This window comes from Ochotona curzoniae, unplaced genomic scaffold (assembly GCF_017591425.1).
Source record: "Ochotona curzoniae isolate NIBS_2020 unplaced genomic scaffold, NIBS_Ocur_1.0 contig_4792, whole genome shotgun sequence".
NCBI lineage: Eukaryota > Metazoa > Chordata > Mammalia > Lagomorpha > Ochotonidae > Ochotona > Ochotona curzoniae.
The window spans coordinates 10,011,133-10,152,164 of record NW_024466389.1 but is presented as its reverse complement, the minus strand read 5'-3'; the positions used below and the strand labels follow the sequence as shown (position 1 = coordinate 10,152,164).

Here is a 141,032-nt window from a genome sequence, read left to right as displayed (position 1 = left end):
CTGGGGCTCCCCCACTCTGGCCCCCAGTGCCCCTGGAAGGGGAGGGAGAGAAAGTGACAGCCTGGCCCCGGACTCCAGCCGCCGAGGCCCAGGCTCGCTTTGATCTGTGTGCTGTGCCCAGGTTCCATGCCCGACGGGATGCCAACAAAGGATTGAACACCTGGAAACGAGGAAGTCTGGATGAGTGGGCCACGGCAGCTCCCTGGGGAGCCTCGGGGGCGGAGGCTGAGGCAGGAGGGGTGCCGCACAGGGATGGGACATCAGGCGCAAGGGAGGCCCCGCCTGGCACACAGGATGGGGCTGAGGCAGGTAGGTGGGGTGGGACCCTGCACCCAGGGTCCCTTGCAGTCGGAGGAGTGAGCTGGATCCCCAGGATGAGGAAGTGCAGAATTCTGAGACACGCTGTTCCCAGAACCGCGGCCCCAGGCCAAGCCATGCGGCCATGGCCAGCTTCAGATGCCACTCAAGTGTCCACATCTCCCATCAGCTGAACGGGAATTCCTGGAAGGGAAATGGCGGCGAGTCAAAGGCTGAAGTGTTCAAGGCTCTTAATACAATCGCGGAGCACTTTCTTCCAGAAAGCTCCACCGTCAGCCAGGAATCGGCAACCTGCCTGCGCCACACTTCCCAGCAGCCAGGAGCGCAGTTCCCTGCACCTGTGTCCGCTGGATCAGAGCCTCAGGTAGTGATGGGCGTGAGGTGTGTGAGGAGCTGTGTGTCAGAAGGCCGGAGGCTGTGCCAGCCTTGTCGGGCCCAGGGGCTGGGGATGTAACAGACCCTGAGTGGGAAGCTGGGTCTCCTCTCCCGGGAGCACTCCCTCCCGCAGCAGACAGCCCTACCCCACTGCTTAGCCACTCTGATCCTCAGTTTATTCATCCATTAAATGGGTGAGTAATAACTGCCTCATAAGTGAAAAGTATTCATTTGCTGTCTGCCTGCTTGGCCCCTGTTTTCCCTCCCTTCTTCCCATTGCCCTAAACTTCCTGCCCATGTGGTTGGCCCTTGGGAGACCTCCACTGGCTTGGTGGCTTGGACCAGTCTGTCTGCCTTCCTCTTGCCCACAGGGCTTGACTCGGGAGAGAGCTGTGGTCCCTCACCTGACCAGACGCAAGGCCTGGAACTTTGAGCTATTGGGTGACATGGAGGCTGTAAGGGAGGAGGCTGACTCCCCGACACACACACACACACACACACACACACACACACACACACATCCTGGCAAGAGGGTGGGGCCTGCTGTGAATGATGTCACATCAGGAAACGAGACAAGAAATGCGAGGGGGAAACGTTTTTGTTGAGATTTGCATGGGCTGCAGCTCCTGAACCACTTAGATGTTCACTTCCCCAGTCAGGGTGCTAACAGGACGGAACCAGAATACTATTGTGGCAAGTGGGAGGTGGTGCCCTCGGAAAGGGGGAGCATCTTGAGAGGCCTAGATGCAAAAGCAGGTGTGCTGTCTGGCTCGCCGTGGGTTCCTTCCTCACCTCCGTGTTGTCCTCTCTCTTGCTCACTGTCACTTGTTTGCTCCATGCTGCCTCAGGACCCAGCCAACAGGGATGCCACCACTCAATGCCTAAGCAACTGGCCCATGGCACTCCTCAACCAGGAGCTGGAAGTAAATAGTTCCTCTCAGGTGCTTCATTGTAATAGGAGCTGACTCAGCACTGGCCCTGCTCATCCTAACCTGTGCCCAGAGGCAGGATCCGCCTCTACCTGAATCACACCCCACCTTTTTTTGGCCGTTTGAGCCGGGGAATTCCCTTTACTGCCTAAGCCCCTGGAATCGTGCTTTCTGCCATTCCCAATCCAAGTTGCAACACTGCAGAGCACTGCTACGGGACGGTTACCCTATCTGACACAGAAAGGGCCCTGGGAAGCCACGGAGGGAGGGAGAGAGCAGAGCCGTAAGGACCACAGGCCTCCCCACCTGACGGATCTGAGGACCACGTCTTAGCTCTGCTGTGTGACTCTGAGCAAGCGATGTAACCTCTCTGAGCTTTAGTCTGCCTATTAGTAACTTGAGGATGGCAAGATCTGTCTCAGACCTTACATGAAATTGGTGAGACTTAAAATCCAAGTCAGGCACCACATAAATCCAGCAGATTCTCAGCATCCAGTAGTGGCACCGTTACCACAGTCACTTTTTTACAAAGATTTATATATTTTCATTGGGAAGGCAGATTTGCAGGAAGAAGGAGAGACAGAAAGAAAGATCTTCCATCTGCTTTTGCGCATCCGTCCACAGCAGCTGGCACTGAGCCGACCCAAAGCCAAGAGCCAGGAGTTGCTTCTTCTGCAACTCCCACGTTTGTGCCATGTTCTAAAGCTTTGGGCCATCCTCCACGAGTCTCCCAGGTCACACGCAGGGAGTTGGATCTGAAGAGGAGCAGTCAGGACATGAACCAGTGCCCAGACGGGATGATGGTGCTGGCTGGCAGAATATTAACCAACTGAACCTTCACACCAGAGGTTTTCCATTCACTGACCAACTCCACAAATAGCAGCGACAGCCAAAGCTGAGCCAATGCAAAGCCAAGAACCAGGAGCTTCCTCAGGGTCTTCCACCATGGAGTTGGGGCCCAAGGATCTAAGCCAGCCTCCACTGCTTTTCCAGTCCACAGGCAGGGAGATGGATCAGAATTGGAGCAGCCAGGATAGAACCAGCACCATATTGGATGCTGACATCACAGGCAGATGACCAGCCCGCTGAGCCACTGAGCTGGCCCCACAGAGTCACTTTTTTCATCACTGACCTCCCACGCCACCAGTGGCCTCTGCAACTGTAACAGCCATTGTAGGTTTTCCCTCTCAGGGTTCCTGAGAGCAGATGCGGGGACCCATCTCTGAGCCCCCAACCTTTCTTGATGCAAAAGTGAATGCCAGAGGTGCTGTGCCTCCCTGGCCCGCTAGCTCACAGGTCGCTATCCCTCCTCCCCATCCCCAACTCTGTTCTCTTCTTGGAGAAGGAGGCCCAGTGTGGGGCAGGGAGGTGGAAGGCCTCCCTATTAGGGGAGAGAGCAAAGCAAACACCATCCAACCCCAGGTCCCTGCTCCCAGCTTCCCGGATCTCAGAGCTGGTGTCATAATGGAGCCTGTGACACCTGCCCCGAGGCAGACAGCTGTGTCATCAGTTTCCTGTGAGGTTGTAGGTCCTTCTGTATCTACAAGAGGTGGGCTTCAGGAGCCCTGCCCATGCCCAGATCCACGGATGCTCCGGTCCCCGACCTCACACGATGCAGGTTTTGTACACAACCTGCATACCTGCTCCCATCACCTTGCAGTCTCCTCCGAGGACGAGCACTGCCCCCCCACACACACACCATGCATGCTGCGATGCTCAGTGGAAGATGCTAGGAACACCTGTGCATGTTCAGAATGGGCCCCCTCACCTGTGACTGGCCGCCTCTTCAGTCCACAGCTGCTGCACCTGTGTCTAAGGAGCCTGCAGCCGCACGATAATTCTAGAGCTCAGGGTCGGTGGCTGCAGCCTGAGAGGAATAAGATGACAGATCAGGGGAAGGGCAGATGTCCATGAGGAACCACAGGAAGGGCCTTGGGCAGCGGATGGAGAGATTGGGAGCGTTGGTCTCAGGGTTGGAGGGTGGGCCTGGGTCTCAGGCCCCTGGGAAGCTGCATGGGACACTGCAGAGTGCAACCCTCAAGGAAGTCCATCCGTAACTCCCATGTAAGCTGTGAACACAGAGAAGGGGGCAGTGGCTTGGAGCCTGAGAAGGCCTACAAGGACCTAGAAGGCTCCAGAAAGGATCAGAAATGAGATGAGGGCCGGTGTTGTGGCACAGCAAGTTAAGCTGCAGCTTGCGGTGCCGGCATCTCATATCAGAGTACCTGTTAGCTCCCGCTGCTCTGCTTCCAATCCAGCTCCCTGCTAAAGCACCCGGAAAGGCAGCAGAAGATGGCCCAAGTGTTTGCCTCCCTGCCCCCATGTGGGAGACCCAGATGGAGTTCCAGGCCTGATCCAGCCCCAGCTATCGGAGTCATTTGGGAAGTGAATCCGCAGAGACTTGGCACCTTACCCGCAGGGCCCTGGGGCAGAGGCAGGAGCCCAGGCATCTGCTCCTCCCCTCTGCTTCCCGAGTCCCCTGTCTTGTGGTCCCCAAGTCAGGCAGCATTTGGCTCCTAGATCTGTCCCCACAGCCTGAGGTGGGAAATCCAACTCTTTTCCATCCTCTGCGAGACCTGGGCAGGCTCGAAAGGATTGGGCTACCCATGGAACACAGGGAAGAGCTGAGGCTCGGAGAGGTCCATGCCACGGCCCTGTCACCAGGCAGCAGGGTACAGCGTGCAGGTGGGACCCCAGGTGCCATGACCCTGCCCTCCCCCCACAAACCCACGGCGGGGAGGTGCTGAGTGGCAAGCAAGCAGCTGACTGACGCCCAAGGCTGCGCTCTCACACTTTTAGAGGTGACAATCTAAGAGCACCCAGGGACCAGTGTCTCTCTCATCCTCTTGGCTTTACTCCTCGGCCACCTCCATCTCCCCACACCATGACTGAATCCCCGGGGGCCCCTCCATGTGGCTCCCAGCAACCGCAAAGGCAGCTGGCTCTGTCCCCACCTGGCCAAGCTGTCCTCTGCCTCCTCCACTGTGGCTGCCAAGGCTTCCGGGGCCACCATGGCTGCAGCTCTCCCCACAGGGCAATTTCAAGGTGGCCCTGGTTCCTCACAGCCCAGCCCATGCACCCTCTCCTCCTGACACAGTGTGGAGAGACCCTCCCTGCGCCCCCACTGACGTCCACCCTCCCAGTCTTCCCAGACTCGGGATAGGACTGTCTCCCCAAGCCTTGGCCGCCACGACGTCCACCCAGGCCAGAAAGGGCACACTCCACTCTCAGATCATCTGAGACAATCGCTACCAGCAAGTCAATATCAGCAACCCCCTCCTCCAGGAAGACCTCCCTAACCCTCCACCCAGGTTGTGTGAGGGAATCCCCACGGACATACTCTGATGCCCAGAGCTGTTATACAGTCACCAAGTACAGTTTTGATATTTTTTAAAAATATATTTATTCATTTATTTGAAAAGGTAGAGCTAGAGAACAAGAGGGGGGAGGAGAGATACCATTCATCTGCTGGTTCACCACCCAGCTGGCCTCAATGTCCAGGACAGACCAGACCAAAACCAGGAGGCTGGGGCTTCATCTGATCTCTTACATTAGTGGCAGGTGTCCAAATATTTGAACCATCTTCTGCTGCTTTCCCCGGCACGTTAGCCAGGAACTGGATTGAAAGTGGGCCAACTAGCTGGGACTTGAACTGGCACTTGCTCATAGGGGATTCAGGTGTGGCAGGTAGCAATTTAACCCCCTGCGCCACAAAGCCAGCCCTACAAAGTAGAGTTGTCTGCACTGCTGGAACTGGGGAGCTGAGGTGTCTAGGAGCTGACACCCCGAGGGCAGGCCGTTGGCTAATGACTGACACGGCCCAACTCAGAGGTGGAACTTGATGCTCCAGACGTCCTGTGGGGCCAGGCTAAGGCCACTCTCCTTCCGAGCTTTGATTGAAATCACACCCTGGCTTGGGGTCCCCTTGCCACCTCTGCCTTGCTCCCACCCTCCCTGGAGCAGCATCTGCACCCATGTCCTCTTTCCTCCACCCACCATTTACTCCCACCTCAGCCCCAGGACAGCAGTTGTGTCTGTCCCATGGCCAGTAACGCCCAGACAGGGGGTGGTTCCATCAATGTGGATGAACTCTGATACTGATGAGGACAAAACTGCGGGGACTCAGCCCTGGGGAGTCCCACCCACTCCAGCCCCAGCTATGCACGCTGGCTGCTCAAGCCAAGCAGCCAGTTGTAACTGCAATACTCAGCGAACCCTGGGGGTTTTGAGCCACATAAACAAGGCTGTAAAATTTAAAGACAAACCTGGCAAGGATTCCCAAGAGTAACCTCACTGACATCACAGGGAGAGAGACAGGAGACAGCCACCTGACGGGGTCAAGCTTGGGACAGAGGGAAGGACCAGTACGGCTCAAGGGATGGCCGCTCAAATCAATTTGTGTGGTAGCCAGGTGGCAGAGATGATGGAACGGAAGCAGGTGTGGGTGTAGAGCATAGCACAGCAGGGGTTCTTTCCACAGAGAGGCCACCCACACTCCACCGATGGACCCAACAAGGGACAGTGCACCCTAAAGTCCCTGCCCTCCTGGGGTTTCCACTCTGGAAGGGAAGAAACAAGAATAGACAAATCACAATCATTGGGAAGCCGATCAGCATGACCAAGAGGCCAGCTCGCTTTCTGGCAGTATCACCATGGGCTGGCCGATGGAAACTCTTGGATGAGCCCTCAGAAGGGAGGTGCTGACCGCAGGCCAGGCACTGCACCCAGAGGTCATGCCATCTTGCTTGCTTCTCCTGCCCCCTTCCCTGCACACCAGGCAGCTGTCAGCAAACCAGAATGTGTTCCGTAGATTCACCCAGTGTTGCGTTCTTCCCGCACACCAGCAGCCTGCCCAGCCTTGCTGTTCTACAGAACTGGCTCTGGAGCCCTGGTCCTGGGTTCAAATCCCACCTCTGCCATTTAGCAGCTATGTGCCCTCTGAGCAAGGCACCGCAAGTGCCTGGACTTCATGCCCTGCCCTGTGAGAGTGAGACAACCACAGCATCTCCTGGTGGAAGTAACTGGGGCGGCCAAGGCCAGCATCGCATGGTGTGTGTTGCAGAGTGAAAGGCGGTGGGGTGATTCCAGGGGTGCCTCAAGTTGACACCTGCCTGGGGTTGGAGAGAAGCATCTGGCCTGCTGGAGTGCTAAGGCAAGGGCCTGGGCCGGGGCACTGAGGCCTTGGGGCTCCGGGCTCAGGGCTAGACACAACAGAATCACATAGAGCTACAGGCCAAATGAGAAAAATATTCCAGGGAGTGGGTGGTAGGTGCAAGGTCTAAGATGCCCCTGGGGCTGGGGACTTCCTGTCCCTGCTTCCTGCTGATAGGCACCCTGGAAGGCAATAATGATGGCTCCGGTATCCAAGCAATGACTAGGGTGGTCCCTGTCCCCCACACAGCAGCCCCAGATGGAGTTCATGGCTCCTGGCTTCAGCCTGGCTCAAGCCTTCTTGCTGCAGGCATTTGGGGAATGAACCAGCAGATGTGTCACCTCTCTCTCTCTCTCTCCCTCCCTCCCCCTTAAATAAAAAATCTTTTAAAAAAAGAAACAAAGACATACATGTCACGGAAAATGTGTCCCCCTTCTGACTCTGGAGTGCCCAAATGTGCCTGCTGGGAGTCATTCACGTAGTGAGCAAGGAGAGGTAGGGGGCCCCGGCCTGGATTCAGCCACACAGGATCTCCAGGAACTCAGCCGGAGTAACTCGCCATCTGTGAGCCTCAATGATGTCAGCTGTAAAATGGGGAAACCCTAAATGGCGGAGGATGAATGACGTGAGAGTCAGGTCAGCCCAGTTCTGGGGAGAGAGCCTGGTTTTGAGGTCGAGTGACACAGACCGAGGATTCTGAGACTAAACTTTTTTGAGGGGTCTTTTGAAACAAAAGGCCAATTGATCGGAAAGGCAACAGACACGTATGCACACAGAGAAAGGGACAGGGAGAATCTTCCATCTACCAGTTCACTTCCCAAACAGACACAGCAGCTGGGGCTGGACCAGCAACCTCCAACTCTGTCCTGGTCTCCCGTGTGGGTGCAGAGGTTCAAGCACTTGGGCCATCTTCTGCTGCTTTCCCAGGTGCGTTAGCAGGGAGCTGGATCAGAAACAGAGCAGCAGGAGCTTGAATCAGTGGTATGCCAGCTTTGCAGGCAGTGGCTTAAGTTACTGTGCCACAACACCTTCCCTTTTCCATGAAAATGAAATTCCAAGAAGAATCATGGCTTACACAAGATCAGATTTAGCTTGTTTGATGATCAACACCCTTGGAGGGTGAGTAACGTGTGTGTGTGTGTGTGTGTGTGTGTGTGTATGGCTGTGGTGGGCAGTGACTGAATGAATGGGCAGGGCTTCCTCTTCTATCCAGCTGGCCAGACCAGAAACACGGATGGCATTCCCAGCTTTCGCTCTCCCCACCACTCTCTCCTCCTCACTGGTACCCCCTCTCACCAGCCCTGGCCGTCCCCCTAGAACTGGTTATGTTGGTGGGCTCGGCAGTTCTGCCACAGCCTCCTGCGAAGCCTGCAGGTGCACCCTCTCATCTCAGCAATCTCATTTTCAGAAGGAAAGGAAGTTCACTAACTAAACTGGAGATCTCATGCTGGGGGCTGAGCAGCAGTCTTACCTGGGTCACTTGCAAAATGACCTTGCGTGAATCTGGAGCCCGGGATCTGCCTCTGCTGGTGGGAAGCACCACAAGCCTGCTCACAACACCTTGGCAAGTGCCCCTGCAATGAAGTGGCCATGGAGCCAGGGGATGCCAGAAGATGCCAGCAAACTGGCCATGCTGTCACTCATGGCCCAGGAACGGGAGCTCTGCAGAAACCCCCAGCAGCCCCAGGCGCACTCCCCTCGTCACCCAGGACTCCCAGCCCCTGACTCTCCACTGCTCTGGCCTCATTAAGCAGCCATCCCAGGGTCCTGGGAAGCATCTTAATTAGGCGACTACACTGGCTCCTTTCAATTAATTTGATAAAGATAAGTTCAGCAGAGTTCCTGAGGCCGAGCTCTGGGCATGGGGGCAAAGGGGGCTGGAGGAGGGGGCAGGGCCTGGGCACAGCCCTCCCAGTTCAGGTGCACTTTGCAGGCTGAGAGGGCAGGGGCCCGCCTTGTCCTGACAGTCTCTGAATACATGCTGAACTTCAGCCTTGGCTTAGCCATAGCAGAGTCCCCTGACATGCAAGCCTCAGTGGTCCCTGCTGTGCAATGGGTGTGACAACCCTACCTCCTGGTGCCAAGGCCGTGAGTCCACACAGTATCCCACACAGCATGGAGGCTGGGATGCGAAATGGGGGCAATGTGAGCAAACTCCCCAGAATTCATGGAAAGGGGGACAGAAAGACGGGCTTGTTCTGACCCAAACACTAATACTGCCAGCCCAGAAAGGGGTCTTCCCAAGTTCATGGCAGGAAACATTGAGGTGTGGGTTTCACAACTGGTGCATTCAAACACACTTCTATGTGTCTCATTTTTCATGGATTTTCAAAAAGTCTCCCACAGTTATATTTATGTGCATATGTATCTATGTTTCCATAGTTATAAGTGGATCTGTGTATTTCATCTCACAATGAAGGCAAGCGTCCTTTTTGGGTGAATCATGTCCGCCTGATGTTCACACGACCTCCTGAGAGAGGGTCCTCACCCCCTCCTGGGGGCTCAAGGGTTAAGGCCTTCGGACAGGTCACATACCCCGTAAGATGTGGGTATGGGGGTGGGGCTGTAGCACAGCCAGTTAAGCCGCCACTTGTGGCGCTGGCATCCTAAATTTAAGTACCCATTGGATTCTGACTGCTTCATTTCTGATCCAGCTCCCTGCAAACACACCTGAGAAAGCAGTGGCAGATGGCCCGAGGGCTTGTGCCCCTGCCACCCTCGACGAGTTCCTGCTGTCTAGCCTCTGCCTGAACCAGCTCCATCCACGTGGGGAATGAACCAGCAGATGGAAGATCTCTCTCTCTCTCTTTCCCTCCCTCCCTCTTCTTCTGTCACTGCCTTTCACCTAAATAAATATGTTGATGTAAGTATATTTTTAAAGATTTATTTGTTTATTTGGAACACAGAGTGACACAAATATAGACAGAACTTCCATCCACTGGTTCACCCCCCAGACAGCCACAGTGACAAGCTCTCCCATGTGGGTGGCTGGGAGCCAAACACCTGGCTCATCGGCGGCTGCTGCTTTTCCAAGGCTCTTAACAGGGAGCTGGATCAGCAATGGAGCAGCCGGGACACGAACCAGCGTCCTGTATGGGATGCCAACTCCCTAACATAAATCTTCAGATATAGGATTTACACCCAGACCTTCACATGGCAAAGAATCCCTTCTGGGTGCCAAGGAGGGCAACTGTGCAGATGTGTGAGGCTGCCATGCGGAGGCTGGCACTGCGCACCCCCAGTGACTTGTTTTCCTTCCAATCCAAGCTTTGTCACCAGTAAGGTAGTGGCTGTGGAGACCCAAGGATACTTGAGTTCACCCTGGCTGCCCAGAGGGCAGGGGGAAGGCTGGCAGATTGGGGCACTGTCTCCCCATCTGGAGAGGGACAAAGTTTCTGGCTCTGACCGTCCCTTCCACAGGCTCTCTCCTGAGCCATGTGGCCTTTGATTTGTGGTAGTTGCCGTGGTTATAGGAAGTTGGTGGACACCACAGTGACCTCAGCCAGAGATCTGGCATGCCCCAAAGGCAGCCAAGGCCATGTACGGGCCAATGATGGGCAAAGGACAACATTCCTTGTCCAGTCAGGACCCGCAGGGCTGATGCCAGCACCCATGTCAGACGGGGTAGAAAACCTTTGTCTCTGCTACCCAGCTTGTCTTTCCCACCTGCGGTCCTTTCCTCACCTGTTCATTCCTCCACCGCACGGGAAAGACCCAGGGGCAGACTTCTCTTGGCATAATAAAGGCCTGTTTGTGCATGGCTGGTATTTTCTTTCTCGGGGGCCGGCAGATCTAACAGTTTCTAGGGAGCTGAATTCTGGCCGCGCATCCTGCTGCCCAGTGAGGAGCTGAGCACACAGGAGGCCCTGCCTTCTATGTCCTTGGGAGAAGCAGGAAGAGCCAAGAGTAGACGCTGGGCAGCCCCTGAGTGTGCACCAGGTCGCAATCACCAAGCCCAGCGTTGATTTCTCCTGCTGCAAACGGAGAGGCGCATTGAGCATCTGATTAGCACAAATATTCACTAATTGATGTAATCTGGTACAATTCCCCATCTGACAGCATCTGCAGGGAGCCCCATGAGCAGCGTGAGCTGCAGTGACGACAGACCGGTAACTGACATCCCGAAAATAAATCAAATTGCAGACATCAGAGGTTCCCAGTCAATTCATTTAGGACTGAAACAATGAATGAGATTCCCTCACTTCCCTGCTCCCGCCTATCCAGGTTCTGCCTTGCTTCGTTCCGGAGCGAAACTCCAGAAGAGGGGGCGTGGCTTTCTGTCCCATGCCCAAGCCACCCTATAAAGCAGTTGTGCAAGGTCAACAGCGAAAGGTCAGTAAAGTCTGGCGCCCGAGTGTCGGGACCACGTTCACAGCGCAGCTCCACGGCTTGCCACTCTTATGGGAGCCCAGCCGCTGGGACAGAGAGAGAAGGGCATAACCCGTGCGGCTTCTGAGTTTGACAGGCAAAGGAAAGGGGCTGGCATGCAGTGATCGCATTAAGCCAAGTGAGAGACATAACTCCAACTGAATTCCGAGCTTGTGACGGGAAGTCCAGAGGGAGAGCTGGCCCGGGAATGCTAAGCATGTCATGGCTACCTCTCCCACTCTGTCCCTCCCTTGTGGCTCTCTGCTATGCTGAAGGATGGAGGCGGCAAACTTGACCATGCTGATAGATCACCCTGCTGAGTGACCCCAGAAGGAGCCTAAAGTCCAGGGAAGGGCTCTGATTGGTCCAGCTTGGGTCAATCCTATTCTCTGGACCAATCCTATTCCCCAAGGATGAATCATTTAACCTACACCTGTGACTAACAGGATGGGGTATCTTTTTCTCTTTTTGACTAGCAACCCCGCAGCAAGTAAGGGAGGAACCTTAAGAATGCCTTTACTGTCCAAAGAGAAGGCAGGTGTCATTCAAAATTGAGCTTCTGGAAACAGCATCATGGGCAAGCTGCCCTGACTGGGCTCAGCAAGGCACTTCCTCTGCTCAGTATGATGTCATCTTGGCACCTGACCAGGCAGCAGTGTCCGGGATGGCTCACCTTTGGGGTGGCACCTGGGCGGAGCCTGCTGGGATGACTGGCCCTCTGTCCCCATCCTCTCAGGGAACCTGGATACAGACAAGGTAACCAGAGCTCCCAAAAGGAGGAAAGCAGAAGCTGCCGGGCACAGAACTAGCACAGCATCGCTGCCTTCATCTGCCACAAAGCAACAGTCTCACATTCTAGAAGGAAGGAAATGGGCTCCACTTCTCAGGGTGTGTGTAGGAGGGCAAGGGGGTGGTGATAGAGTATCTGACCCTCCTTAACCCCCCATGACAGCAGGTGTGCCCTAGTGTCCACTAACCAGCTGGTGTCTGGTGGTCCTACCCAGAACTTGTGCCTGCCACTGTTTGAAACTCTTTCCTTCAGCTAAGCCACCACTCCTTGCTGGGGGCAGCTTGCTGGGGACCTGGGCTGGTGTTTGTTGCCATGGAAACTTGGAGGACAGGTGTTGCTACCGTCACACCTGCACCCGTGGGATGTGGGGGGAGAAGGCCTCTCCTTAGCAGAAGGACGGTCCAGCGGCTCCCAGGCGACATACAAGTCGAGTCTCCCATGGCTCTTGGGGTTGTGAAAGGTTGCAGTTCTTGCTCCCTCTCTTCTGGAACCGAACTGTCTTGTGTTGTGTGGCCTGGGATGGCTCACCCTAACTCCCTGCCCCTCAGTCTGCTCACCTCTAAGTTAGAGTTGATCACAGCACAGTGTTCTAAGGAGGCCAGCAGGAGGTCCCACGCCTGGAACACGATAGGTGCTGAATACCCAGGGCCTGTTGGGAGCAGTTGCCACCACTGCCTGCAGTCTATACCCGCTCTCCCGTCTGTGCTGGGCAGTCAAGGACATTCTGCCCTGTGGTCTGATCTCTGGCAAGGTGGCTGGCCCCACTGCTCTTACCTGCTCCAACCAAGCCCCACCTCTCTCGTGCCCGCCTCTGGGGTACAGGCTGCTCAGAAGACTCAACTCCACATTCTCATTCTCATTTTATAAACATCGTGTTTGGGCCTCTTGAACCTCACAGCCAAAGAAACATGCAAATGGATGCAAATTAGGCCTTGATTTATGCAAAACAGCCACAAACGCCCATCCCTGGATTTGCAGAACAAAAAGGCCTCACCATCTAATTCAGCAGAAATAACAGAGGGAGGAGCTTGTGAGTGTCCCTCAGGGGTAGGTGCAGACCACAAAGAACTCACAGAGCCTTCTGGAACAGAGCCCCATAGCCCTAGGCCTGTCTCATGGGGGAATGGGGGCGTAATCCCCAGCAGCTGAGTACCTGGGTCTCCTTGATGCCAGACAGGGTCCTGGGTGAGGATGGCTGTCCATGTGCCAGCTCAGACCACTGCGCTGAGCCCACCCAGACACAATCTCCCAGGTCAGGCAACATTGCGATCACCATGGTGAAAAATACAGTGTGGGCAGGGGGGAACAGTGGTGCCATCACTGGGGGTCAACATCGGGGCAAAGTGAATTAAACACCACCTGTAGTGTCAGCATCTCACATGGGTGCTGGTTTGAGTCCCAGCTGCTTGGCTTTCCAGCCAGCTCCAGGCTAGTGCTCCTGGAACAGCAGCAAAAAGAATTCAAGGAGTCCCTGTCACTCACGTGGGAGACCTGGGTGGAGTTTCTGCCATGTCTGGGCTGTCCTGCTCCTAATTCCCATTTCCCGCTAACGCACACCCTGGGAGGTAGCAGATCCAAGTTCCTACCACCCACATGGGAAACCCAAGTTGAGTTCCCGGCTCTCCTGGCTTCAACCCAGCCCAGCCCCGCCCCAGCTATTGTGGGCATTCAGGAAGTGAGGGAACAGATGGGATATCTCTCTCTGCCTTTCAACTGTCATTAATTAATTTAAAAATGTTTATTTATATGAAAGGCAGAATTACAGAGAGAAGGAGCCTAACTCTACGTTCACTCCCCAGATGGCTACAGTCACAAGGGCTGGGCCAGGTTGAAGCCAGGAGCTTCATCCAGATCTCCCCCGTGGATGCAACAGCCCAAGTACTTTGGGCCTTCTTCTACTTTTCCCAGACCATTAGTGGGGAGCTGGATCAGAAGTAGGGCAGCCGGGACACGAGTGGGTACCCAGGAGGCAGCTTCATCCTCTTCGACACCATGCAGTACCCCAGCACCACACACTTTGGAAACTGTGAACCCATCCCATCGAGCCCCTCCCTGCGCCAGGAGCTTTGCTAGCCACTGTAGATACATGTCTGCTCTGACCTGGGCAGCAGCCAGGGAGAAACTGAGGCAGAGACACAGAACAGGAGACCCCACAGCGGCGTGGCCCCAGGGCCACCTGCTTCCTGCCCTTGGCACCATCCACACCCTGGACCTGCTGAACATCCCACAAGGGGACAGGTGTCCCTGGGATGGCCTCCGCCACCCTTTGTCCTTATTTCCCACAATGCTTCTTGGATGGCCTGGATGTCTGTGTGTCCTGAGCAAGACAGAATGCATAGAAGGTTCTACCCAAGTCATCAGCCAGTTCAGGGGGAGCCCCGCATGCTGCCTAGGCATTTTGTAACAGGATGCCTGCTAGACACTCAGGGGAATGGCAGTGATAAGATCATGGTCAGGAGCCGCTCTGCATGTTCTCCATGCATCAGTCATTTGCTCTCTGCACAGCAGGCACAAAGGAAAGCCAGCATCCTGTGAACTGGCCCATGGATACCTGTTCTCAGACAGGATTGCCAGGCAGAGATGTGGAGGGGTGAGGTTGTGCAGGGGTGCAGGGGTACAGGTATGGGCATGAGCCCCAGTCCTGAGGTCTTCTGAGTTACCCAGCCCTGTGCTGGTCCTGTGGCTACCTCCTGCCACTTGGTCTCCTCTGTCAAGTGGGACCAGCAGCAGCACTTGCCCCTAGGGGCAAAAAGGGGCAAGTGTCAGTTGCCATGGATACAATGCACTTGCCTGCAGCTGCCTGGACCAGAACACAGCCCACCCCAATCCATGTTAGACAGGGGCTCAGGGAGGCACTAGGAACGGCGATCGCACAGCAAATGGTGACAGAACCAGGATGCAGGCCCGAGTCTCCCTACAGAAGGCCAGTGCCCTCCCCACCGGCCCCATGGCCCAGCTCATGCCATTAACCCTGGGAGAGATCCCCTAAGGATCCCACTGATCCCAGGAAAGTTTGCACAGTTCCTGCTGCCGGGAAAAGGAGGCAGACTCAGGTGAGTCTATGAATGTTCCAGAATTTACCCATGTGAGTGGCTGGCCATTCTCCCCAGGAGAGCATCCATGAGGGCTTAGAGGCATTTGGCAACACTGGCTCCGCTGAGGTTCCTGCTCTTGTGTCTTTTTATCCTTCACGATTGAGGGTCCTGCCTCTTCCACCTCAGACTGTGAGCCACCCACTGCAAGGGACTTAGCTCCCCCTTGAGTCCCTGAAGGCCCGCCACCATCAGACTGGAGAAGCCCTGAAGACAGCGCTCTATCGCCCCCTGCAGGCCACAGTCCCTGCCTGGGCAGAAATAGCAGAACTCCACGTACTAACAACTTCCGCCATCAAGCTAGCTGGCAGGACTGGGACAGGCTGCTTCCCAGGCCACCCACTGACACTGGGCCATGGAGCACATTCTGTGTAATTTGGGATTGGATGGGCTGTTTCATTGGAATGTCTGTGACTCTCCAAGTTTATCTGTTTAAGTCCTTCCCTGGCCAACCCCCTACCTGCCTCTGCCATGTGCATTCCAAGACGGGGCCTTGGGGAGGAGACCCCAGCTGTGGGTGCCACCTCCAGGATGGACTGTGATGCCCTAACTGGAAAAGGAAGCAAAGCCAGCGCTTGCCCCTCTCCATTACGTGGCACCAAGCAGCCACCTGCCCATCAGGAAGTGGCACTTCACCAGGCAGGGACTCTGCCAGCTCCTGGACCTTGGCTTTGCAGCCTGGCAAGAACTTGGAGACCTAAGGGAACCAGGACTGCCAGGCAGGCTGGTGCTAGGAGCTGCCAGGCAGGCTGGTGCTAGGAGCTGGGGCTGGGTGGGGGAATGCTGGAGCTCCCCTCCATGCACAGGCTGCCCCAGCCCCATCTCTGAGGCTATAGCCCCAGGTGCCTGCCCAGTGACCTATGTGATACAGGTCCCCTCCTGCCCTTCTTCAGGGTTCCTTGGTCTCATCTCCCCGGTAAAGGACTTGAGTCAAGATCCTGGTACGGGGGGGGGGGGGGGGGGGCTGCTTCAGGGGAGCCGCAACTGAGTCACTTCCATTTTCCAGGTGAGGGCAGAGCTGGGATGCCTGAGTGAGGAGATGCCCATGGTGCCCAGAGCTGCCCTCTCCAGGGAAATATCCATTTTAAATGGCAAGTCAGGAATGGGCGGCCTGAAGTCGCCACGCCGAAGTTCCTGGAGTCAGGGAACAGCACCCTCAGGCACGCCTGGGCCTCACAAGCCCAGGGTAGAGGCGAGGTGAAGGGGAGACTGAGATAGAATCCCCACAGAATCGTCTGGCTGAACTCCCGCCAGCCTCGTCCAAATGTCTGCCTGCTGACCTGGGTGGACCAGGGGCAGCTTCCCACTGGGGGCAGGGCAAGGGACAAGGCATGGGGCTAATAGGCTCTAGGCCCTCCGAGCTCTGGCCTCCACAGCTGTCCCAGTGACCACGGCCACTTGCTCTGTCCCCATCCCACTCTCATACACCAGCACCCCAGGAGCACTGCAGCCCCTGCTCCTTGGATGCTCGCAAACCATCCACCCCTTCTGCAGACTCGAACCCACCACACCAGAACATTGCTCACAAGATCACCAACAGCCTCCTCAGCCTCAGGCTGTGCCCTGCTCACCACAGGACCTGACCCTTGAGCTTCCCCCTGACCTCCCAGGAAGCCCTGCCCGCCCCGTTTCTCACCTCCATCCCAGGCCACACTTCCTCACTTCCCTGGCAATCCCTGTCAGCCAGCTCCCAGATCTAACCCTGGCCTCCCCCATCCTTGCCTCTCATATCTCCTCCATGGGCTCAGCCCCTGAGCGAGCTCTCTGGGTTCCTGGGCCGCAAACCCCAACCTTTCCAAGGAGCTGCACAGCCACAGGCTATTGGGGGTCCTCCAGCAACTTGAACAACATGAGACCCCCAAACCTGATTCCTGCTCCTGCCCCAGACAAGTACCCCTACCTCCACGGGCACCTCCTTCTGGAGCCATTCCACCCTTCCACTACCCAGATGACACACCTGGTGTGGGTGGGGAGGGGAGGCATCCAGTGCTCTCCCAGCCCAGCATCTGCCACCCAGACAAGGCTCAGGCCACCAGAATCCCTCAGGAATCAGCCACTCTGCCGCCTGCACCACCTCAGCCCTGGCCATGCCACCCTCATCCTGCACCTGCAGGAGTGGCAGCTTTTTTTATTTTTAAAGATTTATTTACTTTTATTGGAAAGGCAGATTTAAAGAAAGAAGAGACAGAGGGATCTTTTGTCCACTGGTTCACTCCCCAAATGGCTTCAAGGGCCATAGCTGAGCCGATCCAAAGTCAGGAGCCGGAAGCGTTCTCTGCAGGGTCCCAAGGCTTTGGGCCATCCTCTGCTGTTTTCCCAGGCCACAAGCAGGGAGCTAGGCAGGAAGTGGAGCAGCCAGGGCAGGAACTGGTGCCCGTATGGGATCCTGGTGCTTCAAGGGGGAGAATCAGCCATGGAGCCACTTCACTGGGCTCAGTGACAGCTCTTATGGGTCTCCAGGGTGCAGGCTTCCCCCACTTCCCACCCCACCTCTGTGGATTGGTCTCACCTGTGTGGCCCAAAGCACCTGTTTGCAAGCACTTGACAGTGGTGTCACTTACCTGCCACACTGCCAACAGCTGCCCACAACACCAGAGGAGGCCAAAGCCCCTACTCTGGCCACCTCCCTTCACTCCAGCCAAAGTCCTCCCCCCAACTTGGTATTCACTGCTTTCTTGGTCTAAAATGTTCTACCATCTGACATCTGCTCTTGCTTCAGAATTTTTGCCCAAATGCTGCATCCTCAGTTGAGGCCTCCGGACCGCCTTGACCAACATCCCTGTCCCTGGCACTATCTCAGACGCACAACGGAGTGCCCAGGTTCAATCCCCAGTCCCGGGTCTTGACTCCAGCCTCCTGCTACTGTGCTCAAGTGCTTTGGTCCCCTCCCCAGCCTGGACTAAATTCCGGTTCCTGCCTCTGGCCTGGCCACGCTCTGGCAGTTGCAGGAATTTGAGGCAGACAAAGCAAATGGAAGTGCTGTTTGTCTCTCTCAAGTAATGATTTTTTTTATGTGACCGGACTTGAAACCCTGAGTTTGTGGCACAGCTGTGACAACCAGCAACAACCACCACCCCCCACATACACACACACTTTTTTAAAAAACAATTTATTTTACTTATTTGAAAGAGTAACAGAGAGAGGGAGAGCCTTCCCTCTGCTGGTTCTCTCCCACTTGGCCACACTGGCCTGGTTTAGGCCAAAGCCAGGAGCTCCAGCTGAGACTCCCATGTGGGCGGCCAAGGCCCAAGGACTTGAGCCTCATCTGTTGTCTCCCAGGGGATATTAGCAGTAAATTGGACTGCAAACGGAACAGCCAGGACTCCAACTGGAGCTCCAATATGGGTTGCTGGCCTTGCAAGTGGCAGCTTAATGCACTGTACCACAGTCCTGGCTGCCACCCCAGAGATCAGGTCTCCCAATTGACCCTCCCCGGGATACAGGTGCCACGAGACGGGTCTGTTGGGTGCAGTGTCCTCCCCTCCTGCCCACCAGCACAGAATGACGGGTCAGGAGAGTGGGGCGTTACGCTGTTTGCCTTCATTGCGCTCTTTCTATGTCTATTTAGACCCAGGTCCTGGCCCACGAGAGGCGCTCGGCAAATACTAAACAAATGCTATAGTTCCCAAACCGAGGACTGTGTCACCCCTTCCCTGACACAGACACAGAGAGGTCACAGTGCCTGCCTGAGATCACACAGCTAGAAAGCAGAGGGAGTGGTGGGGAGATGCTGGAGGCAGAGGTGCCCACTGCTTGCTGGAGGGCAGCCCCAGGCTAACAGTCAAGCCGGCCAAGCTCTCACCTGCAAGAGGAAGTACACAGCCGCTCCTTGGAGCGCAGCCCTGATCTCCAGGTGGCCTCAGGCACCCAAAGCACCTTGGGGTGGGGGGACACCTCTGGAAGGCAAGGGAGGATTGGGTGTGGCCTGGCCCAGCTTCCGCACCCCCAAGCCTGCGCCTTGGGCTCCTTGTAGTCAGTTCTCATGGGCATGATTATTTCTCAGAGCAATGATCAGTCTCTTCTCGTTGACTCCATTGCTCAGCTCCATCACATGTCCCACTGATGGCCCGTGGTGGAGCTCTGATGCCAGCTCCTGATCCCAGGGGATGCTGGCCGACAAGAAGCACCTCCAGCAAGGTCAGGGGTGAGGTTCCAGAGCTGTGGGAAGGCAAGGGCTGGGTCTTCTGTGGATGTGGCACTTCGGGGCCTTGGCTCTTCCTCCCAAGGAGGGATGAGGAAACCTGGGGACATGCTGGGGCTACAGGGCGTTAGCAGCACTGGGTGGATGTGGACAGAAGCCCACGCACATCCTGGAATCCTACTCCTGGCCCAGGCGGAGTCTCAGCAGACATCTTAAGGGGCTCCCAGCACCCACTGTGAATCCCCTCAACTCAGGGCACCCAGCTGTCAGGGTGGTCAGTAAGCCGGAAATAGGCACTCCATCACACCTGTACTGGACCCTCCCAGCCCCCGAGGGGGTGGGCAGGGCAGCAACAAATGCTATTTCCTCTAGTATGTAATGGGGTCCTCAGGCCCACAGAAGCAGGGACACACCTGAGCCATGGTCAGTTTGGGTGCCAGCCCCTCCGCACACCTGTTCCTCTGGACACAGTTCCCTGCCCCCAGCCAGAGAACCCACACAGGACCACTTGTCCACTCACAGGTCTCTTTCTCCTTCCACCTCCCTCTGAGCTCCTTCCTTGTCTCTGCCTCCAATGGGTGCGTCAAGAAGCAGTGACTGAGGGCGGCAAGGTGGTGACTCAGTTAGTTAATCCTCTACTTGCAAGAACCAACATCCCAGCTGCCTGTTCGTGTCCTGGCTGCTCCACTTCCCATCCAGTTTCCTGCTTGTGGCCTGAGAAAGCTGTGAAGAACGGCCCAAAACCGTGGGATCCTGCACTTGCATGGGAGACCCAGAGGAAGTCTTCCTGGCTCCTGGCGGCAGGTGGTGGCTTGTGCTTTAGCTGTCTGTCCTGTGAGCAGCCCTGGAAATCTAGGGAGGGGCCGAGCCAGAAGAGGGACGACAGGGCTGCAGGCCACCCTGCCCATCAGCCCCACCCTGTGATGGAGGACTGTGTTACCGCCACTAAAGAACCCCATCTGGAATCTGCCCAACCCTCCCCCACCGCTGGCACTGCCACTGCAGACCCAGGCCCAGCCCCCACAGCCCAGTCCCCAGACCCAGGCCCTCTATACACCTTGCACTCCGTGAGGTGACAATAAACACAGCTCTGCTGCACAACCAGCTTCACTCATGCAGTGCAGTTCTTCCACCCACACCTTACATGACCATGGGCCTGCATTTTTTATCAAATGTAATTTCAGTCAATTTGAAAACCAACTAGTGGGCCCAGTGTGATGCCTTAGTACTAAATCCTCACCTTGCCTATGCCAAGATCTTATATAGGTACCAGTTCGTGTCCCGGGTACTTCACTTCTCATCCAACTCCCTGCTTGTGGCCTGGGAAAGCAAGATAGGATGGCCCAAAGCGGGACGTTGTACCACGTGAGAGACCCAGAAGCAGTCCTGGCTCCTGGTTTTGGATTGGCTCAGATCTGGTTATTACAGCCACTTGGGGAGTGAACCAGCAAATGGAAGATCTTCCTCCCTGTTTCTCCTCTCTGTAAATCTGCCTTTCCAGTACAAATAAATAAATCTTGAAAGAGAGAAAGGGAAAAAAAAGAGAGGGAGGGAGGAAAGGAGAGAGAGAAAGAAGAAAGAAGGGAGAGAGAGAAAGAAGAAGGAAGGAGGGAAGGAAAGAAGGAAGGAAGGAAGGAAGGAAGGAAGGAAGGAAGGAAGGAAAAGAAGGAAGGAAAGGAAGGAAGGAAAAGAAGGAAGGAAAGGAAGGAAGGAAAAAGAAAACCAACCAACCAGGGAGGCCCCAGGCCGCCATGGAGGGTACGGGGAGGAGATACCTTCCTCCATCTGGGTCTAGCAGCTGTTCTGGCAGCCCAGGTGCCAACGGCACTGGGTAAAACCCTCAGGCCAGGGTTGTGGATTTGCAGGGAGGGTGAGCAATGACTTGTGAGTTCATGCCTGCTGAGGGACATCCCTGGAGAGGACCACCTACATGTGAGTGGGGAATGACTCCAGAAGTACTCCCAAGACAAGGCCACTGTACTTGCTAGTAAACAAGAGGGCTGAGACCTGGTGGTTTGGAGGAGCAAAATCAGAAGAACTTTATGGGTCTAACTGATGCACAAACCCACATGGGAGTTCTGAGCTGGGCTTGTTAGCACAGAGCATCGCTGACCACCACACGCCAGCCCACATGAAAGCTAGGGGGCCCAACATGATGGCGCAGTGGTTAAGGTCCTCACCTTGCATGCCCGGGATCCCATATGGGCGCCGGTTCTAATCCCGGTGGCCCCGCTTCCCATCCAGCTCCTGTGGCCCGGGAAGGCAGTCGAGGACAGACCAAAGCTTTGGGGCCCTGTACCCACGTGGGAGACCCGGAAGAGGCTCCTGGCTTCGGACTGGCATAGCATCGGCCGATGCGCTCACTTGGGGAGTGAATCATCGGATGGATGATCTTCCTCTCTGTCTCTCCTCTCTGTATATCCGCCTTTCCAATAAAAATAAAATAAATCTTTAAAAAAAAAAATGAAAGCTAGGACTGGAGGCCTATCTGGCAGGGTTAGATCCTAGCACCTGATAGTGAGAGTCGGAACAGTGGATGGATGGGTCACACAAGGCTGGGCCATGACACTAACCAGCACTCAAGAGAACCAGGTCCAGGAATAGATTCTGTGGGGGATATATGGACTTAACCCTGTGGGAATACCAACCCTGCTGTTTAGCTTAAGAGTTGGGGTGGTGAGAAGTGTGACAATGGAATCTGCCAACACTCACGGGCACTGGGCTGGGGACAGGCTGGGCAGGTCCAGGCTGCAGCACCCGCATGTGCACCCTAAAACAGTGTGTGGGGCAGGCCAGGCTGCAACATCCACCAGCTCATACACAGACTGAGACAGAAGGGGCAGACTGTGCCAGGTGGGGACCTGGCACATGCTGGCATGTGTGAAATCTGGGTCTGGGAGTGGGCCAAGTGGGGAAATATGGGATACTCCCCCATTGGGTCATAGCTCCTGCTGGTGAGTACATGGTCCAGGTCTGGGTTATAGGCAGGCTGGGCAAGGTAGCTCTATCCATTGGCAAGTGTGTGGGTTGGTTTTGGAAGGGGGTAGACCAGGCAGGACCGAGCAGACCTTAGCCCATTGGCAAATGCAGAAACCACACTAGAGTGCAGGTCGTTCTGGGCTAGGCTATCACACCTGCCGGTTTGCATGAGCCAGGGATGGGAGCAGATTGAGCAGGGCCAGGTAGCAGAATCCGCCAGTGAGAGTTAGGACTAGGGGACAGCTGGGTCAGGTCGGGCTACAGCATCCAAAGGCAAAGGCCAAAACAGGTGAGGGGCTTTGCCAAGCTGGGTCAGAGCCACCACTGGAACATGTGAGATTTGTGGCTGGGAACAGGTCTGGTTGGAGAGCTAAGGGGCCACACTGGCTAGGTTGTAGTTCCCACTGGTGAGTGCAAGGGCCAGAGTGAAGACTGTGATCTGGTCTAGAAATGGCTGCAGTCTTCCTTGGCATGGATGTGGACTGGGTCTGGGGTGTGCCAGACTGGGCTAGACTCCAGCATCCATTGGAGCTCATGAGAACTAGGATGGGTGTAAAACAGGCTGGGCTAGGTCTCTGTCCCTGCGGAGCCACGTGTGAGCTGTGTCTGGATGTAGACCAGATTTGGCTGCTAATGCGCCTGGGAAAGCAGTGGAAGTGCCTTGCTGTACCCACACGGGAGACTGGACCATCCTGGCCACTGTGATAGAAGATGGACGTGTGTATGTGGGTATGGATGTGTCCCTCTCTGTTGCTCTTTCAAATAAATAGATTTTTTTTAAGATTTATTTATTTTTACTGCAAAGTCAGATATACAGAGAGGAGGAGAGACAGAGAGGAAGATCTTCCATCCGATGATTCACTCCCCTAGTGACCACAACGGCCGGTACTGTGCCAATCCAAAGCTGGGATTCAGGAACCTCCTCCAGGTCTCCCACGCGGGTGCAGGGTCCCAAAGCTTTGGGCCGTCCTCGACTGCTTTCCCAGGCCACAAGCAGGGAGCTGAATGGGAAGTGGAGCTACCGGGATTAGAACCGGCGCCCATATGGGATCCCGGTGTGTTCAAGGCGAGGACTTGGGGCCACCGGGCCCCAAATAAATAGATTTTTAAAGGAAAATAACCTTAATTGGGCACAAATGCATCTCTCACTTTTTATTCCAGAACCTCCCAGAGCTCCAATATGTACAGACAGTATTTACACACATAGAATATACACCGTATGTACGTATTTATAGGTATTCACACACCAGCCCATGCGCTCACGTGCTGACACACACATGTGCCCTTCCAGGACAGGCGCATGGCTGCCTCGGGACTTGCCCAGCAGTGTGAGGTTTTGTGTGTTTGGATTTTTTTTTTCCTTATTAAAAAGAAGGCCATTTTCTCCTGGTCTGTCTTCCCTCTCCCCAAGGCTAAAACCCCTCCCAGAAACATCTGGGAAATAATAATAATAACAATAATAATAATAATAATAATAAACAACTGTCTTTAAAAAGGAAGAGACTTTTCCTCCACTGGGCCAAAGTGGTCACTGGAGACTCCAGGTGTTCCCTGATGGTGACTCCACACCAGGCAGTCCCCGGGGACCGGGCATGGCTGTGGGCAGGCCTGCAGCTGGGCCCCCGGGGCACAGGGGCTATAGCGTCAAAGGCACCTGCCAGATAAGAAGGGTGCTGTCCGTCTCCCCACACGGTGCAGGCCGCCCGGCACCTGGCGCGTTGCCGAAGTTGCGGTAGCCCTGCCCGCCAGAGATGATGGCCACGGAGCAGATCTCCTTGCGGTGGGCGTCGCGGGCGCAGGGCCGGCTGCGCACCCAGACGTCGGGGTCATCGGCCATCTCGTAGATAGAGCCATCCTCCTCGCCGTGCTCTGGGGCCGAGCAGTCAGTGGGCGCCGGCTCCCGCATGGACAGCAGTGGACCGGGCAGGTGGGCCGTGGAGCGCAGGCGGTACTGTAGCAAGATGCCCTTCTTACGGGTCAGCTCGCGGCCCACGTGGCTGTCCGGCGCGGGCACGGGTTCCTGGGCCTGCCCATCCGCCTTGTCCTCCTCAGCCTCCTCCTGATCACTCCGCAGGATGTCAGGGGCCAAGATGCTGGTGGCCACCGCCAGGAAGGCCACGGGTCCGCAGTGACCATTGAGTGAGACCATGCCTTTTCCTGGAGAAATGGGTAAGGGGGGAGGGAACACGGAGGCCTTCAGGGATGCACACACATGGCTCCCCTGCAGAACTTGCTGGGTGGATTCTAGTGGGGCTGGGCCCTGACTGCCTCTGCAGGAGGCCCTGGCTGGCCACTCCCTCTCCAGGTTCCGTCCTTGGGGATGAGTGACCTCACATTCAAGGACCCTCCAAGGAACATCTGAGAATCTCCTCTTAGTGCCCAGCCTTTGCCCAAGCTGTGACCTCTGCCCCAGGAACTCCTTCCCTGATCCTCCGACACATCCTCCTGCTCCAGCTCCTGAGCCACGGAGCTGCTCGCTGTGGCACACCTGTGCTCGGGTGGCACCTGCCACGCCAGACCCCCAGCTCTGTCCCACCCATCCCTGTGGAAAAACAAAATGTCATCCCTGAAGTTGTGGAAACAGGACCCCTGAGACTTCAGAAGAGGGGCTCCTTGGACAGAGGGGCGCCCAGTCTGGTTGGGGCTGGTGCATCCCGGGGCTCCTGTCTGGCAGCAGCTGCACTGGTGTGGGGTGTGGGGAGAGGGGCTGTGAGGTCATCATCAGGTGGAGGTGGACAGGCCAGGGCTGCAGTCACCAGGGGCCCTCCTGGCCCCTCTGCTGCTTTCCTGGGTCCAGCCAGGCAGGTCAGCACAGACCTCCCAGGCACACAGAAAAGGCATGTACCCGGGGCCCCAGCCAGCTCTGTCCCCAGGAGTCCTCAAGGGGTTCTACCTCTGGCACCTGTTGGCCAGATGAGGGAAAGCAGGGACAATTTCACGCCACTGTGTGTGGGGCCGGGGCAGCCCTGAGATGGGAGGAAGATGGAGAGCTGTTCCTTCCACCCCAGCCCATCCTCCACAGCTGAGCCCGGGCCCTGCCAGGAGCAGCTCCGGGCACCTCACCTGTGATCTTGGGGATGCCTTCCAGCCGGGGCACGGGCAGCAAGACGAGCACGCCCTGGTCAGTGCCCACCCAGAGCAGACCCTGGCAGATCAGGAGGCTGGTGATGCATAGGTGCTTCTGGCCTGCAGAGAGAGAGGAGGGAGTGAGCAGTGTGGTCCTCGGGCGACCACCGTGTGTTCCAGGGAGGCGAGCAGCAGGGGCTGGGCACTGCCCTAAGACAAGCCAGGCGCCGTCTGCTGCTTCAGTTGGGAGCTGGGCCATGGGGCTGACCAGACTGGCTCTACTCATCTGAGTGCTCCCCTACTCAGCCTGTTTCCCCTGGTGCACACGGGTGAGGTGGTACTGTAGGGCACTACGCAGTGGCTGGGGTATCTGGACAAACAAGAGTGTAAAGCCGAGGCATGCTGTAGAGCAGGGACGGCCTCCAGTCAGCGAGGAGCAACAACCACTGTGCACCTCCAGGATGGACGTCCAGGGAGCAGCCAGGACAGCGGGGGATGCGAAGCGGCTGGAGCTGGTCCTCTGTGAAGCACATAGCCACTTTCTCTGCTGGGGCCACAGCACCCCCTGCAGGCCATGGTGGCGACGCCGGCCTGGGCTCTTCGCATGGAGGATGCAGGTGCAGGGAGGGCCCGTGAGCAGGTGCCAGTTCAGATCCTGGCCCTGCTGCTGCTTCCCAGCTGCACGACCTGGGGCTGGTTCTCTGCTTGTCTGGCTTGTAAAAGCAGAGGTGTGCGACACAACCTCAGAGAGCAGGAAGGGCAAGGAGCCCAATGCCTGGTACGTGGCCACACCAACAGATGCTATCTGATGACACTGCCTGGGCTGTTCACGGCTGCTGGGAACGGAGTGACCAGGAGTGAAGGGTAGAGGGAGGGAAGCTCACATACACCAGAGGGGCTGAGAGGTGCAGGGCACAGGCCATCGGCTCAGGGACAGAGCTGGGCCCCCTGCACGGCACAGGCAGAGTGGACAGCCCCTGCTGTGCTCCCATGGGCTCCCCTGGCTCCTACATTTTTTATACCCCCACCTCCTTGTCCAATCCTGCTGCACTTCCCAGAGGGGCAAATTCATGCCATGATACACATGACATGTGACAGAGGGCAGGGGTCCTCAATCCTGAACTTGCACCAGCATCACTGCAAGGGACTAGAAGATTCTACAAAGTTCCCAGGTCAAAACAGGGCCACCTGTCCAGGGACCGCACTTGGAGAAACAGGGCTTCTAGGTGCCTGCAGCCTGTGCACCTGCTCTGAGCCATAGCAGTGGGCATGGACCCAGGATGCAGGAGCCCTTTCCATTTAGCAGATGAGGAGACTGAGGCTGAAAAGGCAGCAGGGACAGTCACAGCTGCTTCTCTCCACTGAGTGCTTGCAATGTCCACGGCTCTCAGAGAAAGCACGTTAGCTCCACACGTGCAGGTGAGGCAGCCTCCATGTCAGCTCTGACATGGGCAGGAAGGACCCATACCCTGGGGTACACAGCACCACCTGGGCCAGCTGGCTGTCCCATCACTTATCCATGCCCCAGGCGCCTCCTGTGGACCAGTCTCTACTTAGTGCATAGCTGACTCCCTAGGTGCAAACACTTTAGAACTTTCTGTGGTGATGGCAATGTTTACTGCCATGCCGCCCAGTTCAGCAGCCACGACCTGTCTGCAGCTACCAAGCACCAAACTGTGGCTGGTGAGATGGAAGGTCTGAATCTCTCACTGCCTGGAGAAACCAAAACAGCAACAAGGAAAATGGATGCTAAGCGGGGAATTAAAGTGAAGCAAAGAGGAAGAGTGGGCATGATGCCCGGGGAGCTGTGTCTGATTTCTCACTGCTGCATCGAACACACAGCAACCCAAGGCCAGAGATGGGCTGTCCCAGCCCTCGTCCAACTGGCCAGTATGTGAACTGCCACTCCTTGCCACCTGCCCTCTCCTCTTGGTGCAGGCCAAGGCCTGTAATGACCTTAATCTGCTCTTTGTTTATTGTCTGTCCTTGCAAAGGGACAATTCATGAAGGTAATTGCTTATTGGGATTCATTCCCCAACTCCTGGCCAAGGAGATGCATGGACATACAGCTGGATGCAAAAGTGCATGATGGGTGGATGGATGAGAGGGTGGGTAGATGGGTGGATGGATGGGAGGGTGGGCGGGTGGACGGATGGAAGGGTGGGTAGATGGGTGGATGGATGGAAGGGTGGGTGGATGGATGGAAGGGTGGGTGAGTGGACGGATGGAAGGGTGGGTGGATGGATGGAAGGGTGGGTGAGTGGACGGATGGATGGGTGGGAGGGTGGGTGGATGGATGGATGGGTGGATGGATGGATGGGTGGGTGGATGGATGGATGGATGGAAGGGTAGGTGCATGGATGGAAGGGTGGGTGGATGGATGGAAGGGTGGGTGGATGGATGGAAGGGTGGGTGAGTGGGCGGATGGATGCATGGATGCATGGATGGATGGATGGGCGGATGGATGGATGGATGGGTGGATGGACGGGTGGGTGGATGGATGGTGGATGGATAGGCGGATGGATGGATGGGTGGGTGGATGGGTGGGTGGGTGGATGGGTGGGTGGGTGAATGGATGGATGGATGGATGGGTGGATGGATGATGTGTGGGTAAAGAGATCAGAGAGGTGAATAGGAACTTACTAGCTGTGTGCATTTGGACAGGTCACTTTCTTTCATTAGCCAATGAGTATTACCAATCTACCTTGTTCAGTTTTAGGCGTCATTAGAATTCTCTATAAGGGTACTTCCAGCAGTCAGTGGCAGATGGAAGGTGAAGACAAGCTGATGTAAAATGTTTCTGAAACCCACTAGCTTCACCGGGATATGTACAACAAAACATCCAGACACGGCTCAAAGCCGGCAGCATCCAGCCAACAACAGGCTGTGACAGTGAGAGGGTTCTAGAACACCTCCAGAAGGCCACCAGCCTGCATGAACTGACGCCGGGAGAAGGAGCAGGGCTGGACGACTCATCCTGCGGGGCGCCTGTCCTGCTCTGCGACCCCTGGGAGACCACTTCCTGAGCCCCCATTGTCGCCAGGTGACGGAAACCCGACAAACAGAAGGAAGGCAGACCAGAACTCTGAGAGAGCCGCCGGGACAGAGAAATGACTTCCTTGTGGGTTGTGGGTTGCTTTCCGGGGCCCTTCCTCCTACCGCCTCCTCCTCGAGGAAAAGAGCAAGACACTTCACAAACAGTCCGAAGGAAAAAAAAAAAAGTCTAATGGTGGATAAATATTTTATCACAGAGGCCTAACGCGGCAGCGCTCAGCTCGGCGCGGCCGTCTAGCGGGAGATATACAACTTTAAAAAGCTCCGGCTCCTGGAGAACATTTTATTAATGACCTGTCTAGTTAAGAGGAGGAGGGAGTTTAGGTTAAAAAATGCATTAATACCAGTCGAGGACTCAAGTGGAAGAGAAGGGCTGGGGGAAGGAAGCATGATCAATTTTTAACATGCTCTAAAAAAAAAAACCCACATTTTGTGGAGGAACAAATTTATTACTAATTAGACAATTATTTCATTTTGCAGCATGGATGGGGTGAGAAATTCTTAAAAGCCTTTTAAAAATATCTCTAATAAAGAATTTAAGAATCCTGTTTTGGTGTGTAACCTTGGAGGTATCAGGAGCTAAGGATCTGAAGATGCCCTCGGCTCCCGGGTCTGCTCTAAGCTTGAGGAGCCCCTGCCTCCCACAGCGGGGACCTGGCCTGGCCTGGCTCAGGACCACCCTCCACAGCCTGGGGAAACTGAGGCTCGGGAAGGGAAGTGACACAGTGAGTCCGTGCAAGAGCTCTGCTTAGCGCCCATGTCTGGCCTTTCCAGCCAGGTAGGCCACCGCCTCATCTCCTGGGCCTCTGTCCACCTACTCTAAGGCAATCGCAGTCAGAACTGGTTCATGTCCCAGCTGTTCTAACTTCCCATCCAGCTCTCCGCTAATGGCCTGGGAAAAGCCAAGTGTTTGGGCCCCTGCCACCTGTGTGGGAGACCCAAAAGAAGCTGCTGGCCCTACCATGCAAGTGGAACCAGCATGTGGAAGATCTTTCTCTGTCTTCTCCCTCTTTGCCTGTAACTCTTTCAAAATAAATCATAAAAAAAAGAGACCCCCCCCACAGTGAAGTCAGCAGGGCCCCTGTGGGGTGCTTGTTTTGCCCACAGCTGCTGAGGGTGGTCCACAGCTGTGGCCCCAATCCTTGCATAAGCTCAGCTCTTTCTTTGTCTCTTCTCTACCCGCACAGGATGAGACTCCACAGACTTCAAAAAGCCCACGAGATTATTATCCATTTTCCAGTTTTCTGCGATCTTGAAATAATTTAGCTGTCAGCATAAAGATGGAAATATTTTTTGTGAGACAGAGAAATTCTCATTGTCGTAGAAATGGATGGAACTTGTGAAATGACTAAAGATTGTGAAACACAATGAAACAAAAGGGGGAGTTTGAGAAGAGAAGAGATGAGACCCCCTAACTCAGGTTCCCCAGAGCACCTGTCACACCACAGGGAGGGTTGCCTGTCGTGCAGCACCTGGGCCAGCTGCCTTCCAGCCCTGCTGGGTAGCACTGACCATCTCACAGAGGGACGAGTGCTCCAGGATTACAGGGACTTGCCTGAGACTGCCCGATGACCCTGGCAGGACTCGGGCATACTCTGAGCAGCATGCCACACACAGGGCAACAGCAAGTGGGCCCCAGCTCCTGTGTCTCGGGGTCCTGCCTCTGGCCGCATGCATGACCCAGGGACAGACATGTCACCTGCCATACTCATCTATTTCAGCACCTGTGATGCAAGAACAGTCTCCTGCTCCTGGTGCTACGGTGTGAATGAGATCCTGTCCACCACGAACTTGGCCCCCTGCTACTGCCTGTGTCATTACTGGGGTGGATCTGATTATTAGGAACCACCGGCTGCAAAGACAAGGACAGCTGGGACTGGCCAGGAGGACTCGGGGGACCTGGGGAATCTCTGGGTACCCCAGGCAGGCCTCTGGCTTCCATGCCTGCCCCTGGCTCAGCTTCCCAATCAGGCCATGCACCCTCACAGGCTCCCTACAGCCCATCTGCCAGATGTCCGTGGTAAAAAGCTCCAGGCCCCCGCCTGCCACACAAGCTGCTTGTCTGGCCCCCATTGTGAATGCTGGACCAAGACAGGGCCTCTTCGTCCTCCATACCAGCCAGGGGCCAGTCTGCTGCAGGGCGCTGGGTGGAGGAAGGGGAAGCAAAATAAGCTGACTCCAGGGGTGAGGACTGGTCAGAGGCAGGTCCCCTCCTCACCCAGCCCTTGGGGCTTAAGCAGCAGATGTCCAAGGGGAGCTGGGGTCATTTTCTGGGGGTCCTCTAGCAGGGCCTCCCATCTGAGTCCACCATGACTGTAATCTCACAGATGGCCCTGCAGGAGCAAGCAGCAGCCTTAGAGAGCGCCACCAACCCCTCCACGTCCTAGCTGGACAGCAGAGCAGGTGGGCCAGAGTCTTGACTAGCAAGGCCTAAGGGTCCCTGCCTCCAGACCTTCCCTGCACCCCTCCACTGCTGAGTTTCGGTCAAGCCACAAGATAGAGGGTATAGACACATTTCAATTCCTACCTGGCTTGATTTTTTTTTTTTTTTAGCAGCTCCTGGCCCTGGTGAGTCCCCTGGGCTCACATCTCACTTCCTGACAGTCCTGATGTCCGGGTTGCAGGGCCAAGGAGTTCAGGGAGACAGGAAGAGAGGCCCTGGCAACAACCAGCACTTCCGGAGAGCCCCGGATTGAGGCGGGGCTGTCTCGACAGGTGCCCCCGGTAGCCCCCTCACCTGGCAGCAGGAAGGTGGTCCTGGTGGCGATGTTGATCTCCTGCAGGTGCTCCAGCGTCTCGGTGTGGAAGAGGCGGATGGAGGAGCCTGAGGAGAAGGCCATCCACACGCCGCTGCCCGCCTTCACCATGTGTGTCACGCTCACTGCCTCGTCCTGGTGTGCCTCGAAGCTTTGCTGTGGCAGAGAGAGAAAGCTGTTGGGGCTCGGCCGGCTGAGGAGGATCCCACGACATGCACTACCCCAGCCTCTGCCGCAAGAGGAGTCGGGATGGCAGGAGAAGCCTGGCTCACAGGGTCTGCCGATGCCCACAATGCTGGCCAAGGAGCAGGGAGGGGACCCCCTCGCTCCCCACGCTCACTCACTCCAGAACTCACACACCGTGTGTGGCACCCTCAGCTCACAGCAGAGTGTGGAAGGGGAGGAAGGAGCAGGTGTCGTCCGCCATGGTGGCAGAGCCAGCAGGAAGACCCCCAGGGGAGAGGAGGGGAAGCCAAGCACCCCTTTTCACAGCAGGGAGTCCACAGACCCCATCCCAGACAGGGCAGTGTCAGAGGCAGCAGGATCAACGACACAGAGGTAAAAGGAGCCACGCAAATGAGAGGCGGCACAGGGGAAGGGGTGCCCGTCCAGGTGGAGGGCAGGGAGGTCGGTAGGGAAGGCCTCCCGGGGCAAGACCACCCCTCACAGGTAGTTTCAGCCAAACAAAAACATTCAGGGAGATTTGCATGGCCCGCCTTCCTGAAAAGTCCAAGATCCCCAACTCCATGGGCTAGGCCCCAGCTGTGCCCCCACCCCATGTCCATACACCCCACCCTCCAGGTCAACCAACCAAAGCTTGGATCTGGCCATCACTCAGGATGCACCATGGGGCCGCGCCTCTGCCCCTGCGGTGACCTGTCCATGATGTGCACCACCTGCTGCTCCCCTCCACACACCCACAACACCTGAAGACTCCACTTGCAGGTGCCACCCGTGATCCAAACCCGAAGTCTCCCCAAGTACCCACAGCCCTGTCACGTCCTTCCACACAGCACCTGCTGCTGTCCGGGCCATGGACGGCCACTTGAGCCCGTGCCTCTGCTTCGCTGCCTACACTGGACTCAACTTCTAGTTACTGGATATCCTGCCACATAGCCAAAGGAGACATAGCGGGACCCGAGAATCCCACCTACGAGACTCAGCTGTCACTCAGAGACCAAGTCGTGCACCGTGAATTAGAGACAACCCTGGCGCCTGCCCGTGGGGACAGTCAGGGAACCCTTACACACTGCATTCAATCCAGACCAGGGCTGCAGACACTGTTTGAAATGTGACTGCTGGAGCAGCAAGCGTAAAACCCACCAACCAACCCCAAAACCCACGTGCGCGTCAGGGAGACGGCGGGCAGGAAGGCAAGCCCACCTCCTTCCCAGGGTTTTGGGTTTTCCACTTTTTTCTATAAACAACGTATCCTAATTGAAAGCCAAGAACTTCCAGGAAGACATGAAACAAGACCTGTTAGGAAATCTCCATTTGGCAGCTTCACAGGCTGGGGTCTCAGTTCCCCATCTGACCATGATGGTTAAAGGGACTTGTGCTACTGTGAGCTTTTGTAAGATGTACTGAACTGAAAGGCAAAGCATCCCACAAAGGAAAGAGAAGGAGAAAGAGATTATCTTCCGCCTGCTGGTTTACTCTCCAAATGGCTACAGCAGCCAGAGCTGGGCCAAGTCAGAGCCAGGAGCCAAGAACTTCATCCAGGTCTCCCACATGGATGCAAGGGGCTCAAGGGCTTGAAGCCTCATCTGTTGCTTTCCCAGGCAGATTAGCAGGGAGCTGGATCAGAAACAGAGCAGCCAGGACTCGAACTGGTGCTCGGATGTGGGATGGCGGCCCCCAGGTACTGTGTTCGTGATCTGCCTCCCTGAGCTCACCCAGGAGCTCGGTCTCTGAGGTCTTAGGCTAACGGTGCTAGGCGTGTGCAATATTCCTCCCTTGGCTGGTGCTCAGAGACGGAGCCACGAGATGAGATCATGGGGCAGAGCCCATCATGAGTGGACTTTGTTATCTTTACAGGGAAAGAAAGAAAGACCACACGACAGGTGCTCGTTGTCTCTCGCCACGTGATGCTCCACATTGCCTCGGGACTCTGCCTGCAAGATGGCCACAGCCACATGAGGCTCCTGGACCTCGCACCTCCGGAACCACGAGCCCAAATCAGTCTCCTGTTAGTCCCCCTGGCCTGCCTCCGTTGTCCCGTTAGAGTAACAGGAAGCTGACCGATGCAACCCAGGGCCGGGCAGGATCACGTTCATTCAACAGACGGCCTCGAATTCCTGCCCCGTGCCTGGCATGGGTCTGAGTGACATGGAAATCCAGTGGGAGACCAGAGGATCACAGGGTCCTTTCCTGTGCGGGGAATGCACCCAGTGCAGGAGACGGTGATGGCAAAAGATCTCTTCAATTGGCGGCCAGCACCATAGAGGAAACACTGGGAGCCCTTAAGGATGGGCCCTCGGGGACAGCATTCAGCTGAGAAGGACGTGCAGGCGACAGCCCCGGATGGTTGGGAGAGCAGAGTGCTCAACAAGTGCAAGGGATGAGAAATGGAGAGTGGACCATGTGGAGATGGCACAGCGGTGCCCGAGAGCTGGGAGAGGTGGGCAGAGGCCACCGACCCTGCAGTCCAGAGAGATGATGGGATTGCATCTTATTTACCTGAGTGGGGCTGAGCTGGTCCAGGATACAATCAGACATGCTTTGGCTGAAATTCCATCTGACTGCTCAGGAGGGCAGCAGGAGGAACCGGGCTCGGCTACAGGTCCGGAGAGCTGCTCGTGCCCTGGCCTCAGCTTCAGCCCCAACTCTGTGTGGCTCAGTCTACCCAGACACAGAAGCTTAGGGTCCTCACTGGGGCCAAGCCCTTGCACTTGGCCAGGAACTGGCAAGACTGTGGAAGGCCCAGTGGGCTGCTTCTCCACGCTGTGTCGTAGGAGGTGCTGTCTTCCTCTTCCGAACTGCCAGGCAGCCCTGGGGGCAGGGGGCCAGGTCGGCCATGCACCCTTGCTAAGAGACCCCAGTAGCAGAAGTGACAGCTCACCAAAGGCCGGACCCGCTCAGCAGGCAGGAACTGCCTCGTGCCTCATGCCTCAGCCTGGGGTCTCAGGCTAAGTAAGGCCATGGGGAGAGCGTGACCCTCTTTCCTCACCCCCTGTAAGCAGAAGCCTGGGTGCAGAAGGCTCACAGCCTAGGACATGCGGGAGGAAGAGAGGCATGCTTCATCTCTCCAGCCTCACCCCTACCCCAGATTTCATCCCTTTCATTTGGAGGGGTGGGGGAGGTCGAACCAGCCTGTAGGAGAGCCCTGCCCCTGCCCCAGTTCAAAGAAGAACCCCAGCGAGCCCCTCCTGAGCCACAGAGGATAACACCCAGAGGCCGGACGGGACTCCCTCAGATGCACCAGCTGGCAGCACAGCAAGCAAATGGACAGCATGGGGCTGCAGTGCGGTGGAGACTCCATGTGCTTGGTCCACAGACTCGTCCCAGACACAGAGCATGCACCCTTGGGTAAGAAGTTCCCTGAAGGCCGGCCAACAGGAAGCCAGGGCCAGGATGGGATGAGAAAAGGGGGGAGTTCTTTGAGGGTGTCCAACATGCTTCTCCCAGCACCAGTTGCCTCTGGGGTGTGAATGCCAACCTGCCTTCTCTGGCTTTCCTGGCTCCCCACAAGACTAGCCAGGAGGTGGTTACACCCTTTAAGGGCACACAGGGCTCACTCCTGAGCAGAGGTGCCCTGGCCAGATCCAAAACTCCAACACTCCTTCCTCCGGGTGTCCGGTCATATCGCAAGGACAGCAAGGAGGTAGTGTTCCCACCGTCGGAGCACACAGCTTCTCCAGAGGACAGGAAGATGCGACTGCTGCCTCCCTCTGATGGCTTTTTTGCCTTATCCTGGGCAGCCCAGTTGGGACGGCAATGCCTCCCTTTTGCTGGCTTTCATCCCTTCTGCTAATAGCTATTCTACTTTTTTTCTTTTCTTCCTCAAAGCTATGCTTACAAGGCTCTGCTTAGACCAGCGCTTCAGGGCGCCCTCTCCTGAAGACTCCCGCCTCCTGCTTGCTGTGGCAGGCGGTTTCTGACTTAGTAAATCTTGCTTCACTCACAGGGACTGTCTTCTTCGCACCATTTTCCTTTCACACTTGTACGCCAACACATATGCCTGCAGAGGCACCTGTGTGCCAGCAGCCAGCCTCCTGCCCGCCTCCTACAGGGCAGGTGGGAGAGGCAGGGCACAGTGCATCTGCCTTCTACAAAGCCACAGGCACTGACCAAGAAGGCCCCGGAGCTGGCAGCTGCGCCTGAGTCTGCAGCCCAGCAGTCCTGCGCACGCGCAGCCGTCAGAATCTAATTATCAGAGACGTCATTAGCAGCGGCAGTGGAAACACTGGCTCATTTCTTCAGGGGCGTAAGGAGTCTGTCTCGGGGCCCAAAGCGCCATGCGCAAGGCCCATGCAAACCCGCCAAGCATGCAGGGGTAAGGTGGGCAGGGGAGAAGGCGAGAATGCAAGGGGGACCCGGCGCTCAGCTTCCCCTGGGATCCCACCAGCTGGGAGGGCCGCCAGGACCCCTCCTCATGCCAGGACCCAGCCCCTGCGCCAGGGAGACCTGGCAGGCCACACCCCAACAAGGGAGCGACCCCCATGGCTCCACCTCCAGCTGCAGGTAGGCACAGAGTCCTAGCCTAGAAGCAGATGAAAGAGACACGGAACAAACACAGTGCATGGTCATGGTCCTCACTGGGTCTTGCACAGGGTCCAGGGTGGGGCCAGGGGTGACACTGAAGAGAGAGTCGGGAGAATGGACGTCTGGGCAGATGCACTGAGGGCCAGCTCCTGGGTGCAGCAGCCAAGGACAACGAGATCCGTGAGCACCTTTTTTTTTCTAAAGCGCGGTGCAGTATGTGTGGCTAACGGGATGGTGACAAGCAACATAATGTTAACAGTTGGCTACCTAGGCGAGGAACACGTGGGCTCACAGTATTTTCTTTCAACTTTCCTGCAGTTTGAAATCTTTCACAGTAAGTAGTGGAGCAAAGGGCAAAGTGAACTGCATTTTTAAACAGTTGATTGGGAGGGCGGGGGACTGTGAGCGCCAGTTCCTCTCCGCCAAGGGGACCCTGTCTCCTGCCTCACCGGTCCACAGAGATGGGAGAACCTGCTGAGCAGGGACTGAAGGCCTGAGCTCCCCAGGCATGCTGGCTGCGGCTGGGAGCTGGGTGTCTGGCCCCACTGACAGCACCCACCCGCACTGCCTCACGGCCACCCTGCTGTAGACACCCGCCTCCCAGGGCTGCCGGCTCCAGGTGGGTGATCCAGCACTGAGCGGTGCTGACGCAGCCCAGCCTCCACCTGTATGGCATTCGTGTGGCTTCAGGTGACACTACCATGCAGAGCTGCCATCAGTTCTCAGAACAAGCAGCTCAGCACTCGGTCATCAGAGCTGCGAGCAGGCCAAGGAGCCAGGCAGTGGGCCTAGGGCACGGGGCATGGCTGGCAGGGTACTGCCTGGGTGCCACCCTTTCCCAGGCTCCACTGGGCACTTCACCTCCACAGGGACTTTAAAAGGAGAGGGAATGGACCCAGGGGGCCCAGCTGGGCAAGGGCAGAGCAGGCATGAGCCTCACCCATGCGTGCCAGGCTTGTGGGCCCTCCTTCGAAGGAATCAGCACTCTAGCAGAATGAGAACGTGAAGGAGCTCTTGCCACTTGAACCTGGCCCCACCACCATCCACGAGCTACCCCTGGCAGCATGGCCACAGGCCCAGGGGTCACCCCTGAGCTCCAGTCGGTGCCCTACCAACTCTGCCCACCCACAGCAGCCAGGGAAATGGGCACCATACTCCGTCCTCATCCAAGGGGCAGGACACTGGAGCGTCAAGAACTGACCTGGGCAGGGCCGTGCCACCAGCAAGGGGTTGGGGAGGGGTAGTGAGCAGAGCAATCTCCCCCTGCTCCAGGCTGCTGCACGGGGCAGGGGTGGAGACGGGATAAAGGCCATTAGCACAAGCGCCCCTACCCTTTCTGTTTTACTCTTACCAACACCTCACAGGCAAGGAAGCTGATTGGTGGCTGAGCCACGTCTGAACCGCTCAGGAACTAGGACAGCGAGCAACGGGTCCCACTGCGCCCAGTTCTGCCTATAGCACCAAAGTCCTCGGTGAACACGGACAGTTGGTCACCCTGATCGGACACCAGCACACGCAGCCTGCCTCCAGCCACAGACACCTCTCCGTGGCTCTGGTGGATGCCCCGACACGCCTGCCTACAGGGCTTGGTCAGTCAAGGCCCAGGGATGGTGAGTGGGAGGCAGTACCACAGTGCCCTCTGGCCCATGGGCTGGTCCAGGACCCCACAGTCCAGCGTGCTCATTTGTGAGGTGGGAGTGAGGCCCCTCCTGTCCCATAGGAGACTTCCCGCTCCAGGTCTCCCACATGGGCGGCAGGGGCCACTCCCAGGGTGTGCATCACAGGAAGCCGGATGGGGGAGTGAGTGGCCAGGACTGGAAGCAGGCACTCCTATATGGGATGCGGCATCCTGAGGGATGACCCCATGACAGCACCGAACGCCCACCCCGGTGCCAGCGCTTTGCCCCGAGTGCCTGTTCCGGAGGAAGTGACACCAGAAGAGCATCTTAGAGCACGGGCTATTGATATTCTCCCCGTAGAGCTCCTTTGATTTCCTTTTGTTTTCCTCAATTAGCAGAGCCAGCCTAGCGTTTCCTCTCCAGCATCCACACCTGTGGAGGGAGGGCTGGGCCGCCTGGGGCTGCCAGACACCTTGACTGTGAGCCATGTGTGTGCTGTCTGAGAGCCAGGGTTGAGTGGGGTGAGGGAGCTGCCAGCTGCCCAACCTTGCCCCTACCTCCACGGAGGGCATCAGGGGACTCAACAGACAGGTTAAGGAGGGGGACACAGACAAGGGGTCCAGCAGGACGGCGACCTGTGCAGGAAGCATCGGGGATGAGCAGATCCGTGGGACTCCTCTGCCAAGCGGTGTCCACACGGCCCGATGTAATCTCATTCGTCAGAGAAGTGCTCCGACGCTGCTACTTCCTGCCTCAGCTTCCTCTCCTTTGAAATGGGGGTAATAATAAGGTTGCCGTGAAGATGGCAAGAGGCACTTCTGAGGCCGTTTCCCGCCCAGCCTGGGAAGGGGACGGGTCAACGAACGTGGAGCCCACTCCTGGGGCCCTGTCCCTGGGCCCGAGGGGCTTGGAAAGCCAGGAAGGCATAGAATGTGTATAGAATGGGCAACACCAAGGGAAATCAACTCAGAGACGGGAAGTAAGATCAACCGTAAGAGAACACCCAAGCCATCCATGACAAAGGCAAGAGATTCCCCTCACCCCCCAAAAAAAGCGAGAGAGATAGGCAGATGGACAGAGATCAAACAAGAGGAAAGGGGCCCGGCGCAAAAGCCTAGTGGCTAAAGTCCTCGCCTTGCATGTGCCAGGATTCCATATAGGTAGGCGCGGGTTCTAATCCCAGCAGCCCCATTTCCCATCTAGCTCCCTGCTTGTGGCCTGGGAGAGCAGTCGAGGACGGCCCAAAGCTTTGGGACCCTGTACCCACGTGGGAGACTTGGAAGAGGCTCTGGGCTCCTGACTTCAGATCAGCTCAGTTCCTGCCATTGCAGCCACTTGAGGAGTGAACCATTGGACAAAAGATCTTCCTTTCTGTCTCTCCTCTCTGTATATCTGACTTTGCAATAAAAATTAAACAAATCTTAAAAACAAAGAGAGGAAAGAATGCATGTGCCTGTGGGTCCGACAGAGCAAGCAGGAGCAGGTGGGGTTACCGCCGTGCACACAGCTAGCATCCGCAAAGAAATGCTCAGGGTTCTTGGTGGCAGCGGCGACACACAGCAGGAGCTCAACGGATACGGACCTGCTGCGCTGCTGCAGGAGGGACTCCCTGCTCCCCGCTGACCGTCCATGTTCACCAGACCTAGGGGCACAGGGCTGCAGGGACGCTGTGCAGTGCCCTGCTCACTGCCTCCCCCTCTTTGGAGAGGTACCCTGATGCCCACCCAGCTCAGCTGCCCGGCTTACAGGTGACTGGGACAGCACCAAGCCCCAGGCCTGGGCCTAACGCCTCCACACAGATGGTCTCTCACGGGCACCCCCACCCCGCAAGGTGCTCTGTGGCTCCTCCCAGGATCCGGCCCTCAGGAGAAGCTCTCAGCCGCCATGTTCAAGCCCCCAGCCCTGGCCTGGCATCAAGCACTTCCACGTCCAGAGCCCTACTTGCTCCTGGTCAAGTTCCCAAGGAGCTGGGCGTCTGTCCTCTCCCAGACCCCATCAGCAGGGCCCAGAGGAGACGGTAATGGAGGACGGACGAGCGGGTACAAAAGGCTCCAGGGACCCCGACGGCAGGACACGTGGGGCTCTAGAACACAGTTCCTCCACTCGCCTGACCTCAGTCCTTCCTGCTTTGGCGGGCACTGGGACACAGAGGGCTAGGCTGCCACTCGGGACACCAGCAATCCCTAGCGGCTTGCCAGTCTGTGTCCGACTCCTCTGCTTCCAATCCAGTTCCCTGATAATGCATCAGAGGAGGTTGGAGATGACCGAGTCTTTGAGTCCCTGCCACCCACGTGAGAGTCCTGGCTCAGCCTGGCTGTTATGTGCTTTCAGGGAATGAACCAGTAGATGGAAGATCTCTCTCTCTCTCTCTCTCTCTCTCTGCTTTTCAAATAGATGAATCTAAAACAGATTTGAACTTGTTCTTGTCCATGCCTGCTATTAGACTTTTTAGAAGACTGATGAGTTTTACTTGGCAACTTTTAATTAACGACAGCTGAACAACAACAGGAAGACAACAGCAACCACGCATGTGTATCGGGGGGCGGGGACAAAGACAACACTGCCGCAAGGAGCTGACTCTGCAGGACGACGCCCTCCTGACCCTGCCCCCAACGCAGCCCAGAGCTGGCACTCTTCACCACCCTCCTGCCAATTTACATACCATTACCCAAGAAACCCTGCGCTGGGACTCTGCTTTTGCAAATTCCCACCCGTTTCATGTCATAAATAAGACAGGAGACAGAAAACTAATACAGCCCTGTGATGCATTATTCATGCCGTGTCACACTGTTATGATAGATTTACAACAGCTAATACATGCAAACTGAGTTTGGGCACTAAATGTGAAAATTGAGGCTGGGGAGGGTGGGTGTGCTTGGGGGTGGGCAGGGGGAAATCAAGGGGCTGTGGGTGCCCAGAAGTTTCTTTCACATTGTTCTCGTGTGACAGGAAGCACCAGTCCCATCTCGGCAGCCCACAGAAGGCACTGGTGGGCGGTGCTGGAGCAGGACCCAGGGCGGGGCTGTTGTCAGCAGGTGCACAGGAGGTATCCTCATGCTCCAAGGTTGCAACCAAGCCTCCAGCCAGGTGCCCTGCAGGGCCCCTGCCCAACCTCCCTGGCTCCACACGGACAGAAAACAGCACATGTGCAGCCCGCTGCCCCAAGGGGGCTGCCCTCTTGGCTTCAGCAACCCCTGCCAGGGCACCTGCTGGGCATCAGGGCTAGGCTCACATGCAAGATATGCCAGCACAAGGGAAGCCAAGTAGACCCGCCCCTGCCCTACCTTACAGAGCTATAGCCTGGCTAATTCTTGTCTGTCCCATGAATGGTCCCAAGGTGCCATTGAAGTTGCAATATGAGCTACAACCGCGGGTCACAGGGGATGGGACGGGGGTGGGGAGGCAGGGAGGGATGGGACTCAGTGAATGTGGGGGAGTCCAGGTACAGGTTTCTCTGAGCATGTGGGAGCCAGGGTCTAATGGGAGAGGAGCTGCAGCCAGGCAGGAACCCCCCGCCCCCAGCTCCACACTTTGAGGCAGGGCTGAGCGCCCCATTCCAGGGTCTAAGCTCCTGCAAGCCCAACAGGGAGGTTTGACAGGGTTTGGATGGAGGCTGAGCCTTGGAGAAAAGGGCTGCCATGGAAACACCTCCAGGTCAGGGTGGACTCTCAGAGCTGGGTCTGGGCCTCAATCAGGGGAGCCACCACCCCTGTGCCCTCCAGGGCTGCCCACCCTGAGACAAGACCATCTCTGCTGGCCAAGAGACACTCACAAGCCCTTCCTACCTGCTCCCGGTGTGGCCTCCCTGCCCCATATCCTCAAAGACATAAGACCTCCCGGATCTGTCCCCAGTTGGCCCAGAGCTTCCAGGCCTCCCCCAGCCCATATTTCCAACCTTTTGGCCCAGGAAGAACTCACATCCTTCCCCCTAGAACTAGTGTGAGGCTGCACCATGCCCAGCCACCTGGGGCACAAAGGCACCTGAGGCAGGCCAGGGCAACCCCCCCCCACTCATGTTTTTCCACGAGTAGTCCAGACGGGCCACCTGCAGAAAGCGGTTAGTGCCTTGATGGTGATACACCGGCCGATGCCGTAAGAGTGGGAGCTGAAGGGGTTAAGCTGAGGCTTAAGAGGAATGAGGGAGAAGGAACAGGCAAGACACAAGGACAGAGGTAAAGGCCTGGTGGTGGCTGGAGCTCGGCAGATCCCAAGGGGGAACTCGGGGCCCAGCGCAGCTGCAGACTGCAAGGCTCCCGGCCCATCGCCTCACCTGTGAAATGGGCCCAAGCACATCTAGCCTGGCACTGCAGGGATCCAATCATGCAAGGCACGGCCACAGCCTGGCGGGGTCTCCACTGCCCCGCCCTGCCGTACTCCTAACCCTCCCAAGCACCAGGGAGTCGGGCAGCAGCTTTGCCTGGCCCCCTGAAATGGGCCGCTCACACCCCGTGCGCAGTGGGCCTCCTGTCAGCCCGCCCCCGATCTGTTTCTTCTAAATTAAGATGCAACAATCATCCTGCAGCGGCTTCTCCCTCCAGCGATCGGTGAAAATGAACTCCAGACGACTGGATTAGACTTTGAAGGTGGCGATCTAGATAATGAACACGGAGGATGCCGTGTTGACACAGGCCCTGGTGAGCGACATGATTATTTAACAGCCTCGCTTCTGCCTCCACCGGGATCAAGGAGCTGAGCGAGCAATTGGTGGGCGTGAAAACGCAAACCAGACCCGGGCACCAGCTCCGCGGGCAATGGGATGAGCAAGGTTGGGGCGCCCGACCGAGCAGGGACCAGCTGGGCAAGGGACAGCATCGGGGCCAAGTGGGGCCTCTGGGGACCTGCTGGGGGAGACAGCACCAGCTGAGAGGCCCTCGCCCCAGGAGGAGGTGGTACACACAGCCTGGACTTGGCCCCTCCTGCTTCCCTCCTCTGGCGACACCCACTGCCCCTCCTCCTCTCCCTGGGTGCCCCCAGACTCAGGCTTGTCTCACTGCACCGGGTGGAGGCTCCAGACAGGACTCCCATCTCCTCACTCTGGCACCGTACGCTGACGGCCCTGGAACACGCTCGTCCACCAGCCCACCATGATGACTCGCTAAGGGGTACTCGCTTTGTGGTCCCCGTGGTCTACACACAGGGAAACCAAGATGCATGAAGGTCATCGCCAGCCCAGAAGCTGTGTAGGTGGGAAAAGCGGGTGGTAAGCACCCAGGGACTCTCCAGTTCCCTCCAAGGGCACAGAGGAAACAGAGGCTGCGCCTTCTGCCTGCTGGGGCGGCCAGCCCAGAGCTCCAGACTCGGGCTGCCTCTGTCCAGATGTGTGACCTCGGGAGAACTTGCTCTCCCTGGACCTTCATTTGTAAAGTGTAAGAATGGTCCTACTCTTCCACAGGGTAACTTGGGCATTAAACAAGTCTACCCACGTGCAAGGCCTTAAACCCATGCCTCCTCCAACACTCGATGTGGGTGGGTTATCATCAGCTCCCAGGGAGGGAGTGAACACAATTCCTGGATTAACCCTGGAGCGCTTCCCCGTGGACCACGCTAGCCACAGCCAACCGCACACTCCCACGTCTCCGGGCCCAGGGCAGTGGATGGCTCTGGGTCCAGAATCCCTGCCCCACCCTGCAGGGAGCTGTTCCCAGCTGGCAGCAGCTCTGTTCCCGGGGAATGTGGGAGGCACAGTCCTGCAGGTGCAGAGTCTGGGGCATGTTCACAATTCCACAGTCAGGGAACAAGTGAACAACAGTAGCCCCGTGTCCAACAAGCTCCTCTGGGCCTCGCGGGACTGTCTGGGAGCACCAAGGCAAGTGTGGAGCCAGCCAGCCCAGGAGCGGGTTGGACAGTCATTAGCGGCAGCCAGCACAGCCACTTCCGGAGCCCCAGCTACAGCGGCAGCGGCGTGCTCTCTCCCGGAGTAGGAGCAGAAGCATGGCTCCATTAAATATGCATGGCACTCACCTTGTTAGGCGCGGAGTGATTGTGTGTACCGAGGGCGAGCTGCCCACTCTGCGTTACACACAGAAACTTTGCCATTTCCCTGGCAGCGGCTACGGGCACGGGCTCCCCGCCTCCCCCACAAGTATGCAGAGCCGTATCGGGTCCCCATCCCCGTCTCAAGAGCAGCCTATCCAGAACTCATCTTAAATCATCAAATATCCACACGAGAGACTGGTAGCTGCTGGGGCCCCACGGCCGTGGCCAGGACTGCACTGTGGCTAGCTGGTGAGGGACAGAAGTGAGATCTGGATTCTGTCCTTCGCTCTGCCCATCAGCCTGCAGGCCCAGGATCGCTGAGGCGGGAGGAAGTCTGGCTTCTGGTGAAGCTGCTGGGGGCCTGCAAGGAGGGAACCAAGTCCCTGGTACCCTAACCACATCCAAGGCACAACAGCTACACAGCAGCCAGGCACGCCCATGAATGCCTCCTGGGAGCTGTCCACACTGCCCTCAGTGTCCCAATCTACAGGTAACCGAGCCCCAGGAAGGCTCAGTCTCTTGTCCAAGGTTGTAGCTGAACAGGCTACTCACAAACTGTATCCCTCCAAGGGTACACGGCCAGGATAAAGGCGGGGGCGCCTGCCTTTACCTCCCCTTCTCCCCACCTCTGAAGTTTTTGGGGCTCCTGCCAAGGAGCCAGGTGCGTCCAGCTTTCCTGCTGTGTCCCAGGCCCCTGCTGCTCACACCCCCACCCCAAGGGCTCTCTGACCTTCACACCAGTTCCTAGGAAGAACCTCCCTGGGGTCAAGGGCAGGGCTGGGTCTCCTAGCCCCCTCCCACAAGTGTGGGATCTGGGGCTGCAGACTCAATGCCTTTGCTCAGCCTGCCTTGCCCGAAGCTGAGTCACCCACGTATAAGATGCTCTGAGGAGGACCTGCAGGGGACAGACCAGCTGACAGCCTTCTGGCAAATAGCTTGAGACCCAGGCAGGTCAGGGCCCTGCAGGACCTGGGAAAGCCGCTCTCCTAGTTCAGCCATCCCCCACTGCCCACCCACGAGGCCGAGGTGAGAGACCCTTAGTGGGAAACAATAGGGAAAGGTTGGGGAAGCATCAGAGAAGGCTCCCAAAGTGAGCCAGGGCCTTGGATGGGAGTCTGGCTCCAGCATCTCCAGGGACCCCCTCTTTGCGCCAGCTCTTCCCAGAAGAAAGAGGACACAGACATGGGGACTCCCTGCGCTGCCCCTACAGCCTACCCTAGCCAGGCCCCAGGGAGGGGGCGGTCACAGGTGCTCACTGCTGGGCCTCAGGACGACTCAGCTCGGAGGATGCCACCAGTGCAGGGGTCTGGAGGAGCTGGGCCTTCGGGGGAGGAGCTGACCCTCCTGGTGGAGCTGACCCCATGCCAGCTGCCACAGGCCTGAAGAGAGCCAGGCAGCCGGAAGGCAGTACCTGCCCTGTCCGCCCGAATGCCTGGGGGCGGGGCCAGGAGTACTTCTGGGTTACCAGCTCTTGGTGTCTTGAGACTGCCGACTTTCCAAGCAGACTTCACACCACAGGCTCTGCCAGGTCCTTCAACCACGGCATTCAGACCACACAGCACCCAGGGCTCAGTGCGAAGTGTGGGTCACATTTGGGATTCAGCGCCCTGTGAAAGCCAGCAAGCCAGCATCCACAGCAAAGGTGCCAACACCCCCTGACCCTGGCACCATGGCATGTGCACGGCTGAGCCGCAAGGTGCAGGAGGCCAGGTGTATTCCAGGCCTTTTCAGCTTAGCAGGATGCACCCCACAGAACATGGAGGAGTCCTACACATCCGTACGCAAACGTCCATCACATCCATGCTTGGTCCCGCTCCTCTGTAAAACTCGGAGGAACACAGCGAGCTCAAGGACCTAGGCAAGGGCCTCTCACAGGCACAGGCCCAAGGCAGCCCACCTGGAAGTGGTGGACCTACAAACAGAGCAGGCTGTGGCCCCCCAAGACTGTACCTCTGGGCCTCAGCGAGACAGGGGCAGGAAGCTGGCACAGGCTGGCCGTGGCACACAGCTGCCTATGACTTGGTTTCCCTGCTGGTCAGAGGAAGGCCGTGCCCTCGGGGCATCTGCCCTGATCAGCTATGGTCAGACGACCCAGGTCTGTCCCTGCAGCCCCTCCTTGGCTCCTACGAGACAGGTTCCAGGAGACAAGCGAAGACCACTGTACAGGAGGAAGCACCATTAGGGGGCCAGTGCACCCCGACCCAGTCACACACCAGGCGATGCCCTGCGCCTCCAAACTCACAATCCAGACAAACTGGAGATGGCGCACGCCACCTGTGACCATTCAGAGAGCTATGCCTGAGTCTTGAGGTGGCAGGCCAGGACAGACTAGGGGCGGGGTGGGGTATGCAAAGTAGGTGGGTGATGCTGTCAGCCAGGGGCAGACAGGTACAAGCTAAGGACTTCCACCCGGGGTGGCAGGACGGCGGGCAGTGGGTGGATGTAGTGTTAGAGACACAGGCAGTGTCTGCGAGGTGGCAAGGCAGGACCCCGCAGTGGCCTCTACCTGCGTATGGTTTAAACAACCCAGCCTAAGAACTGCTCTCATGACAAAGCAGGTAAGGCCACTGCCTACAACACTGTATCCCGTACGGGCTCCAGTTGTTCCACTTCTGATCCAGCTCCCTGCTATTGCACCTGGGAAAGCAGTGGAAGATGGCTCAAGTGCTTGGGTCCCTGCACCCATGCAGAAGACCTGGATGAAGCTCCTGGCTTTGGACTGACTGACCCGTTTTTGGCTATTGCAGCCATTTGAGGGTTGAACCAGCAGACGGAAGATCCCCCTATTTCTCTCCTTCTCTCTCTCTCTGTTTCTCTGAAACTCTGACTTTCAAATAAAATAAATAAACCTTTTAAACAAACAAAAATACCACATCCACATCTCCCGTGGCTGGGCGGAACCATGCATGTGCAAGTCTAGGGGAACAGTCCCATGACAGGGATCCCAGGGGGGCTCAGAACCCTCCTCCTCACAGCTGACCTGGGCATGCGTGCTAGGTCAGGGGTGAGAGCCCGACAGAGAGCCTGGGCCCCCTCTGCTTCGCCACTGCCTGGCCTGAATGTCCCCTCCTAAACACATCTTAATGAAAGTGAGAGGCGATGATGTCACTGGGGCACGCCCTCGGGGAATCAACCAAGAGGGTGTGGCTATCCCACAAGTGGGTTCCAACAGAAAAGGGGAACCTTTATTCCCCATCCCAGGCATGCTGGTGCCACATGGTGAGGTGGTAGGAATTTCCTCACCGGATGCAGTGCCCTAAGCTGACAGTGCCAGCAGTGGACCCCACCCAGGATGCTAAGCTCTGCAGCTCCCTAGACACAGCCAGGAGCCAAGAGCAGACAGGGCCGGGGCAGCGGCACAGAGGGGCCGGCTGGGGGAGTGCGCAGAGGGTCCCGCGGGCCGAGACGGTACCTGAGTCTGTAGGGTGGTGGCATCCAAGACGGTGACCCGAGATCCACAGCTGGCCCACACAGCATCCTCCAGGCTGAGCAGGGTGCGAATGGGCCCCGGGCCCACAGTCAGGCACATGGGCGGGCTCTCCAGGTCCCACAGCGTCCCTCCTGTGGGCAGAGAGGAAGACAGATGGTGAGGGGTCCATGCGAGGAGCCAAGGGCAGCAATGGGGACTCCTGCGGGACTCCACATACATCCCCACCCCTACCCCACCCCTGCCCCTAGCCTGCCTGTTGTCTCTCCCTCTGCCCTTCACACTCCCCCTCCCCCCCACTGGCCCCTCCCTCCTTCCCACGTCCCCTCTGTGGTCTCCTTTCCACTCTTCTTGGTTCAGTTCACCCCGACTCCAAGTCAGGCCATGTGCTGTGCCATGCACAGCCTGGCAGGCAGACAGCACCCTGGTGGCAGGGTGTGGCCCTGGTCCTGCTGCCATCTCGCTAAGGAGCCTGACAGCAGCTGTGCCCCTATCGAGCCCTCTGGGGACCTCCCTGGCACCATGGCTCCTCCAGAATGAACCTGTTAGCCACCTTCTCTCCCATTCCAAGACTTAACCACGATTTACCCCATCAGGACCACCACCGCTCCCCAGCAGAAGGGACATCCCAGGCGTAGCCCGTTCCCCAGAGGGCCATCCCCAATGATGCCAGGCTGAGAGTTAATGTCCCGGCACTGATGCCCACCTGTGCCCTGGCACCCAAGCAATGTGTGCTGAGTCACACTAGAGGCTGGGACAGGCGGGAGTAGGGGCAGGGATGGACGTGTCAGTCTGACGTGGGGAATCCTGGGCTGAGATACAGCCTGAAGGGATAGGCCACAGGGTGTGGAGCGTGGAGGACTTTGCCCTGCCCCAGCCGGATCCCTCTACCAGGTCCCAGAGGGGCTGCCAAGCAGCCCTGTCACAGACCCCGCCTTGACCCTGAGCTGCCACTAGGTGGAGCCAGAGTGGGGGCAGGCAGCTGCGGACCAAGATGGAGAGGCCATCTGGGCAGAGGGCAGGAGCTGCTGGCCACCTGGGGTGTGGTGGGCGGCGCTAAGCCAGACTCTAGCCCTGACCCCACTCCTGAGCAAGGCCTGGCCTACTTTTCCTGTCTTTTCTCTTCCTCTCACCTACACACCAGGGACCCTTTATGCCCTCTTCTGCCCTATTCACAATCAGCCACCCCCAGCACAGGCGGGCTCCTTCCCACATGGGAAGCAGGCTGGGCCTGGCAGTCCTTGGCTGCATGAACACAGCCGGGGGACTCACACTTTCCTGAACTCCGCTTTCCTCGCCTCTAGGCTAGGCACGACAAGTACACCTTCAGTTCTCCAGAGGCTGCGGGGTCCCTAGGAGGTCCCAGACAGTCTGGGGCGGTGCCCACCCTCGAGACTTTGTTCCCCAGTGCCCCTTTTTAATAACTGGGGTGGCTGAGATCCAGCGAATTTCAGCAACCGTCCCCTGCCTACCCAGAATCACGGAGCTCGCAAAGGATGCCTGAGCACTGGCCGTCAGACCACATAGCCGGCACAGAGGGTAAGCCAGGAGGAATTGGACAACACCGGTGCCATCAGGGCAAGGGGCTCTGGGCAAGGGGAGGCTTCCTTTGCAGCCAGCATTGTGGCACAGCGAGCTAAGCCATCACCTGCAACATTGGTCTTCCCACGGTGGAGCATCAGTTGGAGTTCACTTCCCACCCAGCACCCTGCTCACGCACCCGAGAGAGCCACCAGAGCTGGTCCGAGTGCTTGAGCCCCCGAACCCATGTGCTTTAGCCTGGTCCAACCTTGACCGCTACAGCAGCCGTTCGGGGAGTGAACCAGAGGCTGGAAGACGTCTGTCTCTTTCCCTTGCTCTTGTCCTGACTTTCAAATCAATCAATCAACAGATGAATAAATACGTTAATTTTCAAGGAGAAAAAATAAAAAGCAGCTTCCTCTTGGTGGGCCTGGGTTTTCCCTGGACCACCAAGATGACTGTCCCCCACGGATGCTGTCAGTTCTCCGGCACTGTAACTGAGACCAGGAACACAGACACCATCAGGCACCATGGCGTAGTAGACTAAGTCTCTACCTACGGGTGCCGGCATCCCATGTGGGTGCCAGTTCAAGTCCCATCTGCTCCAATTCCGATCCAGCTCCCTCTCAGGACCTGGGAAAGCAGCAGAAAATGGCTCTAGTCCTTGGGCCCTGCACCCACAGAGAAGACTCAGCTTCTAGCTTCAGAGTAGCCCAGCACTAGCTGTTGCAGCCGTTTGGGGAGAGAATCTAGCAGATAGAAGATTTCTCTTTTTCTCCTTCTCTTTGTAACTCTGCCTCTCTCAAATAAAAACAAAGTAAATCTTTTAAAAGAAAAAAAAAAGTGCAGCCCCAATGAGCCAGGCTGGGGGCGAAGCCTCCCAGTGCAGTTCCACCTTCCCCCTCCTCCTCCAGGGGCTGAGACGGGCTTGCATGTGCCAGGACACACATGCACACATGCAGCTCTGCCCCTGTGTGACAGCCCACCTATCTGGGCTTGAGCCAGGCCCAGCTCTCAGCGAACAAAGGGCACCTTCTCCAGCCCGCAAGGGACAAAGCCCTGTGCATACCTCTCCCAGGAGGCAGGGCACAGAGTGAAAGTTGCAGAGGAGGGGAGGGGCCCAAGGGAAACCGCTGCCTGGGGAGGTTACAATGAAAATCAGCAGTGACCCCGATGCTGGGGAAGTCAGGGGAGTCGCTGCAGCCCAGGAGGAGCACGTGTGACTGCTCCAGAACTGAAGGAGCTAAGGCTGCCTGCGTGCCCATTTTCCAGATGATGAAACAGAGGCTCAGAGAGGCAAAGCACCCGGCCCCAGGAACTCTCATCTAGCTGAAACTTGACCCCAGCCCAGGTCCTTGCCCATGATATCACCTGCCATCTGACCCTGACCCACATCCTCTACCCCAGCCCAGACCCTGGCAATGCCCGTGAGCTGGCCAGGGACAGTGGGAGAGTTGGGCTGACTTTGCTCACACACAGGACTGGATAGCACAGGGGCAGGGCCACCTGGCTCAGTGCCTGGCGATCAGAGGCACTCGATACGCCCTTGCCGGATGAATGAACAAACGGATGAATGAATGCGGATAAACAGAGCCTCCATTTCCCTCTGTGTTGGCTGCACGCCGGACCCCGTACCCCTGGCTCTGGAGTCGGGGGCTCCCCGGGGCAGGTCACCTGGGGAATTTGCACGTCCACTTTCAGGGGTTGTACATGCAGGTCCTTCGGGGTACAGATGAGTCCCTGGGTGGGCTCCTGTTCTGGTCTGCTCCTGCCCTCACACGCAGCCTCCGCCAGGCTGAGAAGACCAGTGTCATCTGGGTGTGGCCTCCGCCAAACCCTATTCCTTGCAACAGCTGCAGGGACACCTGCTCCACCATAGTCTGGCTTAGTCACAAGCCCCTGGTTCTGCATGGGTGCCACCAGGGGGCACCAGAGCCAGCTGCTGAGGGGCACTGGAGCCTGGAGGTGACCCAGGTCAGCTCTGAGCTCCAGCTCTGTGGCTGCGATGGGCAGATCACAAGGAGGTCATAGGCAGGTCATGGGGAGGTCATGGGGAGGTCATGGGCAGGTCACAGACACACATAACCCAGCCACACATGGCCCAGGTTAAAAGTGGTGGGGACAGTCCCACTCCCTCATCCCATGTGGCAGGTCCTGTCGCCTCACTTCCTGCCCAGGCCTCCTCTGAAGGACACCATGGAGATGGGGGGAGGAGGGCTATCCCAGAGGCTCCCCTGGCCACAGCCAACCTAACGGTCAGGGAGTGGGCTCATGGGGAGAGTGTGGCCACCAGGCCCACCTCCTGGCTGGCTCTTGGGGGCCCATCCCTGGAGCATGGTGCCCTCACAGCTAGCCAGAGGGAGTTGAGGCTCAGCCAACCCCAGTGCTTTTCCTCCACTTCCTGTCACACTCACTCACACAAGGCCAAAGCCCCTACAAGCACCCCTTGCCTGGGTGACACTGGCCTTCGTGTCTCCTGCTGGGGCTGCTCAGGAGGGCAAGGCCGTACTAAAACAGGAGTCGCCCTGGTGACCTGGCTCACTCGGAAGAACCTGAATGTAGAACACTTGTTGTTTGACCAGTCAGTCCCCAGCCCCTGTCTGGGTGTCCATCCCTCTCTGCCCAGCACAGCAGTCTCCTCTCTGGGGTCCCCACTAGAGCAACCACTCTTGTGCCCCCTGGTCTTTGCACATGTCATGCGCTTTGCCAAGTTCTCTGACCCCCCTGCCCTTCACATGCCTAGCCCCATTGCGCCTCCTCCTCTCGGCTCCTGGATCACCCTGCCAGGGCAAGCCCTAATCATGTATCCGGAGCCAGGCCCCCACGGGCACCCAGTCCTTGCCTCTGGGACCTGGCACAGCCAGGGACCTGCAGCTGTCTGCTGGTTCCATGACTGAGTCTGGCTCCCTCCGTCACCTCCCTGGGGGCAGCAGCCCCTCTGCTTCGCTGGCCATTGCATGCAGGTGCATAGCAGGTTCTCAGGACACATACAGTGGCAGAGAGAAAGGCAGGGATGGGCCCGGCGCGGTGGCGCAAGTGGTTAAGTCCTCGCCTTGCACGCCCGGGATCCCATATGGGCGCCGGTTCTAATCCCGGCAGCCCCGCTTCCCTTCCAGCTCCCTGCCTGTGGCCTGGGAAAGCAGTTGAGGACGGCCCAAAGCTTTGGGACCCTGCACCCGCGTGGGAGACCCGGAAGAGGCTCCTTGCTTCGGATCGGCATAGTATCGGCCCGTTGCGGCTCACTTGGGGAGTGAATCATCGGATGGAAGATCTTCCTCTCTGTCTCTCCTCTCTGTATATCCGCCTTTCCAATAAAAAATAATAAAAATAAATCTTAAAAAAAAAAAAGAAAGGCAGGGATGCTGGTGGGGACACCTCCTGTCCCTCCAGGTCTGACAACTTCAGCTCTGCAGGACAAGCCCAGGCCCCTCCTGTGTGGACAGGGTTGTGGACCATGCCAGGCCCAGCTCAGTCCCCTCCCAGCAGCTCTCCGCAGTGGGTGGCACTACGTCCCAACCCCTGAGGCCTCAGCACTTGGCCTCACTTGGGACAGGCCACTGTGGAGGCCATTAGTTGGGAGGAAGTCATACATGTGACCCCTAATCCTAAGCAGCTGACGTCCTTCAGAACCGGAAGTGGGGCGCCCAAACCCAGGGAGATTCCTGGGCAGGGTGGGAGTCGCTGCCAACAGCCCAGAGATGTACCTGAAGGCCCCAGCCAGGTGCCACCCAAGGTGGGGTAAAGAGCCTGGGCACCCCCTTCCTCCCAACCCAGCACCCTACATGATAAGTCAGGAGCTAGGGGGTGGGGCCTCTGAGGCTGGGAAGGCCGCGCGTGCACCTGAGCCCATGTTGACATCCACACACACGTTCTGTCTGATGACAAGAGTGACTTTTTCCCCTCCTTCTTCCCCCTTTAATTAAAAATTATAAATGCCTTATCAAAAGCTAATTAAAAATACCAACACAGTGCCAAGTGGCAAAAAAAACAAAACACTCAGTACAAACATTCATTTATAACTGCAGCTTGTGGTATGATGACTGGGGGATAGCAGCCACGCCCACCAGCAGGGTCTGCAGGCTCACCTGGCCCCCGGAAGTCCAGGGGTAAAGGAAAGGGGCACTTCATCCCCCACCAGGGGCTGCAAGAGCCATCAGCAGCCAGGGACCACAGCTGTGGGGAGCTGTGCATGAGCGGCACCCCACCCTTAACTCAGCAGCAGACCCAGAAAGCTGCCTTAAGGCTGCAAGGCCGAGTGGAGGGTGATGCTAACGCAGGCTTGTTAGGTGCCTGGTCCACCCCTGGAGCACACCCTCCAGACACAGCCCCCAGGCCCCGAAAGCTCAGGAAACATACAAGGCATGGGGCGTGCATGCCCACCAAGGACAAGTGATGCCCAGCCCTGCACTCGGCCGCCTTCCACAGGGCTGTAGAAGCTGCCGGGACCTGGAGGAGCGGGTGCTACTGTTATTTCCACTTTAGAGAATACAAGAAAAGACTCCAAGACAAGAAGCTGTTTGCTGAAGGATGCATGCCGTACCCAGGACTCAACCTGAACTCAAATACAGGCCTCACCCTGGCCCGCTGTGCGAGGAGACCCTCCGGTGGGCTCTGAGCAGCTCCTGCAGCCAGGACTGCCCCCTAGTACCCGCCCCCCTGCCCGTGTCCTCACCACTGGTCCGAGGGTAGGCAGCAAGGGTCCCGTCCTGCAGGCCAGCCAGCAGGTGGAGGGCACTGTGCCGCAGGCAGAGCACGGGCTGCAGGCCGGGGCTCCGGCACGTCGCCAGGCACTGTGTACCGGTGTCCACGCTGCCGTAGAGCAGGATGCTGTGGGCAGAGAAATGTGGGGGCAGCTGTTACTCACAGAGCATCGTCTGCAGCTCCCCCTGCCCTCCTGCCCCACAGGGGGTGGGGGTTGTGAGACCAGGCCCCAGCTCCACCTTACAGGAACCGTCACAAGGTCCCTGTCACAAGAAGGCCTCAGGGAGACACCAGGGACAGCACTAAAAGGTGTTAAGAGAGCAGTTATCAGAGCCACACAGGCCAAGTTTGAGTCCAGCTGCGCCTTCCTCCACAGAAGGGCCCCAGGCTGCTGAGCCTCAGTTCCTGCCCTGAAGTGAGGCCACCGAAGGGACACAAGAACTGGCCTTGCGTGAAGTGGATGCACACTAAATGTGCTGCTGTGTGCTGGGAAGCCAGGTCTTGGTGCGGGAAATATCGAGGACCACTCCAGAGGCAGAAGGCTCAGGTGGATGGCTTCCGGGGGCAGGGGAAGAGAGCGGGACTGTCCAATAGCTATGGGGCTTTTTTCTGGGGTTACGTGAATGTTCTAGAATTACACAGTGGTTACATAAAATGGTTTGGGGCTGGCATCCTGGCATAGCCAGTAAAATAGCCACCTATAGCAACAGTATCCTACGTAGGGACTAGTTTGTGTTCCAGCTGCTCCAATTCCCACCCAGTTCCCTGCTTGTGGCCTGGGAAAGCAGCAGAGAAGGCCCAAAGCCTTGGGTCCTGCACCCATGTGGGAGACCTGGGAGATGCTCCTGGCTCCTGGTTTCGGACTGGCCCAGCTCTGGCCTTGCAGCCATTTGGGGAGTGGACCAGCGGATGGAAGATTCTGTCTCTGTCTCCTTCTCTCTCCAGGCCCTCATGTCATGGGGCTCAGGGTGGCTCCTACTGGTTCTGCTTGCAGTGTTGGCTTCTGCTCCTCCCTTGGTCCCTTGGGTGAAAGTGGGGTCTCAGGGTGGTGGAATGGCCGAGAAGCTCCTGGCCCTGATATGTAGTAAGAACTCAGGAAACACAGTGTGTCCCAGCCTCCTCTCCCAGGGCAGGCAACAAGCAGGCAGAGACACAGAGAGCACGGGCCCCGCCAGGCCAGGGCTGTGAGCTCTCGGGAGAAGGGGGGAGGCGGGGAGAATCTCTGGGTCTTTAGAAACCGTTCCCTCTACTATACTTCCGCGGACCCCAGGGATGCCACTCTGGCTGCATGCCTCCACACTGCTAGTGAGATCACCTCCTCGGGCACATCTTGCAATGAGGGGGACCCTCTGCGTGGCAGACACCTCCTGGCCTGGGATACCCCAGCTAGCAGGGGAACAAGAGCCAGTGTCAGCTACGTGGACTGAACGCTCTGCATGCCCACGTCTCGTGTACTGTCCCTTGGCCCCACTCTGCAGATGAGACACTGAGGTTCAGACTGGTAAAATGCAGTGCCTGAGGACACACAGCAGGGAAGTTGGGATGGAGGAGAGCGAACACTTAGATTTGAACCAACACCAAAGGCAACAGCTCACCCACCCACTGACTGGCCCACTGCAGCACAAGCAGCCCCCGTTGCTCTGGCGCCCACCCTGGCTGGCTCCAGTGCCCGCCTTCCAACCAGGAAGAATGTGGGTAACAAGCAACTCCAAAGCAAGGCAAGGGGATGGCCCCGCCTCCTGGCCCCACCCCATTCTGTCCCACCCCTCCCCCCCAGGCCTGCACCTGCCGTCCTGGAGCCCGAGGCAGATAGTGGGACGCACTGCAGCCGAGGGGTCAGTGGCCGGCCCACTCTCCTCTCCACTCTCGGTCTCCTCCTCCTCTGGCTCAGGAATATACTCCATGCAGAGCACAGGGGCCGCCAGCGGAAAGGACTTGACCGTGCGGGGCGAGGGCCGGTTCAGGGAGAAGATCTCCACCTGACCCCCAGCGCCCTCTTGCCCACCTCCAACCTGGGAACAGGGAGAGACCATCAGGTGTGACACACAGAAACAGAGGTAGGGTCTAGTCCCCTCCTTCCAGGGACCTCGTCCCGACCTCCTACCAGCCACAAGGGTTAGAGAGCAAGGGGTCATTCCCTCTCCTGCCCACCCACAACCTGCGGTCACAAGGTGGCTCGTCCCCAGCTGCCATGGCAACCAGCTAGCCTCAGGGTCTAGATGAAATCAGTCAAGGAGCTGATGAAAACTAAACACACATCAGCTTCCTATTTCCTCCGCTGTAGGGTGCCTTTCGATCATACAGCGAATGCTTCCTCTGTCCCTTTAAAATGTCCTTCTCTGTACTGGTCACTCCTTTACTCCGGTGTCTAGCACATGGGACACACCCAACATATGGCAGGTGGATACATGGATGGATGGATGGATAGATGGGTGGGTGGGTAGATGGATGGATAGGTGGGTGGGTGGATGGATGGGTGGGTGGGTAGATGGATGGATAGGTGGGTGGGTGGATGGATGGGTGGGTGGGTAGATGGATGGATAGGTGGGTGGGTGGATGGATGGATGGGTGGGTGGGTATATGGATGGATAGATGGTGGATGGAAAGAAGAAAGGAAAGATAGCAGGTAGGTGGATGAGCGAGTGGAGGAATGGATAAACCACATGCTAGGTACAGGGGGAGCTAGAAGGACACAGCACTCAGAGGGACATATGGGCTCATCTCTGAAGGGGAAGCCAGTGTCTGGAGATGGGATTGATCAGGGGCAGAAGATGGCCGAGGCGTAATGATGCTGGAGCTTCAAGGCCTGGAGGCCACAGCGACACGAGGAGAGGGGGCTGGTTGGGAAGGGGCTTATTTGAACAAAGTGAGCCTTGCAGGAACCGTCCCCTCACCTCAGCGGCACATAAAGTGATAGAATCTCCACAGGAAGTGGGCAGGAGCTTTCCACCCTGCGACCCAGGCAAGTCACCACCCCACTCATTACCCTCACATCACCCTAAGTAAGGGGCACGGCCTCCTGCCAACGCCCTGGCTTTCTGCTGCCTGGGGGAGGCTCTGGCTTCCCGCTCCGAGCACAGCGTCCAGCACTAAGCTTGCCAGGGAGACGCTGCAGGCTGGGCCTGGGGGAGGGAGGGTTACTCACCCAGAGGTAGCCCTGTGGCAGGGAGGTGCTGACCGCAGAGAAGCCGAGCAGCGGGCAGTTGACAGGACTGTGGACTAGGGCACCCAGCTGCGGAGACAGAGACAGGAACTGTGCAGTTAATCAAGCTGGTGACAGGATGCTAACGTTCAGCCCCAGAATGAAAATCCCAGAGTGTGGACGCTTGGCAAGCGCCCTTCACCCAGAGTCCCTGCCACATCCCACACCCTCCCACGTGACCATCGCCTCAGCCTGGGGTCTCGGAGCCTAGCTGCTTCCAGGTTTGCTGCCAGCCTGGTGCCCAGCTTCTTGCCTTTACAGCAAATAAGGACAACAGAGGACAGGGCACTGCCTTGGGCCACAGGGAGCTAAGCAGTACCACCCAGCCTGCACCTGGCTTCCTCAGCACCAGGCCCACCCTACACGGAAGCCCCCCTGGTCAGCAGGAGTGGGCAGGGCTGGGCACCAATAGCCACCAGTTGCTGTCCTCAATTCTAGGCAGGATAGCTTCTCAGCGACCTAGATCCTCAGCCAGGCCTAGCCTGCCTGGCCCTCTAGCTGGGACAGCCAAGTCCAAGGGCAGGAGACGGAGGAGGGTGATGGTGTAGGAGGGAAGCAGAGAGCTTAGGCCCTCTCCCAGGCCCGTGCTGCCCTCTGCTGGCGCTGATGGCCTAAACCGGCCTGGTCCTGCTGGAATATTCTAACCACCCTGGCAAGGGGGCCCAGGGAAGGTCCCCCACACCCACCCTCACAGCCTCTTCCTGGAGTTGCCAGTGAACTTGAGGCTTGGGTGGATGGGGACTGGTCCAGGGTCCCATGGGACAAGTCAGTGACGGGGTAGGGGCTGAATCTTGGACTTGCAAGCCCTAGCCCGGGGCTTTCTGCTCCAGAAGATTCCCCAGACCCCTGCTCCCTCCCGAGGCCCTGGTGTGCCACACCCCAGGCAAGAGGCCTCCTGGGCGCTCCAGTCATGGCACTTCCAGGCAGCCATGCTGCCACTCCTACCCTGTCTCTCAGAGGAGAGAGGGGGCTGTCGTAGGCAGCCCTGGCTCAGGCATTTCCATGGCAACCCCAACGGGCCCTGATTTGGCCAGGATGACGGCGAGAGCCCAATGGCTCCTTCTGAAGCGAGGCTCAGGAGCGCCAAGTCTCACCCACCCCAAGCCAACTTCCAGAAAATCTTGGCGGCCCATGCAGGGCGGGGAAGGAAACACGAGGCCAGGGAAAAGTCACAGAGCCAGGAGGCAGGTCAGCCGGGCAACAAGTCCAGTCGGTGACCACCAGCTGCAGCATCTGCACAAACTGGCACCTCCTCAACACAGCTGGGGCCCTGGCATCTCGTCGGGTCAGCCATGGGCACGGCAGTGGGCAGGTGTGAGGCACTTAGCATGGGGCTGGGCAGCTGGGTCATGACAGTCGCCAGGGCAGGGGCCTCTGGGGCACCTCACATGTCTCCACCCCCAGGGCTGGCACCCACACCACAAGGGCAAGACCAACAATAGTTCCCTCTAGCAGAGGCCAAGGTCAGGCCGGAGCCCCGCTACTACAGGCCTAGCCACTGCCCTCCTGCAGGCCAGGATAACTAGCACATCAGAGGTGACTGTACCCCTGCCTTGTCCCCATGGCACTGCAAGGCCCTCACTGCTCTGGCGGCCAGCCCAGAGCTGCTGGGGTGCATTTGCTGGGGCTGGGTAGGAAGCAGATGTGGGCACAGCAGGATTGGCGTCTTAGGGCCTGGCAAGTGGGGCTGTACAGGCCTACTTCCCACAGATACGCTCATGCAGGCCGTGGCCTGCCCAGGGGCTGCCAGCAGGCTGACCAGGATGCCTACCATGGGTTGTGGTACCCCCCAGCCTGTGTGCCCCTGGACCGTGACAGCTCCAAATGGGGGACATTCAGATCCCACCTCCCATGTGCAAAGTGGCAGATGGCTCCCCACTCCTCCTTGCTTGGGGAGGAGACAGCAGTTAGCCCACGACCCTACCCCCAGGCCACCTGACTCCACCTGCCCAGGACCCCACCCCCAGGTCCCACCTGCCCATGACCCCAACCCCAGACTCATCTGTCAGGGTTTGGTCTTATGTGCCCAGGAGACCCAAGGCCCTGGGAACACAGAGACCCCTAATCCGCCTACAGAATCACACAGGAGTCAGTCTCCCCAAGGTGGTACGTGAAGACCAGGCGAGCTACAGGCCCGCGAGGACCCCAGCGATCCTCTGCACCAACTCCAGCCTCCACCCCAAGGTTTTGGGGATCCCATCTTGGGCACCCTACCTGTCACCAGCTCAGCCAGTGTTGTCCTGATTCACATCCCTCATGGACCCCCCATGTGCCCCTTCCCACCACCTCCCATGGGGCCGGGGCTAAAGCAATGACAGGACAGGACACTCGCCTCGGCTGCATATCTCAGTCACCATGAAGAAGATTCTAAGGCAACTCTCCAAGGCTGGACTAACGCATCTGTGGTAAGTTCTGCCTAAGACTTGAATGAAGACCGATCCCGGCCCTGCACGACACTGCCTCACTGGCCTTGCCCGAGCCACACGGGCAGCCAGACCACCGGCAGCCATTGCCACTCCCTACTTCCGGCATCTCTGCTGCCTGCTCAGACTCCACACCCGAGGTAAGGCTCCGGGGTCCCAGCCCTGGCCTCAGCTGTCACAGCAGGACCCCCAGCGCTGAGTTCTGACGGCGCCTCAGTATCCACCCCCGCCCCATCTTGTAGAAAGGATCCAAAAGCGCAGTCAGACCTGCTCTGCTTGGAGTGGAATCAGATGGCAAGCCAGCCCGCAGCGTCCCCCTCCCTCCGTGGCTGGACCTTCGCCTCCCAAAGCCACGTGGAAATTTCCGTGCCACTGCGACAGTACTAGGAGGCAGTGAGTGCAGTCACCAGGGCTCTGGCCTTCCACATGGATCACCATGGCTACCGCAGCAGCAGCAAGCTGGTGATCGCAGGGGCGGCTTCCTGACCTCGCACACCTGCTCCCAGGGTGATCACGCAGGAGGGCCGGCCTGGGCTCCGGTGTCCCAGCGGCAGAAGATCCTGCTCCTTCAGCTCGAGGACTTGTTGCTTGGCCTCCCTGTCGCTTTGTCTCGGTGGAACAGCCTTCCCCTGGGCCCTCACAGGGATCGATGCTTCCTGCCACTCGGGCCTGGGGTTAAGCACCACCTGCCCCGAGAGGCCCTCACCTCTGCCTGCATGGTTCTATCACTGAACCATGATCTTCCTCACACCTACCTACCACCCTCTCCGTTTCTTTACTTTATTCTACTATGATTGTGACAAGAGGACCAGGACCCAGGAGGGGGCCAGACAGGTGGCAGAGGCCCCTGTGTGGTCTCGTTTTGCAGCCCAATTGTCATCTCTTGGGACCTATTTCTCTGGCCCAGGGTCCCAAGCTGGCTCTCCCGTCACCCAGGGAGGGGATGGACATAGTTGCTCCAGGTGGAAAGACAAGATCAGCCAGGATGTCAGGGGCAGGTGAAGGATGGAGGGGACGGGGAGGGGCTGGTGGTTACCACACGGGTAGGCTATGATAGGGACGCTCCTTGGAAATTCAGGTCTCCCATGGGAGCATCAGTTTACTAATCTGTGAAATGGGTCTGGAAACATCTCTGCATGGGGTCTCAGAAATATTATGAATATGAGGGGAAGCACCGGGATGCTGGCCGGGTGTTTAACAACCAGGAGATGTCAGGGTCACGGGGTCCCAGGTGGTGAAGGCGGCCTCACACCACAGCAGGCTCCCAACAGGCAGCACCACCAACAGCCCAACCCAAGACGCTTGGCCCAGCTGCTTTGGAGCATTCTCAAGTCAGGCTGTCACCCAATGAGGTCACTGCTGTTTGTTATCTAGAGTGGAATTTTCCATTCCTTGCCCCACCCACATTGGTTATTTACCCGCTGCCTTGTTTCGGCGGGAAAACTAACTCCCAGAGCAAGAACAAGGCTGGAACTGGAGCGAGAAAAGGGCTGGAACTGGGATCTTGGCTGGCCCTGCTGCGAGCGCCGCCTGCGGGTAACAGTCGTCGCCAGCGCGTGCTGAGGTCTACTCACCTGCAGGCTCTGGGCCCGAGAGGAGAAGGCGGGCACGCAGCAGGCCAGGATTGGGCACCAGAAGGGGGCTTTGCTCTTCTTGTCCTCATCCGGGCACAGCCAGCCTGGCTGGTTCTCCTCCCCTGTGGTGAGAGACCGGTGGGGGGAGGTGAGGAGCGGTCAGAGCCCAGGGCCAGCAGGGCAGTGGCGGGGAGCCCTCCAGACCGGGGAAGCTGGCCGTCAGTGTAGGCCAGGTGGCCTGGCCAACCAGTCATTCCACAGCTCCTGCCCCCAGCCGGCTGGAAAGCAGACTTCATTCTAAGGACAAGACCCTGAGCATCCTGTCCCCCCCTTGCACATCACCCCAACTCCTCACTTAAAAACGGGAAAGATCAAAATGCTTTGGCTGTGAGGATGAAAGAAAGCGACAGGTGTGACAGGATTAACCCAGCCCAGCCACCGGAAAGGAGCTAAGCTACATCCTAGAGTGGGAGGTAGACTCTCCACCCTGGCACCCTGCCTGCCAGAGCAGCTGCCCAGCGCGCACACACACACACACACACACACACACACACACGGATGGAGAGGAGGGAGGCAGCCAGTCGGCCACCGCCACTGCCATCCCGAAGAACTGTCCCTGCTGGGCACCCTTCCCCCATCACACAGCGCTGCCACATCGGGGATCCGCGCACACAGAGGTGGAGCAAAAACGGTTTTCAAAAACTGCAGCACCTGAGCCAAACACAGACGCAGCATGACAAAAGTCCTACACAGGATGTGGGCATCTATACACACACACACATACACACACGGAGGGACATTTGTGTGCCCCACATGAGGACCTCCGGCAAGGACGACGGCGCCAGGGCAGGGCGTGACAGAGCCACCCCCCACAATGTGTGCCCATGCCCCGGGGCAATGCTGCAGGCTGCAGGTGCCCTGCTTGATACTTCATCAAACTCAAATTCGGTGAGATGCCTCTCCCTTCACACCCTGAGAGGGTGACACTCACAGCTTACAAACGCGACCATGTCACAGTCACAGCAGGTGCCGTAGCCCAGACAGAGACCCAGGCCTGGCTGCCAAGATGGGTTCTTTGTATTGAACCTTCCAGTGTCATTGTCACTGGTGGGTAAAGTGACACTGGACAACCAAGGGGCTAGCTTCAATTAAAATAACCAAAAGTGCCTGGACAAGCACCCCAAGAACAGCATCCATCAAGCTGGAAGAGGGGACAAGGAGCGCGGAGGTCATCAGCTGGCCCACTGGCAGCAAGCACTGCCAGCCACACGTGCCAGAGCAGGGAACCAGGCCTGCGCTGGCCCTGCCTGAGAAGGGTCAGTCTCCTGCCCATTCCTGCCTGCTAACTACTGCCCCCTTCAGTCCATCCAATACTTAGCATGCAGAGCTGTCTTGAAACTCAGACCGGACCTCGGGGTCCCCTACCCAAAAGCGCTGATGGACCTGGCTGCACCGGTACTCAGATGCCCCAAGGCGCCCCGTCCCTCCTCAGCAGCAGCCCTGGGACACCAGGCTTTCCCACACTAGGCTCCCCATGGTCCCAAGGGCAGCCCCTGCCATGCTGTGCTGGCCTGTGGTACTTCATGTCTTCACCTCCCACTGAGTGTGGCCTTGCTGTCCCCTGTTCTTGCCTGGCCGGTGTTCTAGCACAGCCAAAGTGTGTGACAGGTCGACTGTGTAAATGCATTCCCAGCTTCCCAGGGAAGCGACACCATCACAGGCCAGGGAGCGTCTGCCAGGGGCATGCCTCTTCCTGAGGGGTGGGGGAGGTGCAGGCCCACCCCAGCATTACGCACAGATGGCACTGGCCAACCACGCTATCGACAGCATCCGTGGGTACCTCACCCGACTGCCTCCTGGACAAGCCTCCAGGCTGCCAACACAGAGGGGCGCAATTTGAGAATTTGTTGCCCTCAGGTACTACTTGCAACCAAGTAGACCCCGCTGCCTTGGCTAGTCTCCAAGGCGGCCTCCAGCAGCAGGTGCAGGGTATGTACCCCCAACTCAGGAAGCCCCGGCAGCAGATGAGTGGGTTCCAATATAGGGACCTGACCTTCCCTCCAGACGGGGCCTTCGACTCGCACTGGGGAACGTGAAAGAAACTGGGGTGGCTGCTCCTCACTGCCGCTGCCTCGTCCCCTACGTATAACCAGGGCGGCCGAGAGCGAAGGAGAAAGCTGCCGCCTCGGAGGGGGAGAGCCGCCCAGGCTGAGCAATGTCATGACCTGGTGGTGGCTGCCGGGCCAGGACTCCCCGCTGATGCTAACTGGCGGCTGACTTAGCACTGCCTGGGTAGCCAGCAGCACCCACTGAGCACGAGAGCGCCCTGTAGGATGGAACAGGAAGTGCCAGGACTCGAAACCCCCAACCCTACCCTCAGGATTCCCACTCCCAATTCACTAGAAAGGTCACAGACAAACCCAGCTCAGCTGGCCATTGGCTGTGTGACCCTGAGCCAGCTGCTGAACCTCTCTGCACAGACACAGGTGTAGTACGCCCAGCGCATGCCGGGCACTCAGCAACAGCGGTCACCATGATCATGGCCTTTGATGTTAGCACTGCACCTGTTATACTCATGGGGCAAGGGGTGGGGAGCAGGGCTGAGCCACTTTCACCCCAGCCTCGGCGCTCAGCTCAGCCCCAGCACCTGGTCTCTATGGTCACCGCTGCCCCAACGGAGGGTCCCCCAGTCCTGGAGAGCGGAACCAACCGTGTCCAATGGCAGGGGCTGAGCCAGTCATGAGGGTCAAAGGAGGGGAGGCCAGGGGCGCACTCAGCCCAGCCCCAGGCCACTCAGGCGCCAGGAGCTGACCTCATCACCTGCATGGGCAACGCTGGGGTTACCATGGAGACCACACTAGAAGCAGCAGGTGATTCAGGCTTGGCCATGTGGATGAGCGTTTGTGAATGCAAGACTGGCCCAGACCCAGTCCCTCATAGGAGGCCAGGGATGGGAGAGGCCACAGCGGCCTGAGGAGGGAGGATAGGAGGCTGGGATGCAGAGCTTTGAGCACAGGGGCAGGGGGATCCCAGAGAGCCCCAACCTCATCTCCATCTCTCCTAGGGCCTGCAGCTCTTTCAGGAGACTCAAGAGAGCTGGGAAAGTGCCCACAGCACCCTGTGTACCTGCTTGTGTGTGACTCGGGGCTGCTAGCCATACTTCCCACCTCCCATGAGATCTGACCCACCTGGTCCCCAGGCACCTTGCCTGTTGGAAAACCCTGGGCAGACAGGGGTTAAACAGTGCCGGGATCACAATGGTAGTGCTGGCAACTGAAGAGGGGCAGAGCCAGAGTCAGCCCCCATCACCCCCTCGGACTCTCCTGTACGGACCTGGAGCCCAAATGCCAGGAACACCTCGTCCAGCTGGGGTCCCATGCCCTTCCCAAGGGCCACGCAGCTCAGCGAGGGTCATGCTGGCCCTCCCCAGGGCACCCTCTCCTTGATACGCACCCCAAACTCCCACACCCCATCCTCCTCCTTTCCAGTCTTCACTGAATTGTGATCCAGGCACATGGGAGCCAGGGAGGGAGGAAGGCATGGGGAGAAAGGGAAAACTTCCTTGGTGAAGAAAAGCATATTCCACTTGTAATAGGTCCCTAGTATCCTGTTCCCATCACCATCACCACCAGGTACTGCAATTTAAAAAGAATTTAAAATAAATAAGTAAATAAAAGGAATAAAATATTCATGCCACAAGGGTCCTGGGCATTTGAACAGGCCTCCATTGGAACACGGGCTGCAGTGAGACTGCGCTGCCATAGGGTGGCGCGACAGGGCCAATAAAGCAACTGCGGCTCAAAGGGCATTGCAGCAGCCTTTGCAAGCGCACAGACCCGCCTCCTACACCCGCCCAGCACAGATCTGTGCCCGGGGTGGGAGCACAGGCCGGACAGCTGGCCAGCAGGGATGGGCAGCTTCTTCTTAGATGTCTCCCCCATACCCCCCAAAGGCTTCCTGGTCCCCCAGACCTGCAGCAGAAGTTCAAGTGACACCAGATCCTAGAAGGGTCGCACTGGGTGACGACCTCTGGTCTCAGCTCCCCAAGAGCCACAGCCTTGTCCCCACGCCTCCCTGCTCCACTCCTGTCCCTCCCACATCCTCCCTGCACAGCAACCAGAGTGACCAGTGAAGCGGAAACCGGTGGTGACCTTGTCCTCGCTGTGCTGCCCACCGCGTCCACCACAACTGCCACGTGTTCCACCCAGGCCTTCAGGAAACTTTGCACCCCAACCCACCCTGCTGCCTTCTCACTGCTTCACTCAGCAGCTCCAGCCACTCTGGTCTTCTCCTCCCACCGTGGGCCCTTTGCACCTGCCTGTATCTCTGCCTGGGTTCATGGGGCACCTTCTCCAAGGCCATTCCCATAGATACTCCACGACCCCAAGGGTAAGCTCCTTAGGAACAGAGACCATCTTGGCTGTTGCCACTGCCCCTTTCCTGGATCCTAAATTTACAGGCTCACTAAATAGTGTGTGTGTGTGTGTGTGTGTATGTGTGTGTGTTTACTCAATGAATGTCCTGACTAATTTCCAGAAATGCTTTTAAACTCTCCTGGGGGTTGGGGTGGGTGGGGTGGGGAATGCACTTATCCATAAAGACATCACCACGGAGAATAAGGCAAAAAGCCAACCAGCCCCGACAAGCCAGCAGCTCAAGCAAGGCCATCGGAACGCGTGTGGTGGGCACACAGACCCTCAGCATCCCTTCCCGCTGTGTGACCTCAGGCCTGTCACTGCACCTGGCTGGCCCCTGAGGACTCCCGCAACTGCGCAGTGTGAAAGATGGGTGCAGACCCCTGAGGGCAGGGCTTGCCACACGCGGAATCTCTGACTACTGCTATGGGTACCCAGGAGAAGCAGTCAAAGGGTCTCTGGCTGAGAAGCAGCTCGGTGGGACCCACGTTGCCTCCCAGGGGGTGTGGCCAGTGTGTTAGGATGTAAACCATCCTTGGCAAGCCGGCTGCAGCTTTTTCCTTCCAGCCGCGGGTGCTCACAGGTAGTACCCACCAGCACTACCATATCACCATTCCACTGCCCTCTGCCCCACGGCCCTGGCAATCGCTGCTTTATTTTCACGGCTGGGGAGGCCTGCACAGAGGAAGTGACTTACGCAAGGGGCAACTCGGAACTCCTCCGTCACTCCCTGCCTCCATGCCCGTCCCCACCCAAACACACCCTGCCCCCAGTGCGCCAGACCCCTACCCCAAGGCACTCTCTCCGAAGCCATACTCATACTCACGGAGTCCAATCTTGGCCAGGTGCAGCCTGTTGACCCAAGAGATCTTGCTCAGTGGATTGGGGGTGATGAAGACCACCATGAAGCTGATAGGGCGGCCGGACCTGCAGCAACAGGGTGATGGGAGCCAGGATGAGTATCCGGCATGTGGGCCCAGCTCCCCTAGCTGTCCCCCAGCTGTCCCCTCACAGTGCCCCGATAGTCCCCTGGCTCCCCTCCAGCTCCAACTTAAACCCATGTGCCCAGGGACATGGAGGGTGGTCTGCTTGGAGGCTCCACAGAGCACAGCCAGGCAAAACTCAGGCTCCAGGAGAGTCCCCTTTGCCCACTGTGGCCCTGCTCTGTGCCCAGCAGGCAGGTCTGCAGGCTCTGACTCCCCTGGGGCCATCTTGTCACCAGCCTTGGCAGATGCCTACATGTGAAACCCAAGCCTCCTGAATGAGAAAGGGGTCTCGCCCCAGCACCTGGCTCAAGGCAGCTGCCCAGTAAAGGTTCACTGAGTGGCTTTGTGAGTGAATCAAGAAACAAATGAGGGACTGGCATGGTGACATAGTGGGTAAGGTCACCACCGGCAATGCCACTTCCCATCCAGCTCCATGCTAATGACCTGGAAAAAGCAGCAGAAGATGGCCCAAGTGCTTGGGCCACTGCACCCTAGTGGGAGGCCAGGAGGAAGCTCCTGACCCCTGGCTTGGGTGTGGCACGGCTCTGAGCATTGTGGTCATATGGGAAGGAACCAGCAGTTACAAGATCTGTCTCTCTCTTTCTCTCATATGGGAAGGAACCAGCATATACAAATAATAAATAAATAAATAGATCCTTAAAAACAAGCAAAAGAAAAGGAGTGGGCCCAGCACAGACCCAGGGCAGCCAGAAGTCGCTGCGGTCACCACGCTGTCCCCCCTCGTTGGCACAGGGCCCCTGGCAGTCATTTGGGGACCTGTTCTCTGCTGTGGATCATCCCAGCCCCCTGGGAACTGGGCAGGGCAGCATCTCTGAGCCTCGATTTGCACAGGGAGAAGGGGTACATGGTTGAGGTTGCGGGGACAGGGGGAAGACATGGATGGCAGCCCCCACTACTAATGCCCCCACCAAGTCCCCAACACTGCTTTGAGCCCCTCTTCCTCACGACTGTCACCCTGGCAATGCTGGGTCCCCATTCTAGAGGCCAGCACCTGGGCTGTGATCCCCCACCGCCAACACATACACACACTGCCCAGCTTATCAGAACCCAGCTCTACCCCTTATGAGGCCCTGGATCTGATGTGGAACTCTGAGCCTCAAATTTTTAATCTGTAAAATGGCCAGAATGGGGTCCATCCCACAGGTACCTTCCTGGCCAAGATGCAGGTATGACCCCGGGGGCACAGGAGGAGGGGCCCCAGAGCCATACACAGGCCCATGTGGGGAACAGGATGATTACACGGCTGGAACTAAGCCACGGCCATGTCGGAGCATCCTGGGACCGGCCCCACCAGGCAGTGAAGCAGCACCTTGTCCACTCATACACTCACAATCTGTGTGCAGCACCTGCTATGTGCCAGCTGTGTGCACGGCCCCTCCCACACTGACGGACGGGAAGGTCTCCCCGGCCCCACCCTGACCCCCAGCCCTGTCCCTCACTTGTCGGGCTTTCCCGGGAGCAGCAGCCGGAGGCGGCACTTGTTGGCCGAGTGGATCTCTTCCTCTTTCACTCGCATCAGCCTCTGCAGCGCCAGGCACCAGTCTTGAGCCACGGTCATGTTCAGGTTCTAGGATTGGGGAGGTCGGGAAGGTGTTCATCACCCATGCTGGCTCCCCAGGGCCACAGTAGATGTGCCAGCAGTCACAGTGGGTGGCCAGCTGGAGAGGAACCAACCAGGAGGGCATCCGGACCCTCAACAGGATGGCTCACTTAGCTGTGCGTGGGGGAGCAGCGCCCCGTGCCCGGACTCCCCAGCCCTGGCTGCAAGCCCCCAGGGCAGCTGTCCTCTTAGGGTCTCCACTCCAGCCAAGGGTCCAGGCCCAGGCAGGGCAGCGAGTCAGTGGGGGCTACTGTGCAGAGAACACAACCATGCCCCTCACTGGGGACCCCTCACCTGGCACCTGGCACCGGGGCAGGCCACAGTGGCTGTGTGAGCTCAGAGCCAGAGGCATACGGGGGCTTGCAGGGGGCAAGAGCGGTGCCCTCCCTGGCTCTGCCCACAGGAGCAGCTCGGGGCCCGGGCATGTACCTGGTAGGTGCCGTGCAGCGTGCTGACAAGTAGTGTAATCTGCTCCACCACGGCCAGGTCCTTCTGCAGGTCCTGCAGCTCCTGGAAGAGGCGTGGGGGGCCGAGGTACACCTTGTCTGGGCAGAGGAAAGACCCAGCTCAGTCTCGGGGGACAAGGTAGGCACACCCCAGGGACCAAATACACACTTGTGGCAAAGTGCATGTGTCCTAGAGGGAAACATATCAGGGTTCTTGCCCCAGCTGAGTCTGGGAGACCTACGTATCCCCAGGCACCGTCTTACGGCCTGTGTTAGGGGTCATAGAAGACTGTAAAACTGAGTCCCAGCTGTGCCAGGAAGAGGAACACGTGCAAGGGCACTGTGGCTCAAGAAAGCTTACAACCAGCAAGGTGCTCAGAGACACACCAAGGGCCTACTTGGCCTGGTTCTATGCTTGGCATTAGAGAGGCAGCGGCCACAAAGTGGGCAGGGGTCCTGCTCTCCTGAAACCAGTGACCTGGGCAGAGTAGGAGGACGCAGATGGCAGAGGGTGCTAGCAAGAAGGCGCCAGGGTGGAGAGACATTGGTGGGAGTGAGACAAAGGCAGGATGGAGGATGAGGGGCTGGTGCAAGAGGGACCTGGGAGCCGGCACACCAAGCCAAGAAGCTGGGCTGTGTTCCCCGAGCTGTGGTTCCCCAGAGGTCTTAAGGGAGCCCGGGAAAGCAGGGGAGAGGCCTCTCAGGGGCCTCTGTTGAGACAAGCAGCTCAAACACGCATGCTCGCCCTAGGTCACCTTGTTGTCGACTATAAAGTCGCCTCCTACCGCACGCTGCCAACGGTGGCCAGTGAACGCGCAAGGAGCAAGGCAGGCTTGGGGTGTGAGTGTGGTCCTCACAGCCCTCCAGGGTGACTCACACGTAGGAGCGGCTGGGAAAGGCGCCCCTCCCGTGGGGACCCCAGGGCCCTGGCACCTAGTGAGAAGCCGTACCACCAGGGAGCATCAGTGAGCAACTGGACTCCAGCTGAATGTCATCAACTATCATGTTAAACTAACGCTGTTCATCTGAATTTCCTGGTTTTACAGCCTGCCTAGTATTGAGTTTGTGATTCTGTGCTGCCTTTACGGTTGTTCAAAGGCTGTAGGCATAAGGCATTGAGGACAGCGAGCTGTATGTCCCTACAAATGATACAGTGATAACAAAAGCACTTCTAGGCCACCTGTGGTGGAATCCCCCCCCCTTTAACGGGGGTCTGGCAGGGGCTGGCACTGTGGCACAGTGGGCTGAGCTGCCACCTGCGATGCCGATAACCTGTACTGGAGGGCGAGTGTGAGTCCTAGTTGCTCCCCTTCCAATTCATCCCCCAAAGCAGGAGAGTATGGCCTGGTAACTGGATCTCTGCCACCCATATGCGAGACAGAGACGGATTCCCAGGCTCCTGGCTTCAGCCCGACCCCAGCTACTGCAACCACTTGGGGAGCAAACTAGAAGACAGAAGTGCTCTATGTCTTCCAAATGAATAAAAAATTTTAAAAGAACGGTTAAATTAAGGGGGGCTAGCAGGAGTGACTCCACTTTTGGGGATGCAGCTTTACAGAGGAGGGCGTCCCAGGGCAATGGGCTCAGCTTAGGGCTGCTGGTGCCTCCCACAGAAGCCAGCGGGCACTGGGGCCTCTGCGTCTCCCTGCCTTGCTGGCCTGCGGACAGAGCCGGCACCTGCAAGTGGGCACAGCTGCTCTGGCCCAGCCCCCATGGACGAGGACAGGTGGTGCAATCGCTGCCTTGGAATTCTCAGAGCTGTGGGCTGCCCATGCAACAACTCCCGGGTCAAGAGGTGGATAGGGCAACACGGGGGAGGGGAAGTGAAACCCGAGGGCCTTCCCTCATGGCAGGTGCTCCTGGGCACAGCGGCACTTTGTGCCAGCTCTGCAATTCAGCACGCTTCCTGCACGGATGGGACGTGCGTGAGCGTCCACCCCGCCCCAGGCTCCAGGCAGAACCACAGCAGAGCAGGATTGGCACGAGGAGGAAGTGCTAAAGGAGATAAAATAAGCCAGAGTGAATTGCACAGTACTGGCCAGAGACTGGACAGAAGTATGGGCTATGGCGAGGCCATGGAGGAAGAGCGCATGGCCCAGGCAGGAGCCCAGAGAAGCTAGCACAGCCGGAACTGATGGAGGTGGGAGGCACCCTGGGTGGTCTTGATCCTAAAAGGCCTGGGGAACAGCTGGGGTGGCAGGCAACAGCCAGCTCCGGACCTGGGTTGGGGAGCATTGTGGGGAAACAGCCAAGAAGGGACCACGCGAGACACAGAGGACAAGGCCACCCTGACATAACCATTGTTCCCCTCACTGCCCCACAAACTCAGTGGGAACTGGGCAATAGGGCCCAGGCGGAGCAACCTGATGTCCCCTCTGGGCGTGTGGGGGGCAGGCTAGGAGTCACCTGGGCCCCCCCACTGTACAGGGAAAGACAGAGGAAAGAAACCTCTCTGAGGTCCCATAGGAGAGTGGGCAGTGGCTAGGCAGGAGCTGGAGGTCATGCATGTGTCTGCGGGAAGGCATCCCGGGACCAACCTTGTACAGTGTGTGTGGCCCAGGCAAGACTAGCAGGTGCATGGGCACACACTCCTGAGACCACCACCCAAGGGGTGTGGTGGGGAGGGTGGGGCGGGCACTCACTCTGGGCCTGCCCCGCGGCAGAGGCCTTCTTGGCGCCGGCGTGCTGGATGAGGACATTGTCCTTGTCATAGGCGCTGCCCTCCTGGCCCACCTCCACCACCTGCACCTGTGGCAGCGCCGTGTTCCACTTCACCACGTACTTGGGCCCCAGTGGCACCAGGCTGCTGATCTCCAGCTGGCCCCTGCGTGAACAGAGAGGAGGACGTGTCTTGCCAAGCCCACTGCTGTCACATCCCCTTTGGGCCAGCCCAGGGCGCATGCTCTGCATGGCACACCGCTCCACACACCAGCTCAGCCAGGCTGATCTGCACAGCCCAAGCACGTGACCTCAGGCCCACACCAAGCCGAGTGGAGCAGAGCGGCAGCCCTCACTGCGGCAGAAGCACCCTCAAGCCCAGGCCCAGCACCAGAACCAGGACTGCGCAGCCCACACTCAACAACCACCTACCTGTGATGGGCGGGCCTGAGGGAAAGACAAAAGGCAAGGATGTCACTGTGACAAAGCCATGACCTCGGGGGACCCCTGGGCAGGGCATCGGGGGGGGTGAAGGAGGGGCAGGGAGCGCCTCCCTGGCTTGGGCTTGTGTCATCCCTGATGTCATAGCCCTGCTGCCAGGCAGCTTGTGGGGGACCAGGCGAGGAGACCGAGGCTCAGCTGGGCTGTGTGACTCGGCCCCTATCAGCCACACTGAACTTCCCCAAATAGGACCACTAGCATCCCGCTCTAGCTCTGAGCCCCGGGAGGCTCACGGGGCCTCCCCCACATGCACAGCACCCACTCGGGGGCCCAGGACACAGCTGACGCTTACGAACAATAGGGCCTTGGATTTGTGTTGTAGCGCATCAGGTTAAGCTTGCCATGCCAGCATCCCACAGGAGCGCAGGTTCAAGCCCCTGCTGTTCCACTTCTGACCTAGCTGCGACTAACTCCTCTGGCTGTGGTGTGTGTGCTGGGAATGGAGGGTCTGCCGTGGAGCTGGCTGCACAGGTCCCAGCGAGGGAGAGGACCAGAGATCCCTGACACCCTGCAGGGGATGCTGAGGGGCTTCAGCTGTGGGGGTCTGACTCCTGGCCTGTGTGTTCCCTGGCGTGTGAACCCTAAGATCTGATAGCCACATTTCCCTGAGGAGTTCAGTGTCTCAGCTCCTGGGCCACCCTTGGGGCAAGGCAGGCTGGTGCCCAGGGAGTGGGCCTCCCAGCTCTGGGGCTCCCCATTCTCCCAGGTGCAGACTGGCATCTGGGATCTGGAACTAGGACAGCAGGTTGGGCAGACCGAAGGGTGCCTCCAGAGGACAGGGAAGGGGTGGGGGCAGGGAAAGGGCGGAGCAACAGAGCAGCGGTCTGGGTGGACACAAGCAGGAATCCTTGTATTTCAAAGTGGTCAAGGCCCAAGAGGCTGCTGGGCCCCTCTTCAATGCCCGGCCACAGCTGGACACTGCCTGGAGACATCTGTCCAGTGCTGGGGACAGTGCCAGAGCAGGTAGAGGAGGGTGGAGGGAAAGACAAAATACGGGAGATTTAAGCAGGGCTCGTGTGGGACCCCAGCATGGAGAGGCCGGCCATGAGATGGGGGTACACCAGGACAGTGTACACAGCCCCCCACAGTACCCCCATCCCCCGCAGGTGCGCTCACTTGAAGTTGATGTTGGCACAGACCAACATGTCGTTGAGCAGGAAGACCCTGCGCTCCTTGGACTTGATGAGCTGCCCACGGTCTCCGTACACCGTCTCCGTCAGCGTCTCGCACAGCAACAGCTGCCGCTGGCCTGAGGTCAGCAGCTGGGGAAGAGGGGGAACAGTTCAACCACGCAGCCCAGGCAGCCCCCCACACACACTGCAGTGGCCCAGGCCTTGACCAACCTGCCCGTGCAGGAGCCCGGCCCAGCAACCAGCACCCCCTTCTCGGGTGAGCAGCCACACCGGCCCCTCTTCACGAGGGTCCTGTACAGAACGGCCATGAGCACGGGCTCCCCAACCCTTGCCGCTTGACCTTGTCCGTGACACCTGCGTGAGGCTCAGCATCTGCAGGTGTGGCAGGGAGTCAACCACGACCGCTCAGAGCCCACAAGGTCATGCCTGGGGCGCAGGTCCAGCTACTGCATTCATAGAGCCCAGTGCAACATGAAAACATGGGCCACTGATCCCATGCTGGTATGGAGGTCGGGAGCTTGGGGCCGCAGGTGACACGTGTGATGCCAGCATCTCACAGGGGACTGAGTTTCAGTGCCAACTGCTCTTTGCGCTCTGTGCGCTCACTTGAAGTTGATGTTGGCACAGACCAGCATGTCCGGCTCCCTGCCACGATGGAGTTCCTGGCTCCCGGTTTCAGCCTGGCCCAGTCCTGGCTGCTGAAGCTATCTGGGAGAGTGAACCACCAGATGGAAGATCTCTCTCTCTCTTTGTCATTCTGCCTTTCAAATAAACAGATTTTTGTAAAAAAAAAAATGATATGAATTTCAAAATGGCACCAGCAGAGCATTAGGCCGGGTGCGAGGCTCCTCCCAAGGATAAGCCTGTGACGACACAGCTTACAAGCCCTGGGTGTGGTGACTCCACGGTCACCCGCCGGCCTGCCGCGGCCATCCCTACAGCCTTCCCCTGGGGGGGCGCGGCCTCTGCCAGGCCATTCTCCAGGAAGTGGTCCCTGGCGTGCAGAGCAACCCTGCCCCCTCCCCATGGCCTCAGGACTGGCTCAGATCAGACCCGCTGGTCAGTCACGCCTCAGCCCACCCAAGGAAATCTCTGTGTTCCTAGCCGGGAGCACAGACTGTCCAATAAAGCCTGTTCTCACGATCGTGACTCTGACAAGGTCCGTTAGGCTCCCCTTCTGTTCCCATCCTGCTGGAAAAGATCAGGTCACTCCAGAGCACCCCCAAAAAATCCCATTGTTCACCAAAGCTCTGTGCCCCCTCAAGTGATCACCCACTCAGCCACGGGTCCGTGTGGCACCCAGAGCCCAGTGTGTGCCAGTCCCTGCAACGGCACCTGACATGGCCCAGCACAAATCACACAATCAGATCAGCAGCCCACTGCCCACCCCCAAGATGAGGAAAGCAAAGACGCAGGGGTAAAGCCAGGAGCTACTGGTTGATGCCAGGGCAGGCCCCTGCACCATGGCAACCCTTCTGACCCCTGGAGCAATCGGGGTCTCTCTGGGGTCCCCCATGGGAGCATGACAGGAGTACTTGGCCTCCGAGGACAGCAGGGACACGACGGGCAGATGAACCACAATGCTAGGATCCAGGCCTGGGAGGAGGGAGGCCCCTGGGCTGCTGGCAGCCATTCCCTGCCCCAAGACAGAGTGTTAAGAAGGAAAGGAAAATGCCGACGTGGCACAAAATTCCCGCGGAGACTCCTGAGTCGGCGGTTTTAAAAGAGCCGGCCTGGTTCGCTCTCGGCCACACCCAGTTTCATTTCTGCTTCTTCCCGGGTGATGGCAGGAGGCAACTGGCTGGACGGGTCTTGACGTGGGCCGAGAGGCCCAGGGAGGACCCTGGAGGGGCAGGCGTGGCTGGCGGCCACCACCGAACACTTCCTATCACATGTGGCCAGCTCAACCCATACTAGACCAGATGGGGAAACTGAGGCTTGGGGCGTCCCGTCCCTCACTGGGCATCCAAAGGGTCCACTTGACCTCCAGCCAGTGGGGCCAGCACATATGTTTGCCCAGGTCACCGTGGGGACATGGTGGAAGAGAAAGGAGCAGCACCTCTTGCTGCACCTGTACAGGTGCACAAGCCAAGGGAGACGCCTCGGTCACAGAGAAGAGCTCAAGTTGGAGCCTCTCCTCCAGACACAGGCTGCCAAAACCTAGGCTATGTGGCAGGGAGGTAGAGGTGTTGGGGAAGGACCCCTGCCCCCACGCCCAGTGAGTGACCCTGGACTGGGGCCTCCCTGTTGGAAAATACTCCACCCCAGCTGGTCTTTTCTTCCCTAATTTATCCCCCTGGGGCAGCAGGTCCCCTCAGCAGGAAGCAGCAGGAGTAGCAGTGAACATGGTGGGGTCCAGGAGAGAGAATCCTTACAGCTCCAAGTGAGGTATGAGAGCTTGGCAAAGACAGCCCGGCCTGGCCTCCCTCAGAGTGCTGCCACCTAGTGGGCGGCCAGGAGCCACAGGTGGGACACCTGCCCCGACGGCCGAGCTCACCTTGTTGAGGCTGCTACGGTCGCTCACGCTCTTGGTCAGCTGCTGGATCTCAGCCACCTGGTCCGCCAGCCGCTTCTGCTCGTTCAGCTTCTCAGCCAGCGTCTCCAGCTCCGTGAGGGCCAGCTGCAGCGAGAGCCTGTCGGGGTGGCCCCTGGGGGTGTTCTTCAGCATGTCCTGTGAGGGCCAGGCAGAGGCATGGCTGAGGACGCCCCATGCCCACGGCGCAAAGCGTCAGGACAACAAGGGGTTCAGCTTACAGCGGGGACAGAGGAAACCGTACAGAGAAAGGCTCAAAGATCTGCTGAGCGGGACACCGACATCCCATATGGGATTCAGGGCTGGTGCACCTGGGAAAGCTGGGGAGCGTGGCCCGAGGCTTCGGCCCCTTCACCCACATGGAAAAGCCAGATGGAGTTCTAGGCTCCTGGCTTCAGCCTGGCCTAGCTCCAGCTGTTGCAGCCATTTGGGGAGTAAACCAGCAGGTGGAAGATCTAGCTCTCTCTGTCTCTCTCTAACTCCACCTTCCAAATAAATTTTTTTAAATGGCTATGAGGGTAACATATAAACAAATATGCTGATGGATACTAACTGGTCGGTGGCTTAGATCAGAACCCATCTACTGCCTGGATGTCTGAGGATGGAGAGAGAGTCACCACTGGGACCCCAGCCTGACACCTACGCCCTCAGCTTCCAGGGGACAGGGGCCCTGACTGAGGAGGACACTCAGGTGCCCTGGGCTTCCGGAGCCTGTCCTGCAGCTGAGGCCTGAATGAGCCCGGCTCAGTATAGTCCCCAGGCCCCTCCCCGCTGGCTGCAGCCTACAGGTCCTGGACCTGGAGCCTTCACTCCTTTCCCAGGCCTGGATTCAGGGCACCCGATGCAGTAGGCACAAAGTGTACCAGAGCGTAGGACCAGCTCCACCAGGGGTGCACAGAAGAGGCCAGAGCCCCAGGACAGGCGGCGAAGGGTGGGGAGAGGGGGCAGGCTGTGGGTCACAGATGAGAGCAGCCGCCCCCACTCCACCCGGCCTACACTCCATGGGTGAGGGTGGCAGGTGTCATGGGTGGTACCTGCAGCAGGAGGATGAACTGTGGAAACCTCTGGATGGGCTTCACCATGAGCCCATAAAGAGTGACGCGGTCCGGACTGCACACCTGCCGTCTCTGTTGGAGACAAGGCCACATCACTCGCTGACCCTCTGTACTGAGGGCCCGACACCCCAGCGTGCACAAAGTCCTGGTCCTGATCAGCCCCAGGCCTGGGGAGGAAAGCCCAGGCCGGTTCCCCTAGTCCACAGCCAAGGATACCTTCCACCCCTGACCCTCGGGACGCCCAGCCTGGTTCCATCCTCACGCTCTTGACCTCTGACCTGTGTCCTGCTCTCCCAGCTCCTAGAACACCCTCTCTCTGCCTCTACCGGTTTCAATCCCCAACACCCCCATCCCGGCTCCCTGCGAGGACCATGTCAGCTGGCAGCTCCCTGAGAAAGCCCCTCCCAATCCCGTGTCCTCCAACCGGGACTCATCGCGCACCCTTTGAGTGACAGAGGCTCCCCACAGTTGGGGGGCTCTGCCTGACTCCCTGGGCCAGGCCCACACATCAGCCCCTGACCCCCAGGCTTGCCCATGGCAGATCCCCCTGCACACACAGGTGCCAGGGCCAAGGACTCCCCTTGTACCCCAGGAGGCTCTAGGATCCCAGCTGCTAAGTAAGACACGACCCCGTCCCCACCTCCTCCCAGGGGGTGAGGTGTCCCAGCACAGGTTGCGACATGATGCTCGAGGCGAGGCTCCCCATTGCCAGTGCGCAGGTGACAGGTGGCCCTGGGCTGTCCCACACACACCTTGAGGAACTCGAGAAAGGCAGGCTTGGTGAGACAGGCCTTCTTGATGATGGACATGGCATTGGTGAAGTTGTTCACGTAGTCACTGTACACATCCAGCACCATGGACTTGGAGAACTGAAACGAGGCAGGTGCGGGCCGAGCGGAGAGACTGAGTGGCCCCACACCCACTCATGTGTGCCACCCGTGGGTGCAGCCAGTCTTTCAAAAGAAGGACCTCATCCCGTGGACTCAGGTGAGGCGACCTGCTCGGGGAGGCACAGACCCAGGAAGTCTCTGCCTGCCCATGCTGGCTTCCCAGGCAGCAGCTGGAGCCCCAGGGATGGCAGGGGAGGGCAGGGACGTGCCTTCTGCTGCATTCATTTCCTCCCCATGGCCAGGAGCCAAAAGGTCCCTGGCCGAGGTGGCACATGTGGGCTGAGCTGAGGGTGGAGACCACACCGGCAGCCCCTGGGACCCGCAAGTGCAGGAGTCAGGTTACTCAGCAGGCCTGCATGGTTTGTCCTCTTCCCTACCCAATCCCAACATACTGCAATAGACCAAAACATTCATTAACTGCACCCTCCCTCGCCCCAGGAAGCTCTGGGGGCCACAGACTTGGCATGCCCACTTATTCCACACATGGTACCCCTGAGCCCTGCCTGAGGTAGAGCAACGGGGCTGGGACCAGACCTGGGCTGGGACCCAACGCTTCTGCCCCAGCACTAAGGGGCCTCTCCCTTGGGGTTGAGGGCAGAGTCTGCGGCCACGTGTCACAGTGGCGGGTCACTCCAGAATGGGAAAAAGCTTGCGACCTGCCAGGTGGCTGCCTGCAGTGACCTGTGCCACTGGCACCAGTGGGACATGTGAACACTGCGAGTTGTCACACCCACCCCCCAGCTTCGGCCCTGCCTCCCTCAGCTCCCACCACCTTCAACAGGCCAGCAGGTGGGAATAGAGGCAGGGGGTCTGGCTGGAGGTCAGAGGACTGGAGGAGACTTGAAGACACCTACTGAGGCCACAAAGAGGTCCCCGATCTTCTCGGTGGAGTCCCACTCGGCCACGCGGGAGGACAGGGCGATCTGGAACATGGAGTGGCAGTGCAGGATCTCCTTCACGCGAAAGAACACAGCCTGGCACTTGCGCGCGCTCAGCGCCTTTGGCTCCATCTCCATCAGTGGATTGCGGTAATCCTGCCAGGGCAGGCGTGGGAAGCAGGTGTGTGAGACCAAGCCCCCTCCCTCCAACCCTGCCTTCAGGACACCCAGACAGGGCTGAGGCCAAAGATGAGCCAACTCCAAGGAGGTCTTCCTGTTACGGGGGTGGGGGGAAGGAGGTGGGAACAGGTGTCCCTCACTCTGCCTGAGTCCTTCAGGAAAGACCTTTGTGAATGTGGCACTCCTGACTGACTCTCTAACCATCTGTACCGTGTGACCCTAGGGCTTGGGAAGAAGTGGGTCTTGCACATTCAGGAGCTCCATGGATGGACCCCGGTGTGGCCGGTCCTCCTTGGTCCTTTCAGGTTGACCAGCCCACAGACCTGGCACCCCCAACTGTCCAACCAGCTGGGTCAGAAACAAGGGGTACTTCCATCTCTGCCTGCCTGACTGCTCCCCCTCTCTGTGGCTCTGACCTCGGGAAGCGGGGCATTCACACCCCCCATCCCTACACATCCCTCAGCATTGGCCTCACTCCAACAACCACGCCCACCTTGCAAGTAAATGTGTACATTTTTTTTTTTTCAATTAAAAATTGAAATAAAGTAAGTGTCCGTTTTTGGCCTCTTTCGTTAAGTGGCTCACAGGCCCCAGGCCCTGTCAAGTGTGCTGCAAGGGCCTCCCTGACCCTGCCCCAGAATCCTCCTGCCTCCCCCCACCGCCCACACCCTGGCAGTCTCCGAGATCACACCTGCAGTATCCGCTTCAGGGAGTCCACGTAGCTGCCTTCGCTCTGCACGATGGAGCCCAGGATGTGCCTCCGGACCACCTATGCAGGGCACAGTGTCGTCAGTGCCCCAGCACCTGCTATAAGCCAGCACCCGCCACACTTGAGGCCTTTGGAGGCAGAAGGGAGCTGACACCGTCACACCAGGGCCCGAAGGACAGCACCACCTTCCCTAGCCCTGGCAGACTCAGAACTGCAACACTGCCCACCCTGCTGAGCTGGGCAGAGGGCAGTGCCCCAGGACCAGCCTTGCCCAGCCTCTGCTCACTGCTCCGTGGTGTTGGCAGCTCCTGATCTTTGGAGGACTCTAACAGAACACTTACAGACTGAACTGAAACCCCAACCTCGTGCCACTGGCTGCAGTCAGAAGCCTCAAGCCATTGTCTCCATAAAATGGTCCTGGTGCCGGCCACCTCTCTGGGGTCTCCATGTCAGGCCACACTTGGCTAGTCCCTCTCTGTGCCCTCTATGGCCACCCAGGCCTCTCCTCAGCAGGGGCCCGCAGCCCTGCACTGCTCCAGCAGCTTGGCTGTGCAGGGACCCCATCCCCCAGCTGCAGTTGACCAGTACGCGATCAAGCACACTGCCTGGGCCCCCCCACATCTGCAGGGAGCACTGCGTCCAGACGCCCCCACACGCTGGAATCACACGTGGAAGCTGTCCCTTGGCTCCCACCCTGGGCATTCTGATCTCATGAGGACAATGTGGAGCCTGGGTTTTGGGTTCTTTGGCATCTGTAGTACAGTGCAATAAGGCTGGGTCAACGCTTGGAGACAGTATCCAAGGTGGCAAGTCCCCAGGGATCCGGCATAGAGCACAAGAATGTTAGAGGGCCGAACAACTTCAGTAACTGTCAGGGCTGCAGAGGGAGGTCGTGGCCACTGCCAGGAGCAGAGGGTACATGGGCAGAGCTGCAGGCTGGGGCATCCCCACCTCACACGCCATCTGGGCAGGCAGACGGCCATGGGCTGGACAGCGAGTGTTTCGAGGAAGGGTTGCTCCCTGCCCTGGGCTCCAGTCATAGCTAGCGGCAGCCATACATGTGTGCCACGGCGGCTCTACCTTCCTGCTCTCCACAAGCAGCCAGGGCCAGAGTGCTCTGCCGAGCTTACCACGGGCACAGCCCTTCCGCCAAGCCTGCCACCCCGGCACGCCTCACTGCAGCCCCACGTGCAGAGGACAATGGGGAACCAACACCCTGTATTTCATGCTGGCAAAACCCAGAGTGGAAGGGCTAAGAAGGGACTCGGGCCAGGTCCCTGCGCAAAGCTCAGTCTCAGTGTGAAGCTCTGAAGGCCGTGTGGATCCCTGCCGGACAGACTCCCACCTCGGCCTCTGGGGGCTCAACTCCCAGGAGTTCTGTCATCACTGGACACCCATGCCCTGTGGTCTTCCTCGAGCGGGTGCTGCAGTGTGACAGCCCCTCCCTCCGGAGCTAGAACAGTCCACAGGATGGGGTAGAGGGGACCCCTCAAATGCTGGCATTCCCCACCCTCCACATACCAACAACATGGAGCCCATAGGGTTCCACCAAGAAAGCCTACAGATACAGCTAAGAAGACAGGCCTGGGGAGCCCCCCGGCCCACACAAAGCCTGAATCCTCTCTTCCCTTCCTGAACCAGACCAAAGCGGGTCCAGAGAGCAGGCTGGGATCCTGGCTGTCCCTCCTATGTGTCCCCCCGACACACACACACACACACACACACACACACACACACACACACACACACACCTGCTGAGGGCTCAGGCCATCCGGCATGGGGCCCAGCTCTGGGGCTGGGGGCTTGATGTCCGTCACGGCGACCTCCAGGAGTCCCATGTCCTCCTCCTCCGAGTCACCTGGGGAGTCAAACAGTGGTGATGACACGGTGAGGTGGGGACAGCACACACTGGCCTGTTAATGATCCACTCTAACAGGGACCCAGAGCCACCCCAGACCAGCCGAGGGTTGGGGTCCTAGGGGAGGATCAGCGCCTGGGACCATGTGGGATTAGAGCTGAGCTGCTGGCTGGTTCAAGGGCTCAGGGCTCCATACCACAGCCTGGGAGCGCCAGCAGTAAAGCCAGATGCACGTGAGCGAGTGAGTGAGCGAGTGGACGGGGAGGGAGGAGAAGGCAGCGTCCGGCCGGGCCTGGGCTCTCAGAATTCACCGAGCCAGGAGTCACTGGCCCTGCTCAGACCCGCTGTCCTGGCCGGGAGATGGCCAGCCGTCACAGCTCCATTCCTAGCCACTAAAAATAGTTAGCTTTGGGACGCCAAAGCAGGGGATCAACAAAAGTAAACCCCGAGAAAAATGGGGCACTTCGGCTTTGGAATTTCATTTTTTATTTAAAACAAGGAATGCAAAGACCCAAAAGAAGGAATAGTTCAAGTGGAGTGGGACAGGGATTCCCTGCCATGAGCGGGGTAGGACCGGGACTGGCAGAGTGGAGGAGGGCAAATGCAGGGCCTGTCTCAGACCCTGGGATGTCCCGACCCCCACGAGACAGATGTGGGCATCACGGGATGGGACCCCAGCTGCTCAGCAGCAGCCGCACGCAGCAGGAAATGGGTGCTGCTGCCAGGACACGGGGGTGGGGGGGAAGCAGCAGTAATGCCAGGGGCAGAGGGAGCTGGGACAGCAGGGTGGTGGGGGTGGGAGGCTTACCTGAGCAGGAGACGGAGGAGGAAGAAGAGGAGGGACAGCGGACAACCGCATGGGCATGGGGGTGGTGGAGGCTCTCCTGCCTGGCCCACATGATGCCCTGGGCATCACTGCGCACCCACCCCAGCCGCCAGGCCCGCGGCTTCCTCTTCCCCCACGCACCGCTGCTGGGCAGCATTCTTGGCCGGTGATTTGAGCCCGGCCGCAGCTATTAATAACGCCCCAGGGGGGTTGGGTCAGTTCAGGAAAGGCTCCGGGTTCACGGGCTGGGTGGGGAGGGTGACCCAGACACTGTCCCCAGCCAGCTGACCTGTTGTCGAGGGGTCCAATGTGCTCCAAAAAGGGTGGAGCAGCCTGAAGATTTGCTGAGCACCCTGGAGCACCGCACACACTGGTGCACGGAGAGAGGGGATTTCGACCCAGTTTGTGGGTGAGGGACCAGCTGTTCCCAGGGGCGAGAGCTGTGCGGGATCTTCAGAAGGTCGCAGAGCCGGAACAATGCTGTTCTGGCCACACAGGGCTCTCCGTGTCCTGTCACAGCACCCCTCACCAGCCAAGGGGCACGGGTGACCCTCGCTGGAAGCTCACACTGCTTCTCGTAAACCAGGCTGGGCACTGGGCATCCCCCCACCCTCCAATGAGGCACTGAGCTCTCCCGCCTGCGCTAGACGAGTGGCCCTCCCCCTGCCCCGCCCCCGAGCAGTGCCTCACCCAGGACATCTTTCCGATGCAGGAAGGAGACTTTGCGCATGACGGCCATCCTCGTCTTTTCCAGCCCATCCTTCGTCCCGCTCTTGGCGGCCTTCATGAGCTGGGTCATCTGAGAAAGGCACACAGGGGCCACCAGCGGCCATCAGCCTCACCACCTTGGCCTGGCTGCAGACCCGGGAACCACCACAGCCCATTCCCCATTCCACGCCATGAGCCACAGTGGGAGGTGAGCCGGCTCCGGGGGGCTTCTGGGGGGCTTCCTGGGGGCAAGGGGAGGTCCAAACCTGATTTTGCTTCCTTTAGGATAAACTACATGATCAGATGTCCAATGAAGGGGATGGTGGGACAGAGGACAGGCTAGAGCAGGCTGGAAATTCTGGACCTGGGTTCAAATCCCAGCTCTGCCACTTGTTAGCAAGAAGACAAGTCACATAACCTTCCTGGAACAGCTTCCCCAGGCCACAGCGATAGCGCCCAGGCCACAGCGACAGCGCCCAGGCCACAGCGACAGCACCCAGGCCTAGGAAGGCTCTCTGACCAGCAAGCACAATCGCTGTGGGATCTTCCAGGGGTAAGGAAGAGGAAGTGAGTGTGTGCCCCCATGTCCTCCACTGAGCCCACACAGGCCTCCCTCCAGTGCCCCCACGACAGCCAGCTTCTTCCTGAGTCCACTACCTGGGGGGTGGTGAGGAGGAGGGGGAATCCAGAGAGAAGGCTGCACCTGCCAGCAAGCTGAGCAGGTGAGGCACAAGGCATACCAGAAGGGGGACAGGGAGCCAGCCACAGCACGGAGGACAGCACGGAGGACAGCGCTGTCCCCCGAATCACTTCTTATCCCCAGGCCCAGGACTTTCTCCCACAGGCTGTCCAGGGAACCTTCCACAGCGGTGGGGTGCTGGGGAGGGCTCCAGGTCTGCACAGCCCCATGCGGGAGTCACAGCTACAGACGGCTAGCAGCATCTGAAGCAGGGCCTGGACTCCCAGTGACAGCTCAGCTTAGTTCATTTCCACGAGTGGCTACATGACACAGCCACGGATGGTGTGGCTCTACAAAGACACCCTCCTTCCCAAAACCTGCTGAAGGTGGGGAGCCCTGATTTCAGGGAGCTCTCCAGGCTCCTCCATTCTGTCACCTCCCACCACCCTTCTTCTTAGGGGTCTGGGCCACAAAGGCTCTAAAGCCCCCACGGCTGAGGCTGGGGCCGGGAGGCAGGGCTGGTGGCTTTTCAGGAACTAGGGCTGACTTTCTGGAACCAGCCACAGGGAGAGGGGAAGTGAGGCCTCAGCCTTGCCTTGCATCTCTGCGGGTTGGAGCTGGGTGGGGAGGGCAGAAGTATATTTGATAATCTGCCAAGGGTGACGGGTGTCACCCCAGAAACCACATTCAGGGTACTATCCCTCTTTGGAGGGAAGGACTGGGACCCTTCTCCTACCGCAGCACAGCCCAGCACCCACCCTAGCTGCAGTGGGACTGCCTGACACACCCCCAAACTGGACTCGAGATGGACGGCATTTGAGCCCCTTCTCTGGGCCAACCTGCCACATCCCAGTTCCCACAAGCCCAGTCCTAGGCTTCACCCCTTGCTGACACCCACCCCACCCCCACCTTGCCCAGTCCTGCACATCAGGCACCTCAGGGAACTGCATGGCTTGGGTGCAAACTGACTTTCCCATTGGGGTGACCCCAGCTATGATATAGCAGGCAGCGCAACAGGGCAGACAACACAGGACTTAGGGGCATGGTAGACCCCAGTGGGAACGGCAGTCCTGCAGCTGATCACCAGCCAGCGACTTAAGCACAGACAGTTGCCACCGCAGGGTCCCTGGGGACTAGCCAGTCGGACACACAGACCATAACAGCAGCCACGTCTGTAGCGGAGCAGACCCTCCAGGCTTCAGCCCCACTGCAGGGTTGACATTGTTAATACCCCCACTGCCAGGCCGGCACTGCTTCAGCCACCATCTGCAATGTCAGTATCCGTATGGGGGCATGGGTTCAAGTCCTGGCTGCTCTGCTTCTGATCCAGGTCCCTAGGAAAGCAGAGCAAGACAGTCCAGGTGTTTGGGCTCATGCACCCACATGGAGACCTGGATGAAATCCCTGGCTCCTGGCTTAGGCCTGGGCCAGCACTTGCCATTGCAGCCATTTGAGGAATGACCCAGTAAATGGAAGATATCTCTTTCTCTTTTCCCCCATCTTCCCACCCTGACACTCTTTCAAATAAAGAAAAATAAAGCTTAAGGAAAAAAAGAAAGAAAAAAGAAAACCCCTCTTCTCAGGCCCTGAAGCCAACGCCTGGAGCACCGGGAACGTGGCCAGGATCACACAGTGAGGAAGCAGTGAGCATGGGGTGCAAGCCCAGGGCTGCAGTCCTGCAAGGCCCTTGTTTTTGGCCGTGACGCCCAGTAGCACAGGGAGCACAAGCCTCCACAATCCGCAGCATCAGCACTGGAAGCTTGGGTGCCTGGGAGGCGACGCTGTGAGTTCTCCCACAGACGCCCTTCCCCACATCTCTGGGAACACATCTCTGAGGGACAGACATGTCGACTGTACCAGTGCTCACGCTTCTCAAAGTGAGACCCAAACCACCCCAGGGCTGGTCGGGAGGCAGCCCCCCGAGGGCTTGCCCAGGACCTACAGGACAGGTGGCCCTGGAGGAGGAGTTCCGGAATTTGCATGTTCATGGAGCACCCTAGGTGGCTGTGAGCATCCCAAAGGTTGAGCCCCCACCCCCAGGGAATCCTTGGAGACCATGAAAGTTTCCCTCAAGGGTGCGGAGAAAGATGTCACCAAGAACACGGGGAGGGACACACTGGCTGACAGCACAGACATGGAGAATGGCCACGCACCAGGTCCCAGGGCAACGCAGGAGGTGGCATCCCGCCCTCCTTGATCCCCAGGCAAGAGGAAAGGCTGAGGCAGCTGCAGAGTGGCCAGCCTCCCTCTAGGACGCGGGAAGGATGTGGGGACAATACCTTACAATCGCACTTGTGCTTCAGCTCCTGCATGTCTCTCCCCCCAACTCTTAAAGCCAAGATGTCTTTCTTAGTCCTGGAGTATCTTTCCTTTAGCCTAGTCAGGTCTGGAGAAAGCTGGAGCCCCCAAGCGGCCAGGCAGAAGAAGAGCAGGTGAGAGGAGCAGGCAGGGCAGGGAGGAGACAAAACACAGACAACAGAGGAAAAAGGAGACTCAGGTCAAGTGGCAGCTGGACGACCCGGGTGGGCAGGCAGGCAGGCAGGTGGGCGGGCCCCAAGCAGCAGTCTGGCCAGCTCCTGTCTCGAGTGTGTTCCAACAGCTTCCAACCCAGCATGCCTGGCAGCTGGGAACTGGTCTGCAGCAGGGAATCCTGGTTGCTGGGGAGGAGAAAGAGGGGAACAAGCCCAGTCTCCCACCTTGGGGACAGGGACAACGCTCTGAGGATAAGGACTGTGTCTTCTCCCCACCTCTGGGGTGCAGCACAGGGCCTGGAACACAGGAAGTTCTCAGCGAGTCTGTGAGATGATGAGTGGGTGGACAGATGGATGGATGGGTGGATGGGTGGGTAGATGGGTGAGTGGCTGGGTGAGTGGCTGGGTGGGTAGGTAGATGGGTAAGCTGATGGGTGAATGGATAGGTGGATGGATGGATGGGTGAATGAGTGGGTGGGTAGGTAGGTGGATGGGTGGGTGACTGCATGAATGGGTGGGTGGGTGGATGAATGAATGGGTGGCACATTCATCAATGAGCAGGATTGAGGGGCACAGGGGGATAAATGGGCAATTGCATAGAAAGATGGTTGAACAGATAGAGCCAGGGTTTGACAGATGGACAGATAACAGACAACTGGGGCAGGTTCACGGCTGCCTGGAGGCATAGAAGGGACATATAGATGAACAAATAAATAAATAGATGGATGAAGAGAAGTCAGATGAAGGGATAAAAAGGATGGCTATCTGCATGCATGGATGGGGGGTGGGTGGAGAGAATAGTAACAATCATTTTCCAGGACAAAGAGCCTCACTTTGTTGCATTTCTACAGTGTGAATACCCTCACCATGGTCAAACTCAAGCTAGCAAAATAACATCATTGAGTGTGGATACTTAAAAAGCACACAACTGATTCTTGAGTTCTTATGAGGTAGCACAAGCCAGCTGTGGCACACCACGAAAGGAAGGAGGGGATTCGTGGAGGGCAGGATGAATGGATAGACGGGCAGGGAGTCATTGGATGAGAGTGAATGCATGGATGCGGGGAGGACAGATGTGACTAGAACAGATACTTGCATGCATGGCTTACATGAGCAACACTGCTGTGTGGTAAGATGCACAGAGGACCAAGACAGGCAAGCGCTCTGGAGACACAGGTGAGGGGGCTAAGAGCCTAAGCCGGCAGGCAGGCAAGCCTCCGTCGCACACTGGCACCCTGCCTACCAGCCGGAAGTCTCCTTACCTCTGGTCAAGCGGCCGCAGCCAGGGCCACTTCATAGGGTTGTTGACGTTAAGTGGATGTGACATGTAAAGCTCAGAGCCTCAGGAGGACTCCGAAAGCGAAAGTCACTGTTAGTTCCCCTTTAAGTTGCCAGCACTGTGTCCATAGGTTGGGCAGATGGGTGGGTGGGCAGATGAGATATTTGTACCCATGTGAACACTAACTTCCAGCCCAACCACACACTGGTTGGGTGTCCATCTAACCTCACAAATAGGTCATCTGATCAGTCAGGGGGATCTTACCACCCATAAACCTGACCCTTCCAGGCTATTGGGAAAATCATGTGAAACTGCTTTGGAAGCAGTGCCTCACTGGACAGATGTCCCCATGTCCCCTGGTGCTGAGCAGAGGAGTGCACACAGCAAGGGTCCTTGTGAGAGTGACCCAGAGGCCTGGGAACAGGGAGCCAGCTGGGGTTCCTGCTGGCTCCTGTCTGTCTAGCAGCAGCTTCACCCAATCCGAGACATCGAGTGTCCGGGCCTCGGGCACCCTGCTGCCTCTCTCGGGCCATGCAGAACTAGGAAACATTAGGTTCAGGCAGGGGCCAGTGGCTGAGCCGGCCCCATCAGAGCAGGGGCAGAAACAAGCCCGAGGTCGGCTCTGGCATTTCTGTAAAGAAGGTACAGCTCCTGCTCAGTCCCCTACCCAACCGGATCTCAGTGACCTTGACCATGAGGAGGCCACAGAGAACGACTTCTTCCCACATGGGAAAGAAACCTCCCGCAGACCACTGGAAGCAACCAGCAGCATAGCTTGTGAGCCAAGCAGGATGAGGCAGCTGCTTCCATCTGGGTCAAACCCTTCTAAGGTGGTCCCTCTGCAGCCCCCTCAGTCACTTTCTTTGGCAACAGTCTAGCTTCCTAGGTCGGCCTCTCTAGACATCAGAAGGAAGAACTCCATTCACTCTCCAGCCTCTGGGTACAGTGTCAAAGCCACGATCAGAGTCCAAGGACAGGACACAACCTCCCCAGACCCCTGCTGCCTGGTGCACGCAGCACACACAGCCCAGCCCGGAAGCTACTGCAATACCAGCAGGCCTAGGAGCAGGTGCACCCCAAGCAGCCCAGAAGGGAGAAGCCCTAAAGGCAGGGCTCAGCAGGGGTCCCCAAGACAGACATGGGCACCACAGGCGAGGCTCCTCTCTGCCCAGGAAGCAGGCAGGCATTGGCCTAGGACCAGAGGAGATGTGCTTGTTCATGCTTAGAAATTCCAAGAACTGTGCCACAGGGTGGGTCTGCTGAGGAAGAGGCCCAAGTTGCCAGCTTGAGGGCGTAAAAGGCAAGAATCCACAGGTAGCCGCAGAGATCACAAACCAGGCCAGGCCCTGTGGATGGGGGAGGGCAGGTCCAGTCTGCCACTTCTCAGCGTACTGGGCAGCTCACCTGTATCATGGGAGGCCAATAGCAGCTTCAAGGCAGACTGCTGGACACCACCCACACTCCCTGGCATCTGTGATCGCAAGCCCTCTCCAAGGATGCTAATGCCCTGCAAATCTGTGGGCGCCTCCAGCGGCTCTCCCCCTCCTTTCCAGGTCCAGCAGGAAGGTGAGGGGACATGGAAATGACCATGGGATGGGGACAGGACAGCCTGAGGCTGAGAAATAACAAAGGCTGACATGGGATGCCAGAGCCCATCTGGGTCACTGCGTCCAGAGCAGGGCTGAGACGTGTGGGCCCTGCCCTCACACGGAGGGGCGATCCATGGGCGCTAGGGAGCTCACCTCCCTGACTCAGCAGCATGCCCTGCCCCTGCCGAAGTGCACAGCAGACACAAGCCACTGCCAGCCTCTGCATGGGCTACTCTCCATCCTAGAACAGCTCTGCCACCTTCTCTGGCATCTCAGCTCAGCCCAGACTCACCTCCTCTGGAAGTCACTTGAGGTTAGTCCCGTGAGGACCCCACCCACAGCTGGCCACGCTGGCCCAGGCCAAAGGCATTTCTGCCTTGCTTTTGGACAAAAATGTTCCACATGTGGCTCTCCTGCTGGACCTTAAGGGTTCACAGGGCCTGGCCCACATGACTGCAGCCATGCACTAAGATATAGACTGGAGAATACAGCGTGTCAAAGATGCTTTGCTTGCCGGCTCCTAAGACGTCCAGCCCAATTTCTTCCCCCCTCCCAGCCTGGATGCCCACCCTGGGGAAGCCCAGGGCTTAGAGCGCCCTGCTCTCAACTCCGGGCCAACTGGGGATAGGCTGCCTGAAAACGTGTGGGTACGGCCAGCATCCCTCTCTCAGACAGGAGCCCTCCAACTCCTAAAGGGACAGGAGGCACCAGGAAAGACCTGGAAGGCTGCCCCACCAACCCAGCCCAGCCCAGCCCAGCCCGGCCCGGCCCAGCCTGGCCTCTGCTCCTACCCCCACTTGGCCACCACAGGGTTGGCCTTCTTATCCACCTGTCATTTGAGGAGGAGCTCAAGAGGGACTCTTGTTTGGGCAGAACTTGTAAGGCTCAGCATGGCCAGGTGGCTGCCTTCTGGAAGATTCTAGAAAGGACAATGTGAGTGGAGCAAGGCTACCACTGGACAATCTACCCACCTCTGGGCTTCAGGGACACCTACACCTGCACAGACAGGTGGAGGAGCCCTGGCTCAAACAGGAGCACCAGGACAGCCACATGTGCCGCTGGCCCTCTGGGAAGGCAGCCAGTAGGGCCAGGGAGATGAGCTGACTGGTTCAAGCACCAACTCCAATCAGTGCACTGGGGTACTTGGAGCACAGCGTGGAGAAGGATCCTAAAGCCCAAGCCAGGCCCAGGAAGTCGCATTCCCTTGACCCCCTTGGATAGGGTCTGCCATAGGCCTGGGGCAGAGGGTAGCGCCTATGCCAGGTGCAGACCACGCCCACCCTGGGGCTCAGGACTCTCGCTCCACAGCCCACATGAAAGTTCTCTATTGGGACAACCCGGGTCTTCAGTGCATCTCACCACGCCTTCCTGGGAACCACTGATGGCTGTATGGGTCAGACCTGGTTCTCACCACCCCACGCACCTCCCTCCTCCCCGAGGGGCCTCATTGCCCTGACCACAGCAACAGACCCCCGGCCTCCTCACCTTGGGCTGGAAGGACACTCGGTGTTTGGTGGGTTCTGCCTCAGGCTTGGCCTCCTCCCCTGAGTCCTCACTGTAGCTCTCAAATTCGCTGGAGCTCCAGCCTAGGTCGTCGGCCTCCCGGGACGCCCCGTCCCGCTGCACGTCCTCATACAACAGGCCCCTGTCCGCCCCTGCCGGCCAAGGGACAGGGCAGGTAAGCCAGACCCCTAGGGCCAGGCCAGATCACAGGCCCAACTTCCGACTCCCCGGGGGGAGGAGGGGAAGGGAGGGCTGGTGATGCCCCTAACCCCAGTTGGCCCTGGGGTCCAGCTCTGCTTTCTCAGCTGTCAACAGAAGCAACACCCAGACCTCAACCCCGCCATGGAGTGGGAAAAAGCCCAAGAGCAGTGTCAGAACCGCAACGGCTCAGAAATCACTTCAGATCCTCGCCCTGCGGCCCAGCGCTCTCAGGGCTCCGCCCAGGCCTCCTTGGGGATGAAGACGGAGCTGGTGGCAAACTGGCAGAGATGGGACTATGGCTCCACGGAGGGCTCTGTGTGAGCCCACCACGGTCCAGTAGGGGGCGTACTGGACCCAGAATCCAAGAGCCTGCCCCTTCCCTCCAGAGCCTCCAAGAAACGCCCCGCTCCACCCCGGAAGTGTCCCAGACTAAAACTCTAGGGACAGAGAGCTGGGCTGGAAGGGCATGGCCCACAGAGGGCAGGGTACTCAGGAGGCCCTGCTCAAGGCGGACGTGACCTGCCCACTGGCCCAGGGCTGGAGAGGGGTCAGACAGCAGCCAGACAGTGGAGATGACCAGGCTGCTGTCATCAGGGGAGAGCCTGGGCTTGGGTGAGGCCAGAGACTACGGGCTCGGAGAACCCACACAGCTGGGGAGTCACAGCTGATGGCCAAGTCAGCAAAACACAGGGCAGGAGGGGACCAGGCTGGTGGGGGGCGGGGTGTGCTCAGCAGGAGGCCTAGGCTCCAAGATCAGGAATGAACGTGAAGTTATTTTTAAGCAAAAATAATAGAGCCCAATGTCCCCAGAGATGGGGCAGCTGGCACACAGGCTGTGACCATAGAAGGCTGCGCTGGCCATCCTGTGGCTGCGGTGGACGGCCCCTGGCCAGGGAGCAGAGTGTTCTTGTGGGTACCAGAGGAGAAGCCGTGAACACCTGGGAGGCCCTGCAGGTGGGGCCGAACCCCAGCCACTCCTCCCCATCAGCGTGTTATGTCTCCCAGCAGCCCTGCCGTGGGTGGGGTGCAAGCTGTCACCCCCTCCTGTCAGATGACAAAATGGGGCCCAGGGAAGAGACTGAGCAGACAGCAGGCAGTCTGGGGCTGTGTGTCAAGCTACCTTCTGCTGGGGACCCGGTTGTCCTAGGGTCACCCTGCAGCTCTCTGAGAAATGCCCTCTGCAGGGGAGACGAGTCACAAGCTGTCTGGGCCCCCAAGGGTGTCCCTGCTGCCATGGGCACGGGGACTCTGGTTGGCTGCCACCTACTCAGTTATGTCACGGAACCCACACTACTCCCTGAGGGTGGGGCTGTCATTGCCCCAACTCACAGCGGCCCAGCTGAGGCCCAGCGAGGTGACGCAGCTCTCTGGGTGGCCTCCACCTGCCCAATGACCTACTGGCTTATCTCATGAAACCCACACCCTGAGGGGGGTGTTGTCATTGCTCCAGCTCACAGATGGCCCAGCTGAGGCCTAGCAAGGTGATACAGTTCTCTGGGTGGCCCTCCACAAGGGCTAGTGGGCTTGGGATGATGTGTTAATTGGATGCCCAGAAGCCCAGCCCCTAAAGAAGAGGGAGGGTGGGAGCACGGGCCTGCCCATGTCAGCCCGCCCCCCACTGACAGCTTGTCCCCTTGGCATTCCCACCAAGAGCCATCAGGCCCAGGCAGAGCCACTGCAGAGGCCCTGGAGAGATGTGACAGTACAGCTGTGCCTCCTGCACCTGCCAAGGACCTGAGCCCAGCCCAACCAACGAGGGCCCAGGGGCTGGGGACCATGCTGGTAAATTTGCATAGCAGGCCACCTGCTCTTAACCACCTTGAGACAGGACTGCAAAGACCAGCCACATCCTTCCAGGTTCTGGGGACCTATGTCAGGGCCCCCCCTGACCTCAGGGGGCCCTGGGGCCTTGTCATGTGTCTGTGTGCCTCTCCCATGGGACTGTGCACAGCTCACCAATGGTCAGAGTCAGCCACATCAGCCTAGCAGCCTCAAAGGCAGGGGATGCTTCCCGGAAGGTGGGCAGGCCCTGTGAGGCAGCAGGCAAGACAGGGATGCACTGATGGCTACTCATATCCAACCGTGTGACCTGTGCCTGGGGACGTCCCCTCTCAGATGCAACTGACCCTGCCAACCTCAGCGGGCGACTGGACTCCAGGTACTTCACCTGTCACAAATGCCACCCACGGTCTCCGGGGCCAGGGGACAGGGTGCAGAGAACATGAGTGAGCGGGGCCAGCCCAGCACTGCCCCTAATTCATGTCCGCAGTGAGAACCCAATCCATCCATCACACTGAGACCCGCTGGCCTCAGGAGGTCACAGCTGACCCCGACCCAGCACCCAGCTCCCTCCCATCAGGGTGGCTGGCAGCAGGACCTGGCCCCCACTTTCTTTCCCTAACCCATCCCCCGCCTGCCTGTCCACTGGAGTCCTCAACCCGACTCTCACGCTGTGGCTGCTTCATCCCTCAGCTATAACAACCCACTGTCTTTCCCAGCAGCCTGGGAAGCCCCACGTCCACGGGAGAGGAAGCAAGGCCAGGCCTGGCAGGGTGAAATGGCCTGCCTGGGGACCCACAGCTGGAAGTTGCCCAGCCCAGGCTCCCCAAGCCAGCCCAGCTGGGGCTGGCCACACCCTCGGCCCAGCTCCAGGCTCCTCTTCCTGGAAGATCGCAGTGGCTTTCAAACACAAGACAGAAAGGCAAGCTGGGATGGGCGAGAAGGGGGGGAGGAACCGGAAGGAGAGACGGTCCCCAGTCCCTGCCCTACCACCCCTCCCCTGTGCCCCACCCCCACCCCAGAGAAGCAGAGATGTGTGGGAAGAGGCCATACCAGGCTGATGGGCATCTGGGCTCTCGCAGGGCACGTCGTCATAAATCACATCTTCTTCCAAGGCAGGGAAAGTGAACCGCTCAACTGGGGCTGGAGAGAGCGAGCGCCCGTGGGCTGTGGCGGCCCAGCGGGGACTGCAGCAGCTGGCCGCCCGCCGCGTCCTGGCCACTCCACCGCCCCAGGCTCTCAGGGGATGCCGGTTCCCAGCTTCTCCCCGCCCCCGGCGCCTGCCAGTGACCACAGACCCCCCACCCGCCTGCCTGCCCATCTGGCTACCATGGCAGCTAGTCGGGCACCTGCAGGGAGCACTCCAGCAGCCCTAGCATCTGCACCCCAGCCCCAGGGCAATCACAGTCACCCGGACCCAAGGACTGGTCCCTCCCAGTCTGGACAGAGCTGAGATCTGAGCAGGCAGCCCCTTCTGTCTCCCACTCCTGGACACCCAGGACAACACCCCTCCCCACCCTGTGCTCTAATCCCCTCCCAGGAGCAAAGAGACCCAAAGCCCAACATCTCTCACCCCGCGTGGCTCCCAGCTGCCCTGGAGATCCTGGCTGTGCCCCCTTCACCCCGCAGGGGCAGATCACAGCCTCCCCTGGCCCAGCCAGCCCCTAACAACCCTCTCACCCACACTGAGTCCCTGCTGCTCACATAGGTGCACAGTGCTCTACTGCTCCGCCTGGGATCTCTCTCCCCAACCTGTTGCCTCTTTTGCTGCCCTTAGGCCTGTTCCTGGCACCTGCCCACACACAGAAGTTGCCTGCTCCTGTGTGGTTCTATGCCCAGATGGAACAGCCCAGGGTTACCAGGGTAGCCCCACCACCACCTCCCCAGCCTCCCCAGCCTTTCACACACATGGCTGGCTGGTCCCCAACTCTCCTGGCCCGTCCACCCAGGAGCCTACAGCAGCCCTGGCCCGAAGGATATTCTGAGACACCCTGGCACCTCCCCGGGTGTATGCAACAGCCAAGGTGGGGGCACTTACTGCGACGAGAGCTCTTCCGCTTCCAACTGGAACGCCGGGCCCCAGCGAGAGCTGCATCCACCGCCTCCCCATTGCTCAACACAGCCGGAACCCTGCGGGCCGAGAGAGAATGCCATGAGCCATGGGGTGAGAGCAGGTGCGAAGCCATGCCAGCGGGGAGGCCTATGGCTCAGTTGATCATGGGCAAGGCCTGGCCAGCTACTTGATGGGAGCAGAACCATCAGGTGCGTCCATGGTGACAAGTCCCGCCCACCCTCTGCGACAGAGCCACAGGGGAGCTGTACCACTCTCCCTCCCACATGTATGGGATGGCCAAGATTCCAAGATCCATGCCAGGTGAGAGAAATCTTACCTCCCTACACACACACACACACACACACACACACACACACACACGAGAGCTTGGACCATGAATGGGAAACAATAGAGAGACCTGGCCCACGCCGCCCAATACCATGGGCCCCTGATGTGACAACACAAGGACACTGCATCCCCATGTTGCTTCCATGCAAAACCCATCCAAAACGCATCAGTCCCTGCTTGGGCAGGAGAAGACCACCCTCCACCCCCGTAAGGCACCCACCCAGGGCTCCCCAACAGCCTCCAGGCCACAGAAGCCAAGGAGAAAGCAAGCAGAGGTCACGGGCCGAGGAGCTGCTGCCATGATGGCCACCACCACACGTGATGGCTGGCGTGACAAAGAAATCAATTTCTTGTGTGATTTCACCTTAAGTCAGTTCGTCCTCAATAGCCACTTATCCTGGGTGCTGTCAGTCTCAGTCCCAGCTCACACTAGATGGCTGGAAGCCAGCAGGGCTGCCTGGGGCTCAGAACATGCCCGTTTCAGCGCCAGGGGAAGGCTTTCCAGTGGTGGGCAGTGAGGGTCAAGGGGACAAGCAGCGGGAGAGGGAACCGCCCAGTCCCTCTCTCCAGCAGCTGCTTCCTTGAGCCAACACCTCCCCAACATGGAAACACCATGAAGTTGCCACAATCCACCGCTCCAGCCAGGAGTCACACACACCCAGAGTCACTCCCCATCCCAGCTTCCTGCTCATGCGCACCCTGAAAGGCAGCACGTGATGGCTCAAATACTTGGATCCCTGCCACCCATGTGAAGTGGAGGGAGCTCCAGGCTCTCAGCTTTGGCTAGCCCAGTCCACAGCAGTAGTAAGTATTTGGGGAGTGAACCAGAAGATAAGCTAGTCCTTTTTCTCTTTGCCTCTCAAAATTAATAAAACAATATTCAAATATTTATCTCATGGTCTCAAGAGGTCACCCAGCTGCTTGCCTGCTCAGGCCTCTATGTTTAACAAAGGAAGGAGCAGTTAAGCCTCGCGGTGAAGGTGTCCGTGTCCCCCCCGTAGGGAGGCTTCCCTGCTAGTGCACAGTCTGCAGTGGTCTGAAAGTCTGTGTCTCCCAGAAGGTCCAACTCCTTTCAGAGTTGGGGCCAGAAAACCCTTCATGAGCATCCTTAGGCTCAGGGAGGCTGCCATTTAAACCCCCGGAATTTGGACCCCCAAGACAGGGCAAGCAGCCAGCCTGGCTTCCTGGCCTGGCCTCCCAGACCACAGGGTGGCAAGCAGGGTGCGTGCAGCACACAGAAGGCACTTCACCCACCGCTTCTGCCCAAGCCACCTGGCCAGCAAGAGGCAGAGCTGCAGTTTGAAGAAGAATCCCATCTCGCCGCACAGCTTCGCTCTCAATGCCAGCTTGCTGCACCCAAACCGATGCGGGCACTGCCCAGGAGAGCTGGAGAGGAGTGAAGCTGGGGCAGGAGCGTGTGAGCCAATGCTCAGCTCTAGGTAGGACCCCATGTCCACCTGCTCCCAGCTGCTGTCAGCACAAGCCACGTTCCCCACCCAGCTAGGAAGCCTAACTCCCTCACTGTGAGCAAACACTCCTTCTGGGTCCTCCTCCAAGGCTCCAGATAATGAAATAGCCATAAATTCACTAAGAGGCCAATTATCTCAGTCTTATCTGGGCTGCCGGCTGCCACTGCCTCTCAGCTTACACCCAGCTAAGATTACGCCCAGGCCTACCAGGTGAGGTGGAGCAGAGACAGAGGTAAAGAGGCCTTCTTTAATATGCCTCCAACCTCCCCCCAAGCCCACCCCCCATGCTCGCTCGCTGGGGGCCAGTCAGGGTCAAGTTCACTTGCTCTGTATCTGTGCCCTCCCCTACCCTCCTGCAAAAGCTCCCAGATGCCCCCAGGCCCCACCTCCTCTCTCTGCAAGAAGCCAGGGAAGAGGACAGCAGGGACCCGCTCCCTCCTGCAGCCCCCACACACAGCTGGCACTCAGTGATGGCCATGCAGCCCATTTTAAAGACTGGTAGCTTAAAAGTGCCTCGTCCTGCTCCTTATGGCTGCTGATGAGCCCCGGGGTCTCAGGGAGTCCCTGTGGCCACAGAAGCCCACAAGGTCCCTTCCAGTGTGGGGGGCAGTTCAGAAAGACCCCAAACCCAGAAAGATCTAAGGATGTCACACATAGTGCATGCTAAGACAAGGCATGACAAGTGTGATCCCGCTTTCCTGGGTGGAAAGGACAGGACCAGCACCTGCCTCGTGCAGCCTCAAGTGAAGCCCACGGGTGGCCTCTGGAGGCTGGGGGCAGAAGGCACTCAACAGGGCATCAATGCCCCACCACACAAACCTGAGCACCCCAAAAGAAACACGAGAGCACCAAGCTCCGGGCGAGCCTGCTGCCAGCTTTCTTGATGGCCCTGGCTGCATTCTGGTTGGCATGACATGGCAAAGCCAAGAGGGCCATACAGATGCCCTGGTCTGAAGATTGGCAGCCAGGGGCCCATCACTCACCTAGCAACTCCACCCCCTGGGTCTGGAGAGGGGTACACACTGGAGAGGGGTGCTGCCAAAGCTCCCAGAAGCTCCAATGTGTGGCTATAGAGCCAGGCCTGCAGGCTCGAGGGCTGAAGAAGCTGGCCCCCCAGAAATCCCCTAGCTGTGTGTTAGGACAAGCCACTTCCCAGAGCTTCAAACTGCGTTCATTCAGAATCAGGTGAATTATCGCTTCTACTTCCTGTTGTGAGGACTGAATGCAAAACACAGGTAAATCACTTGGCATACCCTGTGCCTTGGTTTCTGCATCTGTAAAATGGGCACGATAGCCACCCCTGAGGGTGCCAATCAGGAGCAGACCAAAGGTGACACCGGGGCTGGCACCAAGTCAGTCCTCACCTGCTCGGCCTCCCTTCCCCGCTCCTCCTCCAAGAGCAGGGTCCCTAATGGCTGACACCCAAGACACTGTCCCCACTGGGCAGCCAGTGCCAAGGCCACAAAGGAAGCCTTTCACAACTGCTGGTGTGTGGCGTGTGCGTCTCCTCTCCCTGGCAGCCGGGGTGCCCTGGGCAGCACAGACTGTGAGGGCTCTATATCCCCAGCAGTAACTGACGGAGGGCCCTGGGGAACACTCAGGTAGGATGTAGGCCCCTGTGAGAGAAAGCTATTAGCTAAAAAGCATCAATTAGTACACCACACATCAGCCTGTGTGTTAAAGCCAGGACTCCATTAATAACCTAAGGACACTTGTATCTGTGCATAGCAGAGAGGCTGAAATGCATATCTCCTGGACTGTCTATTTTACAATGAACATACACGACTTCTACCATCGAAGGTAAGCGGCCAGCAGGAAGGGAGAGAAAAGAACGTCTTCAGCCCGGCTGAGCGGTGTCAGGGCGCCTTCGTGCCCTGCAGGCTGCCCTGGGCAAGTTTATGAGCTATGGAGAGGACAAGTACAGGTGGCAGCAGCTCCCCGACCAGGCCACGTCTCACACCTGTGCCAGGAGGCAGCGCCCAGCACAATGCCTCCTCTAGGCAGGGCCCCAGGGATGGAAATGAATGAGGTTGAATCCTGTTGCCATGGGGACCCAAGGACTGCACCCCAGATCCTTCCAGAGGGCTTAGATGTACCAGGACAGGTGCACCACAGTGCCCACAGGAGCCTGTGGGGAAGCGGCTGCGAGGCTTTTAGACCAGGGCCTCCAAGGACCTGAGGTCCCAAGGCCACGGCTGTGATACAGACCCTGAGAATGCTCTAATAAGGGAGAGATGGATTTTCCTAACTAGGGGCCAGCAAGGGGCTGGAGGTCTGTTTGTTTAAAGATTCATTTATTCACTTGAAAGAGAGAGAGCTTCCATCTATTGGTTCACTCTCTAATGGTCTCAACATTAGAGATTGCTCTGGTGGAAGACAGGAGCCTGGAACTCCACCTGGATCTCCCACGTGGGTACAAGGACTTGGACCATCTTCCGCTGCCTTCCCAGTGCATCGGCAGGGAGGTGGATCGTAAGTGAAGAGGCCAGGAGGTTAACTGACACTCCAACCAGGGATGCTGGTACTGCAGGCAGCAGCGGAGCTCACTGCACCAGGTCAGCCCCTGGAGAGGACTTTAACAGAAAGAGGGGTCTGGCCCCCACAAACCCTCTATGAGGGGCTGGATCCACCAACAGAGGGCCAACTTTTGCTAGGCCTTGGCCCCATGTGGACACGGACCCTGCAGGATGGGACACAGGAAACTCAAAGGTTCCAGGTTTGTGAACCAGCAGGTGTGAGAAGTCCAGGCTCCCAAGCAAATCCAGATGAAGCCTGCAGCCATCTGGAAACCTGGAGAATTTTCTCCAATAGCTGGGGGTACTCCAAGCCTGTTAACCTGCCCCCCCCCCCCCGCACAACCACCAGCAGCAGCCTCCCTGTGGGGCACACCCAGACACCACCAGACCACGGTCACACTGCAAGTAGGCCTTCCAGCACCCGCTTTAAACCCCGCTTCACTCAGCCCAGCCTCCTCTTGGCCCGACCCATCCAGCTCTTGTCTGCCCTTTCCCAGGAGACAGGTGTTCTGGGTCTGTCAGGAATCCAACTGCCTCCTCCTTGCCCATTCTCCAGCTCCAGGCCCAGGTGAGCACCTCCAGCCAGAGTGCGGGCAGCACCAACTTGGTAATCCCCAGAAGGGGACATAAGGAATCCGTAGGGAGGCCATCAAGAGTCCCCAAGGCCAGGGTCAAAGCCTGCCACAAGCCTGCCCCACTGGCCAATACTGCTGCCCTGGGTCTAGGGAGACCACAGAGGCAAAACTGGACAAGCAAAAGTCTCGACGACCACAGAGGCTGCCAAATCTGCAGGGCTGCTGCACTCAGATGGGAGAGCTACGCGCCAGAAACCACAAACAAGCCAGGAAACAGGGCCCCTCAGGGTACTGCGCTTCTAACCTGGGGTCTCCCAGCCAGAGCTCAGATCATCCCGAGTGCCAGGGCTGTGACATCCAGACTGAAGGCAAAGCCTACAGGCTTCCAGGGTGGCACTGGGAGGAGCCACACCTGATCCTGAGGTCCTGAGACACCTTAGCCACCCATCTGTGACATCCCCAGGACTCCTAAAGGTTCAAGCACTGCAGTGACCGACAGGTCCACACTGGTCCACACTCCCAGATCTCCACTGGGAGGGGTGGCTGGGGGCGCCGCCCTTTATCCAACTTCAAGGAGTTTCATTGAATTATATACTTGGCAGTGCCCAGGCATCCCAGCTGGGAGTTCTGGGACATTCCTCCAACTGCTTGGAGACCACTCTTCCAAGAACATGGAGATGCTCTCTTAGCAGACACAGTTCTAACCCCAATAAGCACAGGAACACAAGAACAGCGTCCATGGAGCCAGCTACACACCTCCCTCCATGAACCAAAGGAGTCAGGGAGCGCTGAGGCCAACTCCTGGCCTCCAAGTCTGAGGGTCTTGGTTCTGATCCCTGCTCTGAATGCCCTGTAGCATCTACATGCATCCTCGGGCACCCCTTGCTTTGCTGAGCCTCCACTGCCCCAACTTTATAATGGGCAACAACAGGGTCTACTTCCTAGCTATGGGTGGAGTCAAGCACACAACTCAGAAGTAGGCAGACAGGCTGGCCCTGTCCCACGGTCAGCAGGGTGTGCCCCCAGCTCCGGGACAGCCATGGTAGATATCTCAGAGCAGCTAGCAGGTGCCAGCCACACACCAGCCACACTGAGCCCAGGGTCTGTGTCCACGCACCTACTCTTCACAACGCCTGGCAAGACACATTGCCCGTTGCTTGGATTAAGAAAGCAAAGGTTGAGAGCTGAAAGCGACAAGCCGTGACACCAGTTCCACGCAGCCCTGAGCTCCCAGGCCCTGGAAGAGCCTCACTCATGCAGGACTTGCTTCTGCATGCAGCTGTGAAGCAAGGATCAGAGCCCAGCCCTGCCTCCTTTCCTCTGCAGCTCTGCGTGTGTGTGTCGGGGGGGGGGGGGGGGGAGGAGGTCTCGGGGGATTGAGTGACCGGAAGGGAGGGAGGGAAGGAGGTCATCTTCAGCTCTGCCAACCTGAGCAGTTACCCGGTGCTACAGGACAGCAGGTGGACAGTGCCCAGGCCTCTTGCGATCTCCAGCAGAGGATGTGGAGGAAAAGCAGGAGGCAGAATCGCCACCATTTTGAGCCTTGTGTTCACAAAGCAGCATGTGCTGAGTAACCACCATTCTGGAAATTTTTTTAAATTATTTTCCCCCTTTGGATAACAAGCAAGAGGAAAGTGATCTGGATGACTCTTCACCCAGAGACCCCGAAGCACAAACCCACCATCCAGGGAAGCTCCCAGAACTTTGATGCACAGAGAGCCAGAAAGGAAGCTGGGCATAGTGCAGACAGCACTGGACAGGAAGTGAGGAGGCGGCCTGCAACTCACTGTACCCCCCTCTGCCACATTCCCAGGCCTTCTAGGTCTCTCTCAGGTCAGCGCTCAATAGGGGACGAGTCTCCCAGAAACAGCGTCCAGTATGACAGGGAAAGTGATGGCTGGCCCCCAGCAAGCCAAGCCCAACTGAGCGCCCAAGGCACTGGGCACAGACACTCTGTCCGCCCCAGCCCACTGAGCAGCTGGAAGCGGCAGATCAGTAGGAGGGGTAGACATGCCAGGTGCTCTCTCCCCCAGCCAGCCTCAGCTATGCCTCCCACCTCCCAGGTGGGGACCCTGAGACTCAGAGAGGCTCCCAGGCAGCCCGAAGCCACAAAGGGCCGAGAGGGGATTAGCATCCTGGGGCAAAAGCCCTGCGGGGAGAGGAACCTGGGGGGCTTCAGGCTGAGCTGAGAACAGGCAGTGGAAAGTCGAGAAGCAGGCAGAGCGCTGCCTGGAAAGCCCAGCCTAGCCTGCACTATCCTAACCAGCCCATCCGCATGATGAAAAGACACCGCAACGCACACCAGCGTCCCGGAGGGTCACTGGGGCTCAGCGTGGCGCCAGCCTGACTTGTAATCTGGCTGCAGACTCACTCTGGAAGACTCAGCAGCCAGGTCCCCAGGACAGAGCCAGCAGCTGGGCCACAGGGCATGGAGACAGAGCCAGCAGTGCCCCACTGCAGTGCTCCCCACTCCAAGCTCAGGGGACCTGGAACTTCCAGGGATACACCTGCTCATGGCCCCCACCCCCAGCTTCCTCTCTCTCTCTCTCTCTCTCTCTCTCTCTCTCTCTCTCTCTCTCTCTCCCTCACTCTTTCTTTCTCTCTCTCTCTCCCTCGCCCTGTGCCTTTAAAATAGATCAGTTAAAAACAAATACATAAACACGTCTCTTCAAGGAAGAAATTGCTTGACTCTCCCAGCCATCACTGTCCTGGAGCCCCAGGGACAACCTGACCTCCAGCTGTGGGCAGCGCCCAGGTCCCTAATCAAGGGGAGGCTGGCCCCTAATTCTGGCCTTAATTAGTAATTACCTTGTGGCTGCAGGGCCTGCGATTTGCATCTCTGAGGCCTCCTGTCAGGTGACAGCTGCTCAGCTTAGCCCTGGAAGACCCGGGGAGGCTCAGACACTCTGTCCACCCCTGCCCCCACCAGGAACCTAGCCATCCACTTAGGAACTAAACCTACCGCTTAGGGAGGCTGTGAGCACCCAGGCCCTTCCCTTGGTGAAGAACACAGAGGAAGTGTGATCCAAAGTAATTGGCTTGAAGTGGGAATGCTGGCTCAAGTCCAGGTTCCCCCGCTTCCAACAGGGCTTCCTGCTAACAGACACCCAGGGAAGTAGCAAGAAGTTCAAGTTCCCTGCACAGTAAATCCAGGCTCCTGACTGCAGTCCGGCTCAGCCCGACAGTTGGAGGGTGAGCCAATGGGTGAAAAATCTCTGCACCTGTGGTGGGATTAGGCTGCCCCGTTGCTGACTCCAGAGAAAGGATGGAGAGTACACGCAGACGCACGTGAAAGATAGCTGGCTCCTCTAACCCGGCACAAGAGACCATGGCAACCCCAGACAGGACTCAGCTCAGGGCAGCCCAGCCGTGGTGGCACCTGCAGCTGCTGAGTCACGTCCAAGGCCACAGAGACAGGCGGGTAGCTAGGGGCAGGGCTTGGGCAAAGCAAGGCAGGAATACCAGGGGCACGGGGGTTGGAGGGACATGGAGGGCAGGGGGTGGACTGTGGAGGCAGGGGTTCAGGACTAGCCTCTTCCCCTTGGCCAACGGGTCTTCTTGTCCTTAGCTCCAGACCCATTTTGGGGCACTTCCACCAGGCCCCAACACCCGCTGTCCCTGTAGGGGCACTCATAGCCCCAGAGCAGGAATGCAGATTACTTACTGTGTCTGGGACGGTAGAGCAGCTAGGACTGGCTCTGTGGGAGAAGCACAGAGGAAGGGCCTGTGAGGCAGGAGGCTGGCCTGCGGTGTCCCCCGCTGGGAGGGCCCCTAGCCAGCTGGGTGCCTGCTGTGTCCCCGCCTCCCTGCCCCCAGCCAGGGCTCTGTGATGAAGCCCCAGCAACCTGTCTTACCAGTGCGGCCTGCCCCCACCCCCACGGTCCTGGTCCCAACCAGAATCAGGGCCCCACCTGCTTTGCTCTCCGGGGAAGCTGCTGGCCCAGAGCCCGCAGGAAGTTCCGGCTGGTCGGGTCCCCAGGCTCTCCTGGGGGCAGCTAAGAGCCCAGCAGCCAGCAGCTTTCCAGGGCCCGGGCTCCCCGGCAGCGGACTCGAGGGGGTCCTTGGGGATTCTCTCTGGAGCCTAGGCTGCCACCGCTGCTCCCAGGGAAGGTGTCAGAGACACAGCAGCAGCAGCTCAGGGCAGCCACTGCCTCCCCTAGCACAGCCCAGCAAGCAGGCAGCCAGAGGGCCCCAGATGTCCCAGGAATGCTAGGAATCCCCACTTCCCAAGGGAAGCCTGGAATGCCGCCGCTGCTTCCCAACTGCCACTTCCCAACCGGCTTCACGTCCGGCTTCCTGGGGACAGTAGGAAGCCACCAGGCATCCCTGGGAGCCCAAGCTTCCAGCTCTCCGGCAGTCCCAGGGCGGTTAGAGAGGGAGAGGGTCCCTTACCAGTGAGGGGGGTGGAATCGAAGTGAATCAGCGGCTGGTCCACATCTTCCTGGGGAGCAAGGCTGGCGACGCCCGTGCCAGGGCCCTCTTCCTCATCACTGTCATCAAACTCAAAGGCCTCTCCTGGGTCGTCCTCCGCCTCAGAAGAAGGGCCAGGGGCTCCGGGAAGTGGCGGTTCTCCTGCAAGAGAGGAGGAGTCAGCCAGGCGCCAGGGTCTCTGCAGGTGGGTAGGCCAAGGGTGGGCACAGGGTAGGGGGCACTGAGTCCCCACAGACACTCACTCAAGCCAGCGTGGGTCAAAGCAAAGGCCAGGTGGCCCTGCAGCATCTTTGAGGTCTCCTGGGGGAGAGGGGTGTGGCTGACCTGTGGCACAGGGGTTAAGCCCAGCAGAGGAGCCAGCCAGGTGTCCAGGATCCTGTATTGGAGGGCAGGCCTCATCTTCCCAGCTCCCTACTGATGGGCCTGGGAAGGCAGTGGAAGAAGGACCCTCCCTGCACCCACGTGGGAGACCTGGAAGAAGATGTGGCCTGGCCCAGACCTGGCTGTTGTGGCCATTTGGAGACAGAACCAGCAGAAAGAAAATTCTCAGCCCGGTGCTGTGGCCTAGCAGCTAAAGTCCTCGCCTTGAACGCAGTGAGATTTCATGCAGGCGCCGGTTCTAACCCCAGCAGCCCAGCTTCCCACCCAGCTCTCTGCTTGTGGCCTGGGAAAGCAGTCAAGGACAGCCCAAAGCCTTGGGACCCTGCACCTGTGTGGGAGACCCAGAAGAGCTGCTGGCTCCCAGCTTCAAATAGGTGCAGCACCGGCCGTCGTGCTCACTTGGGAAGTGAATCATCGGACAGAAGATATTTCTCTCTGTCTCTCCTCCTCTATATATAAATCTGACTTTGCAATAAAAAGAATTCTTAAAAAAAAAAGAAAGAAAATTCTCTTTCTCCCCTCTGTCACTCTGCTTTTCAAATAAATACATAAATAACAGTTTTAATTTAATTATTTCTATTGGAAAGACAGAAACAGAGAGGACAGACAAAGATCTTCTGTTGGGCCCGGCGCGGTGGCGCAAGTGGTTAAGGTCCTTGCCTTGCACGCCCGGGATCCAATATGGGTGCCGGTTCTATCCCAGCAGCCCTGCTTCCCAACCAGCTCCCTGCCTGTGGCCCGGGAAAGCAGTCGAAGACAGCCCAAAACTTTGGGAACCTGCACCCGCGTGGGAGACCCAGAAGAGGCTCCTGGCTTCGGATCAGCATAGTATCGGCCGTTTGCGCTCACTTGGGGAGTGAATCATCGGACGGAAGATCTTCCTCTCTGTCTCTCCTCTCTGTATATCCGCCTTTCCAATAAAAAAATAATAAAAATAAATCTTTAAAAAAAAAAAGATCTTCTGTCCACCAGTTCACTCCCCAAATGGCCACGATGGCCAGAGCTGAGCCGATCTGAAGCCAGGAGCCAGGATTCTGCTGGGTCTCCCACCCAGGTGCAGGGTCCCAAGTTTAGGGCCATCCCCAACTGCTTTCCTAGCCCACAAGCAGGGAGCTGGACGGGAAGTGGAGCATCCAGGACATGAACAGACACCAATATGAGATCCCAGCATTTGCAGGCTGAAGATTAGCCAATTGTGAGCCATCATGCTAGGCCAATCCTTTTTTCTTTTTTTTTTTCCAAGTAGGTTCAGGGTTGGATAGGGCTTTAAGCAACTGGCAGCCAAAGGAGCAGAGGACATAAGCTCCTATGGGGAGAACAACCCAAGTCTTTCCTCTGCTTTTCAAAGATATCTTTAATTTTTTATTTGAAATGCAGAGCAAGGGCGTGGGGAAAGACAGAGAAAGAGAGACAGCGAGGTGGAGATGGGTGTTTTCCAAACACCCACAACAACCAAGCACCCCATCGAGGTCTCCCACATGGGTGACAGGGCCCCCAGCCCAGGAGCCACCACCTGCTGCTTTCCTAGGCGCAGTTACAGGGAGCTGAGCGGGAAGCAGTCTGGAATGAAGTGGCACTCGGATATGGGATGTAGGCAATGAAGGCGGCAGCTTAACCTGTGATGCCACACGCTGGCCATAAGAGGGCTCTCTAAAGATGGTTCCTTCCTGGGGATCCATGTCTTCCTGTTCCCCTCCTGCTCCTTCCAGCCCAGGGGGCCTTCCTGACCACTTTGTACAGTAGATCCTATCTCCCCATCTCTGTCTTCTGCCCTCCTCATCACCTGAGCTGCACTGGTGTACTCCCCACTACCCCCAATCCCAGGCTCCCTAAAGAGCCACAGATCTGTCCCAGTCCCAGGCTGCTCCCCACTGCAGGCCAGGGGCTCCTGCAGCTGTGACAACCACGAAGGTCTCCAGTCAGTGCCACGTGTCCTCCTGGGTGGCAAGATCACCTCTAGCCAAGAAGCACGGGTCGGGTGTCACCTGAGCACAACGCCCAGAGACAGGCTGTAACAACCACACCGGCCCTCCTTCCGGTCTCACCCGCGCTGTGACAATGACAAACAATGACACCTGCTCTCCCTCCAACCTCACCCACCTTCACACTCCAGAGGCCAAAGTCCACACCTGCAGCCCCAGCTCTGGCCACAGCAGGTGCTTCAGACACTCTAGACAAGGGACAGGAATAGGTGGACAGAGGGATGGAAAGAAGGGAGGGAGGGGCCAGCAAAAGGACAGAACCACATCTGACTCCGACCATCTCGCTGACCAGCAAAACCCCATCACCCTGCACAAGGGCCAGGAGGCCCCCAGAGCAGCACAGTGATAACAAGGTGACATGGTTCACGTGCAGCCACACAGGCAGGATGGGGGCTCGAGCCCTGGGACATTGTGCCCCATGCTGACAAAGTCATGTCAAAGGCTTGTGTTTTTAAAAGTCTGGAACGTACTGGGATGAATGATTGGCAAAGTCCCAGCCTGGCGTTTTCAGGGTAGGAGATACAAGCCTAGCCTGACTTACACGGTCTGTAAGTACCTCTGGGCCTTGCCTAGCTGAATCTGCTGGGCAGAGGGTGAGGGTTCCCCTTTAACACGTAGGGTCAGTCACCTGGGTTCAACTCAGACCCGGCTCTCTCATGTGCTCTCTGTGCAAGTGCCGAGGGATTGGGCCCCTCTAAGCTGGGGTTCCCCGACTTCCAGGGCTGCTGGGAGGGTGTTGGGAGGGGACCACAGGCAGCACGCTCTGGCTCAGGCACGTCCACACTCAGTGCTGGGTGTTCCTAAGGTGACGAGGCTACACACGGTCACTGTCCCTGTTACAGCATCATTATTAGAATTCCATCACTGGTCTTATTATCATCATAATAACATAATGCTAATTGCTGTTATTACTACAGCCTTGTCACAGCCCAGTCCCTGCCCCAGGTGACATGGGCAGTCCTGCTCACTGGCCACCGCGGGCTGTGTGCAGGAACTCGAGTCACCTTCCCTGTACCTCCCACCTTTCAGAGTACTAACAGTGTCGGCAACCCCATCAACAATCACCCACATACCCAGGGCATAGCCCCCCACAGACTCTGGGTCCCTCACTGCCGCACGAGGGACACACTGCTAGGAGGGGAAGCCCCCAGCTCACCGGGACTACAAAGGGCTCTGACAAGAAGTTGCCCTAGAACAGCCCGGAAGAATGAGAAAAAGCCTGGCAGGTGCGGCTGGGGCTCCAAGTTCCAGGCTGGGCAGCTGCAAGGGCGGGGGATGAGCAGCCGGGGGAGGGGAGCCCGGCAGGCAGGAAGGTCAAAGGATGGTGGACAAGGTGCTCAGTGTGCTTCGGCGTAGGGAAGTGGTTCTCTTTTGGGAGTTACAACTTTTATTTGTAAGGTAACAGGGACTTCTCAAAGCATCAGAACACGGCAAAGAGCCAGGTCTTGAGTGCGAGCAGGGGACAGTGGTCACATTACTCAGGGCTGAAGGACAGGTTCCAGACATCCATAGGTGTCTCTCTTCGTGAGTAGGAGAAGGGCAGTGTGGCCCTGCAGCAGAGGCCCCAGGAGATGCACTTGTCCCCTCTCTCCAAGTCATGGAGCACAGTCCCTCATCCAAGGGCAAATCAGGCCACCCAATGTGGGAAAATGGGGAGCTGAACTGAGCCTTTCCCAACACTGGGCCAAGTGGCTTGACGGGAGCTGGTCACGCGTTCCTCAGGAACACGGCCAGTCCTCAGGAGAACCAATCCAAGCAGGCCCTAGAGGTGGGGACCCAATCGGGAGTGCCACCCATCCCTCTCCCCTTCTTCTCCCACTGCTCCCCCGGCCCCACCCTCAAAGCAGGTGTACCTGCTGCACTGGGCCTGCCCTGCTTTGAGAAAGCTGAGATTCAGAGCTTGGAACCAGTCTGTCATCCAGCCCTACCCAGGGGTTGTCTTGGGCCCTGCCCAGGGGCTGAGGCATGGCGTACAGTCTGTCCCACCAACATGCTGTAGAGCTGATAGCTCCCATCCCTGAGTGATCAATGGCCACACACCCAGGCCTTGCACCAGCACAGCCCAGGGAGGCATCGCCACCCCCAAGCTTATCAATCACGAAACCGAGTCACCTAACCACGCTGGTTAAGTAAGCAGCAGGATCGCGGCGTGGGCTCAGATGGGGCCAGAGACAAAAGCCCCGACTCATGACGATGACACCCTCCTGCCTTCCCCACAACAGCAGAACAGGAAGCAAGGGCCTGGCAGGTGAACAGGCCTCAGGCCCAGCCCAGTCCCTGTGGGGCGGGGCCTGGGTTTCACCCGCAGTGTCCTGGGCCCCCACCACTGGGGCTGCCAAACAAAATACAGGACCCAGCATTGAATTTCAGATAAACCGCCAGGCGTTGGGAGAAGTGTGTGCTTTGTCCTTAGTTTTTGGCCTGACTCTGACAACCCCACCACCGCCAGATGAGCTCAGATTGCCCCAGTGTTCTGCAGGGGACAAGAGACAGGTCAAGAATTAACTCCGCCCCATGGAAGAGCTTACCCCAGCTGGCTGGTCAGGGGGAAGTCATTTCCATTTTGCGGACCTAAGGTCAAGGGGTGGGCACAGGCTTATCCCCCAGCACAGCCGGACCCCACACCCGGGGCAGCCGACTCTGCTACCTATGCCAACCCCCCAGAACCCACGATGCCCCTGGTGAGGAGGGCCGGGCCCCCAGTACATACCTACAGCAGGCTGTGGAGGAGGAGTGGAGGAAGCCATCAGACGCAGTCCAGCTCAGCCCAGCACCGTCCCGGCCGCTCGCCTGCAAAATGACAGCCAGAGTGCCATTAGCTGGAGCTTGAAGCTGCAGTCTTGAGGAGGGGGTGGGGTACAGAGGGGGACCCCCAAGCTCACAACCTGTATGCTCCGGCCCAAGCACCTTCCTGCCGGCTCCAACTCCAGGGCTCGGGGCAGCCCCAGAAATGGCCCAGCCTTCACCCGGAGTAATCATTAACTCGGAGGGAAGCCAGCAGGTGCATGGCCAGAACCCTGTCTTCCCAGAAACCCCTGCAGTCACAGATCTACCTTCTGCCCAGAGCTACTGTCTCGCCTTTCCCACCTGGGCTCCCCGGTGAGGCTGCAGGCCTAGAGCCGGGATCCCTGCTGTCACAGATGGGGCTGGACACTCCCTCCTCTGGCTGCCCAGTTGCTGCAACCTCCCTCTCGGGTCTGGCCGGCCACCCTCTCCGCTCCATTCCCTGGCCCCTCTGAAGGCCATTCTCTTTTTGGCTCTCCCTGTTCTGACCGAGAGGACTGGCCAGCTGGCAACAGGCCACCCTGGCCTTGGCACATGAGTATGACGAAGGAAAGGGCTGGAAGAGGCAGACAGGCAGCCAGGGCTCAGGGCATAATCCCACCACCCATGGCTGTAGTGACTTCCTCCTGGGCCCCAGGCCTGGCACTATCCAGCAGGACACATGTGACCAGAAGCCCTCAGAGGGCCCTAGACTTTACCATGCCTGATGTCCTCAGCCAGGCAGTGAGACAAATCCCCCAGGCTCCCGGCGACTCTGAGGAGGGGCTCTGTGTCGTTTCCCAGCGGCTGGAAGGTCCGAGGTCTCCCACGTGATCGCTCCTGGGCTCCCTGGCCGAGCAGACCACATGGGGCGCCTGGGACGTTCCAGACCTTATTCCAGGCTTATGACAAATGTGAGCACATGACTCCAAATTGCACTCGTGAAACACACAATACGGAGTGGGTAAGCAACTTGTGCCCACGTTCACCCCCTAGGAAGTGTCAGGGCTGCAAGGGAAACCTTGTGGCTTCAAGGAGTGTGCGCCCCAAGCAGCCACCAAGCTCCAGGGCCCCCTCAAATATAAACAGGGAGAGTATCCAGTCTGGTGGTTAAGATGCTCGAATCCCAGGTTAGAGAATTCTCGTCCACAGGCCTGGGGCTCAGGCTACGCTCCTCCTGTCCCCAGGTAGCGTCGCACCTGCTGTTCTCTGCTTCTCACTCACTGATCAAGCACAGACGCAAGAAGAGGCTTCAAAAAACCTCAGCGGGGGCAGCCATTGAGCCGCCACCTGTGACCCCAGCATCCCCTACCAAAGCGTCAGTTTGAGTCCCAGCAGCTCTGTTTCTGTTTCAGCTTCTGCTAACGCGCCCAGAAAGGTGACACGGGATGGTCTAGTAGTCACTGGGGCCTCTACCAGTCCTGGACAGGGTTCCTGGCTCCTGGCTTCCGGGGCTGGTGGCGGGGAGGGGGGGCGGAGGGAGGGATGGGGAGCTTTCCAACTTTAAAAGCAGTTCAGGGAGAATGTGTATTATGAAGAGAACTGCCCATGTCCAATGCAACCGCTCAATTGGCTAATCCTCCCCTTTCAAGCACCAGCATCCCATATGGGTGCTGGTTCATGTACCAGTTGCTGTACTTCTCTTCCAGCTTCCTGCTATGGCCTGGGAAAGCAGGGAGATGGCCCAAACGCCTTGGAACCCTGAACCCGTGTGGGAGACCTGGAAGAAGCTCCTGGCTTCAGTTCAGCTCAGCTCCAGGGAGACAGAGAACTCTCTGTCTTTCCTCTCTGTAAATGTGCCTTTCCAATAAAAATAAATCTTTAAGAAAAAAAACTGCCCATAAATATCAAAATATTTTGCACTAAGACAATCTTATAATTCCACTTTTCCAGGGACTTTCTGGGGTCCCGTGGGACATTAGATGCCACCAAGAACTGTTGGATGGGTTCTGGATGCCAGACCTGGCCAGAGTTCCCACCACTCATTGAGCAGGGACAGCGTGAGGTCCCACGTCACAGCTGTCTCATGACAGGCCAGCCTGACTCCGCCAGAAGCCCTGCGTGGCCTGAGGTCGCAACATGGACATGTCCGCAAAATGGACAACAACCCCAAGCTTCACCTACCCAGTGTTACCACCCCACACTCAGGGTTTGTATGTAACTAAATCCCCACAGTGTCTTAGGGACGGCTCCAAGGCCATAGAACCACTGCCTCTAGGGTTCTGGGTAGAGGCTCGGGGCAGTAGGGAGCTGTGAGAGGAAGAGAGGACCAGGGTGGGAGCTCCCTGCAAGGGGACACAGCGTTGAATCAGCTCCTGGAAGAGCAGGGCCCATCTCTGCTCCTCGCCCACCAGGGGTGGGGCCAAAAGGCCCCCAGGGTGGGGGATGGAGATGGCTCTAACTTCCTTTCCCCTCTGCAAGCCAAGAGTGCTACAGGCCCGGCTGAAACTCAATGGACAGGCCTGGGACAATGGAGGCTTTGTCCCAGGCCCACTGCAATGCCCGCCCTGCCAGCTCCCTGACCTCCCAGACGGGGTGGGCTAGCCCTGGTCAATGATCTGGGAGTGAGGAGCAGCCTGGCCCCCAGGAGGCCTCTGTGGGAAGGAAATGCCCCTGGCCAACCAGCCAAGACCTCTGGGGCTGTTGCCTGGGAGACCAGAGTCAGCCAGCAGAAGCTGCCGGACCCAGCGGGCAGCAACTCCGCCTTCCAGCCCCTTGAGCCCTTTAACCCTTTATTCACGGTGATCCAGGCAGAACAAAGAAGTTAAGTGAAGTGCAGGTAAAACTGTCCCACCTCACATCCCCAAGGGGCTCTAGACTTTGGCCACATCCTACGTGGTCTGTGCACTGCACCTGGCAGGAGGCCTGGACTTTGCTGGCCCTCCAGCCACCAGAGCCTCACCTCCACGTTGGAAACGCGGGGAAACGGAGGCAGCAGGTGCAAAACCGAGGGCTGAATGTCCACACCCTCCATAGTCAGCAAGGACAGGTGGAAACAGGGAGACAAGATCTGAACCTGACCGCTCTGCGGGTAAAAGAAGGGCAGGGAGGCAGAGAGAGAGCTGCGTGCTTGGGACCCCAGCACCAAGGGGTCCCAAGTCACACTGGCAATAGGGTGGGGCCAAGGGAGGAGCCAGAATCTCTCCTCCTCCACCGGAACTTAGCCAAAGCCCAGAGCACACCAACCCCCACCCCCGCCCCCAACAGCCAGGAGCAGGAAGGTCCTGAGCCAGACCAAGTCACATCTGTGACTTCCGTGGGTCAAGCTCATGGTGATCTCATGGCCGGCCAGCCAGCCAGCCCCCGCCTGATGCTGGGGACAGAGAGGGTCCCATGGTCCTGCCCTCAGGCAGTTCCTATCCATGGTGGGGATGCCTCACCCGGCCATGGATGGCAGGGCCAGCGCCCTGGGCCAGGGAAGTCATGGACACAGGAGCCTGCTTCCAGGTCAGAATTTGATCCGGGGCTCCAGGACAGGCTCTACAGAGTCCGGTGCCACTGCATGCTAAGGTTTGCTCAACTGTGCAAAGCAAAACATGTGCAAGGGCAAGAGAGGAGGGGAGGCACTCAAGCTACAAATGGAAACACGGAGCCCAAGAGACCCCGCTGCTGCGCCACTCACACACAGCCTGGGCCGCCCGGGCAGCTGGCACCTACTCCTTATCAAGTCCCAGACAGGAGCAAAGCTACACTCAGGCTCTTGTCCACGCCTGCACCCTTTCCTCCCAGCACCCTTCCCGGGCCCCTGCGCAGCAACAGATCAGGGCAGTCCCTTCTTCTCCTGCGGTCTCTGCTCCCTGCCCAGCCCTGTGGAGAGTGTGTACTGATGCTGGGGTAGGTCAGGACGACAGTTTTGCCAGGCTGGATTTCACAGCCAGCCGCCCATTGCTCTGTGCAAGTGCACCTGTACCAGTTACCCTAGCCGGGACCAGCAGGGTGCCGCCCAGCACAGACCCTGTCTTGATGGGGCAGCTGTAAGTGCCTCCTCCTCACCTGGCTGTGACAGATGAGCTGGGACTCAGGGTGTGGAAGGAGGGGAGGAGTGTGCCTCGTGTGGTGTGAGAACGTCTCTCTGGGGTGGAAGTGGGGACACAGGAGCGCTGCTTGACTCCTCTGTCCTGGAGCTGGCTGCCCAGCTGGACACGGGGCTGTACAGACCGAGGCTGCCCAGTTCCACACCCCAACGTACCCCCCACTTCCCTGCTCCCCATGACACTGGCTCCTTGGAAGAATCTCCAGCTGCCTTGCTCCCATTCTCCACTGCGCCCCCTGCAGTCAGGTATCTGCCCTGCAGCTCCCACGGGAGGTCAGATCCCAGGGACACATGGGATCCCATCTCACACGTGACCCAGCAGTGCCCCCTTCTTGTCCCTCTTTCCAGCGATCCCTTCTCCCAGACACTCCTCTTCTTCTCGCTTTCCTCCGCCTCATCTCAGAGCACCTCCACCACACTTTTATTTTGAAAGATTTATTTACGTATTTGAAAGCCAAAGTTACAGAGGGGCCGGGAAGAGAAATCCTCGATCCAACTGAGTCATTTCCCAAATGGCAGCCCCAGCTACAGCTGGGCCAATCCAAAGCCAGGTCACTGCACGGGTGGCAAGGGCCCAAGGACTTGAGTCTCTTCCACTGCCTTCCCTGGTATAACAGCAGGAAGCTAGCTGGGAGGTGGAGCAGCTGGCACTCAAACAGGTGCCAGTATTGAGATGTCAGCATCGCAAGGAGGAAGGCTTTACCTGCTATGCCACATCACCAGCCCCGTTCCACACTTTTGAATGTCAGGATGGCCCTAGGTTCAGACCTCACTTCTACCTGCCACCCTCCCTGGACAAACTAATCCAAAAGGTGATTTTTAGCATCCTTCGTGGCGACATCCGATGTTCCCTTGACCTCCAGTCTCTGGCCAATCTGCCGTCTCGCGCCTTCCCCCATGACCCACTGAGCATCTAGCAGGTCCCGCCCAAACTCCTGGTCACCAACCCAGCAGAAACACAGCCTACTACCCCGCCTTCCTGCCTCACTGCCGGCATCCCCAGCCCACCAGCAGCCCGGGTCAGACAAACCCACCAGCATCACTCTCCATCCCCCTCTATCTCTCACTCGTATGTCCCATCCACTGCAACCACTGTGGGCTACGCCGTCAAAACACACCAGAGTCTGACCACATCTGGCCACCTCTGCAGGGACTGCCCTCTACCCAACCACCACTACCTTGTGCCCGGGCAATTAGACAGCCTTGTCCCGACCTCCCTGCTCTCTTCCTGATCCCCCACCTCCACACTGTGCTCCTATGACAGCCAAATCCATCCTCTGTTCCTGGTTCGGAGGAAGGCCAGGGGTCTGACCAGGCCTCCTGACTGCCTGCCTGTCTCCCTCCTGCAAGTTTGCCTTGTACTCCGGTCATGACCTTGCACCTTGTGGCTCCTTGGTCGACCCCAGGCATGCCCTACCCCACGGCCTTCACACTCACTATTCCCACAGACATCTGTAAAGCTGGCTCCCTCGCATCGGGGCTCTGCTCTGAGGTCACCGTCTCAGACAGCCCACATGTATCCACTCAGCCTCTGCCTGACCCCTGGTCTCTGACCTCATGGTATGCAACACCTCCTAAAATGCACTCAACTCAGTCCCTGCCTGCCTCCTCCTGCTGGGACACTGTCTGCTGCACCTGCAACAGTGCCTGGTCTGCAATCAGCCTCAAGCCACACTGGCAACTAGTCCCCACACCATCCCAGTGGGGAGTGAGGGCAAGCAAACATCATAAACATCCACACCCAGCTGTACAAAAGGCAGCCCCCCAAAACCAGTGCGGGAAGAGGTCTGGGGCCAGCGCCAGACGGTGATCAGAAAAGGGGTGGGGCTGGGTGGACAAAACACTTAGGCTATTTTTACAAACCTCACTCCCCCTAAGACCACATTCTTGCTCGGCTGAGTCAGGAGCATGTGGCCGGGCGAGGGTCACAGGACCCTGTAGATGCCTTCAGCCCCCATGGTCAGGCAGGTAAGTGGGCTGGAAGCCCAGCCACATGCAGCTTCTCAGGTTCCGGGCAAGCTGGGCTCCCTGGGCTGCACAGCCACCAAGAGCGAAGAGGCCTTCCTTTGAAACCCACAGGGCCTCTGGTGACAAGCTCTGTCTGCAGGCCAAGCTCTACCTGTCCACTCTGTCCCACAAGAGTGCTCTGAGCATGAAAGAAATATATCCCTTGCAAAACTCAAAGCTAAAAGCAGCTAAAATGACCCAACCACACAGGGCAGACTCATCAGTGGCTGCTGCCATCTCTGGAGGCGCGACCTGATCCTGCTCAGAGCCCCAGGACACCCAGAGCCACCCCACCCCCGAATCCCATCAGGTCAGCAAGGGCCCTGGCTGAACTCAAAGCAGCCATTGGGGCCCAGCGGGGTAACCTAATGGCTGGGATCCTCACCTTGCATGTGCCAGGATCCCATATGGGCACTGGCTCATATCCCGGAGGCCCCGCTTCCCATCCAGCTCCCTGCCTGTGGCCTGGGAAAGCAGGAGAGGATGGCGTTGGGACCCTGAACCCATGTGGGAGATCCAGAGGAGGCTCCTGGCTCCTGGCTTTGGATCAGCTCAGCTCTGGCCATTGTGGCCACTTGGGGAGTGAATCAGCGATAGGGGGTCTTCTTCTCTGTCTCTCCTCCTCTCTGTATATCTGACTTCCCAATAAAAATAAATAAATCTTTATTCAAAAAAATTAGAAAGCATCAGACTCAGCCGACCCCTTCGGGGACACGCTCACCCTAGGGCATCGCAGGAGGTGATGCAAACCCTCGGGTGCTGACTTCCGCTGTCCAGCCCTGGGCTCCTCCCGGGCCCTCCTTCAGCACTCCAGCAAGCCCACGCTGAGTCACAGACACTCATCCAAAGGAAAGAAGCCCAGCTGAGGCCTGCATTGCGGTGCCTGCAGCACCATTCCAGCTCCCTGCTGATACACCTGAGGAAGAGGCAAAAGGCCCCCAGGGGGGAGATCCAGAGGAAGCTCCTGGCTCTGGCCCGGCCCAGCCCCGGCTGCTGTAGCCACAGAACATCCCAGGTTGCTCTCTTGCCATCCCATGTCACCATCTGCGTGGGAGGAAAAGGGCTCACCCGGAATCCTGCTGCAGCCCACGGCCCACACAGGGGCCCGTGCCCAGACACCGGTGCTTTTGCCACCAACCTCAACAGGACTCGAACTGGAGTTGACTGACCCTATGGTGTGGCTCACAGGAACCCAACAACAGCGACGCTGCCCACACTCTGAACCCCCACTCCCTTCCTTCTGCCCTTGGCCTTGAGTCTGCCCAGGAGCCAAAGCTGCAAGCCCACTGCAGCCTGCGACCTGCCGGCTGGTGGAAAACAGGGGCCACTGAGCTCAAGATCCCTTCCTCTCCCAGTCTCTAGCCTTCCCGGGAAGCCCCTCTGGTGTCCCCATTTCGCCAGCATCGTAGCCTGACCCAGACTCTGGGTCCCCCGACTCTGACCCCTCGATTCTTCTTCCACAGGACAGCTTCAGGAATCCCCATCACCCATCACAAAGCACGGCTGGAAGGACCGAATGCGACAATCGTTCCCACTCAGTGCCTTGCCGAATGCCCAGAACACAGCAGGTGCTCAGTCACGTTTGCTGAATGAATAAGCAACTTCCTCCTCCCAACCAGACGACAGCAAGGGCCTATGGGAAAGGGCAGCGTCCCAGCATACGGCCAAGGGATTCCAGAACCCCCACAACTGCCCTCCAGAGCTTGCCTGGCACAGTGAGGGCCAAGGGTGGGGCAGCCCCTCCTGCAGAATCAGATCCATGCTACTCCCTCCCCCACGCTGTGAGAAAGCACTGGCCACTGAAGCGCTAGGCCTGACCCTCGAGCTAACTGCCACCAAGCTCCATCCCCCAAAGCCCCACCAACATCTGCTCCCCAATGCTCTGCCAGCCTCTGGCCGCTTTAAAGTCAGGATCTCAGGACAGCAGAAACGGGGGAAGATCTGTGAAGGGGCCAGCAGTGACAGTATACCCTAACTGGAGGGACAGCACCGCGGTGACCAAGGCTCTGTGCCCAGAGCCAAGGATACAGTCCAGCCCCCGACATCCATGCAGTCAGCACTGGCTGCACACTGGGCCCAGCACCCTGGCTGGCCCATCGGCCCGGGAGAGCAGCAAGCAGTGGAAGGCTTCATTTTCCACACTAGACCTGAGGGAAGCTCTCTGCTGTGTGCAGTAACAGTGGCAAGGCCCCTCCTGCAAACTTACAGTGACTCACTCTGGCCGCCACAGATGGCCCCCAACACAGGAGCACCTCCAGTCATGTGGGAAGGGACCAGAAACCTGGGAAGGTGGGCTCAAGAGTGCCCTTTCCTGAGGGCTCCTGGCATTTAGAACAGATGTCCAAAAATGCTGGAGGGTGTGGTGTGTGAGGCCACCTGGACACTCCCTGCCCACCCTGGGCCTCCAACCAGGTCCACACCAAGACTGTGCTATGCTCAGAGGAAGTGGAGCTAGCTCCTTCATTCCAGATCGGGGGACAACCAGGGAGTGTGTGACAGTGGTCACATCTTCCACATGAGCCATCTGCCTTGGATGGAGTGGGGTTCTCTGCACACCACCCCCTCACTCTGGGGACCTCAAGAGGATGACAGGACAGCCAGCTGTCACCCCACCACTGCCTCCCAGGCCCTGTGTGTCCCCACAACACCCTCCCTCAGTTTTCCCAGACATTTCTGGAGCACTCCTGTGCACTGGGCACCAGGTACGGCTTCAGGGACTCGCAGGAGAGCAAGACAAGCTCGATCCCTTTGCAGCAGGTGTGCTGGTGCTACAAGAGAGTCTGGGTGGGCAGCTGACCTCAAGTCCCCCATCTCTGGCGCTGGTCCTCAGGACTCCAGGTGACCACCTGGGGACCTGCTGCCATGGTCTGACTGTTCAACGTCCCCCCCAAAGCTCTTGAATTAAAGGCTGGGAAGCCAGAGTGGTGACATCAGGTGGCTGAACCCTCAGGAGGCAGAGCCAGGGAGGTGGCTCTCCTATGAGCGCCTGTACTCTGGTGTAAAAGCCTGCACAGGGTCCCATCTGCTCTCCCTGCCTCCTGTTCAGGCTCTACCTGCTCAGCCAGGAGCCTCTTGCCAAAGTGCCTTGCTGGCTGGGTTTTGAACCTGAAGGACCACCAGCCCAAACACACCTCTCTTCTCTGTAAAGTACCCTGCCTCGGGCACTTTGCAGTAGGAACGCAAAGTTGACCAGCACAGGTGCTTGGCACAGCAGTTAAGTCACCACTTGAGATACCCTCAACCCACACGAAAGTGCTCAGGTTAGAGTCCCAGCTCTGCCCTCCATTTCAGCTTCCTGCTGATGCACACCCTGGCAGAGAACAGGGATGGCTCAGTGGTTGGGTCCCTGCCTCCCACGGAAAAGACCTGGATCAAGTCCCAGGCTCCTGACTTTGGCCTGGTTCAGCTCCAGCTCTCGCAGGCGTCTGGGAGGTAGACCAGAAGACTGGAGATCTGTGTATGTGTATATATGTATATGTGTGTCTTCTGGCTTTCTGCCTTCCAAATAATAATAAATAAGTAAACATGGAGGAAAACAAAACAACTGCTACACCAGAGCAAGGGCACAGACAGGACAGGCAGGATCTGGTTGTTTTTGCTGGCCATTCTGCCACCGGCCTGGTTGAGACACACTGCCTTACCAGCCTCCTCCCTCTATCTCCCACCTGCTCCACCCAGCCACGTGTGCACCCAAGGATTACAGGGTGCTGTCTCTCTCTCTCTCTTTCCTTTTTTATTTTTGGGCAGGGAAACAATAGTGGATTGCAAACGACCCATACTGCCTAGACGTGCCCAGAACTTTACAGATACAACGAGGCACTGCCACCCAGCTGGGGGGTGGCTCTGTCCAGGAGGACATCTGGCGGTGCCTGGAAACATGCGGGTGGCAGCCCCTGGGTGGGGGAGGGGGTGCTTCCGCCATCCGACAGGCAGAGGCAGAGCATGGTGAAGCAGTCCGTAATAGCCCCGTGACAAAGAGCTTCCCAGATGTCCCCATGGCGTGACAGCCGCTGGTCATGTCCTCTGGGACCCGGACAGATGCCACATGGTCCTGCAGGGTAGTGTTAGCATCATTCATCATGGCACACAAAGACCAGAGTCACGGCCACTGGTCTCCATGGCGGGTAAACACGGGGACACCAGTGTCTACAGCGAGCACATCAGGCTCTGTAACTTGTTCCCAGATTTTTCCAAGTGGAAACCACCGCTGACTTCTATCTGTGCCTGGGCCATGTGACCCCGGTGACATGCTGCAGCCTGTCATGCATAAGCAGGGACCCCAGCTGCGCCTCTCCATGAATCCACAGCCAGACTCTGAGCTCTGTGGCTGTGCTCCGCACAACACTATGCCCCCGGCCTAGCCTGGCACACAGCTCAACCATGCCCACCCACACACATCCAGGGGACGAGGCCCTGTGGCTAACAGAGCGTGGGGCGGCAGAACAAGAATCAGCAGGGTGGGAGGCAGCGAGTGCTTCCTGGGGAGGCTTTGGGCAGGGCTACTCCTGACAGCCCTGAGCCCAGGAGCAGGGCCTGGTCCACCAGGCAGTGGGTTTTTTTCTTTTTCAAGATTCACTTATTTTGGGCCCGGCACAGTGGTCTAGCAGCTAAAGTCCTCGCCTTGAATGCACCGGGATCCCATATGGGTGCCGGTTCTAATCCCAGCAGCTCCACTTCCCATCCAGCTCCCTGCCTGTGACCTGGGAAAGCAGTAGAGGACAGCACAAATCCTTAGGACCCTGCACCCGCATGGGAGACCTGGAGGAGGTTCCTGGCTCCTGGCTTCGGATTGGCATAGCACCGGCTGTTGCGGTCACTTGGGAAGCAAATCATCGGATGGAAGATCTTCCTCTCTGTCTCTCCTCCTCTCTGTATACCTGACTTTGCAATAAAAATAAATGAATCTTCAAAATAAAGATTCACTTAGTTTTATTTGAAAGGCAGACTTACAGACAGAAGGAGAGAAGCAGAGAGAGAGAGGATCTTTCATATGCTGGTTCACTCCCCAAATGGTTGCAATGGTCAGAGCTGGCTGATTGGAAGCCAGGAGTCTCTTTTGGGGTCTCCCACGTAAGTACAGGAGCCCAAGGACTTGAGCCATTCTCCACTGCTTTCCAGGCCATAAGCAGGAAGCTAGATCAAAAGTGCAGTATAGGTCCAGTGCGGCAGCCTGGCAACTAAAGTCTTCACCTTGCATGTGCCAGGATCCCATATGGGCACCAGCTTGTATCCCGGAGGCTCCGCTTCCCATCCAACTCCCTGCTTGTGGCCTGGGAAAGCAGTCAAGAATAGCCCAAAGCCTGGGGACCCTGCGTCTGTGTGAGAGCCCCGTAGGAAGGTCCTAGCTCCTGGCTTCTGGCTCCTGGCCAGCTCAGCTCTGGCTGTTGCGGCTGCTTGGGGAGTGAATCAGTGGATGGAATATCTTCCTCTCTGTCTCTCCTCCTCTCTATATAACTGGCTTTCCAAAGAAAATAAATCAATCTGAAGAAGAAGGAGAAAGAGAAGGAGAAGAAGGGGAAGAAGGGGAGGAGAAGGAGGAGGAAGAGGAAGTGGTGGTGGTGGTGGTGGTGGAGCAGCAGGGACACAAGCCAGCACCCAAATGGGATGCCACTGCCACAGGTAGATCAGTCCGCTAGGCCACCACACCTGCCCCAGTCAGGGCTGTTCAAAGGATGAAAGAAAGCATCCATAGTTGTCTCCACGACACCTGGGGCACGGCAGTAAAGAGCAGAGGTGGGCACAGACGAGGGGGCCATCACGGGAGCCGAGTCCTCAGGTCGTGGTGTCAGGGGTCAGGTTCTTGGGGAAAAGACCAGTACATGAGGGTAGAGCCCCTGGATGGGAGCAGGCCTTCCCAGGGGGTCCCAGGGGGCCATGGGAGACACAGCTATGGGGTGCATGCTGGACTGTCCAGCCTCCAAAGTGTGGAAAATCAGTGTCTGCTGTTGGCAGGCACCCCAGCCTCTGGCATGGCATGGGTATATAGCAGCCTCACGGATTCAGACGGGGCCAACATCCACATTGGGCCCTTCTTCTCCCCCGGGCACCTCCCTGAGTCACCCTCGAGAAGCCAGGGTCCCCGTGCCAGCATCTCTGAGGTGGATCTCTGGCACCAAGAGCAAATGCTGGCAGCATCACTGAAGCTTTCATATTCACCGTGTGCAGGTGCCTCCCGCTACCCACACCCCTTAGCCCTCTCCAGCCCTCACCTTTATCAGGAGCAAGAGAGGTCCACACGGACAATGGTTCCAGGTCACACAATGGACAGGGCAAAGCTATTAAGGCCACACAGCGTGTACCTTGAGCCACTAATGTTTGTACCTTAAAACCTCATGCACCGGCCACCTCTAGTCAGCCAAGCTCCTGGGCTGCTGGCAACACCCAGTGTGAGACCATGAGGGCCACACCCATAGGAACAGGGGGGACAGGACACCCTGTGTGGCAGCACATCAGGAGGAAAAAGTGAGGAGCAAAAGGCAAAGCGCTCCAGCCCAGTGGTTGCCGGGAAGTGTCCCAGCTGCACTGTTCCTCACCCCTGGGCCTCTACAAACAGCCCCCACCTGGGCCCCTGGAGCAGCCACATGCAAACGAGACTGCATCACCTAACACTGAGGCCAGACACCTGCCATGCCAGCCAGTGCCCTGAGGTGCACTGGGAGGGGCCAGCTCAATGCTCGAGTCCCCTGAGCCAGTAAAAGTGAGCTGCAGGTGCCAGTCATGGCTGAGCCGGTGCCCATCCTGCTGTGACATATGGGGACATCAGACCTGGACCTGGTGGGATCCCTCTGGGGCTGGCAGTCCCCAGTCCCCTCCTAACCTGGCTTCAGAACAACCACAGCTGGCATGAGCTCTGCAAGGTCTGCATAACATCAACATAGCTGGGCCCGGCGCGATGGCGCAAGTGGTTAAAAGTCCTCGCCTTGCACGCCCGGGATCCCATATGGGCGCCGATTCTAATCCCGGCAGCCCCGCTTCCCTTCCAGCTCCCTGCCTGTGGCCTGGGAAAGCAGTCGAGGACGGCCCAAAGCTTTGGGAACCTGCACCCGCATGGGAGACCCGGAAGAGGCTCCTGGCTTCAGATCAGCATAGTATCGGCCGTTTGCGCTCACTTGGGGAGTGAATCATCGGACGGAAGATCTTCCTCTCTGTCTCTCCTCTCTGTATATCCGCCTTTCCAATTAAAAAAATATATATATTAAAAAAAAAACATAGCCACTGCTTCTGCGCCATGTTGTTTGTACTTTCTGCCACAGAATGGAGGCTGAGCGGCCCATCAATCAAGGCAAGGATTCCCCTTTGACACCCTCACAGGCTCTGGGATTGGGAGGTGTGAGCTCTAAATGTGGCCCCAAGACCTAGCAAAGGTGTAGCTTTACCTCGATGAGTCCCTCTGTGAAATGGGTGCATGTATGAGTCCATTTTGCCCATACTCCATGAGCCATGGCTTGTCCCAGTGCTTGGAATTCCTCAGCAAGCAGAAAGGAAAAGACTCCCAGCCTCACGCCCGGCCGCGTGTCGCAGCCCAGGCCACATCTGAGCTGTGGGGCTGCATCACCCTCTGGGCCTGGACTTCCTCCTTTGCCAGAAGCCTCACCACCCAGAGAAAAATCCAAAGCTGCCCCCTCTCGGGCTGCTCAAAACCAAACCCCTACTCCTTCTGCATCAGAGGCTCCCACTGCCTTGCTTCCCTGGGTCCCTGGCCAAGCCAATGTTCCAGTGTCCTCCTCTCTTCCTGCAAGCAGCTCCCCCATGCTGGCTACTCTGGGACAGGGTACCACTATCATTGCATGTTTTTCTTGCAAAGGTTGGCACATACACAAGAACATGGCAGCCTTAACTCACAGCCAGGCATTCGTTCACATGGCCAATTCCCATGGAAAACCAACCACAGGGCTCCCAGGGCAGCCTCCACCCTGTTGGCGCTAACACACAGGAGTCCTGAGCGGCAGTAACTGGCCTGGCACCCAGCAATCGCATCCACAGCAGGGAATCAGAGGCCGGCCATGCTCTCTGTGGCACCTGACCCTCACCACCTCACAGGCCAGAGACCAGAGCCCCCCATGGCTTCAGCGGGGTATATGTGCTGCTCTGCCCCCAATGTCTGACTTGTGGCACCTAACAGGTCTTCAAACAATGTTGGTTGGATTGAATGAAATTGGACAACTGAGGCTCAGAGAGGCAAAGTGACCTGCCCAGGGTCTCACAGCAAGGAAATGAGGTGGCCAAGCCATGGTCCCAGGTCCATGCCACTCTGACACCCAAGCTCAGCCTCCCTGGGAGGAGCACCTGCCAGGGGCCTCCAGGCGCAAGGTACCTGAGCGGGAAGAACAGCGGGGAACCACAGTAGACCACACCAGGAAAAAGTTAGAGACTAAACACTTCCTGGCAGACTCCATGTCCCAGACCATCCTCCTCAGAGCTGGCAGCAGGGCAAGCTGAGGGCCCAGAGGACCCCCAGAATCTAGCCTCAGTCAAGTGTCAGCAGAGCAGGTGGTATTCAGGCTAGGGGTCAGCCTGGGCCTGCCACCAGCTCCCACCAACGTTGGGCAAGTCACTCATGTCACTGAGAGCTGCAGGGCCCCCTTGGGTTACCTGTGACTGCAGGCTGGGTGGGGCGATGGGGCAGGGCACAGCCAAAGCCAGCACCTTCCCCAGCCCACTCCTGCCCCATCTCCAGCTGCCAGCATCACAGTGGGCGGGGGCGCCTTTCAAATTACAGGTGGTGCTCGGCCTTAGAAGACAGTTTCCAAGGGCCTATCCAGGGGACGCTGACCTACTGAGCACCTACTGTGTGCAAGGAGCTCACTGTGTATCCCAAGGTGGCACACCTTGCAAAGGCAGGGAGCCCCTGAGGCTGGGTGGGGCAAAGGCATCTGTCGAAAACCACAAGGTTAATAAGATGCAGGATTCGAACCCAGGTCCTGAAGGCTGTGGGTCTGCAGTCCCATTCTTCCTCGTGGGTCAGCTCCCATGGGACAGGAACTGTGGCAGGGCCCTAAGGTCCACATGACATCCCATACAGTCCTCCAGTACTGACGCCTGAGTGGCTGTGTCCAACCCCGCCCCCCAATCAGCCAGGGCCACCTCCATAAAAGGAAACCTGAAGTCCAGAAAACAGCACTCATGCCCACAGGACAGTCTGGGGCAACCCTAACAAGGCAAGAGATGGCTGGGGCGTCAATGGAGGCATCTGCGACTAGGCAGGGACTCCAGCCTCAGGCCACACAGGCCTCTGCCCTCTCCCAGTCTCTGTTCCCTTCTCGGCTGTCAACCAGAAACGTCAGCCCCAAGCTCCAGGTGCCAGTGGGAGCCACATGCCATCCCCCAGCATGCTACGGCCTGGTACAGGGGCCTGTCTTCCTACATGGCTCCAGCTTATCTGGTCATCAGCTGGGGGCAGTGGGTTGAGACTCCAGTGCGAGGGGACTTGGGAACCCGCAGCTCCCAGGCAGCCAGCCCAAACAGGTTTGTGTTCAGAGTTCAATTTATGAGGCTAATATTTACCTACCTATGACCCAAATCCTGTCTGGGCATTCAGGCATGCCCTCAACATGCAAACCAAGCAGGAACAGGAGGCGAGAAGGGGCCAGGTGAGGAGCCGAGAGCGGGAGTCAGACCCCATGCTAGCATCCTCCTCCTGGCCTCTGCAGACAAAATGGTATCGGCCTAACCCTCCACCCTGATGCACCTGCCTCCAGGTCCCCAAGTCCCTTGTCACCTAAAGGCGTATCACAAGCAAGAAGGCAGTCAGATGGACCCCAGACTCTGCGGGCTGTGGCGACTGTGGGCTGTCCACGCCTCCCTCTCCTGAGGAAACCTCTGGGCTAAAAGCTCAGAGTTGGCCAACCTCACCAAGAAGCACAAGGCAGCAAACGTCACAGATGAGAAATCTGAGCCCAGAGTGCAGAGGCAGCTTGCCAAGGTCTCTGGCATTAGTCAGAGGGAGGGGTAGGATCGCACCCAAGGCTTTGGACCCCAAGGCTAATAAGTACCCACTCCACTTGCCCCACAACAGCACTGCTGCCCCCCGGGCTGCAGGTTCCAGTGATGGGGGAGGGGGGCTGCCAAATAGCATCTCTCTCCATCAACCAACAGGTACCTGACATTGGGGAGGGCACTGCTACCCTCTCCAAGCAGAGAAACTGACCTGAGACCCGGAGCAGTGGGGATTCTGGCCCCAGAACACACAGCTGGGGAGTGGCAGGAATCCGATTCCAGAGTTCGAGGCTCTAAGCCACCACCCCACCCAATGCTCTGCTCCTCTCACCCCACAGACACCAGACCCTGGGCGCTGAACGCCAGAGCCAGCATGGGTATCACCAGGCTGGTCAGGCACCTCACTCCTGCACAGGAGAGAACTGGAGGCCAGGGGGGTGAGAGGTGGTGGATGCTCCCCCCGACTGATTGTCCCTCGCCAACCCATCCACTGGCAACCGACATCCATTGGGCACCTACAGAGACTCAAGCAGGACACTCAGGGAACACAGGGGAGACCAAAGGAAGCCTGAGCAGCAGGAGGGGACCCTGTGAGTAGTGGGTCTCCCCCACTACTCACAATGGGCCTGGCAGCTATTCCCCATCCCACTGCCTGGGACACTCCCCCCCACTTAGAGTCCCAGCATTCAGGGACCCAGGGATGATCTCCATGACAACCACTGAGATACACAGCATCTGGCTCATCAAGCACCCAACACCCCAGGCTGTATCACCTCTCTGCCCCCAGACTCCCGGCTTTGCTCCAAGACTCCCCACTAGACCGTGAGCTTCCCAAGGGCAGGCACAAGGCCACTCCCCTCTCCCTCCAGTGTCCAGAGCACTAGGAGACTCCTGAGAGATTCAAGAAATGATGGCAGGCTAAACCTTTGCCTGCAGTGCCAGCATCCCATATGGGTGCCAGCTGGAGTCCCGGCTGCACCATTTCCGATCCAGCTCTCCGCCTGTGGCCTGGAAAAGCAGGGAAGGATGGCTCGAGTCCTTGGGTTCCTGTACTCATGTTAGATTCGCCGACCACCAGGGAAGGGATACATTAGCCGAGTACGGAAAAGAATTTAGATGGCCTTTATTCCAGGGTACTGTGGTCATGGGCCTCGCTTCCCCGTGCAGCGGGAAGGCAGACGTGAAGGAGGGAACTGCAAAAGGAAGAAAAAAGCCAGGAAGAGACATGGAAGGGAGTTTTGAACTCCCCTAACATGAAGGCTGAAGCAGGGGTCGTTCCGACCCATATTTGGTGGGGAATATTGGTTTCTGCCCATCATTGGCACAGCAGTGACCTCACTGCCTGAGGGGCGCGCCAGAATTCCATGTCCCTTCCAGGTTGTAGCCTGAGACCAGGCACAAAGCAGGCTCCACCCTCCTACAGTCACCAAGGAAACCATCTGCAGCCCCCAGAGAAGCTCCTGGCTCCTGGCTCCTGGCTCCTGGCTCCTGGCTTCAGTTTGGCTCAGCTCTGGCCTATGTGGCCACCTGAGGAATAACTCAGTGGATGGAAGATCTCTCCTTCCAAAAAAACGACGGAGAAATGGGGAGAGATGGAGAGGGAGGAAGGAAAGGAGAAGAGAAGGGAGGGAGGATGTGCAAAGGCAAGGAGGATAAATGAACGGATGAGAGGACAAGTGAGCATATGAATGGACAAATAACAGACCTGGGCCTGGCGCGATGGCTCAGCGGCTAAATCCTCACCTTGCAACTGCTGGGATCCCCTATGCCACCAGTTCATGCCCGGCTGCTCCACTTCCCATCCAGCTCCCTGCTTGTGGCCTGGGAAAGCAGTAGGGGATGGCTAAAGCCTTGGGACCCTGCACCCGCGTGGGAGACCTGGAAGAAGCTCCTGGCTCCTGGCTTTAGATCGGCTCAGCTCCAGCTGGTGCAGCCACTTGGGGAGTGAATCAGTGGATCAAAGATCTTTCTGTCTCTGCTTCTCTCTGTAAATCTGCCTTTCCAATAAAAATAAAGAAATCTCTTTTTTAAAAAATGACCTGGGCCCAGCACAGTAACCTAGTGGCTAAAGTCCTCGCTGTGCATGCACCAGGATCCCATAGAGGCACTGGTTCATGCCCCAGCAGCCCTGCTTCACTTCCCATCCAGCTCCCTGTCTGTGGCCTAGGAATGCAGTTCAGGATGGCCCAAAGCCTTGGGACCCTGCAGCACCTGGTTCCTGGGTTTGGATCGGCTCAGCTTCGGCCATTGTGGCCACTTGGAGACTGAACCAGTGAATGGAGGATCTTTCTCTCTGTCTCTCCTCTTCTCTGTATATCTGATTTGCCAACAAAAATAAGTAAGTTCTTTAAAAAAAAAAAAATGACAAACCTGTGGTCCCTGTACTCACGACTTGATCTTGCTAAAATAGAATATTCATGCAGATTTTTAAAACCCAAAGCCTTAAGTTAACGATACTCAGAGAGTAGAAACTGAATCCAGGTGTGGCACTGAGTTACAGGCCTGGTGAGGGGTCCTCAGGACACCAGGCACAAACGCTCCAAGGGACTTAGGGATAGAAATGTCACTCAGTACCTGCCACAGGGCTTCCTGGCTCACCCCACGATCTCACAAGCTCCACCCCAAGCTTGTTCCAGTAGCTTTGCCACAGGGCTGGATAGGCAGGGGCACACAGGGCTGCCCTTGGGATGCCCTGGGACTCGGCTTCCCAGGACTCCAGCCTCGTCCACAAGGACAAGGCTGGCAGGGCACAACACGCGCCTCACCCCCACCTGGCAGTCATTGTTCATCCCCTCTGCCAGGCTGTAGAGTTCAGGGGCCGAGACCCTGAGACTGTGCCTGGTTTAGGGCCCTGTCCTAGCCCCCTGCCCATGGCCAAGGCCATTCCACCTACTAACACCTGCTGAGGGAGGGACCAACAAGAGAACAAACAACAGACTCCTGCCTTTCCTGGCCAGCTCAGGAGGCCTAAGAGTGAGGCTCCAGGGTCTGCATCTTGTTCATAAACTCCGGGCAATGCCAGGATCCAGCCAGCTTGGGCCACGCGTGCTGGCAGAGCGGGGGAAGGGGGTTGCAGAGAGGAGCTGCAGGCTCCTGCAGACTGCTGTGCAGACAGGGCAGCCCCTCCCCCATGCCACACTTCTACCTCTGAACTTTTCCCAGCCCTTAAGGAGTCCAGCAGTCCTTTCTCCCATGTGGTCCTCAAAGGACTGATTTAAGAAGAATGAGAAGGTTGTTTAAAATGCAGATTCCAAGGCCCTGGTGCCAGTTTGCAAAATCTGAGCCTCTTGGGGGTGAGGCCCAAGAACCTGCATTGTCAGCGAGCTGTTCTGGCATGTGCAAAAGGGCGGCAGTCTCTGGCCCTCAAACTGGCGCCAACTGTAACACCCACTTACCCGTCCCAGCACCTTCACATACAGCTGGCCTTCCTAGAGACAGGATCCTGACTGGGGTGACCTGAGAGCCTCAGAGAAACCCGGCCAATGTGCCCATCACCCCACCGCTTGGGGCACAGAAGGCCAGCCCCAAAGGGCACGAGACATGGCGAGGCCCAGCCCCTCATGACACAGGTGAGGAAATCGAGGGCACAAAGGGATCTACCCTGCCCAGGGTTACTAAAGCCTGAGCCACACCAGAAGCAGGTGTCCTTGCCAGGCTCCCCACCCCAGCCTGGAGCCCTGTGCTTCCCCCACCATCCTCCTGGTTGCCAAACCTGCCCCCAGAGAGCCTCACCCCGCCCCAGGAAGGCACGGGACACCTGACCTTCCCAGCAGGGGCCCAGCTACTGCCACCAGAACACAGGTGAGAGGGCAGGCTGTCCTGGCCCTGCTGGAGGGAGGGGTGACTGTCACAGCTCAGGAGGGATGTCCCTGAATCATCACCGTCAGGCTAGTGTCTGAATGTAAAGGGTTGCACAGGGGCAGGCATTTAGTGCAGCAGTTAAAATGCTTGACGGGAGGCCCCTACTGGTATACTGGCATAAAGGGTAAAGCTGCCAACTACAGTGCCCACATCCCACAAAGAAGGGCCTGGGTTCAACTCCCATATGTGGCCACCATGTTTGACACTCGGAGAACAGACACCCTCACTGTTATGGCTCCCCTCCCTGTTCCTCAGATGGGAGGCAGAGTGGGCAACCCCAAAAGGGGCCTGGACAGTGGTGCCCCCCATGAGAGTGGCCAGCTGGTCCCCGAGGTGTCAGTGGTGTGACCTAGGGCAAGCCCCAGCCCTTCTGCAGGCCCAGGACACCCCAAAGATAAAATGGGGGTCTTGGGTGACCCCAGAAGACCCTTACACGCGCCATCCTACCTTCAGCTCCTCCTCTCTCCATCTGCCAGTCCCGGCTCCACCCTAAGCCCCTGCTCCATCAGCAGCTGAGGCCTGAGCCAAGCAGAGCTCTGGCAGCTGCCGGGTCAGGTGGAGCTCTGGCTGCTGGTGGGCCATGCACTGGCCCTGCCTTCCCCACTGGCCTCACCGTGACTCACTCCCGTGTGTCCAGATCTGACTCATGTCACCATTTCTCAAAGAAGGATGAACTGGGTGGATTTTTCCATAGGAGACTCTGGAGGACTGGTTTCATTGAGAGTTTCATGCAGGAGGAAAGAATCCCAACTGAATCTGAACTGTAGTAATGCAACAAGAATCCACCATGGGGGGGGAGGGGTTTTGAGGAGGGAGGGGGGGGGAATTCCAGGGCCTGTGAAACTGTGTCACATGATGCAATGTAATAAAAAAAAAATTTTTTTTTAAAAAAAGAGAGTTTCATGCAGGGGCGGGGAGGAGGGCAGAGAGGGTCGTGTACTCCCGGCACCCTCCACAGTGCCTCCTCTGCACCCGACTCCCCTGCTGGGGCCAGCTCTCTTGTAACTAAGCCACTCACGCCTCCGCCTCAAGCAGGGCTAATAAAACTCCCCTCCTTGGTGAGCGCACCGCACCCGCAGTGCCCGGGCATGGTCACGGTCACAGCCATCACGGTCATGGCAGGAGCTCTCCAGGCCGCCCCACCCCGCCCCGGTCTTCCCTCTACCCCAGCCCTGCCTCTCTGAGGCAATAGAGGCAGAAAGCAGACAAAGCTGTCGGCCGCTGCACACTCCTGCAGGGCTGAACTCGCCCCCTCCCGGATTACAGGTGATTCTCCCCAAGGTGCCACTGTCCACTTTCCTGAGTGTTCCACTGGACAGTAACACTATAGTGCGCCTGCACAATCCTTCTGCTTTTTACCCTCAATACAGCATTCCACAAGCCACAGGCTGTGTGGGATGCCTTGCACCCAGCTACAGGCTAATGAAAGTGTTCTGGGCACACTGATTGGGGCTGAGGTGGAGCCAGGACAGTGTCCAAAATGTATGGTCAGCTTACAGTGGACTCTCAGAGACGCGGCCCACAATAAAGCAAGGAAAAATCAGATAGGCAGAAAACCCAGACTATCTACATACCCATCTTACAGACCAGGAAACTGAGACTTGGGGTGAAGTTGGGGATGGGGTACAAGGTTTTTCAAGCGCCTCCCCCGCCCCCGACTGGCTGGGGTAGGAAGGAGCATAAGAGCCCAGGCCCTCGGCTTCTGGTCCAGAGCCCCTCATGAGTAGCAAAGGAGGAAGGCGTCCAGGAAGCTCGGGTGCTGGTCCCAGATCAGGAACAGGGAGCATGGGCCCCCTGGAGTGCCACAGCTTTGTGATAAGCTAGACCAGGGAGTCCCAAAGTGGGGCAGGCAGGGTGCTGGAGTCCCCAGGGGATCCCACCGAGTGATTTGGTCAAAGTTCAGCCCAACCACATTGACAGGGACCACCAGGCGGGCTGGGGGAGGGCTTCAGAGTCAGGTTCTGCCACGCACTGGCTGCGTGCTCCTGGACAAATGGCTCAGCCTCTCTGTTCCAGGGGTACCTCATCTGTAAACAAAGGACCACAGCCGTACAGGTCTCATAGACAGCCACAAAGGACTGACACCAGTAACGCGTGGTGTGTGGCTCGCTCAGGACCGTTAGCAGACACCAGTCGTGATCCCGGTCCTGGCAGATGGGGGGGGGGGGGGGTTTCCCGCTTATCTCGCCAGCTGCCTGCCTGTACGGTCACTGCTCGCTCAGGAAGGGCAGGGATCGGAGGCCCGTGCCTCCTTCCCCCAGCCCCCAGGAACAAGGCTTGCGTTTGGCACCTGTCAAAACATGGCCACCTCCTGCCAGTGTGACCTCTGCTGATGGATCCTAGACCAGCCCCACAGAGGTTTCCCGTCACTCACGGCAGAGGAAGCAGCTGCCCAGGAAAACTGCCTGAACCACCCCATGGCTCCTGGAAGCCCCGGCTCCTCCCATCCAATGCCACAGACTTTCTTTAATGGCTACAAGAGGTCAGGGGAAGACCCGGGGGTCTGCGGCAGGAGCCTCCAGCAGCCCTCACCTGCTCCCACCCAAAGACTGTGGTATCCTTAGGAAATCAGTCCCAACCTGGACATCTCTAATGCTGTGTGACCTCAGGCAAGCTGCTTTGCCTCTCTGAGCCTCAGAAATATTGGGAGGTACAGGCGGGAAGAGCAGGCCTTGTGGCATAGCGGGCAAAGCAGCCACCTGTAGTGCTAGCATCCCATATGGGCCCTGGTTCAAGACCTGGCTGCTCCACTTCCCATCCAGCTCCCTGCTAACACTACTGGGAAGAACAGCAGGGAGTGACCCAGGGACCTGGGCTCCTGCACCCATGTGGGAGATCTAGCTGGAGTTCCAGGCTCTCAGCTATGTGGGGGGAGTGACCCAGTGGATGGAAGATCTCCCTCTGCCTTTCTGTCTCTTTGTAATTCTGCCTTTCAAGCAAATAAATAAATAAATCTTGAAATTTTTTTGAAAAGAAAAAAAAAAAAGTGGGCAGACTTTGTGAAGCCCCCCGCAAGCAGCAGCGTTCAGAGAACGACCCAGGAATCGGAGAGCCCGTGAGGACCACAGAGGGAGACCCTGGCCTGGGACGTCCATTCCAACGCCATCTCCACCCAGGACCGAATGTTCTGACTGAGCCACTCCCTGGCTTGCAACACTCGAATGGCTCCCTGTTGGCCTCGAGGCGCCACGCAAGCTCCTAGCGAGGTGCATGGAGCACTCCAGGGCATCACCATCGCCCCCTCCCCGGATGCGGAGAACCCTGGCATTCGCTCACCCCGGCTTGTCCACATCCCCTGGAGTCTCCCTCCTCTCTCTGATCTAATGGTGCCTGAGTGCAGCTTGGGGACAGAAGCTACCTTCCCCGGCCCCTGCCCTCCTTCATTCTTCCCCTGAAGCCCAGGGAGAACCACAGGGGACCCATCTCCAGACCCTGGCTCCTGGCCCCACACCTGGAGCATAACAGGTGCCCAGGAGGTACGTGTTAGGGGACAGAAGTGCCAGGACAGACCAATGAAGACAGACCTACTCCACCATGAGCTCAGGTACCCTCCTCAGCAACACAGGCGTGTCCCAGCCCAGATCACCGCTGTGGCTCTTTTGCTCCCATGTGGCAGTGTGCACACCAGCTGGGCCATCTGTCCAACCACCTCTCGGGACACCACCCCACTTCACAGACCAGGGTGGGGACCCCGGACTGGATCCTCCCAAAGGGGCTTGGTCAAGTGCCCCTACACAGCTGAGCACTCACACTCTGCCTCCTTCAGGTCCCAGAGGGTGTCTTCCTGGCAGCGGGAGGGCCTCTCCTCTCCTGCCTCCTCCTCCTGCACACCGGAGCCCCCACCGCCCTCTGGGTGACCCCCACCTGACCCATCACCTGTTAATGATGCCCACATACGCATCTCCTCCAACAGGCTCATGTCACACACAGCTGCCAAGGCTAAGTGAGCGCGCGGCAGGCCTGGCCTCTGCGGTAATCCAGAGATCGAAGGCAGGTAAAGCAGGGAGCAGCAGCGATCCAGGTGTGGGCGTGCAGGAGGATCCGCACCCAGCTGAGCTGTGCTCACCACTCTAACTACATCATGGGATGTGGCTACCCCAGGGTAAGGCCTCAGGGGACTCATCAGAGGACCCCTTCTCCCCCTCAACGGGGCAGCAAGAGCAACCCCAGAAACATGCCATAAATGACTTCTAAGTCATCTGGAGAAAAGCAAACTCCTCAACAGTGACAGGTGCAATCTTGGAAGCGGATCTCATTAGCAGAAGTATTTCATGTGCCATGGAAAGGAAACAAGCCACTCTGTACCATCCCAGCAATCTTCCCCCTGCCCCACGAAGTCTTCCCTGTACCCACGTCCCCACTGCAGGAGCCAGACCCTCTGCAGCTTCAACAAGTCAAGTTCATCAGCCCAGAGTCCCAGGATTTGTTGTGCCTCTGCCAGGAATGTTTTTCAATTTATTTCATGGAAGGTTTTTCTTTTGTTTTGTTTTCTTCTGTTTATCTGAAAGACAAAGATGACAAACAGAACTCTTCCATCCACTAATTCCCTCCTCCAAATGCCCACAACAGCCAGGGCCGGTCCAGGCTGAAGCCAGAGCCGAGAATTCCATGAGAGTCACACTTGTAGGTGACAGGAACCCAAGTGCTTCAGCCATCACCTGCTCCTTCACAGACTGCACAGGCAGGAAGCTGGAGGTGGCTCTGGAATTGGGACTCCAATACAGGCTTCCACAAGCTTTAAAATTTAGTTATTTTTATTGGAAAAGCAGATTTCCAGAGAGAAGGGGAGACAGAAAGATCTTTCGTACGCTGTTTTACTTCCAAGTGGCAGCAATGGCCACAGCTGAACTGATCCAAAGCCAGGAGCCAGGAACTTCTTCTGGGCCAGGTCTCCCACGCGGGTGCAGGGTCTCAAGGCTTTGGGCCATCCTCGACTGCTTTCTCAGTCCACAAGCAGGGAGCTGGGTGGGAAGTGGAGCAGTCGGAACACAAACAGCGCCCATATGGGATCCTGGCACTTGCAAGGTGAGATTTAGCCACCGAGCTTCATGCAGAGTTCCCAAACAGTGCCTTAATCCCAGCACCAAAACCACACCCTGTGTCCTTAGACCTACGCAGGGTGACCCCTCCTTGTCATACAAGCCTCAGCGCAGTTGCTTTCTGGAGCTAGGACTCCGACCACACCCAGCAGCGTTCCCAGCCCACTGCCTGTCTGCGACCCCTCACTCTCACCCAGCCACGGTGACTCCCACACCGGGCAGTCTCCCCTGGCTTTCCACCTGACAATTTCAGTTCTCCCTGACACATACACTTCTGCCATTGTGATGCTGCCCACCGTGAAGCTTGCACCAGGACACACTGAGGCAGGAGCTGTGCCCACTAGCCCCCAGGACTGTGAGCAGTGCAGACCCCTTGTGCTTACGGTCCCCAGGCTCCACTGCTCCACTACAGCAGCAGAAACATGGCTCGGGCATGCGCCACCAGACAGTCAACAGGCCAAGGTGGCCCGCTGTCACTGAGAGAGATGAGAACCCACCACTCTGGCAGAAGGATTCGGTGCAAGACTAATTCTAACCTGTCACTCTGCCTCAAAGCAGGCATGAAACATTCTTTTTAGGTACTAGCATGGTGGCACAGCACATTATGCTGCCTGATAAACTGGCATTCCACTTCACAGCGCCAGGTTCGAGTTTCAGCTGTTCTGCCTCCAATCCAGCCCCCTGCTAATGCACCTGGGAGAGCAGCAGAAGGTGGCACAAGTGCTTGGGCCCCTGCCACTCCTGTGACAGACCCGGATGGAGGTCCTGGCTCCTGCTTTGGGCCTGGCCTAGCCCTAGTAGTTGCAGCCAATTGTGGAGTGAACCAGACAGATGAGTCTCTCTCTTGCTTATCAACCCAGCTCCCACCCCAGTCCCTATACCAAATAAATAAGTAAATCTTTTTGGTATTAAAAAAATACACACACACATACACACATATACATGGGACCTGGCACGGTAGCCTAGTAGATAAAGTCCTTGCCTTGCATGTGCAGGGATCCCATAAGGAAACAAGTTTGTGTTCTGGCTGCTCTACTTCCATCCAGCTCCCTGTTAATGGCCTAGAAAAGCAGGAGAGGATAGCCCAAAGCCTTGGGTTCCTGCACCCACATAGGAACTCAACCCAGAAGAAGCTCCTAGCTCTTAGCTTTGGATCAGCTCAGCTCCAGCCCTTGTGGCCGCCTGGGGAGTGAACCAGCAGATTGATGATCTTCCTCTCTGTCTCTCTCTCCGTAAATCTGATCTGCCTTTCCAATAAAAATAAATATTTTTTTTTAAGTTTTTATTTGAATGCCAAAGTTAGAGAGATCTTTCATCTCTGGTTGACTCCCCAAATAGCTGGACCTGGCCAACCCCCCAAGCCAGTAGCTAAGAAGTTCTTACATGGGTGACAAGCACCCAAACATTTTGGTCATCTTCTGCTGCTTTCCCAGGTGCATAAACAAAAAGCTGGATTAGAAGTGGAACGGCTGACTCAAGCCAGCACCTATATGCAATGCCAGCATGGCAGGTTGCACCTTTACCACTACACCACAAATCAGCCCCTTCCTTTTATATTTATGTTTATGTTTACTAAAGAATTATTTAATGTTAATCGACAGGCAGGTTTATAGTGAGAAGGAGAGATAAGATCTTACATCTGCTGGTTCACTTTCTAAATGGCCCCAATGGCCAGAACTAAGCTGATCCAAAGTCAGGATCCAGGAGCCAACTCTGGGTCTCCCACGTTGGGTGCAAGGTCCAAGAACCTGGCCCATCCTCTGCTGCTTTCCCAGGCCACAAGCAGCTGGAGCAGCCAGGGCATGAAACAGTGCCCAAATGGGATGCCAGAGCCACAAGAAGAAAGATTAGCCTGTTGAGCCACTGGGCTAGCCCCCAACCCTTCATTTTTTTTAACTTATTTTATTTATTTGAAAGGGAGAGGGCCCAGTGCAATGGCTTGATTGACTAATCCTTCCCCTTCAAGCTGCTCCACTTCCCATCCAGCTCCCTGCTTGTGGCCTGGAAAAGCAGTAGAGGATGGCCCAAAGCCTTGGGACCCTGTGCCCAGAGGAAGACCCAAAGGAAGGTCCTGAGCCTCCTGGCTTCAGATCAGCTCAGCCCTGTTGCAGCCTCTTAGAGAGTGAACCAACAGATGGAAGATATTTGTCTCACCTTCTCTGCCTTTCCAATAAAAATAAGTAAATCTAAAGAAAGAGACAGAGAAAGAGAGGAAGGAAGGAAAGAAGAAAGGAAGAAAGAGAGAGAGGCAAGAAGGGAGCAAGGGAGGAAGGGAGGAAGGGAGGAAGACAGAGCTTCGTCACTGACTGACTCCCCAAATGCCTGCAGAAGCCAAGGTTGGAACTGTTTGGGTCAGGAGCCAGGAACTCTATCCGGATCTCTCATGTGGGTGGCAGGGACCCCACTGCCTGAGCCAGCAGCATTGTCTCCAGCAGGCAGGACTCAAATCCAGGCCCTCCGAAATAGAATGCTGCCATCCCAGGTGGCATATTCACAACTGTATCAGCACTGCCAAGTCATCGTCCCTTGGTGAAGTGGCATGCAAGCGCCCCACCCCGCCCCATGCCTCTGAGTGTTCAACTCCCAGAGAGACCCCAAAGCATTCACACCCAATACAATCTGTGAGTCTCTTCTCCTGTCGCCTGCTTCTCTCAGCAAATTCACAGGCCCCAACAGGAAGCCTGCCCTCTCCCACACCATAACCAATGTCACTCAGTTACTTTTATAACATTTTTATTTGTTTCCATTACATTTGAAGGGCAGCAAGAAGAGCAGAGATCATCCATCTACCAGTTTATTCCCCAAATGTCCATGGCCAAGGAGGGACCCATCCGGGTCTCCACATGGGTAACAATGCGGGCAAGGCAGAGAGCTGGCTCCTGAGCAAAGGGCAGAGTAACAACCAGCAATCTCCCATCTGGAGTCACGGCACTGCTAAACTCCGCCCCTTCCATGCCAATGCCACGTGGCTGCAGGCTCAGCACAGCTGTGTTCAGGCACCGGAGACCAACTTCTTCATGGCACACACAACTGCAGGCTGAGCCACTACACCTCCCCAGAAACCATCAGTTGCACTGAAGCCCTGCCTAAGCTCTGCCCTAGTTGCATATTTTGCATATGCAGTTAGGGCATTCTCCACTCCCCAATAAAGCTGAGCCTGCGTTCTCACCTGAACGGGGTACTGTTCCTTTAAATCAATCCTGCTCTCTTTGCATCTCCTCCACAGCTCTGTTTTGCATTCCTTGCTCACACAAACACAAAGAACTTGGAGCAAATCCAGCTAAGAACCTTGTTTTCCACAACAGGTGCCAGGGACCTGCCTTCACCTGCTGCACCAGGAAGATGGAGGAGCTGGGACTCCCATCCTCCATCTTGCACTGGGACACAAGATGCAGTGTCTTAAGCGATGCTTTAACCACTGTATCAAAGCCTGTCCCCCGCCTCTCCACTTTCTCATTCCTAGGATGCAGCGGTGGACATTATCCCCATTTTACACACGAAGCCACTGAGGCACAGGTGGAGCTCAGGGGTTACTGCAGGGCACCCTCAGTCCCCAAGGCCCCTCACAGACCTGGCCCTCTGGGCACCAGAGAGGAGCGAAGGAGTGGCTCAACAGACCAATGATACCCTCTTCCCCTCCTTGTGCCCAAAGGCAGTGGGATGAAGCCAGTTTTCACTGCTTCTTTTTGTGGCTTCTGCAAGAGTCACACAGTCACAGGTGGTTTGGGGTCAAAGGAGCTTCTGCTAGAAACAGAATCCAAAGTTCCTGGGTAACCTCGAGGTGCGCGGGAATGTTTTTCTTCCCTGTCTAGAAGCGGCTGGTCCCCTATTTCGCGTAACCATTGTTTTTCTAGGGAAATAGAATAAAGAGCCGGCAGTTTTTCAAGCTCTCTCCAAGTCTGCCCACTTCAAACAATGAAGAGAGGGAAGTAATGAGGCTGGCCCCTGCGGGGCTGCTGATGGCTGGGGCCCAGGGCCGCATACCAATCAGCAGCCCCTGGAAGCTGGGTCTAGCTCCCCAGGGGAAAAGGGGCACCTAGGCCCAGCACTGCCACCGCGGGCAGGGCATCCACACCAGCCACCTGTGCCACCCCAGGGTGGGGAGCTGGAACCAGGAGATGAGCACAAACCACACATGGGCCAAGTGGCTTACTAGTCTTCCCTGCTTTCCACTGCGCATGTGCACAGCTTGGGGAAGTCCACAGTACAGCCGGGCCAGGCCCTGGGAGGGCTGCCACTGCTCTAGTATGCAAGCCTGAGAGCCGGGACTCTGAGCACACAAAGCAAGGTGCCCATGCTGCAGCAGGACCCTGGACAAGCGAGACAACATGTCCAGGGCCCAGCTTCAATGTGGGACATAAAGGAGGTAACCATGTCTCCTGCCCCCTTTGCAATGGCAGAGGGTTGAACAAGCTCCTGCAGGTCACACGCTGCCTCTCTGGAAACATGATCATTCTGATTGGCTCAGGCCTGGGGAGCCCCTGGGGGCACTGGGGTTCCACCCTCAGCCTGACCCTGCAGCCACCAGGTGAGCCACGCAGCTAAGACCAGACAGTGACCGAGCGTACCAACTGCTGGATGGACTAAGTCCACCTGAGCTGTCCTTTCCACAAACACACAGCGACCTAATGAAGGGGGCAGGGAGCAGAAGTGACATGGAGCAGAGCTTTCCTGGTGCTGTTGACGAGGAGCGAGGCAGAAGATCCTCCTTCCCAGCTAGGCTCGGCTACTGAACCACACACTGAGATGCCACCAGCAGGTGCAGCAGCGTGAGAAGAACAACTTGCTTGGGCCAGTGTTGCAGCACAGCAAGTAAAGCCACCACCTACGACACAAGCGTCCCGCGTGGTCACTGGTTCCCGTCCCAGCTGCTCCGCTTCCCATCCAGCTCCCTACTAAAGGTCTGAGCATCAGGAGATGGCCCAAGTGCCTGGACCCCTTGCTAACCACATGAGAGACCTGGATGAAGCTCCTGGCTTTGGCCTGGCCCAGTCCCAAGCTGCTGTCACCATCTGGGGAGTGAAACAGCAGAAGGAAGATCTCTCTCCATCTCTCCCTGCAACTCTGACTTTCTAAGACAGGCACGGAGATCATGCAGCTCCTGATTCATTCTCCAAATGCTGGCAACAGCCAGGTCTGGGTCAAGGCAAAGCCAGGAGGCAGGAACTCCAAGGTCTCTCTCCTGGATGGCAGGCATGATCCAGCACTTGAGCCGACACCCGCTGCCTGCCAGGGTGAGCATTGGCAGGTGGCTAGAACACCAATAAAAGAGCCGTGACTCGGTCCTGAGGCTTCTGAGATCCAGGCATCCCAAGAAGTGACTACAGCTGACTGTCGGCCTCTGTCTCTCTCTCTGTATTGCAAATAAATTAAATAAGTAACAATTGCCCCCCCCAAAAAAATGAAAAAATATGCAGAAAGCAGTTGACCCTCAGGGAAGATATGACACCTTGCTTCATTTGAGGGAACCCACGTGCTGCTGTACCCCTGAATCACGGAAGCCCAGCACTTGTCCTGCTCTGCCACAAGCTCCACCGGTGTCCAGAAAAGGACCGACACTCACACCATGGGTTTTCACACCTGCCAGGTCTTCACACCTGCTGCTCCTCCCACTCACACGTTACCCTGTGCACTCCACCTCCACAGCCGCGATCTCACACACATCCACACTTCTTCCACGGCTCTCTTCAACAACAAAGCATCAACACAAGTTGCCGCCAGCACACCACTGCCTGGGGCCCAGGGTGGCAGCCAGAGCTGCCAGGAACTCTCCAGAAGCACAGCACAAGCACGGAGGAAACACACTCCACTGTCCCTCGTCCTCCTCCCTCCCCTCCCTACCCCCTCTGATTCTTGCCCCAGGACTTCAGATCCCTCAGAGGCCATAGCAGCAACTCCTTCCCCCACATTGCTGAGCCAGCAGGGGAAGACAGAAGCCAAGCTTGCAGAAGCCAGCAGGCCCTGGGCAGTCAGGAAGACACAGTCGGGGTTCCCAGCTCCTTGGCAGACTCACTGTGACCTGAGGGGTCATGTACACGCCACCTGCTCATTTCCCTTCCCTTCCCTGCCTGCTCATCGAGTTGCTATTGAGGCTGAGACAGCGCCCGCCAAAGTGCAAAATAAGTCTAAACAATCACTCACCTAGTGCCACTGTGTCCTTCCAAAGCTCACCGCAGGAGTCCATTCCAGCCATGCACTCTCTCGCGCTGGACGCCCCTGGCACAGCACCAGGCCCTCAGCAGCCCCTCTATACGACTGACACGCAGTGTCCCCTCAGCAGCCCCTCTATACGACTGACACGCAGTGCCCCCTCAGCAGCCCCTCTATACGACCGACACGCAGCGCCCCCTCAGCAGCCCCTCTATACGACCGACATGACACGCAGCACCCCCTCAGCAGCCCCTCTATACGACTGACACGCAGTGCCTAGTTTTTTAATTAGCAGCAGGCCTTCCTCTCAGACTGACCTGATCCATGGGCCCCCAGGAGTCCTCCAGCTGGCCCTGTCCCCAGGCCCCTCCAGTGTCACACCTGGAAAACGCAGAACTTACGAAGTCTGCGTCAGGGTTCATCCCCTCACAGTAAAGCAACCGTTTCCTGCACACCTACTATGTGCCAGGCACTGTCCAGGGCTGGTCTCCAACAACAGACACCAGTCCCTGCTCTCAAAGGCACAGTATCAAGCAGCCACTCTGACTCCTTGGAGAGGAAGTGATGTCCCCGAGTGGAAGAGGTGGGGGACTGGCCCGTTTTCCTTGGCAGGGGGAGGGAGAGGTAAGGCTCTGAAGGGAGTGACAGGAGGAGGGGACCCCAGCAGCAGCTGCGGCAGCGCAGAGTCTGGGACACCAGAAGGCCCCACACACCAGGGGGCTCCCAGCTGCCACCTAAGAACCCTGGGTTTGGTACCGTAAGGACAAGGGCAGTCCCTGGGAGCCAGGAGAGAGCCATGCTGTCTCCTCCTTTAGTCTGTGTGTCAGGGGTCTGGATTCTGTGGGGACACAGCTGGGCAGATGGTGGGATGGAGAGATGGACAGGAGGACGCTGCTGCACATTAATATGCACAGAGCTGCAGGGAAGAGCTGTGCATATTAATGAGCCCGCACAACCAGTCCCCACTCCCCAGCATCCCAGAAGCAGCAGATGGGACTTGGGGCAGGGGAGGCTGGAGCCTAGGGGAAGCCAAGGACTTGCAGGCCGCCAGGCCAGTGCCCAGTGCACCCCCATCCCTACCCGGCTGAGCAGCCTGGCAGGGCCCCCATCAGTTCAGGGCCACTGGATGCCAGAAGACTCAGAGGGAGGGTGAGCAGTCCCCACACTGTCCCACAGCAGGCAAGGGCTCACTCTCAGAAGCCGCCCCCCTACCCCACCCAGCAAGCCCCACCCCAATACACACCCCTGCCCCAGGGAGCACCCAGGACTGGGCTCTCCCCTCCCACGGCTCCTCCTGCAGCGGGCTCCACCTCGGAGAGAAAGCACGGGGTAGGAGAGGCTGGCCAGAAAGGGAGGGGTGAGAGGTGCAACGCTGGGACTCCCACCAAGGTCAGCAGAAGGGGAGGGAGACCACCGGGCACCGGTGAGGAAACCACGAAGCGTAGGAGGGGCGGGTGAGGATTCCCAAACTGCCCCACCCCAACCAGCTCGTGGTACCCCCGCCCCCCCCCCACACACACACACAAGCAGACAGACGCACAAAGGCCGGTCCGGAGGCACCCAGGGGCCACGGAGGCTGGCGCTGAGGGGGCACTCACACCGGTGACATAATCGCTCAAGTAGCACCCAGGCAAGCTCGGGGCCTCCCACGGCCAGGAGGACACGCCTGGGGACTCCCGGGGAGGTGCCCCCGCCCCTTGCAGAAGCGGACACACAAAGATCGCGTGGCAGCGGGCACCCGGAGTCGGCATCGGGAGCTGGGGCCTCCGGGCAGCTCGCAGCGCAAGGCTCCAGCGCCCGCAGCTCGGGCCGCGCTCACTCACCGGCCTGGCCGCCGCGGGCCGCGCTCCACGTCCGCGCCGCTCACAAAGGCGCCCGGGGGCCGCCGCGCCTCCTGCTCCCCCGGCCGCCGCGGGCGCCCATGGCCCGGGCCGGCCCGCCGCGCCGCCGCCGCCGAGCCAATGGCCGCGCCGCCCGCGCGCGAGGTCGCGGCCGCCGGGAGTGCGCCCGCCAGCGTCCTGGTCCCGCCGCCGCGCACGGCGCCGCCCCCGCCCGCCCGCCCGCCAGGGCCCGGGGCGCCGCGGGCTGAGGTCACTGCTTAACCCCTGGTGGCCTGGGCTGCAACCGCCGGAAGGGAGAGAGACCCCCACCCCTCACTCCCGCTCCAAACTGCCCCAAACCGTGAGGAAACCCTCGCCCTGCCGCTAACCCTGTCCAAACGCACGGAGCTTGGCACGCCCACCCACTACCCACGGGGAGACTGAGGCCTGCAGGGATTGGGCTCAGGACTGGGGTCCCCAGGGTCCATGCGCCGTTCAAGTCCCCCGCCCCCATCTGGCTTCTTCCTTGACCGTTGGAAAGCTGTCCTGGACATTCTAGCTTCTGCCCCCTCCCTTCCAACAAGGGAATCCAGACCTATGCCC

General features: G+C 58.1%; 1 protein-coding gene across 7 annotated transcripts; it reads right to left on the bottom strand.

Moving 5' to 3' along the window:
• Positions 1-23,284: 23,284 nt before the first annotated feature.
• Positions 23,285-107,602, bottom strand: ARHGEF10L (Rho guanine nucleotide exchange factor 10 like). Of its 7 annotated transcripts, XM_040987981.1 has the most exons (28): positions 107,531-107,602; positions 102,419-102,598; positions 101,691-101,724; positions 93,104-93,195; positions 92,119-92,202; positions 89,068-89,237; positions 84,523-84,639; positions 81,547-81,655; positions 79,924-80,030; positions 78,155-78,232; positions 77,260-77,439; positions 76,268-76,384; positions 75,495-75,587; positions 74,425-74,598; positions 71,911-72,056; positions 70,726-70,740; positions 70,278-70,459; positions 67,619-67,734; positions 67,029-67,156; positions 65,409-65,509; positions 60,168-60,289; positions 56,114-56,200; positions 54,754-54,980; positions 52,940-53,094; positions 46,732-46,880; positions 31,002-31,176; positions 25,208-25,330; positions 23,285-24,301 (listed from the first exon to the last, which is right to left on the bottom strand). In XM_040987981.1, exons 1-28 carry the CDS (start codon positions 107,565-107,567, stop codon positions 23,781-23,783), a joined length of 3,819 nt encoding a protein of 1,272 aa, XP_040843915.1. In that variant the 5' UTR covers positions 107,568-107,602; the 3' UTR covers positions 23,285-23,780. The 7 variants fall into 7 exon arrangements, with proteins under 7 accessions (XP_040843915.1, XP_040843914.1, XP_040843917.1 ...); XM_040987980.1 differs by lacking the exon at positions 70,726-70,740; XM_040987983.1 differs by lacking the exon at positions 84,523-84,639.
• Between the last annotated feature and the right edge of the window lie 33,430 nt (positions 107,603-141,032).

Bases quoted from the DNA above. Each gene is read 5' to 3' on its own strand.
- ARHGEF10L (XM_040987981.1), bottom strand. From the start codon at position 107,567: ATGGCTTCCTCCACTCCTCCTCCACAGCCTGCTGTAG. The intron at 67,157-67,618 runs GTACATGCCCGG...CCCCAATCCTAG, and splicing joins CGCTGCACGGCACCTACCAG to AACCTGAACATGACCGTGGC. The intron at 31,177-46,731 runs GTACCGTCTCGG...TCTCTGCCACAG, and splicing joins CCACCACCCTACAGACTCAG to CAAAGCTTCGAGGCACACCA.